The 115,779-nt window shown below is 38.1% G+C and overlaps 8 protein-coding genes, 1 long non-coding RNA gene and 1 pseudogene across 16 annotated transcripts; 1 reads left to right on the top strand and 9 right to left on the bottom strand.

Annotated features, from left to right (window-relative positions):
* Positions 1-1,539: 1,539 nt before the first annotated feature.
* Positions 1,540-11,084, bottom strand: LOC146476735 (pancreatic lipase-related protein 2-like). The gene is made up of 6 exons (XM_085114160.1): positions 10,949-11,084; positions 8,613-8,846; positions 6,888-7,187; positions 5,736-5,909; positions 2,886-3,116; positions 1,540-2,183 (listed from the first exon to the last, which is right to left on the bottom strand). The coding sequence occupies exons 1-6, from the start codon at positions 11,004-11,006 to the stop codon at positions 2,170-2,172; spliced, it is 1,011 nt and encodes a 336-aa protein (XP_084970286.1). The 5' UTR covers positions 11,007-11,084; the 3' UTR covers positions 1,540-2,169.
* Positions 11,085-21,840: 10,756 nt separating this feature from the next.
* LOC146476734 (uncharacterized) lies at positions 21,841-26,764 on the bottom strand. Of its 2 annotated transcripts, none has more exons than XM_085114225.1 (7): positions 26,607-26,764; positions 25,916-26,172; positions 25,301-25,484; positions 24,535-24,607; positions 24,055-24,102; positions 23,281-23,545; positions 21,841-22,476 (listed from the first exon to the last, which is right to left on the bottom strand). In XM_085114225.1, the coding sequence occupies exons 2-7, from the start codon at positions 26,161-26,163 to the stop codon at positions 22,260-22,262; spliced, it is 1,035 nt and encodes a 344-aa protein (XP_084970351.1). In that variant the 5' UTR covers positions 26,164-26,172; positions 26,607-26,764; the 3' UTR covers positions 21,841-22,259. The 2 variants fall into 2 exon arrangements, with proteins under 2 accessions (XP_084970351.1, XP_084970352.1); XM_085114226.1 differs by having other exon boundaries at positions 23,281-23,542.
* A 4,326-nt stretch (positions 26,765-31,090) lies between these two features.
* On the bottom strand, positions 31,091-41,645 carry LOC146476733 (uncharacterized). Of its 2 annotated transcripts, none has more exons than XM_085114223.1 (9): positions 41,255-41,645; positions 38,957-39,210; positions 38,293-38,476; positions 37,661-37,861; positions 37,073-37,148; positions 36,081-36,128; positions 35,251-35,316; positions 34,134-34,410; positions 31,091-33,244 (listed from the first exon to the last, which is right to left on the bottom strand). In XM_085114223.1, the coding sequence occupies exons 2-9, from the start codon at positions 39,202-39,204 to the stop codon at positions 33,028-33,030; spliced, it is 1,317 nt and encodes a 438-aa protein (XP_084970349.1). In that variant the 5' UTR covers positions 39,205-39,210; positions 41,255-41,645; the 3' UTR covers positions 31,091-33,027. The 2 variants fall into 2 exon arrangements, with proteins under 2 accessions (XP_084970349.1, XP_084970348.1); XM_085114222.1 differs by having other exon boundaries at positions 31,096-33,244; positions 34,134-34,413; positions 41,255-41,642.
* Positions 41,646-46,503: 4,858 nt separating this feature from the next.
* Positions 46,504-57,270, bottom strand: LOC146476732 (uncharacterized). Of its 3 annotated transcripts, none has more exons than XM_085114220.1 (8): positions 57,155-57,270; positions 51,924-52,365; positions 51,183-51,317; positions 50,546-50,615; positions 50,077-50,118; positions 49,758-49,811; positions 48,731-48,784; positions 46,504-47,877 (listed from the first exon to the last, which is right to left on the bottom strand). In XM_085114220.1, exons 2-8 carry the CDS (start codon positions 52,350-52,352, stop codon positions 47,402-47,404), a joined length of 1,260 nt encoding a protein of 419 aa, XP_084970346.1. In that variant the 5' UTR covers positions 52,353-52,365; positions 57,155-57,270; the 3' UTR covers positions 46,504-47,401. The 3 variants fall into 3 exon arrangements, with proteins under 3 accessions (XP_084970346.1, XP_084970345.1, XP_084970347.1); XM_085114219.1 differs by lacking the exon at positions 57,155-57,270 and adding an exon at positions 54,147-54,463; XM_085114221.1 differs by lacking the exon at positions 57,155-57,270 and adding an exon at positions 54,147-54,463 and having other exon boundaries at positions 50,546-50,616; positions 51,187-51,317.
* A 5,366-nt stretch (positions 57,271-62,636) lies between these two features.
* Positions 62,637-64,978, bottom strand: LOC146476731 (uncharacterized). The gene is made up of 3 exons (XR_014865538.1): positions 64,756-64,978; positions 63,627-64,246; positions 62,637-63,422 (listed from the first exon to the last, which is right to left on the bottom strand). It is a non-coding gene; the product is annotated as an uncharacterized LOC146476731 (long non-coding RNA).
* An 8,393-nt stretch (positions 64,979-73,371) lies between these two features.
* LOC146476730 (uncharacterized) lies at positions 73,372-74,211 on the bottom strand. The gene has a single exon (XM_085114218.1). The coding sequence runs from the start codon at positions 74,040-74,042 to the stop codon at positions 73,464-73,466; it is 579 nt and encodes a 192-aa protein (XP_084970344.1). The 5' UTR covers positions 74,043-74,211; the 3' UTR covers positions 73,372-73,463.
* Positions 74,212-76,734: 2,523 nt separating this feature from the next.
* On the bottom strand, positions 76,735-82,741 carry LOC146476729 (uncharacterized). Of its 2 annotated transcripts, none has more exons than XM_085114159.1 (6): positions 81,592-81,807; positions 80,261-80,565; positions 79,498-79,689; positions 78,691-78,718; positions 77,898-77,969; positions 76,735-77,393 (listed from the first exon to the last, which is right to left on the bottom strand). In XM_085114159.1, the coding sequence occupies exons 2-6, from the start codon at positions 80,501-80,503 to the stop codon at positions 76,951-76,953; spliced, it is 978 nt and encodes a 325-aa protein (XP_084970285.1). In that variant the 5' UTR covers positions 80,504-80,565; positions 81,592-81,807; the 3' UTR covers positions 76,735-76,950. The 2 variants fall into 2 exon arrangements, with proteins under 2 accessions (XP_084970285.1, XP_084970284.1); XM_085114158.1 differs by lacking the exon at positions 81,592-81,807 and adding an exon at positions 82,638-82,741 and having other exon boundaries at positions 76,829-77,393.
* A 3,054-nt stretch (positions 82,742-85,795) lies between these two features.
* On the bottom strand, positions 85,796-104,857 carry LOC146476728 (uncharacterized). Of its 3 annotated transcripts, none has more exons than XM_085114214.1 (17): positions 104,690-104,857; positions 101,892-101,950; positions 100,939-101,028; positions 100,592-100,777; positions 99,739-99,859; positions 98,374-98,561; positions 97,491-97,709; positions 96,346-96,798; positions 95,909-96,025; positions 95,184-95,369; positions 93,653-93,779; positions 93,367-93,551; positions 91,453-91,671; positions 90,784-90,864; positions 90,104-90,220; positions 89,433-89,643; positions 85,796-87,753 (listed from the first exon to the last, which is right to left on the bottom strand). In XM_085114214.1, exons 2-16 carry the CDS (start codon positions 101,947-101,949, stop codon positions 89,459-89,461), a joined length of 2,532 nt encoding a protein of 843 aa, XP_084970340.1. In that variant the 5' UTR covers position 101,950; positions 104,690-104,857; the 3' UTR covers positions 85,796-87,753; positions 89,433-89,458. The 3 variants fall into 3 exon arrangements, with proteins under 3 accessions (XP_084970340.1, XP_084970341.1, XP_084970343.1); XM_085114215.1 differs by having other exon boundaries at positions 89,433-89,607; positions 101,892-101,967; positions 104,706-104,855; XM_085114217.1 differs by lacking the exon at positions 89,433-89,643 and having other exon boundaries at positions 101,892-101,967; positions 104,706-104,853.
* Positions 104,858-106,716: 1,859 nt separating this feature from the next.
* LOC146476727 (uncharacterized) lies at positions 106,717-108,673 on the top strand (annotated as a pseudogene).
* Positions 108,674-108,931: 258 nt separating this feature from the next.
* On the bottom strand, positions 108,932-113,935 carry LOC146476726 (nematocyst expressed protein 6-like). Its single transcript, XM_085114156.1, has 6 exons — positions 113,763-113,935; positions 112,700-112,762; positions 111,923-112,108; positions 111,220-111,337; positions 110,339-110,577; positions 108,932-109,667 (listed from the first exon to the last, which is right to left on the bottom strand). The coding sequence occupies exons 1-6, from the start codon at positions 113,842-113,844 to the stop codon at positions 109,450-109,452; spliced, it is 906 nt and encodes a 301-aa protein (XP_084970282.1). The 5' UTR covers positions 113,845-113,935; the 3' UTR covers positions 108,932-109,449.
* Between the last annotated feature and the right edge of the window lie 1,844 nt (positions 113,936-115,779).

The following is a 115,779-nucleotide window of genomic DNA, read 5'->3' as shown; positions in this document are numbered from 1 at the left end:
GATCGGGACAGCTGAATTGAGTTTAGCCTGCCTTTGAATTACTAGAGTCAACAGAAAGTTGGCTAGAACTTAAGTGACAACCATTTATGGCTTGGCTTGTTAAACTTTGTTCATAGGATGAGTTGGGGTCTCTCCGGTCCGGTGAGCGCGTGCTCATTTCCTGGACAGCGGATTATAATCGACCGTAAGGGTGGGAGGATTCTTGGTTTCCCCGGAGACAAAAAAATTGAAGAAATTTAATTGCATCAATGGTAAAACGTTTAAAAGCAATTTTTCAAGTAAACGGACAGCGGTTAACAGATGGGAACAGAATATGAAGTTTTCGTTTCAAATTCGTCCCACTGACGGGCAAGACACACAGTGATAGAATCTACATATCGGTGATACACGGCAAATTTCCCAAGTATATGATGTAAAATGAATGATCTAACACTATTTAAACAACTTAATATGCCATTTAAAACTTACTCAATAATGGCAATTAGATAGCTGTTAAAAATATAACCATGGTAATAAATGGAAAGCTATAAATATAAATAAGGCTGAATTATTATTATTATTTTTTTCAGGCTTTCTTTACGCAACTGCTTAAGGACGGTGCCTACTAATACCGAAGTATTTTTGCACGGTTTATGACTATGCGGGAAAAACAGATCTTAGCAAGGCCTCTTAGAATCCAAAAAGAAAATTGGGGGTAACCACGCATTTTTCAGAGATAATTAAGCAATAATATCTCTAAAAAGCGCCAAAATATAAAGCAATGTATGGGATTTTTTTCCTAAATTGAAGTTTAATTATCTCTGAAAAATACATGGTTACCCCTAATTTTCTTTTTAGATACCAAAAGCACTTGCTAAGTTCTGCTTTCTCCGTATAGTTTTAAACCGCGCAAAATTATCCCTGTATTAGTAGGCACCACCCATAGGAAACCCGAGTATCTCGAGATGCGCAGAACGTATGTGCAGTAACAATAGTAGGCACCGTCCTTAAGTTGCGTACTAACTGCGAGGATCTTTCTTCTATTTTAAATATCATTTGTTTCAAGCCTTTGGAATAACAAACAGAACCAGAAATAAAGTGTGTAATAGAGCGGTTTTCAATTCTACTTCAAAAGTAATTTCGGCTTTACAAAGCTCTGTGCTTGGTTAGCAAAACTCACGCCACTTTCTCAACCAATCCCTCTCCTGAGAAGAACAGCAAACACCTGAATATATCCTGACTTGCTCCGTGTTTTCCCGCGCTTGTTGCCGGTAGCATGCATTTGTTTGGAAGTCTGATTGGTTCACTGTGTTGTCTAGGTCCATTGTGATTGGCCAGAGTAATTACTTTGGCTTGGGTTTGACAACACTCAAATCAACACGCTACACTTGATAAGGCGAGCGTTATAGATTCCCTTGTCTATACACTATTGAACTGAATTGGCAGTGCAAACATTTGTTATCAAAAATGACGCACGCAAATCTGAGCCACACTATTGTTTCTGAACAACAGACGAGTGCTATTGTTTTTTTCAATAATAGGCTTTTTTTTTTTTAATTAAGAAACAACATTTAAGATACATCTTAATTTAGGAGGGCTTCGCGAGGGAATCTAGTCCCTGTTAATTGATTTACAAACCCGACCATATTTCCAAGAAACACCCCGGAGCCCCCATTCAGCAACATCTCACATTAATGTTGATTAAATGTAGTTGCAAAGACAGCACTTCACAAACGACCAACACTGGACTGTTTCAAAGTTTTGTTTTTTACTTACCGACATTGTAGCTCATCACAACCTCTCACTAGATCAGTGGTTATTGATTCCTACAGTAGTTTGGAACGTCCTGGGATCGATTCACATCCATCGGGGACGTATAATTATCGACTCTTTTGCTTAGATTTTGGTGATCCATAGAAACAAAAAACTTTATTTGTACCCAAATTAAAGAATTATATTACGTTGGGTAGGCGGCTGAAGCTCCTACTCAGTACAGCTTTAATCCAATATAAACAAGCCCTTAGAGACTACAGTTTATCAAATCACACTTTTGCGGCGGGTATTCTAACGGCAAAGTTTATTAGTCCATGTTACAGCATTAACCGATTAAGTTTAGAAGAACAGTCACAGAAACGAAACTATACTATAGATCAACACCTATTCGTGTGGACTTTCAGCATGTTATCGTCCTCAGGGTGTGATTGCTGAAAAAGAAATAGAATTGGTTTTCTTAAGTACGTTGTGAGAGAAGTATGCAAGAAATTGGGAAAATTACATCAAAGCAGGGTGTTCGGCATTCTGTGAGTTCGTAGCTAGCCTGAAATGTACGTGCCTAGCATACACTTGGGTGGCGCTACTGAATAAATATTTTAAAATATTTTTATATTAGGAGAACGTAGAATGTGTCGCTCTGCAAATTGTGACCGCAACACATCTCAGATTTTAAAGCCAGTGACGACACATACCTTAAGTTGACAGCTCCGCACCACGATAATCAGAACTCCTTATTTAGTTAATAGCTGGTTTATACGGGGAATTGGGATTTTAAAAAGTTCAGCTTTCTTAGTCAGTTCAAGGAGGTAAGATAAGACGAGGAGAAATTAGACCATCCCATCATGCTTTTAGTCTTAGCTAGCCTGCGTAGCTGGCGGGATGTGGGGCGAAGGCGAAATTGTGCTGTAGGAGCTGCTAGGGGCATGGGGAAGAGACGATTTGAAATGTATTTTCGCACAGGTAACGCTGCTGGTGTCGCGCGGCCTTACGCCGCTAATGGTGGATAAGCCGCCAAAACTTTCTATTCGCGCACTGACAGAATACTGCCAGCTACGCAGGCTATGGTGAACAGCATCGGTTAATATTTTCGGTTCGTGTTGCGGGTAAAACTAAACAAAACATAAAAGACTTACCACAAAACGGAGATTTGTTGTTTGTTTTTAAGTAGTATGTTCCAGTCTTTTTGGTGCGATCAGCATCATAACCCATTTCTGGACATCCGTCATCACATTTTAGACATTTCCCTTTCTCGAAGTCTTTGTAGCTCGAGCATGGATACGCTGTCCAGGAGCATTGTCTTTTCACAGAAGCAGTGTAGTATGCATGCGCTCTCGAATGGTCACAGCTCTTTACTGACAAATTTTCTAATAAAAATAATATAAAGAAAATGAAGTTTTCATTAAGATGAGCCAATTATGGAATTATGGAAGTAATACACACCCAACTTTTTTTTATCTTAATTGAAAACACTCATTGCACATGTTTAGCTACTTTGCAAAAGTATCGTTTTTAGCTATCCGTGTGTTCAGCTTTTATCTGTTTAATATCTCGGTTAACTTGTAAAGTTCTTTAAAGGTACTTTAAAAAGGCTCAACTTACTGCCCTAAAAGGCGATCTAGAGAAGCTATAAGAGATGTCATTTGTAGGCCACAGAATTCGCCATCACGCACTTCCCGATTATCCTCCGTATTACTTCACCAACCCCCAATCTACCGGACCGCGCCCTCTCCTTTGTCAAGTGAGATCAGACAATTGGCTAATATTGCCTCGATACTAAGAGGGTCGATGTATTCCGTGCACAGCCTTCTGGTCATTGTAGCTATAGCTGTGCAGAAGTCTGACCCAGATTTCTTGAAAGATTTGCACGCAAGCCTTCTCCTAAAGCCATGGCGTCTACACCTGAAGGTCCGCCAGAGCCTTTAGTCCTCAACGCAGCATCGCGAACCACCTCCCCGTTGATCTGGTAGTAAACTGTATCTGGAACGTCTTTGATTGTTCCAAAGAGTAGAAAACCTATGTGGGCGTCCTGTGCCACAGGGTGTATTTCCCTAAGTTGCCTCATAACGTCGTCACTTAAGGGCAGAATACCTCCGCCGTCGTCATGGCTGAAGTACCGCAAGGCTGCATTTATTTTACCTGTCATCACGAGGTTTTCAAAGACTTTTGCTTTATTGAGTGGATCAGCTCTACGGGAGTTGGTAAGACGCCTTTGGATCATCCGCCCTTCACGCACTAGGACATCTATTTCGCCATCTTTCCACAATGCCAGTCGTTTATCCTAACACTCTTGGTACTCCATTGCCTCAGATTTCTGGCTCGTTTTTTGTAGCCCACACAGCAAGGAGGACAATAGCTGCTCTAAGAGCAATGTGTTGGATTTCTGACCCATTGTTCCAATCGTTTATGTGCTGTGTACCCATAGGGGACAAGAAAAGTGTTCTTCCGCCTTTTTGTGATCTCACTATAAGCATTGTCAATGGTTGACGTGTTGACCATTATTGTTCTTCCATCACTATGTCGACTCCAAATAAATGAAGATGGCGTGTTAATGGCTTTGTGGCTATATTATTATTATTATTATTATTATTATTATTATTATGCGCAGTAAAACTATCTGTATGCACAGTATCAGAAAGCAACACAGGAGGCATAGCGTAACCTGTGAGCCAAGCGAAACTTAAGATAGTACGTGAATAAATCAATTATTATTATTACGTGAATAAATCAATTATTATTATTATTATTATTATTATTATTATTATTACACTAGTGGAAATTGTTCTTTTATCTTCTGAACCAAACCCATATGAATTAGCTTATTATTGTCATTATTATTATTATTATTATTATTATTATTATTATTATAATTATTATTATTATTATTATTATTATTATTATTATTATCATTATTATTATTATTATTATTTTAAGCAAGCAGTCGAACGAATCGGTGCTTCGGGCAATTCTTGTGTTGGGTGATGTGAACATTAATATCCTCAAGGCAAAAACCTGTAGTAACGCCCAAAGACTCCTAAATTCCCTACAGATTTATAATCCTTTACCAACAATCGATAAGCCAACCAGAGTATAAACTAATTCATGCAACCCACCAAATAAAGGGAGGATCATAATCTTTATATGTTTAACTAGCATTGTTCTAAGATGTAACTGGAGGCCACCGACTCTCGCAACCCAAAAAAACAAAACAACAAACAAGCAAAGAAGCAAACAGAACAAAAGGCTAAAAGAACCCGCTCTGGATACGATCTATCTCGAGTGACTGTCCGTTCCAGAGCTGTTGTTAGTTGCAGAACTTAAGGTGATTCCACCGAATTGCATCGCGTATCCTTGCTGCGCATAATTTTTCGCGTCATTTAGCGCTCGCACGAGTGCGCGCGCACACAACATTACGGGATTTCCTTGAGGTTAAGCTCGGCAGGAAAATAAATGGTCCTTGTTTTCTAAACGAGCACGGTGACCCCCATTTTTTAATGCATCAATTTAAATGTCATACGGTTGACCACTATATATCGCGATTTAAAGAAAAGTTTAATACTCTACTTTGAGATATTTTTATTTGAATGATTTAAAAAGCACGTATTTTGGTAGTGCTGCTTACGTGCACACGCAGCAAAATCTTTAATTTCTTTCATAATCTTTATTCCAGTTCAATTAAAATAGTTTGTTATGTAAGATTAAAGTGAATTTTGTTGAACGGCTTCGATATTTTAATGTTAATTGATTTTTCTAGAAATTATAGTTTCCTTTTCTGATTACTAGCGTTCCTAATATGAACCTCGTGGGTCATCTATTTACTATAATAGCCATCCAGGTTGCACAAAAACGAGCACAGTGACCCCCATTTTTTATGGCATTTCTGTAATGCTCATAACATAGTCATGAACTGGACCAAGTCTTAGACAATTTTAAATACTCCTTCTTTTTCGGTGGAATCACCTTAAATGCTCATCTCTATAACTTACCACAGCCACGTTGCTCTGAGCCACCATTTGGGAAGAAATCGATGTGGCCAACCTTTTGAGGAGTGCCAAAGACGTTAGCATCAGTGTGAATAACGTCCACATATTGGGCATCACTTGGGTCCAGCCTAACTTCCTCTTTGTAGTCGGTAAAATATGGACCAGCAGGATCCAAACCTAATGTTGTGTACAAACCAAAACAACAAACACATTAACGGAGTGTGTGCTGTCTTACCCCGCGAGCAGTCCGGTGGAGAAACCACTGCTCGCAGGGTAGTGCTATCTCTATGACGTGTATACAGCTATTTCAATTAACGTTGTCGGTTCAAAGAATGAAGCTAAAAGACAAGACCGAAAGTTTAGGTGGGATTTTTATGAATAAATTCATCAAAATCAGTCATGCCTGGAGAAAACAATAGGTTGTAATTAGCAGTACAATGACCTGCATGTGCAGGGATGATTTTGATGAAATTATTCATAAAAAATAATCCCACAAAACACTGTGGTCTTGTCTTTTAGCGTTATTTTGATCCGACAACGTTAATTGAAATAGCTGTATGTTACGAGGTAAAATAAACTAAGAAGAAGAAGAAGGAGAAGAACCTTTGCGCAAAATACAGTTATAGGAAAACGTTACCGCACTCTTGCTACTCAGTTTAATTTATAGAATATTTATTTCAAGCGAGAAACGTCCTTGGACTCTCCGATGAAGGTGTACAGCGTCCAAGCAAATAAAGTTATCTTTTTCCAGGTTCCAGAAAATTTTATTTACTTTTTTTCAAATATAAATAGAGCTTTCATTCATCTGGAGCGGTCTTGGTCGTAAGACGGAACAATGGAAATAAAGAAGAAGTACTACACTTGGACTGGGGTTCAAGCAATCTCTTATTCAATTCAGGCTTAGTAACTTGTCCAAGAAGGACAGCCAAAATAATAATTCACGATATACTTATACATTTCAGCGCATTTAAGTAAAATAGCAATAATTTTCAAGTTATGAATAGCATGTTTCTGCTAGCTACAGGAGTTGTAATTTTGGGTTATTTTTGCAACTTCACAGATAAACTTAAGTGTTGTTGTTGTTGTTGTTGTTGTCATTGCTGTTTACAACTTTTTGTTTTTGTAATGATCGGTCAATTTGTTTAAAAAACGTACCTGTTATACGACCCAGCACCATATCATTAGCCCGCAAATTGCTCCCAGCGTATCCAGCGGTTTGAGCTCCAAGACTGAATCCCACAATGTAGAATCGATCAGCCAAAAGAGGGGAACCATTACTACTAGAAATCAGGAACCTTATGAGCACGGCTATCTGAGCCCCAACAAGCCGAGCGTTTCCAACAGCCTGTGTATAAGAGACTTTTGCTCCTTTCGACCAGTCGACCAAAATCACATTGCAGTCCTCTCGATCAAGAAGTGCATCGCTCATTGGTTCAGCCCAAGTCTGGATGCTTCCTGTGAAGGGAATGAAATGATTTTGCATTATAATACATCACCTTTATTTAAACCTCGGGTTTACAAGCTGTAAAAGCTAATTCTCAGAGAGAAGAAATATATAGAAGAAATAAACTATGCTATATTTGCAGAAAGAAAAAGGTTTTAACTACACATCCTACATTTTTGCTGACAAGAAATGTTATTATTGAAAGGGAAGTCGAGAGGTTATTAGCTTGGGAGGAGCACTACCATCATGCAAGGCCACTCTCTCTCTCTCTCTCTCTCTCTCTCTCTCTCTCTCTCTCTCTCTCTCTCTCTCTCTCTCTCTCTCTCTCTCTCTCTCTCTCTCTCTCTCTCTCTCTTTCTCTCTCGATCGATCGATCGCTCGATCGACGGTTGCGGCGCATGCTGTTCTTGTCGTGTTTTATTCTTGTAGAAACTAAATTATATTAATATCAGTTAATAACTAATCTTGTCGACTGGAAACATCTTTTTTGTTGCATTCAGTGTCTTTTATGTTAAGTGTTATGTTACATTTTTCCATTTTTTTCCTTGAAATTATATATTAATTAAAAACATTTCATGAATCTCTCGATCTCTAATCAATCGCAGCTGCAAACATCTAACGATCTAACCCTTTTAAAGTCTCTTGAAATGAAGGACGGTGTGTCATTTTGCTGCTGAGCATGCGTTCTTGTGCCTGTTGACGCTACGCGCCCGACAAACTCGGTTTTTCGAGCAGTTCATTACTATGAGACTGAATGCAGATCTCATGCGGGGTTACTGGAATCGAAAAAGAAAATTCGCGGTAACGACGCTTTCTTTAGGTCGGGCGATTAAGCTTAAATGCTTAACTTGTATTTTAAAGGTTTAGAATTCTTGTGTGGATACTTTCTTTATGGATTCCTATAGCTCTTCATAAGATTTGCTTTATTCGCATTGTTGGTGGACCACGAAAAAATATATCTGTATTAGGCACCGTCCTTGAATAGCTCTGTTTCTATGGTTCAATGGTTCGACTACTTCCTGGAAGTCTTCATCAGTCGATGAGATTGACTGGTTCAATTATTCGTTTGGCGTTAATATGAAGACGGAGAGCTGACTCTGGAAGATTTTGATCCTTATCAGTCTATCACGAAAAGAATGAAGATCGATTAAAATTCACCAACTACATCTGGCCATCGCGATTCAATTAATCAGGGTCCTAAAGACGTTCAGTGTTTCAGGGTTCCGCGCCCAAAAATACTGCGCCCTAGAAAATTAAAACTCTAGTCTTCTAGTGCTCCATAGTTGTACTGTGGGTTCCATTTAGCCATGAACAGCTTTACGTTTGTGTCCAGGCTCCAACTACAGTCCATAATAATACTTCTTTGTCTTAACCTATTAATTCGACTTCTTGGTTTGGAAATACAGTTGATATTAAAATAACTCAATCGCACCTACCTAAATACCCATGAACCACAAAGATTGTCCGTCTAGAGATGTTGAAATTAGAAGCTCTCAGCTTGCTTTCATCCTCGTCGTCGATAATCTGAGAGGTTTTCATGTTGAGTCTTGTGAACAAATGAAACTTTGTTCCAACTTTCGACGGTTTCTGTGGCAACTGTCTTGATAGAGGTGAAAAGTATTCGAAGCAGCCATACTTGTCATAGCACACCGTTTTTGGTTTTGGTTTTGCTATAAAAAGAAACAGCTTTGTCATAAGACCTCGGAAGACAATAACATCAATAATTTTTCGTGGTTGGAAATATATCGGTATGGGAACTGCACACGAAAAATCTAATTTAAGAAGGACCCTTAAAACCCAGTTAGCCACTTGAGGAGTTGCTAACTTTGTAGAGAACTTTAAAAGATTGATTTTTCTCAATTTCGGCTTCCTGGTACCTGCCGTGAAGCTGCTAGACTTCTTTATGCGTGGTCTAATCTATTTTTAACTTTCTCTAGACCGGGGAGGGGGGCGAATTCTGCTGCCGGCGACTTTGAAGCTGTTTAACTTTTTTAATATTTGAACAAACGCCATAAAACTTCAGGAGTTTAACTAAAATTTATCTTGATTTTTTTTTATGTTTCCTTATTAACTTTGATGTTACCATCATAACAAGGTTTTTTCTTTTTCAGAAAATGGAAAATCCCGTTTTGAAATTAAAAAAAAATTACTTTTCATACCGTAACTTTTATGTTTTCAGCTCATATTAGTACTAGTGTTCCTTTATAATGGTGTCTTGGAGGATAAGGCGAACCGTCTGCATAATTTATTACTACTAACTAGTTTATTGTACCTTAGGCACGTAGGCACATTCAATGTAAACTTTAAAGTTAACAGGGCGAAGAACCGTTTTATTACATCGCAGTGTATTCGTGTGAATAGTTATAAATGAGAGTATTCATATATTTTATATTTTTACAAGTAGCTTCTCTTTTTATTGGTTGTATTATTATTGAATGCCAAATTCAGCTCATGGCTGCTATGTGTTATGAAATATACTATCAATCTATTTAAAGTATCTATCTGTCATCTTTTCTTGGTTTTGATTTCTTTTTGTTCAATTTTGGCTCTTCCCAAAAGTTTTGAAGAAATTCAGAAATCCAAGATGGTGAATCCAATAAGGCCGACATTTGGCAATGTCGACGTAAAAACTCCGTCATATGACGTCATTAATTCTTGTTGTGGACCGGCAAAGAAACAAAAGAAAACATATTTATCCCCCAAGTCTCCCAGTCTAGATAGGGTTAGAGGCGTTAATATTTTTACTTAAAGACTTAAACCCGAATAACTTTCTATCTAGCACGTCCAGGATCACGTGTTAGTACTAACTGAAAAATATCTCACGTCAAAACTTATAAACAGAGTAAACGGACGTTGATTCAAGGTGAGACCACTGGTCTCCTCGAGAAAGCCGCGCATGAGTAATACCTGCAGAAATACTGCACTGATGACGTAATTTCTAGCCAGATCCCACGAGGAGCGCGCGTATCACTAGCGTTTGTGGTTTTCAAGATCACGGAAACGAAATACGCTTCGATTTTCTGTTGTCTCGCAAAGATTCTTCTGATTAAACGACCGCTAGAAGAAATTTACTCTGAAGATTGGAGTATTAAAATGAAATATCCTCAATTTACTGAATTAGAATTTTATACGACGTGTAGAGAAATGAACTGTTCATAAAACGGCAAGTTATTCCACGGCTTAGGGGTATTTATCGCTTAATTATCTTACATTAACTTTAATGACAGATTGTTTGTTGGATCTTGCATTACAATGATAACCTCGGTTGTATTTACCGCTACCAATAGAAGGGACGTTTAGCAAAAATGTTCGAAATTAATGAAGATATACGTTATCAAAATGGATTTATATGTAGCAGGTTGTAGTATCTGAATATAGTTCGCACGTTTCTGCTATCTGTTGTGCTAAATGTAACATTTTGAAGTTCCATAGAACGTTTTTTTGTCGCAATTTTTCTTAGTGCGTAAGATTTCAGGTAACCGTAACGTAGAAAACGAAAGTTGGCACCAAAATGTCGAGAAACGTTATACAAATGTATCTGCATGCAAGTAAAATATCTCTATTAAATATATTACGTTATCTCAGACTCAGAGCCTAAAAATCCACCCAAATTTTGCATTAAGTACTTTTCAATTTAAAATTATCAAACTGATTTCTTTGGAGTAACTTGTTACACGACAACATTTTCAGAAAATCTCCCCAATTTCATGTTAAACCTGAAAACCCCTCATCTGAGCATAACATTTTTCCATTTTCCTAATTTAATACTTACACTGTGCTAGGGATGTAAATGTTATTACCACGAAAACAATTCCCTTACTAAACATCATGTCCTTGTTTCAAAACCTGGGATTGCAATCGTGTTTTACGAAATGTTTCCCGTTGAATAAAGTAAAAGTGTATCAAACAAAGTACCTATCTATGTTAATTATAACATAATGCATTCAATTTCGTGGCAAAGAGCAAATACGAAGGTATTGTCAATCAACAATAAAGACACTTGTATTATTTTAATTTTGTCTTATCACTTGTGTTGCTTATCGTCCGTTGGTGTTGGGAAACGATGCCGTTAGTGTTTTCTTCATGGTGAATGGTGAATATTCTATGCAATGCGATCACCTTTAAACTTGAACTTCAACTTAACTACTTCCATCACGTTAGGTCATTATTTACAAAGACTATGCATTATTAATGCTAAGAAAATAACAATACAAGTGTGAGTTTCACAGAAATCAGAGTAGCTTGTTGTCTGATAAATTTCATATTTTATCTATAAAACGTTAGCAGTTTAATCAATCTTCAACTGTGTATTACTGATCTAGCACTGATCAAACATTGTTTTCTCCTGGTATAAATTTGGTACGAGCAGGTGTTCTGTTTTCGACTGTTACTCAGGAAACTAATCTTTCAATCAAGCATTCTTGAAATTGGCTTGATAACACTGAATGAATTGTTCACATTAAATCACGTCTTATATTACTGTTCTATGAAGTTAACTTTTCACTAATATTTTCATGGAAATGGATAGTCGCCTTATTTTTCATCGTTTCTGGTAAATCTCCACCGAGTTTCTTACCGAATTTATAGAAGCCGACGTCATAACCCCGTTGATGAAGATTTCAACTTAAAGGATTCAATTTCAAATGTTTGGTAAATACCAAAGGACGTCACTAAATTATACACATGTAAAGTAATTGCACTGACTGAATCTGACCTTCAACTGACCCCTCCCCCCTCCTCCCCCACTACCCACCCGGTGACCTACAGCAGGTGGTATGGGATACTTAGATCGCCTATTACCCAAGATAGACCAGTATCAAAGCCTACTTGTGTGCCAGATTTGAATGTAGCTCGACTTGACTGCAGTACAATTTCAATGCGAGTCGCGGTCAGTTGATCAATGTACATTAAACTATCATAAACCAAAGGAACACAACTGGAACATTAACGCAAAATACGTCTTCTGTGATTGGTTAGGGTGGTCACTTTGGATTTGGTGTTCGGGCACTTAAATGAAGTCTGCCTACAGCCCGGGGAACAAAGTCTCGTGAGAGTTTTCTAGAGTCAGATTAAATGTAGTGTACCTGCTTTTCTGTTTCTTCTGATTAGTTTATTCTTTTTGAAGGAGTCGACGAATAAGCCTTAAAAATTAGTACCTTTACTCTTGGAAGGGGGTACTACAAGCCAAGATATGGCTGTTTTACTTAATGTTTTCTTTTTTACAAATTTTCTGTTTTGCTTTTGTAGACCTGGACGTGTTATCTCGTAGTTCATCATGAAGGCCACCTATATTCTCCGCACTGTAAGTGTCCTGATGGATCACATCAGTTATTACGTCAGAAGGGCTAAGAAGTGTTCAAAGCGGTGTTCAAAATGTAAGTGAGACCAACCAAACTAGAACTTTCTACGAAATGTTTTCATTTTATTTTTTTCCCTTTTTTCAATTCCTGTCTAGATCCCTTGCACAGTTTAACAAAAGACTACAAAGTCAGTTTTGTACAGAAAAAAAAAATAAGGTTATAGTTTTTAAGTATAAACAGGAAGACTCCATTATTTCAATGAAATTTTATTGTAAGTATGTCGAGACAACATCGTGTTCTGAAAACTGGCTTTCGTTTTATAAGAATGAATTTTCAAGACAAATGATCCTAAAGCTGCTAAATTTCTTGCTGTGATGATGTAACGGCCATGTTATTATACTAAAGGAACGGGTTCTCGTTGTTTGGCTCCTTCAACTTATGCCAAATCGGCAAATGGGCGTACGTGATGTTGGGTTTTAAAAAGGTTTCAATGCACTTAAGCTGAGTCGTATTCCATCCGGATATTATCCTACTGGTGTACTGTTGTTCAGAACTGCCTTGACTTGGTCTGATTACTCTAGGCCTGAGATTCATACCTTTTTTATGGCTATAACAGATACAGAAGTAGGCTTTATATTATAATTATACAACTCAAGAGTTCATGCTAACAACTTGACAGCTTGTGCCTTTGCATTTTGGAAAGAGCTTCAGTTAACATTTTTGTTCCTCTAGTCACTCACTACCTAAATTAAGTGCAAACGGAGGAAAGGTACAATCCAAATCACACACGGGAAACTCCTCGTCCTCTTTCTTCAAGAGCTGTCGCGTGAGAGCTCACTTTTATTACTTTAAAAAGGGTCATTAAAATTTACGATACGGTTAAAATTGCATTGACCGTGCTTTGTTCTGTTTTAAGGTGGCAAGCATAATGAAAATTCCCGTGTCATTTAGAAAACTGCGCGCGCTCGTGCCATTTTAGTACCCAGTCACCGCGCGCCAAATATACTGTATAGAGTCACCTTAAACATGTCTTGTTGGTGTGACGTGTTTAGTTAAACCAGGTTTAACAAAATGAAAATTGGTAACAGAAAGCTCAACCATTGGCTTTGCATAGAATTCAAGTAAACTTTAACTTGAGCTTTCATTTGTGCTAAATTTGTAGTCAACAAAAATCCGGAAGTAGCTTTTATGAAGGAAACAACTCTGTTTAACTAAACAGCCTTTAAACGTGTTTAAGCCTTGGTGTGAATGGGGCAGTAGATTAAGGAAAACGTGTCTTCAATTTCGTCTTAGCTGTTTACTTGCTCACTCTTTGCGTCAGACAAGCCGTTCTCTTCAGCCGATGACATTGCGGATATAACACGAAGATCAAGTTTATTTCACATTGTTTAGAACTATTTGCAAAAGAAGAAAGTAGGTATTACAAAAATTACAAGTCATGATGAAAATATACGAAATATTTAATAGCGGAGTCGAGTGCGCGCGGAGCCCCATTGATAAGAGAATTTAGTAAACCCACGAATTCGAAAAATTTTGGTTTTGGTTATGACGTGCTGTCCGACCGTCCGTACGTAAGTAATTTTGCCCTCGGTGAAAGAAATATTAAGAAAAAATGTCCTCTGTTACAACAAATCAGCATTCAATAATGTTGCCCTTTGTATTATATTGTGATTGTTATTGTTGATGGGAAGTTTGCTGCATATGCACTAAAAATATATATAACTGCAGAAAGGATGAGGAACTGGGAAGGTTATTACGATAAACAGATTTCTATGAAGGCTATGGAAAAAAATTGGAGCTCCCTTTTAGGTTTGGCTAAATGTATATATTAATTTTGTGTATATTGACCAAACATAGCACAGGTTTTTTAGTTGGCCAATGCCATGTCCAAGTATATAGAGAATCCATGGCATAAAGTAACTGGGTTGTGCACCGTGAGCGATGATTTACTGAAAATGCCTTTTGTTTCTCATTGTTTATGCGTGTAATGAGTTTGTTGACTACAGTCAAACCAACTCAGGCTTTGCGTAGAACACTCCAGCTAAATGTTTTAATCTGTTGTGGAGCATGTGGTACAACATGAAATATAACTAAAACTATTTCAAAATTTAATTGAAACTTACTTTATAACTGAAGAATACTCGACCGGCGAATAACTTTTAAAATTACTTTGCAGAAGGAACTATATATTGGGATCTCGATCAAAGGCCCCCACCCCACCAATCCAAGTAAATACTTAACGCTGACAGTATGAAATTTGATCATTGTTTACTAGTGATGGCGATTGGACTGACTTTTTCTGGTCAGAAAAGGAATTTAGGCTCAATTTATAATATCTGAGACTTTTTTAACATCTTGATGCTCCATTTATGTCACCGTTTTAGTATCTGTTTGGTCCGTCGATCATAAAAAAATATTAAATTGTTAAATGAAAGCAACGCGGTATGTGCCATTTACGGTGTTAAAGCCACATTAAAACAGAGTAATATTGTGAGGTATTTTCTTAAAAGACAAACTGTATTCAGATTCAGTTCTTGCTTTACATAATTGCATTGATATTTCTATAATTGTCTCGTCTATGACCATGCAAAGTAGTCTCTGTACGCTTGTCTCGAGGCCTTTTCAATTATAGCTTTTGTTTTGGTGGTCCTCGTCGGGTCAAAGCAGTTTAATCATCAATACGTTTTGACAAATATAATTGAAGTTCGAACGTAAACATTCTATTTCTAAAACACCTCTATGGGTGTTAATAGTTCATAGTGTCTTTTAGTAACTAATTTCCACTGCATTTAGTTACTGAGCCAGTCGATTACTTTTATCCGGCGGTTCCGTGTGTGTACAATATCTTAAAAGTACATATTGTCTCATCTCGTTCTAGTTTATCTTAGACAAATTTGAGATTGAAACACAAAAACAGATTTGTGTTTCAATCTCAAATTTGTTTTAATCACTTTGTGAGTCATATTGCATTCTGGTAGTTGTCAGGTTAAAACAATTCTTTCATTACACATTCGGCAAATTGAATTTGCAATACAAACAGTCCATTATTTTTAAAAATAAATCTCTAAGACCTAATATTTCAAAGCGTCTTAATTAATTTGCACCTGGCATCCCACTGTACGTAACTAAACTACAGTCAACCGGTCATATTTGACAGACAGTCTCATGTCGGTCGAATTGTAACATTCGACGATGCGATAAAAGGTATATACAACCGTGGCCACAATTTCTTCCAGACCAGTTGTCTATTCTCTGTCTTTTGTCGATAATTAACTCTTTCTTCAAACAAAGCTCGCTCCCACAGTTGGTCGTTTTTTAATTAACACATGCCTCGATAATAGTACTCATTTTGTTTTCCATTTCAGCTTCTACTGCATTCCATTTTATTTATCTTTTTTTTTTTTTTGGTTCATTTTCCTGAAGTTTCTTTTCAACAGATGCTGACTGAGATTCGAAGAGAGAGGACGAGATCTATGAATTGATAGTTTTAGCTGAAATCGGCTGATAAAGCGTGGGTAGTTTGGATAATTACACCCTGTTTAAAGTTCAGGTAGGCTGAATTCTCAGTTATCACTTCAATTCAACTCAGCATACTTACTAATTAATGGTGTTTATCATCAATGCTTTTTAGGCATTAAGCTGTGTCTACAGTACCGGAAAATCGCACTTAGGGTTGTATTCAATAGATAGCCCATTTCCTGCTTGCAGTGCATTTTACTCAGCTCCCAGTCTACAATCTATACCATTTCGGATTGTCATTAGCCTCACATATAGCTAACGATACAAACTGAGCACTTGTTTTGAGACGAACTGAGGTTCCTTCGTTAGGTCAGTCATTAGACACTTTTACCTATTAACACTACTTTCATCTAAGGATTCGAGGTCCCATTAAGATCATTAAGTTTTTTTCTCGCTTGAACCTGCCGAGCAGACCGCCAGTCATCCAATTATTGGTTACATTAAGTACCATACAACACATTCACGTAAAGGCAAAAATGGTTAAAACTAATGATTGTTTACTTAATTATTTAAAGATGCGATGCGGAATCTCGTAATTTAGTTAACCTTTCGTCAAAAGTAGTGAAATCAAAATAGACACGTGCCATATCTTCAAGATTACAAGTGGACGCTACAAGTGCACAAAATGGCAGACAGCGACAAATTTCCACTGCCTTTGGTTATAGCGTGCGCCTTGTTTTTTGTGTTTACATTCATTTCATCAACCATTGGTAACACTTGGGTCATAAAATATTGCTGGAAGACCCTGAAGCGAAAGAAGATTTCTCTAATGTGGTACGTACTAAACTTGGCTTTAGCTGATCTTCTATTTACATTGCTGACACCCTTTAATGTCATCGCTTTTGTGTATCGCTGGGTTGGAGGGAATATTACTTGCAAGTTACAGGGATTCTTGGTAGAGGCATCTTACACGGTCTCAATCGCGACTCTTGTTATGATCAGCTACCAGAGATTAGCAGCCATCGCAGATCCCCTGAATGCACGAGTACGAAACATCTCGGGTCAAGATTTTCGAAAAATCTTAATACTTTGGGCGATTTGCCTGGTAGTCTGCTCGCCTTTGCTCTTTCTGTACCATTTAGAACTTGACACAGGTTCTCCAGTCTGTGATAATTCCGCGTGGGGAATCATTGGCAAGCAGGTCTTTTACAGCTTACATGCTGTCTTCTCGTTCGTTGTTCCATTGTGTTATATGATTTATTCGCAAAGCAAGATATTTTGTGCTCTTCGTGCCCAAGTAATCGTACCGGTTACGCTTTCGGCGGTGGAATCAACTAGAAAACGCCAAAAGAAAATTGCCAAGACGCTTGCAGCACTAACAACAGTGTTTGTTTTTTGCTGGTCTCCGTTTATGGTCATCAGAACTCTCATGTACGTTCACTTAGCTGAACCGGATTTTATATGGAAAGTTGCTCAGTTGCTAGTATGCCTCAATGCTGTGCTAGACCCTGTTATGTACGGTATTTATGGAGGGAACCTCAAAATTGCTTTGTGCGCACGTTGCTGTTGCAGTGTTAAGCAAAACACAAGTGAGCGTGTTTTCTCCATGGTTCATTCAGGTACAACAAATATGGAAACTATGCAAAGGCCCGAAGCCTTTTGTTTGAAGTAACTAACCCTTGGAATACATATTGTACATCAATCAAGGAGGATGCCTTCCATTTTGTGGAAGGTCTTCCACGGTGACAGCCCAATTTCCTTGAGTTACTGATAATACTACTGTAAATAAAATTCGATCACTCTGCCCTGACGTTTTTGGAAAATTTCTTTAAAAATCCAAAACGGCGGCGGGATCCACGATACTTGCCATTTAAATATCAAGCTGTAGAAAATTTCTTTGTGATATTAACTGCTCGTAGATTTTGTACAAAATGACTGTAAATGCAGACTTTTATTGTACAGAAATCTTGCACGGTCGGTGTTTTTCCTAAATCTACATATTACATACTTTTTTCTTATAAGACCTAAAACCTAAAACGGAATGCGGAAAGGGAGTATCGTACTACCGATTTACTAATAACTGGATGTCTCTCCAGCAATTTTAAGGAAAACAATGCCATGTACAATTTTTAAGAAAAACATTACAAGGCTTTTAATGGATCAATATTTCTAGATAAACACGTTATTGTTCATAGATAATCATTTGTAAATAGTTTTTAGGCTAGTGCGTGTTTTTATTTATTTATTTATTTATTTATTTTATTTTTTTATTTTTTTTTTTATTTATTTTTTTTTACTTTAATGAAGGACCTCCTTGAAAACCACGTTTTTACGTGACGGGCGCTTCCTCCTTAAAATTATTATTATTATTATTATTATTATTATTATTATTATTATTATTATTATTATTAATTATTATTATTATTATTATTATTATTATTATTATTATTATTATTATTATTATTATTATTATTATTATTATTATGAATATCTTATTTTGGGGCTGAGACAATTTGGGTTGAAACGTTCTTATGATGCTCTTAAGTTGCATTTTTAGTATTTCATAAGTCATTGCTGAAGCCTGAGACCAGGAACCGATCAAAGAACATCACTTGCTATAATTAATCGTCTCATGTCCAACAAGCGCGAGTGGAATAATTGTTTTATTAAAAACCATCAAGAAAAATTGCTAGTCAAGAAAAAACAGAAGACAATTTAATGGTCGCTATTTCTCGACATGTTATAACTCTCGGCATCTGGGTTAACTGGACTGTATTGACTAAAGCCAGTTATTCTACCCGAAATAACTACTCAGTTTGACTCTCAGCCTTAAAATTTTGGTCAATCTCGGCCTCAGCGTTTTAATAAAAAAAGGTTCTTATGCAACAAACTGCGCAACGAATCTTTATTGATTTGATGTTACGCATAAAATTTTACATTAAAGTTTAAAAGATGTAGGTGAGGGTTTAATTGAAGTCACTAAATAAAATTGACTTGGAGCGATGGAATTCATCACATATCCCACATGGGAATCTCAATAACATGCTTATTTTATTTAATTCAGTTGGTGTAGTTTTCTTATGCAAGCGAAATATTTGTTCTCTCGTGAATACCATTCCATCTACTTGCACGGATGTATTACAAATGCGTCATTTCGCCTGCATGGCCTCGGTGGGATTTACACGTGAGACATCGCATTTTGCTGTCTGTTGCAAATTTGCATTATACACTTCGCTTCGTTGTGAACGGAAAGACAGAGGGCAGAAAATGTACGGAAATAGTACTCATGGTCTTCTCGTGGCTCAGCCTTTCCAAGACAAGAACAAATTTGATAGCAGTGGCTTTTCCAAGGGAAACGGAAAAAGGATTAACGTTCAAAAGAAAAGCGAGAGGTGATACAAGCGTTGAACAAAACATAAAGGTATGATGCCGTGTATGATTCTTGTTGGCTACGAACTTGTTAGTTCTGTGGACATGATTGGTAAAATTGTCTTGTTGTCGTAAACTATATGTGGCGTTCGCAAGGAAGCTAAGTGTCAACCAAAAAAGGCACAATATCGGTAGACGATGGTTTACTGGTGTGCTTTTAATGGTGAAAACTAAAATGAAAATGAACAATACAAAAGTGATGACTAAACCTTAAGACTACATGAAAAACGAACTCCGAAATACAATAAAGGTGATAAAACGGAAAACTCACGTCAGATATCCCAGTGGGACTCTAAACAGGGACGATTTCTGACACTCCGATCGAAACTCCGACATTGAAATATGGAAAACTAAACGATGTCCGAGTGGGCCCTGGGGATACCATGGAAACCCGAAATAGACTGCACTAGTCCCAGGGCCCCGTAACTAGTAACTAAACGTTCTATTAGGGTTCGTCACACTATATTATGGATTCGATGAAACTATGTGCATCGGCAGTCTGTTCTCCTTGAAAAACGTGTTATCTTTGAAGAGACGTTTGTGGGGGACTAGGGCGAGAGCGAATGGGGAATATGTCCCGTCAAGGGGAATACTGATTACATTGTACTACTGTCGTTAGCAATCAGCTATTGTTTCAGCCTCGATCACTCTCCTTTAATGGTCTTTTTACGGTCAAAGCCGCTACCTGCTTCTTTTACGTTCATGCGGAACACCCGATCTCGCCCACTCTACTTTTCGTGTTTGTTTATTTTTTCATGGAAGGAAGAATGGATTGCAACGCAATACAAAGCAGCTCATAATAGGAACTTTTAGCAAACAAAAGCTGTTTTAAATAATAATCTATGTATCGGAAAGCAGAATAGGAATTTAATAGTCGAGCTTTACTTCTTTAAAAAAGCTATTCTGCAGCTACAAGGTTAAACTAGAAGAAGTAACAAAGACAATTAAATATCATAGAAAAACCCAGCAATATCGACATAACAAGACACAGTGCAGTGTACCTTTGGGGGGTGACTGATTTCCTGGGTTAAAGAAACAGCGCCCCGCATAATTTATAGTTACAATTATTTACGAGTAGAACTACAGATAGTTAATATTCAGGCGGTTTTCAAACAGAAAGTTCACTTTTGACGAGGCAGCCCATCAATATCTGCATATTACCCAAATAGAATTTCATAATTATAGAATGTCTATTTTTGGGGGTCGGAACGTTTTTCCCTCTAAAGACCTGTGCCCGTCCTATCTATCGTTTTCCGGTGAACTCCTGCTTCGCCTTTTATTAAATGCGAACCGAAAAAAAAAAAAATAGATCGAGCAACACAAAAAACTAATAACAGGAACTTCGGAAAACAAACGATGCATATTGTAATTTGCCCTAAAATCACAACAGAGCGGGAATGAGACAGTGTGGGGCATTAGCTACCAACTGAGAAAACTATTTTCATTGATGTTGGCACTCAGCTGGCACAGTCGGGGATGTTCCGATTTTAACAATAAGGGATCCTTTTTTTTTTCTTGCCAAAACAAAGAAAATACACATTTTTAGTTCTTCAGTAAAAGTGCCGAAGTTAACTCGTAATTTCCTTGTTAGTTTTTTAAATGTCTCAAGGAACCGGAATTGCGCAAAACTCACGAACAAGCAAAGTTTTTTTAAGGGCGCTTTCTAAAAATACAAGACAGCCGGGAACCTAGACATGTGTCCGGCATATGAGGCATATCCAGCAACGGTATTTCGAAAAAATTATGTTGAATGGAGCAGGCTAACAAAAGGAAGAAGGGGTCACAAAAGAGATTCTGCTCTTCAGTGGGGCAGTAGAGGATATCTTTTCCGGGACCCTTCTAATGCTGTATTGCCTACAACTGAAACATATCAGGAAAATCAGAGGTGCTTTCAAATTAGCAAAAATTTTCCGTTTCAACCGCAAATGCAAATGGAACGCACGGATGAAACGGAAATTTTCCATAACAAAAAGTACGTAGTTGATTTGATGGATTTTTCAGTGTGAAATTTGACGAAAACAATCCGGAGGATTCTGATATTTCTTGTGATACCCTATAATGAACTTCACTTGGATACCCAAATTACCAATTACAATATCAAAAAAGTCTCGAACATTTTTGTCAATTGATCGATCACCAACGCGTACAGTCAAAAGTGATCAGTGGGATCCTAAGGCGTGCTGGCTCGAAAGGGTGCAGAAGGTGACTCTGCTGGGAAAACGTATTCAGTTTTCTCGGCCACCAAAGTTAACGTTTTGATGTTAATTGAATGAGTAGTTCAGGACTGGAGGTTGAGTTTCGTGGCAAGTAAATAAATTTGGGTAAAACAACAGATGGGCATGCTACCAACATCGATCGTGTGTTATCGTATCTTTAGAAATGGGCATTGATGAAGGTAGAACGTAGTGTATAACGTACTTGAGCAATAAATGTTACCAGTCATTGTAAATTAGCAGACATATAATTTTTGGAAATGAAAAGGTAAAGAATGATTTATTGTAATGTTACATGAAATTTTTACAACCGTGCATGTACGTCAAGGTGCGATATATTGTTTAACCTTATAACTTTTTTCAGTACACTGTACACTGAATCCACTCAGTGATCAACGAGTGATAATAAACTGTCCCACACCGAAAGCCAATTGTCCTTTATGGTCTCAAAACGTAAAGTAAAATATTTTTTTTACATCTCAGATTGTCGCTTTTACATAAGAGAACTAAATAATGTACACGTACGAAGAAAATAAGATGCTACGAACGCCGCGTATGCTATACGTATTATCAACATCAACTTATTTTGGAACTTGTCCTGTATATACATGGTTCTAACTGAAGTCTGGTTTTCCATTATTTTCTGCAAATGTAATGATTTTGGTGTGCTATTCTAGCTGTCTTAGTTTCCTCCCTTGGGGAACACGTTCTCCGCCATGTAGTTGATTATGTTTCCTGCTGGTCGGTAGCGTGCGACCACATATGTCAGCTTTCCATCTGAAGTTTTCGCGCGCCCTAATCCCAACTCTTGGGAACTCTTCCACACGACCTGGGTGAAATGCCCAGTCCCGCTTTGCCAGCCACCGCGACTGAAGTTGTAATCTTTTACCTCGTCATACCTACAGTAGTAAATTGGAACACTGAGTTATTTCGATTGTAAATGAAGTTCAACGTTGTGCTATTATCTTTAGGGTAACTAGTGGTAATGCACAGATCTAGAAGATTATGTTTTAAGGTCTAGTCCAAGTCCATCAATTCAAGTCATACTATTTTTTGACTACTTATAAAAGAATCAGGGAGGTACGAGTAGTATTGAAAGTCAGGAATACTTTCCTTTTTTCCATCATTGCGTAACTTTGTTAAGGTTTACTCTAAAGAATGTTTGTACGCCTACGATGCCAGCATCAGCGTAAACAGAAGAGCAAGCATGCGGGGGAACAAAGTTATTTTCACTGAAGAGTGATAAAGACATACATTGGCGCAGTTTCTTTAAGGTTTGGTTATTCATGTATCATTATCTATCGTGAGATTCCAATTAAAGGTGTCCGGGTGCAGCTTTAATGTGCTTGTGCTCGAGTTATTCTTTTTATTCGGGCAACACAATGACACAAGTATAAGAGAAAGTAAAGCCAGTTCTGAGGTACGCTTTACATTGCTGTTTTTGTCCTTTCGCCACCTCCAGCATCATTACCAATGTGTTGTAAATGTGTAATAACAGCCCTTAATCAATGTAACAACGAGATCGACATGGCATTTCTTGATGGTCAATTCGCCTCGCTTACACCTGAAAGTTTATCTCGTTGTTTGTTTTGGTTATGGCAGTATTGTATGTATTTATTCCAATTTGGTTGCAAGCTTATAACCCAGTGGTATACTTTGCAGTGCCCACTTTTGTTCATTTGTCCACAGTTTTGTCTACTTACCACATAGTAGTGGCTTTCTCTCCAGCTGAGTCAAAACACCCGGTAAACATGGCTATGTTCTCTCCAGCTTCCTTTCTTTCACTCTTACTCGCATGCTGCAATGTTCGAGCTTGTGCCATTTTCTCGGCCCAGGATTGGGCTTCATTGGCCAGATCATCTGCCCATGTCATGGGTGGAACACCGTGCAGTGAACGAAACTGGTTGTGCACATCTAGGCACTGCTTTGGGAATGCTTCTTTAGGGCATGGTGTGGAAGTTTTATCTGCTACAAAAAGGATTAAGAACGAAGAGGAAAATTATCGACTTGAGAAACATTCAGCACACAACTTGTAAGCAGAATACTGTACAACCTAGACATTGCACCCATGACTCATGTTGCTATATGGACCTGAAACTTTACTGTTCAGTTCAATATTGCAGGAAACTCTTTCTTCAAAATGCTGGCAGGCAGCTTGTCAGTTTGTTTCTCGTTATTTTCCTGCTTGTCATTATCCTTAAATGCGTGTGTAAATTTGAGGCAATTAAATAATGAAACCTTTATCGCTGTTTTCAATTGGGTGACTGATCTGTCAAATGCGACTAAAAACAAAGCAATAAAAAATATCACTGAGTGCACAATCTTTGTCACGCATGTACCAATCCTTTGACATAGCAAGCTTATCTTAAGGCAAAGCTGCACGAATCTGTGTTATTGTAGCTAACACTAAAACTGCACTGAATAATATAAATTTTCTTAAATATTTGGATCATTCATGGCTCTGTAGAAACACCTACCATCGTTCAATGAGCTCTTGAAATCCTTTGTAAAACTCTCAAGTGGATCTGTAAGTCAAAGGTTATGACGATTTAGTTTTGTGTCTAGCAAAAGAGTTGGGATAGTTGAAAATGCCAATGTCCACTATCAAATAAGGAAATAGGATTGCCTTAGAATGGCTGCCTATGTAGCTGCAACATGAACTTTCCATTGGTCAGCAACCTAGATTTCGAAAGCGCCTTTTCGACCGTTGATCCATACACCGGTACTCTAGCACACTGTAATGTACGAGGATTCGGATTAGTGAGTTAACTTTGCATGAAAATCTGTTGGTTGCATGGAAGAAAGATAAAAGTGTATGTTATTCGTGTTAACGGAGAATGTATGCCCATCCCTTGGTACCAAGAAACCTGCAATAACGAAGTCTTTGTCACATGTCACATTAGAGTACGTTAAAGAGACCACACGCCATACTTCATAATAATAGACGAGAATTTCACCTTGTTTTTCAACCCCATTCAGGACTTTTTTTGTTCCCTCCTTTTTGATACAAGCACTGTCGGTAGCTGGTCCCTAAAATGGTTAAATAAGCAACATAAGCTACTTCAAAAAGTGATTCAAAACTCGAAAATGTTCTGTATTTTCGTCAATATGAATAAAGGTCTCATTTATAATTGCCTGCTTCAGCAAGGCCAAATTCTGTATAGTAAAGAGAAAAAAAACACTCATTCAGTACTCCTATTTTCGCTACTCTTTCGGTCCTTTCTTTTTTATCTGTTCCCAATCTCATTACTGAGTCACTAATTCATTTACTCAGCAGACACTCGCTCGCTCGCCGGAAATGAAAATTGCCTTTGACGTACGAGGAAATTAAGGGAAACTTTCCGCTGTAGTGGGAATACCCTTTTACGTGTACTCAATGTTGCTCAACAATTTAGAGTCCAGTTCAATCTTGCTCTTCAAAGCATAACTCAGATAAAATCACTATAGAACATTTTGGCAAACGTACTACCAGACAAGTCGCGCGCGCGCGACCAAAAAACTAATTTTAAAAAGCTTATCGGCCTGGGTAAGTTTATCAGGAATCTTTGAAAGAAATGGTGTTAGGACTATTCAGACCCAAGAAAAAAATTTCATGAGAAAGAGATGGAAAGTGAGGCACAAAACTGCCATTATGATAGTATTTCTTCGTCATGATTTTTTCATAACCTGCATATACCACAACCGTCAAATTAAACTGAGAACATCAATAAAACTGGCACATACCTTTGGTTTAACGTTGTCTTGGAATTGATTCATGAAATTTCCAGCTGGACGATATCGCGCCACAACAAAGATTTTTCCGTCATCGCTTTTGGCCTTGCCAATTCCCAGCTCCTCTGTTTCTTGCCATACGACCTGTGTAAAGTGGCCTGTACCGCTTTTAAATCCCGGATGTTTGAAGTCGTACCTGTGAGAGAGACATTAAAGAAAGTAAATTGGTTACCTCTGGGGACGACGTAGCACACCATCGAAACAATTTGTTTAGTTTGTATCTTTTGGAAAATTCCAGGGAACTGATTATAAAAGCTTAACAACATCATATCAACCAGTCCTTAGACGGCTAGAAAACGTAGAGAGTATAATTGTTAATTCTCGTGAAAACTTTTGCATTTGTCTGTTCGAATCGCACTGCTGTTATGTTCCCAGACACGGTTTTTCCACCTTAAGCATTTTAATCAGTCATTCTGTCAACACTATTAACAGACGACAATTTAAGTTAGGATTTTTGTCTTTTGTCATTTGTTAGGTTTGCTTTACAAGTGGCAAAAGCAAACTGTCTACAGCTCTGGATGGCGTACTTCCTTTTACGTAAACGTGACAAATGCATTCTCCACTTACTTGTCAACCTCGCTATACCAGCGACCCACTACCTCTTCACCAGAAACGTCATCCTTTCCTGACATTGCATATACATTTTCTCCATCGTCGGTGTCATCGTGCTTCAGACGACCCTCTTTGGCAAGTTGATTTGCCCAACTCTGTGCTTCCTTTTCCAGCGCCCTAGACCATTTCAGTTCTGTTGCCTGGTGCAAAGACCGGAATTTGTTGTGGGCTTCAAGTGCTTCTTTGCCGAATTTGTCTGGCATCTTTGATGTCTGTCAATGAAATTAGGAAACAAAATGATCGTTTACATCCGTACAACTATCGATACGGATCGTCATAGTGCCACTTCTTCTGAACGTTCAGTAATCAATAGTTTCACAAATAGTATCTGTACATGTATTTGCGGAAAGTCACAACTTAATGGTCAACTGAGAAGAATATTGCATGTTTTAGCTGTTAACGAGCTCCTGAACACTTTGGCATAACGATGGAAAGATATACTTTAACATATGATGGTCGGGTGGTCAATCCACAGTCATTAATTACATAATACTTAACAAAATCACCGAAACATCAATCTGCGTGGGGCAACACGCGCTAACTTTTACATGATGAATATAGATGAACTTACTGATTTGGCTATTGCCTAGATTGCCCAGATAGCCTTGTAAACATTTGTGGTGATGAGCTGATTTATTTGCATTACCTTTTCCTTTAGATGTTAGTCTTCTTCTTTCTTGAATTGTCTTCTCTCCCTGCCAGCTGCTACGAGTAACTAAGATTGAGGAGCACTTGTCGCTCTTATAAGGGTTTTCATTAACCCAGTCCTCGCGCGTGAAGGATAGTGATTGATTTTAAAATTCAGCATGTAATGACGTCACCACTTCCTGCGGACGATGGAAACAGGTTAGCATCACGAATCATGTCAGCGGAAGTATATAATCATAGCTAATGCAACCGCAAATAACGGCTTTGCTGCTCAAGGGATTTTGATTCTATTATCTACAATTTGTTCTGACTTTATAACGTGTTGGAATGTGCTTGTGGCTACAAAATTAAATTCTGAGAATTTCTTAATAATCAATTCAGCATAGCTATAACCTTTAATAATTGTTACTTTTGTTATTACAAAATGACGTGGAAAATGTGCCTGAAATTTCTTACTAATGGCTATTTGCAAATAGGATTATATATTAATCCATGCCCACTGTAGAACGTGACCGGGACTATGTAAAATTGTAGTGGCTACCGATGCTCGCTTGATCAAACTCGTAACAAGCGAAATTGTTTAAGGTTTGGGCAAATGCTTTTAGTTATCGGAGTTGGTAGTTAAATAAATCTTCAAAGGTCGTAACTAGTGGCCTTTGAATAAAACACCGTCTGCATGCAACAATTAAACAACTAAATGTCTGGAAACGTACTGGTTTGCAATTGCCGACAGCGGCACTGAGTCCGTTAGATGTTTTTCGTAATTCTAAGTGTCTCCAAATTTTCGAAAGATCAAGGAATTTGTTGATTGTTTTTGTCTGCAGTAGGTACTGACAAAAACCGCTTATCAGCACTCGACAATTCATTAGAATCAACGCGCATAAAATTTAAAAACAAAATTAATTGTTGTTAGTGTATTTTAAAGGGCAATATTATGTTTTGTGTTTGGATTACCAAATTTGAAGGTTTTTTTGGTTGTTTTTCGAACTAATTTGTAAACGTGTCCCTTGAGTTTGGCTATCGGTAGCCGCAAGCTGTTTTCGCCGAATTAGTATTGGTAATCCACGCAAAAAAATTGGTTTGACCTCTTGGCATTTTCTGAACATGTTAATTTTGCAAATAGCGCTTTTCAATCAATTATGTACTCCAGTATCCCCATGGGTTTTTTTCACTGAATAGCGGCAGAACTTACTTCCTCAGAAGTCTGCACAGAAGACACGTACTTGACGGCATAAGATTTGAAAGCAAAATTGATTGTCCCTAGTTTATATATAGTGAGTTTTGTGTTTGGATTACTACATCTGAAGATGTTTTGGTTGTTTTTCGAACTAGTTTGTAATCGCGTCCGTTCAGTTTGGCTCTCGTGAGCAGCAAGCTGTTTTCACCGAACTAGTATTGGTAATCCACGAAAATTGGTTTGACCTCTTGGTATTTTCTGAAGATGTTTATTTTGCAAAAAGCGCGTTTCAATCAATTAAGTACTCCGATATACTTCCCCGTAGTTTTCTTTCACTGAATAGTGGCATAAGGTTTTCTTTATTACAACTAACTTCCTTCCTCAGAAGTGTGTGTACACCCAAGACACGTACTTGGCGGTGTGTCCATTGTGCGTCAGTCAGGTAACCCCACAAATCGATGGATGTCAACGACATTGATTCAGTGACACAAATGGAAATGCATTAACGTGATGGGGGTAAAAGACATTAACGTCATTTAAAATTGCGTAACGCGTGCTTACACGTGCACAGTAATTCACTCCAGTCGAAACTTTGAGCTACTGTCGGGTAATTTCAGCCAGGTTTATGTCTTTTTCTTTCACATTGGAGCCGTACGTGTTTGGAATCGCCAAAAATTGATTTGACCTCTTGAGCCAGGCTTGTGTTTTTTGCTTTCACAGTGGAGACTCTACGTGCTTGTAACGGCAAAACATTGATTTGACCTCTTGGCATTTTATTTGTCAGTTTATTTGCAAACGACGTAATTCATTCATGATTATTGTACACTCTTTACTTTTTCCCAGAGCATGGTGGCAGAACTTGCCTTTTAAAGTGTACAAGACATGAGTTTGCATGTAGATATCCAACGCTGCTTCGATGTTTCCGCATCGACGAATGTTGTCACATTAATTCCGTGACGCAAGTGAAAATTACAAGTGCGTGAGGCATAATTTGGCATCCCTTATTATCGGTTCAGTAGACAACAACGTCATAGATTGGGTAACGTGACAGCTTGCATATTAATTTTGAGGGGCACCCAATGGTGTCTTCTGTGTTCTCAGATCGTTTGTCGTCTTTTTTACTGAAGACATATCAGTGTCTGCTACTACATTTTGATCTGTTCGGACGGTTTATCTGAAGTATGTTACAGAAAGTTTCAGGGAACCGACATTTACCCTCGCTTATTTACCGTACCTGTTGCTGGTTTTTACGAAAATGCTAGCTGACACGGTCGAGATATTTCCCCTGAAGACGAAGGGAATTAGTTTTCTAGTGTTACGAAATTTTGAGCTGACATTTAAACGCCAACGATAGATGATGGCGAAAATGATGAAACTGCCTTTGTCTGTCTTAGGCACTTTGTTTTTGTTTTTGGTTTTTTTTTTTTTTTTTTTTTTTTGTCTTTTTTTTTTTTATTGTCGGTTTGAAAGGCACTGATATAACTATTGTCATTAGCACTGATTTTAATAATTACAAGACCAAGAAAACAAACCGAAGCCATAAAAACAAACGAGAAAAATAACGTGACTTCCACAACTTCCTATATTGTTGCGCTCTGTTGAAGATATATTTATCTAAGATATTTTCAAATTAGTTGCTTTAGCTCAAGAGGTCTAAGCATAGGTTACTGTTTTTTTTTTTTTTTTTTTTTTTTTTTTGCCAGTGAAGGTTACCGTATACCCAAACTGTAGATACCTAAACCCCTATATCAAATTAAAGCTTATAGAGCTGGCTATCAAACTATACCAAGAGTTTTGTAATAAAACGAATTGCCGAATTTTTAGCACTGTTTTCTCGAATCAATTTTTTCACTTGAAGGATTTTTTCACTACATCGCTTGGACGCGAGACACCTCTAAAGGTATATTTAACTAGCCTCAAAATAACACGAAGACTTAAAGAAATCTTAAAGACATTGTGCGTCGGCGTTTGAAGTGGACAACCAGTGTTAATATTTTAGTATCAACCACAAGGGAAAGGAATAGCTAAAACAACGTGTTTTACTAGGACTTCCTCGGTTATATATAGTAGTCTCAATTAACAACCGGTCACGAATGATTGCTGCAACTCAAAAGATCTTTCTGTAAATTGATGTTTTTGTCAAATTAGTCTAAAAATGACACGAGGACTCAAATCTTCAAGACAAGGTGCAGAAGGAGATTAAGGTCGACCACTGCAGTATTGATGATTTTGGTTTTGGTACAATATCAACTCGAGACAACATAGCAAAAAAGCGAACAAGCCAGTAAAACGCTGTGCATCCACTAAACTTTCTTGGTTATAAATAGTAGTCTCAAGTAACAATCGGTTACGAATGACTGGTGCAACTAAAAATATCTTTCTATAAATTGATGCTTTTTTGTCAAATTAGTCTAAAGATGACACGAGGACTCAAATCTTTAAGACATGGTGCAGATGGAGTTTAAAGATGGCCACTGTAGTATTGATGATGATTTTGGTTTTGATACAATATCAACTCGCGACAACAAAGCAAAAAACGAACGAGTCAGTAAAACAGCCTAGCTGAGTCCACTAAACTTCCTCGGTTATTTATAGGAGTGACAATTAACAATCGGTTACAAAAGATTGCCGCAACTCAAAAGATCTTCATTTAGTACCTCGTTTTTGTTTTTATTGTTTTGTTTTGTTTTTTTTTTTTTTCAAATTGGTCTGATGATGGTACGAGAACTCAAACTCCTAAAGAAATGCTGCAGTCGGACCTCAAAGTCGGAAAGCTTGAGGTTTCTACTTACCGATTAAGCCGGGTGAGAGGCAAAGCCCCGAGCCAAGGCGAAAGAAATGAGAGAGCGAGTCGTCATATGTTTTAGTAAGTGTAAGTCGGAGACCGATGTATTCACTGAGCAAAATAATTCGGAAAAAAATGGCCTATATCTGGCTGTTTGGTTTGTGAACTTGGCAATTGCACGCATTCCCAGGGCAGTCTACCTAAACTTAAAACGGCCTCCCTTAGCAAATCAGATTGCGAGTTCCAGCACGGGGTTGTGCTAAAATATTATAATGAGGCGTTTTGTGGCTTAACCTACCGGATGTTTTAGGCTTTAGGTTCAATATCAGCAGATGACAGAACAAAACGAGAAAACGAAACAAAAAGATGACAAGAAAAACAACGTGACTTGTACGACTTCCTTATTATAGACTGAACAAAACAATCTCAATTAACAATCGGTCACGAGATATTGATGCAAATTATGCGAGAAATCTAATGTATAGATTTCTGATTTTCGTTTTGGACTGAGCCACTATATTTTTTTTAAGAAATAGCTTAAAGATAACGCGAGGAATCAAAATCTTGCAGATATTTGGTCCTAATCCTACCGGAAAGACTCTGGAAGCTCACCCAAGATCTTATCAGGACCTTGACTGATCCTTATTGCCCGCAAAAGGAAATTGCACCACAATTAAGGTCCTCGCATTATAACATACTTTTTTTAGCTGTTCCGTCTGAGAAATAGGGAGTTCATATCGGCCTTAGTTCGTTGATATCTATCAATACCTTCTGAGTTGTGAAGTTTAACCCTACTGGACCGGGGCGCGGGGGGATTCTACCCGCGCTGGCTTTGAACGTTTGTATCAATTTTATTTCATATTTAAGCGAACGCATGAAACTTGGGGAACTCCCACTGGCCAAAGAAAACGAAAAAAGCCCAGTATAGATAGGTTTGGATTAACCATCACAGCTACAACTTGAAGAAGAAGTAGAGAACCGTTTGGGTGGGGTAATATGAGAAATGGGGCAAGGCGGAGGGAGCGGGTGAGGGTAAGGATCAAGATAGAGGAAGATAGCCAGACAAAGGAGATGAGTGTTTTGAAACAAATTTAAGAACGGCGCCTACTAATATCGAAGTAGTTCTACCCAGTTTATGACAATGCGGGAAAAGTAGATCTCAGCTGGGGCGAATGGAATCCAAAAAGAAAATTGGGTGTAACCATGCATTTTATAGGGATAATCAAGCAGAAATATATTTTTAAAAAGTGATAAAATACAAAGCAATGTATGGCATTTTTCCCACAATGAAGCTTTATTATCTATAAAAAATGCATGGTCACCCCCAGATTTCTTTTTGGACACCAGTAGTACTCAGTGCTAAGTTCTGCTGTCTCTGTATAGTTTTAAACCGCGCAAGAATATACGTGTATTAGTAGGTACCACCCATAGGAAACTCAAGTATCTCGAGATGCGCAGAACGTATGCGCAGTGACAAAAGTAGGCACCGGCCTTGAATGTTGTTCTATTAGTATCAGTCAAGCGATGTAATAGTTAGTTAATCTTTTATTAATCCAACTAAGGGGGCACAAGTATCGTTATTGACCTCCTCTTATGTCAGTTAGGAATCAGTTATAAAATCCAAAAGGCTGCATCCCCCAAACCACCTGTTTATAATATAAGTAAAAATCGACGACAGAAATTACAAATATTTCTTAGAAATATATAAAAAAATTGATATTCAGCCACATCGTTTGCAAATTCCAAGAACATTTCCTGTAAATACAAAAATAGCTTCATTTTGTAGACCATGATGAGATATATAATTATTGCAGCTATAATTATTTAGCAATGGCTTGTATATTATTGAGAACTTTAGAAAGTTGTCCAATTTAATGAGACTTGAGATCGGGTAATGAAACAACGATAAAATCATTTCACTTCGTTGATCAAGGCTGCAACACAGCAAAAAAGAATTCCTTAAGCCCTGCCCTAAAGTTATGAATTATTGGCATAATTATTGGCAATAGTTATGAGTTATGCCAATGGTTATGAATTATTAGTTGTTGTAAGCCAAGATTTCTGCACATATAATATCTTGACTATCGTGTACTATCTAATGACTGTTTCAAACGTGACCAACATTAATAATTAATAAATGTCCACATTTTGCGCGTTTGATGTTCGATTCCCTAAAATCATTAACTGAAACGAAAACTAAGGCTATTATACTTCGAATAATGAAATCATCATAATTAAAATTTAATATAATCCCGTTCAATTGATTTCCCCAGGATCTTAGCTTTCCTTTTAGCCTTTATGATGAAAACCAAAATTTAAAAAAAATAAAAAAATAAAATAAAATAATAATAATAATAATAATAATAATAATAATAATAATAATGTAATGTTTTACTTTGCCTCGGATGGTAAAAAAAGTGGAACCCAAGTTCAATAGGATCATGATACATTTCTTCCTTAGCGGCCTCCTCTCGGAAACACGTTCTCTGCCATATAGTTGATCACATTGCCCGCTGGTCTATATCGACCAACCACAAATGTCAGACTGCCATCATTGGTTTTCGCTCGCCCCATTCCCAACTCTTTGCTACCTTTCCACACGACCTGGGTAAAATGCCCAGTCCCTCCCTGCCACCCACCACGACGAAAATTGTAATCCTTGTACTCGTCATACCTAGTAGAAAGAAAAAAATATCGTGTTACTGTTAATAATTACACGTGCTACAAAGTCCATTAACTGTAAATCGACTTCATAGTCATAGTCATTAGCTACAACAGGGCGTTGGTTAATTTAAAAAGATTGTCCGCCCTACATTGTTTATATTTATAAAAAAATAATCCGTATCACGCAATTAGTGTACTATGTTCATGAATCATGTTGTAGTTCCTTCAGCCAAAGAGGAATAACGATAAACATTCTTTGTGCTGTTGTATCAAAGAAGCTTGAAATTTTGGTTCATATGTTAAAGGCTTGCTACTTTTGCTTCTTCCTACAAATATTTCCACCATCTGATTTATTACCATGAAACAGCTTACGCATATATTGTTTGCCTGCGTTAGGAATTAATGTTTGTATGGTTTCAGTCAAACTTGCAAATATAATCTTTTGAATTAGTTTAGTTTAGTTTAGTTTTAACCCTTTAAGCCCTAATAATCATCAGAAACAAATTTCTCCATGTAATATCAATGTTTATTAAACCTCTGAAGTCATAAGAATTAAGGATATGATCACCCAAGGTGAATTGTTTTGATCTTTTTAATAACTCATCACCAGCACTTTTTTAAGAAAAATATGGGGACAAGATGGGGGAATTTGTTCTTCGGTATTAGGGGGTAAAGGGTTAATGCATTCGCCACATCAATTACAATGATAATGAGAGATAATAACAAAATTTGAGAGAATCTTATATTACAAACTGTAGAAGGGTGTTCGAAAACATATGTTACAATAGTCAATCAAAAATAATTACAATTATCGAAACGGGAGGACTGTAATTTTCTCACTCACACAGATGACCCTATAGAGACTTGATTGTAATTTTAGTTACATATTATTCTCTTACCACATCGTAGTGGCCTCTTCTCCAGCCGAATCAAACTTCCCTGTGAACATGGCTATGTTCTCGCCGGCATCTTTTCGTTCACTCTTAGTAGAATGCTGTAATGTACGTGCGCGCGCTAACTTCTCGGCCCAGGATTGAGCTTCCCTCGCAAGGTCGTCAGCCCATTTTAAGGGTGGAGCGCCGTGCATTGAACGGAATTTATTGTGTGTGTCCAAGGATTGTTTTGGAAACGATCCTTTAGGAGACGATGTGGCTGAGCTGGAAGGTGTAAATCTTTCTGCTAAAAAAATATAGATACCTAGAATCTAGTCTCATCCGCTGTATAAATTAAAGTTATCCACTCTTTGAAAAACGTCGGGCCATACGTACGTATAAACATAGAACGTGATTCGCCGGATTAAATAAGTCACCAGAATTCTTCTAGATTCAGTTGTTTGCATCATGTGATCTACATTTTATGTTTCCTTCTTTATATTAAACTTTCATTAAAAGGAAGTAACCAAATTGACAATTCCCGAACACCTTTGTTCGTTCGGAATGAAAGTGAGGGCCCTTTGCATTTTCTGATCAGACCGACACGTCATTCTGGCTTGTAATCTGGATTGAACCGCAGCCGTTTCCACCTATTTCGAATTTAAACGAATTCAAGATTTAGAACCTGGTCTTCACCGATAGTTTTTGAGGCTCCATCACTCTTCTAAATACAAATACAGTATTTTAAAATATTTCTTCACTCCACAGCCGTCAAAGAAACGTGCAACGATCCTACCAAACGATGGATCAGAGAAGTAACTCTACAGTGTATGTTTTGGTGCTAAGTGAACCCATGAATTTCCCAGTGAGAGTTTGCCCCACTGAGAGTTAGTGCAGACCTCAAGAGGCAAACAAACAAGGGAACCGAGCCCACAACCTCTGGATTTATCCACCGTTACTCCACCGACTGTGCTAACGAGATCAGATGGAGGCAAATCTTGGAAGATTATGGCTGTTATTGCGGCAATGTAAATTTGAAGGGTCCTAAACACTCTAACATACACTGGAGAGTTAATTCTCTGATCCATCATTTGTGCTATTAGTGCTAGCGGCACAACGTTCATTCATCCTCTCTCTGTCCTACCTGGTTTAGGTTCTTTAGGTTTCTGACTACCCCACGAGGTTGAGTAGGAGTAAGAAGGTGGTTGACCTGAAATAGAATTTATGTTAATGCCTAGCCTTAGTTCGATAATTTATAATAGAAAATTAATCAAAATCGGCCAAATGTCCCATGGCGTTGTCAATATGCTCTGTTTGCTTGACACTGAAGCAGACTGACGTTTCATATTTCATCTCTTTCCATATTAGACAATATGTGTCCGATCCTATCCTGTGAATTCTGGTTTGAGTACAAGATGACGTAATGTCCTTTTTAGGAAATATTTGGCTAGCTGATTGAATGGTATTTCGGCTGGCAATGACAATTCACTTGCTTCCTGTTTTCTTTTATTTGTTTGTTTTTTAACACGAGCACTGGTTTGAACGTGGTGAAAGTAGACCAGGTGTTGATGTATGGCCGTACGTCGCAGATTTAAATATCGTTAATCTTTCATCTTTGTATACATCTTCACCATTATTTTATGATTTTACTCTATGACATCGTTTCAGGAATTTTGTCACTTCTTTCAATTCGCTTCAGTCGCCCATTCTTGTCTTTCACTATATGGAACTAAATTACTCAAATACCGATAATGAACTTTACCGTAGTGCCATGCTCTTCTATTCTCAGATACAACACAATCTAAACAATTACTTAAGCAAGGTATTAGCCTAGTATAAACAGATTCGGGGAAAGCCAAAAGGAGGAAGCTTAATTCACCCCCAATGACACGTGCAAATCACTCCGTTCGCTGATATTTTTTGTTTTCTTATATCCTCATAATTAAACCTGTTTAAAGGTGCATTACTACTTACCATTATCTAATGATTTCCTGATGTCCCTTGGAAACCTATCAAATGAGTCTGGAAGACAGAAAGGGAACATCAGAACGTTAGAAAATGTATTAATCAGTAAATGACACAGGCATACTCCGAAAAAAATCCGAGTGCTCCTATCAGGAGTCGAACCTAACTATAGTAATCGGAAGGTCTTAGCTTCGACTCCTGATAGGAGTACTCAGATTTTTTTTCTGAGTATACCTGTGTCATTTACTGAGTAATACATCATTCTCATTTATTCACCAGGCTTAACATATTTCATCCCATTATTTCCATTGCAGATATGCCACACATTGACATTGCAATCCTAGCAGTATACAGGATGTTTGTCTCATGAACCTTGTTTAATGGCCTTAGCTCCCACCAGTCTCCTGTAGCTCAGTAGTAGAGCATCCGAACTAGTAATCGGAAGGTCTTAGGTTCAACTCCTGATAGGAGCACTCGGATTTTTTTCTGAGAATCCGTGTGTCATTTACTAATTAATACATCATTCTCATTTATTCACCAGGATTAACAATTCCGTCTCATTATTTCTAAAACAAATGTAATTTTTAAGTCTCGTTTTCACTGGCGTCGTCGTCGTCTCTGTTTAAGGTCCCTAGTATGTACCACTTAGTAACGAATGAAATAAATTGAACATCATTTTTCTATAACCTGCGGTGGTCCTTTTTGCTTGTCTGGTTTGCTTTGGTATCAGATTGTATTTGTTTGCCTATTTCTTAAAAGTCTACGTTCGACTGGTTGTAATTGATTGGCAGAATGAGAAAAGGGACGTCCCTGTGTCACAGTAGATCAAACTAAGAATCAGTTTAAAACCAAACTGACTTCGAACCGTCTTTGTATCAAGTAGAGAAATGATCGTAAAAAAACTCGTAAGTTAAATTCCAGCCATCAAGAAAAAGAAAAACAATTATAACCGCAACATTACTTCAAGTAAAACCATGCTCATTGTAATATTAAATACCAACCTCTTCCTCTTCCGTCACCCGAGGTTATGATTGTTTTCGTCACTGTTGTTCTGCCTCCGTCACGATCGTAAGTTACCTGAAACCATGACGGAACACCATACTTATATAATGACCATTCAATTGTTGTCATCATCATCATCATCCCCTTATCTTCGTCGTCGTGGTCATCGTCGTCGTAATTGGCATCATTATTATTTGTTAACGTTTTATCTCCCTTCGTGCTAACCGCTTTTTTTACTTAGTTTGACACTGCATAATTCCTGTGTTATCAAAATTTTACACAGGGTATACACCAGCAATCATTTTCAAATCACTCTATAGATATGTTATGTGAGTGTCCAAATCGATAATTTAAAGAACCCCTCGATGAACTTTCGGGGGCTGCTCAGTTGTCTGCTTAATATGGCCAACCGAGGTGCCCCTCTCCTAAGAAGTCTGCTCCGGTGGCCATTAGATCAGTGAGCATTCACTTACCTCCCGTCAATTACCAACTACTTTTCAAACATATGTACACTTATGCATGCATGTAGCTATATCATTGCAATTTCTGGGTATATAGGTCAAAACCACGTTGTTAATTTTTCTTACTGTTTCCGTAGTTTCTTGACGACGAAGGGGCTGTCCTCTAGCATCATCTCGGTTGGAGAAGTCCCTTCTCGTGTCACTTGGCTTACGAAATGGAGATGATCCTCGATCATCATTTTGCTTGAAGATATCTCTTTTTGGTTCAGTTCGAGTGTTGTCTCTGGTATCTCTTTCCCTAGAACTGTAACTTATGGAGGCACCAACCTAGAATGTGTAAAGAAAATTGAACAGATGAGTGATGGATAAGCGATACTTAACTGTGGCGAGGGGAGAGGAAACAGCAAGGATTTTTCGAGGTTCAGCCTATACCTTCCAGCATTTCATTAGTATTCTTGTAGCCTACAGAGAATTATCTCAATTAAAATGAAATTGTAAAAATAGATCTAGAGTCAGTCCCTCATTTCAACTGTTTTAGTACTACACATGTAAGACAAAGTACACAAAGATCAGGAATTATCTAAGTAGTACGGTAGAAGAAGAATTACCCCGAAAAATTGTGAGCGCAAAACGTACGTGTGCGCAAGATTCCCCCAGTACAATGTTGAAGTCGAGATGTGAGTGATAAAAGTCTTAGTGTAGTTGTATATGGTAAAATCTGCGCACAATGTTATGAGTTAGAAAAGAAAAAAGTGTACCTTTGGCTTAACATTTTCTTGAAAGTGATTGATGACATTTCCAGGTGGACGATATCGAGCAACGACAATAATTTTGCCATCAGATGCCTTGACCTTTGCTACTCCCAGTTCGTTCGTCTCTTTCCACACGATCTGTGTAAAGTGACCTGTCCCGCTCTTAAATCCAGGACTCCTGTAGTCATAGCTATTTTACAACCAACAAAAATCCAATCATTGGTTCAATAACAATAAAGCCAGCCTTGAGACGCTAGTAGAAATTAATGCTATTGAGTAACTAAATTACCCGAGCCGTTAAGTTTTCCTTTAGTACTCTCTCTTACGGACGAAGGTTTACACTGGTAAGGAAATTAGCAACTTTAAAAACAACGAAAATCACAAGGAGAAAACATAAAACAATTCTGGGTTGAACGTGGGATTCCAGTCCATGCAGTCTTGGTAGCATATGCAGTGTTCTTAAATTATCATGATCAGTGTTAACACATTCTTAAATTATCAGTGTTAACACACTTTCCAATTGAAACCCTGTTACGTATATTTTACCCAGCTGTTCTTTCTACTGTTATAAATGTTACAATAAGAGCGCTAGCACGATGAACAGTAGTGGAAGCATGCAACTGAAGCAAGAACAAACAAAACAAAAATAAGAGTTTTATCTTCATCTTACTTGTCAACCTCAGCATACCACCGATCCACCACCTCTCCGCCGAAAACATCACTTTTTCCAGTAACAGCATAAATACTTTCTCCATCGTCGGTTACCCCTTGTTTCAGACGTCCATCTTTGGCCAGTTGTCTGGCCCAACTCTCTGCGTCTTTTTCTAGTGATCTGGACCACTTCAACAGTGGAGCCTGGTGCAAAGAGCGGTATCTGTTGTGTGCATCTAGTGCTTCTTTACCAAATTTGTCTGGCATCTTTTGCTGTTTTTAGTTGAGAATAATAATAAAAGGGAAAATGAATGTGGGCAATGCATCTTATGTCTCGGATTGCCATGCCAAATGATGGCGGGGGGCCTCAGATTGCAAATCTAGTGAGGAGTGATAACGGTTCGGTAGCGGCCATTTTAATTTCAGAAGAGAATGCATAATTGTAATTTGATAGGAGGGTCCACTAGCTCTATGTTTAAGAAGCGGAGGGAAATTGGAGGGGGCGGTTATATTTAAACGATGTCTACCTTATACCGTGGTTTAAGATAATCAATAGACCTAAATATTTTAACCCTATCTAGGCCGGCCCCATAATTCAGATGTGTTAAGGCCATAATAGTGTAACCTGAAGATATCTCGAAGGCTAATCCAAGATGGTACTGTTAAAAAAAAAAATAATGACATCATTTGTACGTCATGTGACATCGTCCCATTTTGTGAATCTCAAAGGAAAAAGTTTTGGGGACATACTACACACCTTCCAAAATTCATTGCCACAGTTTAAAGTATTTATTCCATATATACCATTAAGCATATTTACTTAATGAGCGTGTTGTAATGAGGTGAACGCTTTCTAACCAAAAATCAGTAGCCCTAAAGATAACATCTCACTACAATCACATCCAAAAGGAGGGTCGGTTTATCAAAAAGTCGGGAAAGTCGATTAATGCTAATAGCAGATTATAGGCTAAATAAAAATCCCGTAATGTATCTCTTAGCTTTGCTGGCTTTGTGTTTTTCTTCGCTAAATTTCTTCAGTACCCCGCGCTATTGTTATATTCGTGATGACCATCTAGACTATAACTTTCTTTCCAATGATTAACATCAAAACAAATCTTTTGTGACTTCGATCTATGCCCTTTATTTATCTTGACGTCAGAAATTTTGCGGTGACGCATTCGCACAACAAGTAGGAAGATCAGTAATTGACCTTATGACAAACGTTTGCTTAGTTTCAATAACTGGCACTTCATTTTACAATCTCTGGTTCCTAAACTGATCAAAATGCAAAAATTTTAAGTATATCTGCTCTTAGAAAAACAATAACAACCGATATTAGCCCGCATAGTTTTGAAATAAGACTTCCAATCGTTTTGATGTTGTTTTCTTCTTAATTGAACTGTAACAATGACTTAACAACTAGTGTGCAAAGTGACGTTGTGTCAGTAGAACGCTTCAATAAATTGTTTGATTTTGCCAGCCATTCACTGAACAATATTTCCAATGTAAACTCACTGTAATCCATTTTTCTTCCCTGGTAATCCTGCACAAACGGTCCCAAAACTAAGCATCTTAATTGTCTTTGTTGCTGTAAGACTACATGTGTTTTGTCTATAGGTCGTGTATGGCAACTGTCGCCAACTGGAGGCAAAGAATAAATAAGCAGTGGCTTGGCGAAACAAAAAAAAATGTTGTTTTTGTTATGCCCACACGACATAATCTATGACCTTTAAGTTCCAAAAGGCGAGATTTGAATTACAAAATGACGCTATGCGAAATGAGCTAAAGCAAAATTTTTAAGTTAAAAAGTCATGAAAATAACTCGTACAGCATTTTATAATATGTCTCAGTGTATTCGGTATAGTTTTGTACCCTGAATAAGGCAGCATCGGCAAAACGTCGGTTGAAATTAACTCTCTTAACAGCGTCGATTTTATAATCTTTAAATTCTCATTAATTAACTACGTTGCGCAGTATTTCAATCTTTATTACAGCAGTATATATAACCTCACCGATGCTACTTTTAGAGAGTAGATTGGTTAGATAAGACAGAGTTTTCCAACTTGGAATTATTGTGCTGAGCCCATAACGGACGACTGACTTAAGGTATTAGCTAGTTTAAGATATATCGTTATTGCTGCTAATTGCTTCATATATCATCTGAATTCAAAGTCATTGGCTGAGCCAGAACTGTTATTCACCTTTGTCTTTCCCTGCTTGCGACTGAGGTTATTTACTGCCAAAGCATTAGGAAGCCCATAATTAATCGCCTTTAGTGAGTTTTCTGATATTGGGAACGCTATGTTAAGTACATTACCTTTCCTGAAGAAATAGTTTCTTCTATCTCGTCTTGCTACGTTTGTGTGAAAGCTGGTTCTGAAGGCTCGAGTTACCAACTAACCAACAATAGTGTAAAATAAACGTGCTTATCTGATCACCCTCGCACGGTTCCCTTCATTCAAGTCACAATCCAAAGAATAACAACAATGTCGGTAATTATGTCCAAAAACAGCTCAAGCGAGGCGCATAAATGATAGGAACAACAGACATTCCACTATCGGCTCCACCGACGCCAGTTCAAGAGGGCTTTTATAAAGACGTCTCTCAGGCTTTAGATAACCGCAGTTTAAGTCGATAAGACGTTTACTTCTGCCAAAGTAAAGTTATCGATGGCACATCACTTAGTTCTTAGGATATTCGCTGTGTTTGTTTTCTTTCTTGTTCAATATTAGCATAAAAGCGTTGAAAAGGCTTAGAGCCAATCACGCAAGGAAATTAACATGATAACTGGTTGTGTTGTTAACAAGCTGAGCCATTCATCTTCCAAGGATACTATCACACATTTTATCTTCAAAAAGTTCAAAACTTTTCTTTTCGGAAGTTAAATACAATGACAAGTTTCATCCCCAGATTAGAAATGCTTAGTAAAGGGTAATTTGCGATTTCGTCAACCCAAACCAAAATAAATGAAGTGTAACCTGAGCGTCACTTGCATTGATTCAGCGAAAAGCGGAAAAGACTACTTTCATCTTTGAAAACTGTTTCCAAATGAAACAGATCGGGAACGTTTTCCGTTTTAATTATCTTCCCGTGATTATTGTTGAATATGACAATGGTTTCTCAAGGAGACTGAAGTAGCTTAAAAACTTATGCTTCGTGGTCAGACTTATGCTTCACTGCCCAATTCACACCGGAATTGTTTACGAAGCCGAAATCTACGCCGGAAAGCAGAGATATTGAAAAACAACACGTCTATAATCTGACCACAAATTAAAGTTTGTTTTTACTGCGTATGATAATTAAAAAGCGGTTAGTTTTGTCTTTGGGTTTTGATACTTAAACTAGTTCTCATTAACACGACGCATTTAAATCTCATAAATCATCGTTAATTGTTCTTCATATGATAGTTTTTAATGTATAATTGTGACAGTGATGAGTCATTGTCTTCCGTGCACATTATCAATTTTAATATCTTTAGACATGTTATGGCGTAATGACTGTTAATGGCAAGAATGCTCCGGGGCAGCGACGGACAATGCCTTGTGATCCATGCACTTGTGAATACCGGATCCCATATCAAATCCCCGAGGGGCTGAGGGACGTACGTGCCAAGCCAAGGGGTAAGGTTTTTTAGTCGCTTTGGTCTAAAACTGGTCAGAAACGTAAGCATTGTAGTCGGCATGTCTGAAAACTGGTAGGAAGTTTACAGACTAGTGTCCAGGACAAAAAAAAAAAAAAAGAATTGAATAATTCGATATTTTCGTCTGAGAAAGAGAACTTTTCACGACAGTTTTGTTGGCTATATGCTATATAGTTCTTTTCTCCTTTTCTCTGCTTGCATCCGATTAATGGTCCTGTGGTCGTAAAAGGATGTCTCGGGCTTTGTAAAATTTAGTTATAATCTTGAGTTTGTTTCTAGGCCAGGACAATTAGCATTCAATTATACTAATCTTGAAAGATCCCGAGCAACGCCAAGCTCGATTGGAGAAATCTTCAGCTTGCATTGCATTTATTGGGAGAAATCTGCAGCTGGAGTTTCATTCAGCGAACCCACTGATTTAAAGTTAAAAACACTTGGAAAAAATAATAAATAAATTAAACAACACTTGAGTCAGTGTTGGCGTTTGGGGATTGGAAGGCTGGTTAGTGAAGAACATAAATGTTTGGTTTTATCAACAGAGTTGATAAGGTAATTTGACTATACCGTAAAGAGATCCGACGCAGGTTGCCATACAAACTCTTATATTGTATTAGTTCAAATACGATCGGGAAATTAAACAACAAAATTTATTCCCTCGAAAACCTACAAAAATTACAAAACTGCACTTATCCGGGAGGAGGTGCGTGTAGTTTGTTGCGAGCCAAAGGTTTCACGATAGAGAATTCCCCCAGTCAGGCAAATTTTATACTCGTGCCTAGGTTTGACCGTGAGTTTGTCATGACATTACAGCGACACGGCTTCTCCGCTGCAAAAATGGCGCGCGATCTGAATTGAACTTTTATTTTCAACGAAGACCTGTGTCTCAAAAAATGATCCAAGTTCTCCGACAGTGAGTCGCTCAGGAAGAATCGCACATCATCCCTCTTGTAGTTCTTGGCATCACATGGCGAGGTAGGTAAGCGTATGCTTGAGATCTTTTTAAATTTTATTTTATTTATTTATTTTTTTTGTTCTCCTCAAATGGAAGAACTACTTAGGAATACTCAACAGTTTCGATAGCGGAAATCCGAGAAATAACGGCGAAGAAACTGTGCTTCGAGTACAAATTGTTGTTTTATCCAGGCGACGAGTTAGCGGAGCGCGGACATCTCAAATCCTTATTCAGGCCACGGACTTTCTACAAAATTTTTTAGTACTTCTGGGAATTCAACGGCTGAAAAGTTACAGGCTTGATCGTGAATTTGTACTGAAATACTATTCTAATTGACCGATTCTTTATATTCTGAACAGTTTTAGCGAAAATTTGAAAAACGTGCCACGCACGGGTTGATAAATTCGCTTCGAAATGGACTGATAGTTCCTTCAAATCGCTTTCGCGTCTCTCGTCTCGCATTTAGAATTATAAGCGTTTCTTTCTTAGGCGTAAACAAAGACTTTTCTCAATAAATTTTTCCTTTGGGAAAGCATTCTGTCTGTTTTTCTCTCTATTTTAATTGCCAAAACGTGACAACTGCGTAATCTTGCGTAAACAAACGCATGCACTGGAGACGGATCAAATTTCGCCGATGTGACGCGAGGACAAATTTCATCGATTAATGGGTGAAAGATACTGACAAAAAGAAATTCCCACGAAACACCAATTTCAATCAGAATTCCCTTATTTCAAAAAACGAAAACTTTTGCGAGGGGGGGGGGGGGGGGGGATGAAGCCAACACAAGATATCCCTGCCCACTTTGCTAAATCCTGTTGGCCAGATAGATGCACAGATAGGTTGAAAGCTCGGATTTTACTGTCAGAACCTGTATTAGATTCTAAAATTTATTACTTAAACGGTCAGTGTAATACGCAGTCTACAGACCGGGCGTAAAAAACGGACAGAGGGCACAATTTAGACCAGGAATATACATTGCTTACAATATACTTGCTTGTACTATGTTGTAAAACAATCGACAAATGACAACTGAAATTTTATCATGTCAACTTTCTGGCGTTTACAGCTGGATATGCCAGGAATGAAGCCCAAGTTCACGCACATATGCGTCTTGTTCATATATGCGTCACGGCTGTGTGAGTTGGAACGTGACCTTTCATCTTACGCGGTGTTAAGTTACATGAGAACCGTTGAGAATTTGAGCGCTTTATAAGACGTTGTATGGGGAATAAAATATCGTTTATTTAGAACGCTAAATACATTAAAATATCCTCATTTTTTACGTAAGATGATTAAAAAAACTCACCTCTTGTATGCTTTTTCGTTATTTTCGCTGTTTTGGGCTTTTATGCCACCACTGTTCTCTCCTTCATAGGCAGCACAGCCGGGTTCGACCGTTTCCAACTCGGAGGCGGTTTGCGTCCAGAAAATCCATCTGATCGGAATTTTTTTCGCCCACAGTTAAAGCTCTATAATCCTTGCACCCACAAAAATGTCTCTTCTTCGAAAATCCTCGCGCATTACGCTGAAGATGAGCATTTTCCACCGCAGATTCCACGATCGCTCCTTTCTGCGGCACCGTGTGATTTTGTGATCTATCACGGCCGCGGAAGAAGCTTGGGTCCAAGGTCAAATTTCGCGCTACCCAGGGTGGTACAGTCAATTATGAATCCAATAAAATCTGCAATTCCACAGTGACAAACCAATGAGTGGTGCCGGATCACTTGTAGACCTGGATCAGCAAATTATCTCAAATACAAAATATTAACGGCAAACTGATCCCAACGGCGGAGGTGACGAGCTTGAGAGAACAAACAACAAAAGCTAGAATAACTGAAATTTATTTGTTTTTTAAAAAAACAAATTTTTTTGACCGATATTTCGGTTTGCAATACAAACCTTCCTCGGGGGCTGAACACCGAGAACATGACTGTTGTAATTTAACTATACCGTAAAGAGATCCGAGGTTGCCGTACAAACTCTTATATTAATTAGTTCAAATACGATCGGGAAATTAAACAACAATATTTATTCCCTCGAAAACCTACAAAAATTACAAAACTGCACTTACCCGGGAGGAGGTGCGTGTAGTTTTGTTGCGAGCCAAAGGTTTCACGATAGAGAATTCCCCCAGTCAGGCAAATTTTATATACTCTTGCCTAGGTTTGACCGTGAGTTTGTCATGACATTACAGCGACACGGCTTCTCCGCGGCAAAAATAGCGCGCGATCTGAATTGAACTTTTATTTTCAACGAAGGCCTGTGTCTCAAAAAATGATCTAAGTTTTCCGAGAGTGCGTTGCTCAGGAAGAATCGCACATCATCCTTCTTGCAGTTCTTGGCATCACATGGCGAGGTAGGTAAGCGTATGCTTGAGATCTTTTTAAATTTTATTTTATTTATTTATTTTTTTTGTTGTTGTTGTTGTTCTCCTCAAATGACGGGTCAAATTGGACTTCATGCTTCCAACCTTCTCGTTTACATAGGCAGCACGATATTAAAGTTATTACCCCAGATCATATCACGCTTTTTTCTAGAGGAGGTGAAAGCAAGAGATCAGATATTTATCACGGGCCTTGATTCTCCTTGAGCTATAGACCAGGCCCCAGTTGTTCAAAGGCCGGATAACTTTATCCGTTGGATAAGGCACTCTTCAGCGTCTATTTAAAATATACTTCACGTTAAATGTTGTCCAAGGTTTTCGTACACTCCCCAACTAAGCAGTGGCTAGAGTGCACATATTCGGTTGTACAAGAGGAAATACTGAAATCTTTGCACAGACTGAAACTGTCGGATAGTGACTTATCCACTGGATAAAGTTATCCGGCATTTGAACAACTGGGGCCTGACCTTCAGCGCTGGCCTTTCTTCGTTCGAGCTTTTTTCTCGTTTTGTTTTTTCTATTTTATTTTTTCCATCCTGTACTCCTCGTTTACAAAACTACTTCACAGTTAAAAAGAGCCGAAAATGATATTTCAAAAGCTCAGCCAGCAAACCGTCTTGTACGTTTAATGTTAATCACTCAATTTATAGTTACATGTATTATGTTATCCACTTGTTCAATCAAAAACCCAAAATGAGACACTGATTACGGTAGCGAAGGCTGGATACAAATCTTATCAAGAATGCACTTTTCAAGTACAACAACATCAAAAAATCAATTCATCATAGTCATTTGTTAATTGACGACTTTAACAACACTGCTTGTAGCATTCTGACGAAATTAATTATATTTTTATTTGTGAAACCTACAAGAGGCAACAGAAAAGTAAAAATCTGATTTGCATCAGTGCCAAGCTAAATGGCGCGAATTTAGGTCATTTTCAAAGGTACACCAGGGCTGAGTTGCTCGAAGCATGGTTAGCGCTAACCATTGGTTAAGAGGTATTAAAACCTATAGATTGTCATGGTATTTAACCCGGGTTAGCGCTAGCCATGCTTCGAGCAACTAGGCCCAGGGCGTTTTCTGGGCCATTTCTCTTAATCTTCTATCACTGTGCATGGATAGGGAGAGTTTCTTAACTATTTGAGAACTAAAACCAATACCTTTATGCTATTTAAAAGTGTCACTTTTTTGTTTACAGATGGCATGTATACTGAGTAAATTAAGTTGTTATATTCACATTGGAGATCCCATAGTTTATTAAAGTTATTTTTAAGTCTACATGAAAACGTTTCAATTCAGCCCGCATCTGCAAAATCTAAAATTGCCTTAGTTATAAAGTTTGTCTCTCTTCAAAACTTTTTTATACGAGAGATTATATAAATAGCTTTATAAGCCAGCCGTAACTAAATTTCCCTCTCTTAAAGTTAATATTATCTTTTACTGTTTATGTATCTAAAGAGAGTAAGCTTGTAGAAGTCTCCTTTTTCAACCTTTGAACACATTTTCTTGAAAATGATTCATCATATTCCCTGCGGGTTTGTACCTCCCTACCACGAACGTCAAGCGACCATCGGCGGTCTGGGCCCTACCCATTCCAAGTTCTTGGCTTTCTTTCCAAACGACTTGCGTAAAATGCCCAGTGTTGCCTTGGAAACCAGGCTTATCGAACCTGTAATCCTTAACTTCAGAGTACCACATGTTTGTTGCTTCTTCGCCGGCTGTTTCAAACCTTCCGGAGAACATGGCGATGTTTTCCCCAAGCCCCTTTCTTTCGGATTTAGTAGCGTGCTGCAGACTACGTGCCTTTGCCAGTTTTTCGGCCCATGCCTGCGATTCCTTTGCAATTTCGTCGGACCATTTTAAGGGCGCCACTTTGTGTTTGGTGCGATATTTGTTATGCACGTCAAGGGCCTGCTTTACAAAGGCATTTTTTGACGTGGAACTCGGCACATGCTTGACTCCTTGAAAAAACAAAAAAGACCATGTTAGCAAAACTTTTTTTTATTTAAACCCGAAACAATAAATCAAGTTTATTTGGGGACAAAAAAATATTTCCATCTCAAACATGGCAATAAAGCGTTTAACTTAAAAAAAAAAAGATAAATAAATTTAAAAAAAAGCATAATTTTTCTTAGCATTCGGTTGTAAGCAGTCCATTAGTATTTGTGCAGGCAGGGGGCATATTACAACTTGACAAGTGAAAACGAAAAGAGTTAACATGACAAAGGGAGTTTGGCAAATCGGTTATACTTACAGCTTGTTATTGACTGTTTCCTAATTAAATTATTATAAATATTCGCTATTTCCGAAGTTGCATTCAGTTAAGTCGAACAATTTTATCTGTCCTGTTGACTACGGCTATCCTGATAACTTAAAGAGCAATTTTGAGTAGGGTTGCGATCGATTGACTGTATTGCGGACTAAGACTTCGCGGAATTATAGCTTTTAAATTTCTCTTTTTCAGTAATCTGGGGAGACATTTCTGCAAACTTTCGCTGACACATGATAATTTAAAAGCCGTCTTGCACTCCAGTAACTCCTAAAACCTCTTATGAAGGATTTATTGTCATTGTAGTATGCATTCCTATTCCGGAATAGGGTCAATCGAACGCACCCTAGCTCACTGCTCAAATAAAGCCGATTTCTATATTCAGTTTATATGTACACAATGCAACTAATGGCTCCTGTATAGTTAATTTCTTCTATCCCATAGCTTATTAGTCTGTAACTATGTTCAGACTTTCTGTAGAAACCAATTACTACAACTGAAGCAGATGTGCATGAAAACAGTTACATAAAACAAGGGTACTTCACCTTCTCCCGAAGAAGGATTGGGATCCCTGGATGGCTTAGAACCTGAGCCGGAATCTGGATAGACACAGAAACAAACGTTCGTCTTAGTTACTTGTAGTAGGTGCAGATAACAGCGTGCTTGTCAGAACTTGGAACCATTTTGAATTAGTTTCATCAAGCAGCCTTTAAAATGGAGCATTTCATTTACGAACCGAACAGTCCAAGCGACTATTTTCTTACGCTTGCCGGCTAACTTCAAGATGGCGAGCAATTAACAGTTCTAATGTTTTTTGATCATTCTAATGTTAAAGGGCACTATATAAGTAAATAAATTATTAATTATCATTATTATTATTATTATTATTATTATTATTATTATTATTACTATTATTATTATTATTATTATTATTATTATTTTATCGATCATATCAGAAAATAAACAACAACACTTATAACAATAACAACAACAACAACAACAACAACAACAAAATACTGAAAATAACTATCCAACAATTCTCACATCGAAAGTTCACCCTGAAGTGACATATAGTCTCCATATACAGCCCCTCTCTACGATACTTAACTACCCGCCATGCCTCAGTTGAGGCGAACCAAAGGGAGTTGGTTGAGAGTTGTACCATTGAAACGTGAGCAGGTTTCAGATCATTTGAAGCTTACTTATTGCAATTCAGTTCTTCCTGGTAGCTTCCATTTCAATTGGCCCGATATAACATCCTACTGCCGACAGTAGAGTCGTGAGCCTAATATTTATCCCTTAATACGTACAGAAAGCCCGCATCTCACTTTCGGTTTTGAGTCTCCCCATATTTCCAAAAACCAAAGGTTGTTGGAGCAACGGAAAATTGGTAATACATGTCTGAGTGCATGAGTAAGTGGATACCCTTACGACAAGCTGTATGTCAGTCTATATATACTTTGAGAGAGGTGTTAAGGTTAGAGAGGTGTTAGAGTTGTCCGTTAACGGATCGACTATACCAGCTTTTATGCAAAAGACTTGTAAAATTAGTTTAAGACTTAGAATTATGACCTTTAGGAAGCGCCTTCTTCATGTCCCTAGAAAATGTATCTGGCTCGCCTGCTTCTGCAACAGAGAAGAAAGAAATGCTTTTTTGCCTGAAAACATTTTTTCAGAGAATTTGATTAACTGAGCCTACACTTGGTTTCTTAAGCCATTGCCCCAAACTGATATATGTGAATACAGATATATTTACCAGTTCATAATTAAGATAGAATATTTTACTTCAAATATTGCACTAGAGTCGTCTTGATAATATAAAGTGATATATATAGATACTGCCCGTCTCTAAAATGACCAAAAGGCACGATATAATGACTTGTTAACTTACCATGGACCGTTGTTACAGTTTCCTTAGTGTATCCTTCTTGATCTACGCAAAAAAGTAAATAATCAAAACAGATCAACAAAAACAGCGTAAAAGCAATATTTATGTCAGTAAGAGGCATGGTGCCATCTACCTCAAGCACCGCTTGGGACGGATTCAGAGAGAAATTTCTCTCTAACAGGCCATTTCCGGGTTGCTTTGAACCTCATTTCCAAAGCAAGGCTAAGTGCAAAGATTTACGTATGAAAGTTAGTTTTGTTTGCATATGAATGAATACTAATTTTTTAAAATAAAGAGTATGTCCTAAGCCTCGTTTTTATAATGAGATTCAAAGCATCTCGGAAATGGTCTTTTCCAACGCACCGCGTCCTTCCTTCCCGCTTTTGCACGCACAATGCTTACGATAATTTTCTCAGCACTAAACTGGTGCATTATACCTAAGCATAAGTGTCGATTCTTTTGACCTACTCACCATTTCCCTTCAAAGTGACCGTTACCGTGGATACGACAGTTTTCTTGGTGCCATCTGGATACGTAACAACCTGAGACAACAACGATTCACAAACTTACTAAAAAAAAATAAGGCTTTCACTTACAGTTGAATGAACTGTGGAGTGGTCTGGATGTTAGAATAGCTCTGTTTTATACGTAATTGCTATTTGTAAGTTAGGGTTCAGTAATTTAAAAACAGAAAAGTTCATTTAAGATTCGAGGAAATTTCCCGCGCGTTTTATACAAAGAGTGATTACTCTGTTAGACGTCTAGTAAGAACGTTGGCAAGACAAAATGTTTCGCTGCCGTAGTGTTTTAGTATTAGGGCTCTGAAGCAGACGATGGCACCAAAAAAAATTGAAATTTGCGTTTTCTGAATAAATGTGCGATAATTTCAACTCATTTTGTCCGGTAACTGGCGGCTTCAAAGTTCGGAAGGAAACTTAAGCAAGGACGACGGCGAAGGCAATCAGAACCCCGGAAAACAATCGATTTGATGAGCAAAAACGATCTCTCTGTAAGTGCGTACGAAGTTTCCATTTTAAAAATGTCCCACAGGGCCATTTAAAAGATATAATCTATCCGATTCTGAACAAATTAAGGAGTATTTCACGTACTGTCGTCTCCTCCCTTCGCTGGGTGGGTCCACCCTCATGATCGCCACCAGGCCGTACACGCCTTTCTTGGTGTTTTTGCGCAGGCGCGTAACTTTTCTTCGTGGGCTCCTTTTCAGGTATTTTGACGGGACCGTCCTGCAAAACACGTAAGTTTTTATTTCAGTTCTTTCAGTTTAAGTCTTTACAATCGCGAAGTGGAAAACAATCCATTAGATACCTTTGTCCCTATTAAATAATCCACATGAAAGAAACATTAAGATCTCAGTGATTCAACGCACCCTTTGCATTGCCAGCGTTATCCATAAAACTAATAATCGGCTTTATTATATAAACACGAGTATTTTACTTTGAAATGCATCACTCGTAAACGACATCCAGAACCCGATTGGCGCATTTTTCATAGCTTCACTAGTGATAATATTGATGATGTCATTTCCAGCTTTTTCAAGGTTGGTTGTGCAATCAGTCAGTGAAAAATGGCAAGCGATAGATTCATGAAGTTTACTGTGAAGCGGATGTAAAATCCTTAACTGTTAACACGAAAAAGAAAACTTCATACGACTTAGAATTATTCAAGGAGTTCCTTGCAAGTGAAGAAGAAAGGAGAGAAATTAAAGAAATTCCTGTAGTTTTAAAGAAATATTGCTTTTATCACTCGGAAATAAAATTTATATCTTCGCGCCGCAGTGTAATATCCTCAATATTTAAGCCTTATCTAAGCCTTATTACCTATACCTATACCTTCGATGCGAAAACATTCTCTTTGAAGGCTCTCAAGTTATTTCCCGCCGGTCTGTAACGACCAACTACAAACACCTTCCCATCAGCACTCTTTGCCTTGCCTATTCCCAGTTCCTTACTGTCTTTCCAAACGACTTGAGTAAAGTGACCGGTGTTCGTCTGCCAGCCAGACTTACTGAAGTCATAATCTTTCACTTCACTGTACCAGCTGTTAACAGGATCACTGCCGTCGATTTCCCGCCCAAAAACCATGAACACGTTTTCGCCATCGCTGGTGTCGTCATGGCGAAGCCTACCTTCGCGCGCAATTTTCTTGGCCCAGGCCTCGGCGTCACGTGCAAGGGCGCTGGACCATGTAAGTGCAGGCGCTTGATGAGCTGCACGAAACTTGTTGTGGGCTTCCAAGGCTTCTTTACCAAAAGTATCCATGAATTTGTTTTTACTAACAGAAATAAATAAATGTGCCTGGTTAATTAATTTGCAACACAACCATTGCGTTAAGTGTATTACATAAATTGCAAGAACGAGCAACAAAACACGAACGAAACGAACAAAGAATTTCAAAAACAGGGAGACACATACTGATCAAGTAATTTTTTTTTTTTTACGATGACGCCGGTTCGTCAACCGGTTGCACGTTTTCTGAGTTTTGCGTTTTGCGACTTTGTATTGACCGGAAACAGTACCATTCTCCTGTAGGTGACATACAATAATTGCGATGAGATTAGCGAAATAAAACAATTTTTCACTCCTTCCTTACGTTTTTCAAATTTGAACCTTGACGTTCGTTTATTGGAGTCATTGCGGTAAGGTATCCAATTTTTATCTTCAACAGGCTTTTATTCAGGTCCCCCTTTTTTCTTTAGTAAATAAAACAAAATAAATAATAAAACGTAGAATAACACAAATACAATGAACTGCATGGAACCTCCGTGGTACAAAATAATTATTCAAGACATGTTTATTTATGAGGCTAATTTTACATTGAAATACAGCAAATTTGAACCACAAAGCAAAAAACAGAACACCAGCTCTCACTCACGCAAGTTTTTAACTGTCCAGTTTTGGTAAGATTTGTCTCATCGAACAAACACCAAATAAAATAAAACCCGTTTAATATCGAGAGTCTCTACCCCTACGGCTGAAATGAAATTGTGGTATACGATTAAGAAGTTTTGAAACCAAGGAAACCGAAAGTCTCCGTTGCAATATATTTTGAAACTAAGTTTGAAAGAAAGCAAGCCAGTGGGAAATAAGAAAGATTTGTGGAACGGACCAGAATATAACGTCCGGATATAATTTTTTAGGTCTGAAATTGGCTCTTATGACGACAGTTCGCGTGAAACAGCTGTCTCAGGTGGTGCATGTGATCGGGCACAGTCCTAAACCGAACAAAACACTGATTATCGCTTTCCAGAATAACAACATTTCGATTCCTCATCGCAGGCAGGCAGAGGAAAATTATATAGTTATTTTAAAGAAGCGATGCTTAGCTTTTTTTGTCATTTTTTAATTTAATTTTACAGAACTCATTGCTGTTTGAAAAGAAAACTGAACATGAATATTACATTATATATCCAACGGCGGCAAGATCTTTATCTCGTAAACATACATTATAGTAAAGCAGAGTTAACGATTCAGATCATACCTCGAAAAAAAAAATACTGGAAATACTTTCTTTTTCAAATTTTAAGATTAACTACTTCTCACGTCAATTTTACGCTGGTGTTAAATTCGACGTTTCTAGGACTACAAAAGTTATAGACAAAATGCAAATTTTTAACGGGTGGTCAAGTTTCTTTTTTAAAAACTGAACACAGATTGGAAAAGCGAAACACACCCAGGAATATTAGTTATTTTAAAACTTTTTTGGTACAAATTATATTAAACTGGCTGATGTGTTGAGACAAAAATCATCCGAGAATTAAAAACTAAAACTCATTTCTATGCAAGCTCCTCTCGATGTTGATTTGTTTACAATTGATGAGAATCGATTGCAAATATTGCGGCTATGAAGCAAAATTAAGATTTGTGGCTCGGGTATGCGTCCGATAGGTTGCGCTCCTGAAATCATGAGGCCGTGATAAGTTTTCTTCCAACTTTAAAAGCGTTTAGGATATCAATGTCAACGTTGACGCATAAATTATTTGAATAGTCCCGTCTTGAAACGCAGCAATGAATTAACCGCTATCAACGCTAAATTTCTATTTTTATCTCACTAACCTGTTTGAAAAGCAGTCACCCTCTGTATCCAACGGTTAGACGAGACTAGCTGCCGATTTCCCAAATAAAACAACACTGCTAGCGCTCTGCACGTGTTCTTTGCCTAGGGTCAAGGTGAAACTTCTACGTGTCCTTGTCTTGTGTATTTGGATGATTCTCTGAGCACAATGACTGGTAGACCTGTGGACACCTAACGTGTTATACTGGCGACTTCAGCAGGTCTACATTTGCATATATTTGTATGAGAGGTAGTTAAGCGAACTGGCTAACTGGCCTTGCGTGTTTCAACCGAATTTATAATTCATGCTAGTTTGAGACGATTTATAAAAAAAAAAATGTTCCTCGAATTGGACTTTATTGTTATCATGACTTGAGCCGAGCGCGTGCAGGTCAGCCGCTTGGGGTGAGACTACGTATTATTGTTGATTTGTATCACTCTGTTCAGAAAGTAACCTACAATAAATATTCCGTAGAGATTGCGGCAAGTGTTAAAAAATGGGAAATTCATTGTTGGGGGCAAGTGCTATATAGTCCAATATATTGCCAAGTATACTTTTTCATTGGAAAACAGTACACAAATCAGACGACTTTTACGTCTCATTGAGGTTTAGTATAGAGTTAGAAACTCAGTCAAATACATTAGCAATTTAAAATTGAAGGAAGTTTGCATATTCAAGAGCCAATTTGATATTTAAGAACACGGAAACCCATTTTGTTTCGTGTGTTTAATTAGGGCTGTTACTAGCTGGTTTCGAGTATGGCCGGACCACGCGGGTCCTAAGGTTTGTTTGGTTTCAAACCGCAGTAGAGGGCTTGTAAAGACTGGTTTTCTAGCGAAATGAGGAAGTAATTATCCATGTCTGTTACGAGATTAAACAACGCTTCATTTGCGTGGGAGTTATTACTCATATGACTGTCAGTACTCGACGTCTGTTTAAACAAGCCGGCGAGATTGAAAATTCGCTTTCTAATTAAAAAAAAGAAAATATATTAAGTAATATTTTTTTACGTTAACATTTGCCCAAAAAAAATAATTTTTCGATTCCTTTAAAAAATTACCAAAACCTCTAAAAGCTACAATTTAAGGTTATCTCCTGAAAATAACGCCATTAAAAAAATACCAAAGTCCTAAGCTGCTCAGAGCTTCATGCTGGCTGGGCTCAAGACACGATGACCAGAAAGTTCATTTTCTTGCCAAGGGCATACACTGGAGAACGGTTTTCGTTCAAAATGTACACACGAATGCCTTTTCTTTGGTCCACTGAGATCACGTTATAAAAACGATTCCTCAGAGAACGTCATTTGGTTGGAAATGAAATACAGTTGGGAGTACATCATCCTAGATCTAAAAACAACTTTCAGCGAAACTAAAAGTATAGGTTAGGATGAGGCATTAAGTGTGCTAATCGAAGAAAAAATAAACAGGAGTTCGCGGAGGCCAGTTTTTCACTCCTGTATAGAAGGTGAAAACTTTATATATATAGCACATCTACATAAATTGTAACTAAAAGAAAATTGAATGACCAACAAAACCGCGCTTACATGCAACTGGAGATACCGAGATAACGAGTCTCAATTCTGTACACTCACATGTGCAGTTATGAGTTATATACGTACCGATATTTGAGATCCTAGACTGGTATGAAACATAGAGCCCAGAAAAACACGTACCGCTTCAAGAATGTAAACAGATACTTTAATTAATTTAACAAAACTTTTACTGGACTAGTGACTTTGCCAATATCCTACTTGGAAAGTGTGGACAATTGCAGCTGAGGTAGTTTAGCGAAACATTTCAGGTAGTAAATAACCAATCAATGTCGAAGATTGAGTTTTAACGCTTCTTAAATTTCGCTTTCGACTATTGTTCACATTTAAGCCGCCGCGTTCACACTAATCTGGATAATATTCACTGAGACGGTCTTTGCGCCGCGAAACATCACCTTTTTCAATTCACACCATCAAATTCGTATCATTTTAGTTGTCCACACTAATTAGCAAAAAATTTAAAAACAGCGCCCCCCAAGAAGGCTAATTACACGTTGGAGCATGCGTGCATTATATGCAGTGTTGTCCCGTCCGGCGTTTACAAAAAGTTCCGTTTAAATAGTCGTCCACAATAATCCCCATAGAAGGCATTTTCAAAGACATCCACCCTGGAGAGCACTTTTCAAAAGATCAGTTTTGGTGCAGTTCAAAACGCCAGCAAGATTAGTGTGAACGTAAAGCCAAACTGGAGGAAAAGAAAACAGATGTGTTCTCAAATTAATGTACGGCGTCTTAGTTTGAAACAAGCTTTTACAAAAACACCTCAGTTAGCCCTCCACCCCAGATGATTAACCACGGTGAAGTGGAATTTAACCGTTGATGGTATAAAAGGACAATGTTTTTGGTCTTAATGTTACATTCTAACGGTCGGTCGCTCCTCTCGACCCTCCTTTAATTCCCATCTGCCGCGTTAGTTGCTTTTCCTGTGACATTTGGCCGGCAGCAAAAATGGGTCGTTTGACTCTTACGCCAAATTGTTTCCAGGTCCACGTATTTGCTTCCAGCAAACCCCTCTTCTTTAAAGGACAAACCAAGAAGATCACCTTGGCTCGGACAAAAGTGTTGACGTTCCTCCCCTCGCTCTGTGGGCTGTCAGTTTATGATAAACCGACGCTGTCGTTTCGCATTTCTCTCTAGGCGACCAATACAAATTTTTATTAGCCATCATCAGTCCGGCTCGGCTGAGAATAATCTACATCATCTAATAGATCTTGTTCAAACAGAACATTGAAGTTGCATTTCGTATTTCGGTGATGCCAATTTCTCATTTTTCAATAGTTTTCAGCGCAGTTTTAAGAAGACATATCTCGTCATTTCGAATCATAATCACTATAAAGGCAACTGAAAGCAAACTATAACAAGCGCGCAGAACATAGAAGAGTACAAGAGTTGCAATAGGCGATAACAAAAACTAATCTCCCATATACAGAAAAAAAAATTGATTCTGTTCATGGTATTACCTCAACTGTTCCAGCTGGAAACTGATGGCTTGACAAATTTTGCAACCTGAACGCTGCTTGTAAATTTTCTGTTTTTCTCAAATGATTAATTTTTCAAACAAATTAACATATTAAGAACATTTTTCAGAAAAAAATAATAGATGTTCACAAATACCCCGTGGTTATGTAGATAAACTGAATAATATACACCCTATTTGGCTTCACACACAATGGCCGGTTTTAATTAAACACGAGCAGGTGGGTAAGGGGGGGAGTTCCTTTTAATTGAAAATGAAAAGACAATTTTATAAACTGCAGCTAGCAGGTTGACTCGATCTTTAGAGGCCATATTAGTCCATATTACGAGTTGTCTGAAATCAAGTAATACAAGAGAAAAATCAGGACCGAAAAAATGTCATTGAAAGCTTTCCTATCATTGAAAGCGATGTATACCCTGGGGGTATGTGAATAAATTGTATTTTCGTGACATCTTCTTTCAAAACATTAAATATTGAAAAATCTGTGAAAAGAAAATACACTCACGCATCTCGTAACATCATCCCAATTTGTATTACCTGTCGCATTTTGTATCAACATTCGTCACACATTTTGTAATGGTTTAGAAAGCTACTTTAATTTCTCTGCGTAGCGAGCCTTGTGTACTGTCGTGAATTGTAAAAACGTCGTGAACTTGAACTGTGATAACAGTTGTGGTGAATTAATTGTCACCACCGTAATCTGCCGGTCTGAAATCAGCGAGCGAGCCGCGATTATAATCGGTAAATATACACATATAGGTAACTTCATCTCACAATTTTTGCAAGGAAGTGTGGTTGTGCCCAAAAAGGTGATATTAATATTCCGGCGATTCTCGCCAACACTGCTAATATGAGCGTTGTCAGTCTATTCAACGGCTTCGCGTGTTGACGGGAGTGGGTCATCTTCACTAGCGCACGATTAAATTTTAAAACTTGCTTGACTAACTTTTGCTATATGAGCCTGATTGTCCCTAAAGCACCTATTCAATTTTGTATGAAAGGCCTCGAAAGAAAAAGAACAGCGACATTCAGATATTAGAAGAGAGTCTAGACTGCACTTTCTGTAGACCACCTTTCGTGGGGATAGTAAAACGTGTGAACCACGTGCCGAGTGAGCGCGAAAATGGCCTCCCGCGAGGACACGCAATTAACTCGCGGAGGGAGGCGAAAAGGCGAAAACTAAAGGACTGGTTGTACATGTAGTCTATGCTTTCTGAAGATTCTCCAAATACTGTCGCTGGCCATGGGGTATTTCGGTAAACTTGGAGATTTGTTTCAGAAATAACTTTGAAAAGCATTAAAACCAAACGGTCCTAATTTCTCTGACGGGAAATGCCCCCGTTTGGCTTTAAAAGCAAAGAAGTTCTAATTATAATTTAAGTGAAGACATAAGTTGTTCGTAATTTTCTCGGTTTGCACACCACCCGGTCGTGTGTTTCGTTTCTTGTAAGGGTTTTAAACAAAACCTTCAGTTTTGTTTTTAAATTACATTTTTGTTAGTGAGTTGAAAAACCTTAAGAAGTGGTCAGATTTCAAGCCAAGAATCAAGAATGGGCCTTTTCTCGGTGAGAACATTTTGAAAGTACATGTAAGCGTTCGTTTAGATAAATTTCAAGTCTACGGTTGATTTTCTTGTTAATGATTCTGTGGCTGCACCATTAGTTTCGTTTGCTTCAAAGATAATTAAAACAAATCGGCAAGCTAAATTCACAGTCTTGTCTATCAATGACTGGTATAAGCTTCAAATAAACCTTGAGAAGTGCTCACACCTCCAGTCGAATGGCCCTTTCTTGGTGGGAAAATTTACCACTTTAAAATTTTAGTTTTGAACGCTGTCTTGTTTAAGATTTGAATATTGTTGCAATTATTTTTCAATTTTTTTTTTTTGTTTTATGTTCACAAAACCTATTTGAATCCTACGTATTCTTCGTTTGCCAGCTAACTCTCGTTTAGCTCGTGAAGCAACTGACCTAGTCGCACTTACAATAAATCGCCGATAGAACACCCCTGCAATACTCGGGTCACATGCTTATTTTTCCTCAAGGTTTTCTTATACAGACATTAGCTTACCTTACCAGTTTTCTTACCCAGTCATTAACTCACCGATTTGGCAGCAGTTTTCAGTGATCCAATTTAAGCTCTTTTACTTTGACGGCAAGCGACACTACTGTAGTGCAGCCACAATCTTTAACAACAAAATTACAAGTAGACTTGGAATTTATCTAAATGAATACTTACATACATAATAATATTGCACTGAGCAGTCATTTTAACTAATTAAAGAAAGCGACAAGGTATGATTGCAACTATCTGCCACAGCTCGGATTATTAATGTTAAAATTTGCGGTGATACGACAAGCATTATCAAAATTTGCGACAGCTATCGGTAGTCCACTGAAAAGGTACTAATTTTCATTCTTTGTATTCTTTGTTTGGCAGCTGACTTTGCTTTCCTTTAACTCGCCATCTCGATGCGACCTAGTCTCACTTAGAAATCAATTATTTGTCTTATAGCATTCCGATGGACAGAACACCCGTCACGTGCTTAATTTTCCTCAAGGTTTTCTTGAGACGTTAGCTTACTTTACCAGTTTTTTTAACCCACTTTTAACCCACCGATTTGGAAGCAGTTTTCAGTGACCCAATTGCACGTAAAGCTCTTTTACCTGAAAGCAACATTTAGTACCTTTTCAGTAGGCTACCGACACCTGTTGCAAATTGTTATAACGCTTGTCTAAATCTGACGCATCGCCGCAAATTGTATTATTAATAATCCGAGCTGTCGCAGATAGTTTTAAAAATACTTGTCGTGTTTTGTAATTAGTCTTTAAAAAGACTGGTTAGTGCAATATTACTGTCAATCTGTTCTTGCAAACAATCTATTAACAAATGTTGTAGCATCCTAATGGAAACTGGGCGAGCAGACAACAAACTAACAGACTGATCATCTAGCGAACCAACTGTACGTCAACTCCGATTATCAAATTACGACAATAGCGACAAAAAAAATCTTTGAAATCCCCCAGAGAGAGGGAGGGGAGCGATTTCCCAATAAGTTTCCGTACGTGTAGGCGTCGTAATTTATGACGGGAATTTTCTCAGTGCTTTATATTTTTTTCTCTTTTTAATAACATGATTTAAATTCTAAGCTTTCGGTTGACTGTTTGTTTTTGCGACCCTTTAACATAATAAAGTTTTAAAATTCGCTACCCTTTCGCAGGTTACGAGGGAGTAAGCTGAGCTCACAGTTCTCCATTTCGTGCCAGCATTTCGGCCTTAGCTTGAGCATCTCTGGAAAGTGCTGGGGACCATTTTTGGTGAGGTACATTGTGAAGGGAGGGTAACTCATTATGGGCTTGTAGTACTTTGGTAATGAAGGAGTCTGCGATGCAAGTTAATATTTACCTAAATAGTGAGTGTTTTACACAGGATGAGAAATGGGAGAAAGGCAGTTACTTGCAGGTCACTTGGTTTGCTCTCGGCCAATGAAAAGGAAGAAACAAATGCATCGAATGAAAATAATTAATATGAGGGTGCTCTATAATTTTTTATTTTACACAAGTCCTTTTCATGTTGTTTTCTTACTCTTTTGCTAACGATTCAATCTTAAAACCCAGTGCTGAGTGTATCATTTTTAAATTACAGTTGGTAGTACACTGTATATCCAAATTCTGTTTTTCAGAAATTGGAGACTAAATTGAATAGAATGCAGTGTTAACATTGCATCAATATAATTTACAGTTTATGAATTCTGACTCGTACCTTAAAACTATTACATATATAAAGCTTTATATATAATCTTTTTTGAGTTAACAACAGAACACACCACTTTAGACAGACAATCATACTGAATGAGCAACACATGTCAAGATATACAGTTCTCATATTAAAAATGTGAAAAAAAAAACTTCAAAGCGCTGTGAGTTAGATATTGATGAATTAATATTAGTATTATCACAGAAAAAGTGACATCATCAAGATGAACGATTCGAAAGGCAAAATAACAGGAAACAGAACTGCTTTTAACACATGTATGGTGTCTGTACAAATAAGCAGTACTTAAAAATTTTCTATTGCAGTTATTTCCATTTTGTTTCATAAACCAACCACCAAGCCCAAACCGCACCCCCCCTCCCCCCTTACTCAGAAGATAATCGCCAAGGAATTTCTCACCCCAAAAATGCACATTACCTGCACCTACAAATTTCAAACCCATAGAAGTGTTCTGCAGTTCCTTGTTACTTTAACCCCCTTCACTCCCAAGATTTCAAAATTAATTCTTCTTACTCTCAGCCATCATTTTCTCGTTATTTTAGTTCTGAGAATTTAGTGTTCAAGCAAACAATATTCGCTTAAGTTGACATTTTTCTTCATTCTCTTCATCTGTCTGCCTCAGAATGTATTGTAAGGAGAATTAAGTTGTATGTTAATCAACTCTGTCAGTTAAGGGACCATTAAATCTGCAATACCCTTCTTCTTCTGTCCGCCTCAGAATGTATTGTAAGGAGAATCAAGTTGTATGTAAGGAGAATTAAGTTGTATGTTAATTAACTCTGTCAGTTAAAGGACCATTAAATCTGCAATACCCTTCTTCCTAGATGGAGAGCTTATGCTTTTTGTAGTAGATACAACATAATTGTCATACACTGCTCTATACATTTGAAAAGCTTATTTTCATCAGTGTCATCCTTTCAGATGATGGCAAAAAGAACACAGTTGTATTGTTATTTGAAGATGTCACTATACCTGAATAGAATTTAATGCTGAAAACAAAACATTCCTTCTTCGGAAAAGCATCTTGGACGCCATTAACCTATACTAACGCCGGGTAACCCCAGCCAGTGTTTTTTGAATTTTTGGTGTTGTAAGTGACATACTCAAGCTATTGCTGGTGAAATGGCGACATCCAATGTAAATATTACAAGGCGACTACTGTTACCGGTGTCTTTTGCTGAAATTACTGACCAATTTGATTCTGACAGGAAAGAAAATTCAGAATTCATTCTAAATTCTTTGTCATCTTTGCTTGCTTCCTTGCTTGCTTAAATCGTACATCGAGAGTCGAATATAATTCGGACGAATTTTTGACGAATCGACAATAGTGATTTGATTTAGACGACGAATTAAATTCAACCGACTTGAATAAAATGGGATGGTGGAACTTGGTGTGGTCAACGTACGACGATTCCAGATTCAAGAAAACGACGAATCGATATTACGTTAATGCATTTTCAAATTTATATTTTATGCATTAAATTCGATGCGTCTGAACTACGACGCCTGAACTCACGAACGCGCTTTTCAGACTTTTGGAGGTTTCATACGTCGCTCTACTGGCGTATTCAATTTCTTGTATTAACTTCGTCTACATTGCATTCGACTGAAATGCGACGTATGAACTGGGCCTAACCGGAACCAGTGTGCATATAGCGGATCATGTCAGTAAACATTAATGTCGTTCCAAACTAAAATGTGGCGTTACGATTTAGACAAATTCGGTGCAAGACTATTAGTGCGCACTGAAAAAAATTATCACTCCGAGCGAAAATAGCAAATTGGACGGAAAGAAAGTGGTCTTCCGTCAAGACCAGGGGAAGTAATATATTAAATTTACCGTTTCCGTCAACATCTGTAAATTCTTTCACTGTTCCTCTTTTTTCTTAGAGATACAAAATCTGATCCTGGTAGCGCTTATAATTCAACGTAAAAGCATTATAAAAGGACTCAGAATTTCTGATCCCCCCATCACTTAAAACTGAATAAAACTGCCTATTTACACCGATTCTAAGGGATTCAGAATTTCTGATCCCCCCAACATTTAAAACTGAACAAAACCTGCTATTTACACCAAATTCTAAGGGACTCAGAATTTCTGATCCCTCCAACATTTAAAACTGAATAAAACTCGCTATTTACACCTATTCTGAGGGACTCAGAATTTCTGATCCCCCCATCATTTAAAACTGAATACTGAACTGGCTATTTACACCGATTTTAAAGGACTCCGAATTTCTGATCCCCCCATCATTTAAAACTGAATAAAACTGGCTATTTACGCCGATTTTAAGGGTTTCAGAATTTCTGATCCCCCATCATTTGAAACTCGATAAAACTCGCTATTTACACCTATTCTGAGGGACCCAGAATTTCTGATCCCCCCAACATTTAAAACTGAATAAAACTCGCTATTTACACCGATTCTAAGGGACTCAGAATTTCTGATCCCCCCATCATTTAAAACTGAAAAAAACCTGCTATTTACACCAGATTCTAAGGGACTCAGAATTTCTGATCCCCCGCAACGTTTAAAACTGAATAAAATTACACCTATTCTGAGGGACTCAGAATTTCTGATCCCCCCATCATTTAAAAACTGAATAAAACTGGCTATTTACACCAGATTCTAAGGGACTCAGAATTTCTGATCCCCCGCAACATTTAAAACTGAATAAAACTCGCTATTTACACCGATTCTGAGGGACTCAGAATTTCTGATCCCCCCAACATTTAAAACTGAACGAAATCGGTCATTTTCACCTATTCTAAGGGACTCAGAATTTCTGATCCCCCCATCATTTATAACTGAATAAAACCGGATACTTACACCAGATTCTAAAGGGCTCAGAATTTCTGATCCTTTTAACATTAAACTGTTTTTCTTTTTTTTTTCGTGGAGTTCTATTTAATTCAATTTTATGTGGATTTTGGTGGAGTGAAAAACAATCGATGAAGAAATCGTCATTTTAGCAGAGAAATTCTCATTGTCCACGCAAATTTATGTTTTCAAGCAGCCTAAAGAATACTGGAAATCCACACAAACCCAAGCACAAACGGATTCATCAATGCAAGGCGTCTGATATTCTGAGCTCTGGATTACTGCGTCTGCAAAAATCTAGTTTCAAAAACATGACGCTTCTAAGTCCAGGAGTCCGGAATTCGGACCGTTGCTTCGACGAGTCCACAGAATTCAGTTATAAAGTGTATTTTCTTCTCCCAGATGGGTTTCTTTCCATGGTCTTGCATATCTTCTCGCCTTTTTACAGGTTCTCTGAACCGGCGAACAGCTACGGTAAGACTGAAAACGAAATATTCAGCAATTGATCAATGAAAATAGGTAAATCTAAACCGCTGAATCTTCTGTGCAGATGAAAAACAAAGTGACTCTATTTATGAAGTTTGCTTTCATGTCTTGCATATGACAACACGTTTACAAACGTTTGGCCATGCAATTAGTCCACGGACGATATATATACATATGCTTCCTTCAAACAAAATGAACTCATGACAAAGGTTCATCGAAAAAGGTTTATCTCGCCTTAAAAAGGATGGCATAGAAATGTCACAACCACGGTCACAACCATGTCAGGAGCGGCGCCGTCAGGAGCAGGAAATGTAAAACCTTAATTGACGCGCGCGATTTGAATGGGAATAACTGCCTCGGTAAACGTGCAAAACACAAATTGACAAAAACTGAAGCGTGAAATCATGTTCTTTATCGTTTAGGTGCATCAAGTGCGATTTACAACTGCTAGCTTTGCAAGGGATTTAGTAAATTTATACAATGAAAAGAAACTTTATAATTACCTTGAGTCAGCGTGAGCTGAGTATAACAGCACTTTGCCATCAGCCATGATAAATGCCGCCCAAAATGTTAGTTGTCTCCAGTCTCATCGAAGCAATACTTTAGCTCAGCAACTTCTCCACAAAACAATATGAAACGTTCCTACCTTTCAGTTTTTTCGAATGGAGTTAACACCAAAACGGAGAATAAACCAACTTGACGCTTAGGATAATTTGGATTGAAATACAAGAAGATTATTTTGAACCACGCGACAGCAACCGGTCAAGAGTCCGGTAGTGCGTCATAGCAACTGCTCGATCAGTCGAGTCACGTAGCTTCCTAATAAACTCTCCAAATTGTCTCAGAGATCTTTGGGCTCAGCAGTTATTTCACTCTTCTCCGGTTTTACACAGATATCATCCTTTTATTTGAAACTAAGTTGGAAAATAAAGTGTCACAGAACCTTGCGTGACTCATGAACACAACCTCGTCCCTGGGACGTGCACGTGACGAGGAGAGACCTTTGCGGTCAGATCGTTGCTGTTACAGAGGTCATTCATTGACTTTTGTAGCGTGGCCGTTACATTTTGACCCGCATTAACATCATGTCAAGTATTTCAATGGCGTGGAATTTAGTGAAAAAGCGAAAGACATCAATTATTTGAAGCTAGACGGGCAGATTAGAGTAGAAGCATGGAGACGTCATGTACGTTGACAGTCCACGGTTCAATATTCTAGTCCGTTGCGAACACAGTCTTATGGAGGGAATCGGACAGTGATTATAAGGAATGCTCGAAACGGTAAAATAATCCCCAAACGCGCAAGAATACACCGGAGGTAGGTCAGTTTTATTAATTTTATTGTATGAAAGCTAAATGTAGCGCTATTTAAGCTTCAGAATCGACATTATTTTATTTCCCATACAAAAAGAAAAAATCTCAACCGCTGTCTGTAACCCAATACCGCTTGCACTCAAAGGTCACCGTCCCATTAGTAGTTTATTATTACACGCTCTCTGGTGACGCGAGCTTGGACTGCTTGTGTTGCGAGCGGACAAAAAGTGGCTATGCATCCTTTGGTATGTACATTTTGCTTTTCAAGTTGGAAAGAATATTCAGTTGTGTTTGCTATACTTTAAATAGCTTCAAACAGACTCAAAAGACTTGAATGAAATCCCAGGTTAAAATGGATTATATTGTACCGGAAATAATTTTATCGCTGAACACTGAACAGTTTTGTGCTTGTTATTCCTGCTATCGACTTGGTTTAAGAGAATTTGTCCTCGTCCATGTTACACTTCACTTTCGTATAAAGCTTTTTACACGTTATATTTATTTTTCTTCAGAAATAAAGGATAACACGTTTCAGTGCACTAGCATCCAGAGAAGGTGGTGAAATAAGACAACCGCTCTTGACAAGTGTAAATGGAAGTGGATTCAACTTATCAATATAGAGAGTTTAAAGAAGCTGTTTAGAGGTCGGAGAAAATATATACACATTGTCAGAATATGGTATAAATAGCCAATTATTTTAAGTTTTACAAATTCTGAGTCCCTTAAAATTTGGTGTAAAATAGCAGGTTATGTTCAGTTCTAAGTGATGGGGGGATCAGAAATTCTGAGTCCTTCAGAATCGTTGTAAATGTCCAGTTTTATTCACTTTTAAATGATGGGGGGGATCAGAAATTCTGAGTCCCTTAGAATCGGTGAAAATAGCCGCTTTTGTTCAGTTTTAAGTAATGGGGGGATGACCAAATTCTGAGTCCCACATAAGCGGTGTAAATAGCCAGTTTTATTCAGTTTTAAATGATGGGGGGATCAGAAATTCTCAATCCCTTAGAATCGGTAAAAATAGCCGCTTTTTTTCAGTTTTAAATGTTGGGGGGATCAGAAATTCTGTATCCCTCAGAATAGGTGTAAATACCCAGTTCAATATTCAGTTTTAAATGATGGGGAGATCAGAAATTTTAAATCCCTTAGAATCGGTGAAAATAGACGGTTTTGTTCAGTTTTAAGTGATGGGGGGATCAGAAATTCTGAGTCCCATAGGATCGGTAAAAAAAGCCGATTTCGTTCAGTTTTAAATGATGGGGGAATCAGAAATTCTGAGTCCTTCAGAATAGGTGTAAATAGCGAGTTTTATTCAGTTTTAAATGTTGGGGGGATCAGAAATTCTAAGTCCCTTAGAATCGGTGAAAATAGCCGGTTTTGTTCAGTTTTAAGTGATGGGGGGATCAGAAATTCTGAGTCCCTTAGAATCGGTAAAAATAGCCGATTTCGTTCAGTTTTAAATGATGGGGGATCAGAAATTCTGAGTCCCTCAGAATAGGTGTAAATAGCGAGTTTTATTCAGTTTTAAATGTTGGGGGGATCAGAAATTCTGAGTCTCTTAGAATCTGGTGTAAATAGCAGGTTTTGTTCAGTTTTAAATGATGGGGGGATCAGAAATTCTGAGTCTCTCCGAATAGGTGTAAATAGCGAGTTTTATTCAGTTTTAAATGTTGGGGGGATCAGAAATTCTGAGTCCCTTAGAATCTAATGTAAATAGCAGGTTTTCTTCAGTTTTAAATGATGGGGGGATCAGAAATTCTGAGTCCTTCAAATTCGGTGTAAATAGCCAGTTCAGTATTCAGTTTTAAATGATGGGGGGATCAGAAATTCTGAATCCCTTAGAATCGGTGAAAATAGCCGGTTTTGTTCAGTTTTAAGTGATGGGGGGATCAGAAATTCTGAGTCCCGTACGATCGGTGAAAATAGCCGATTTCGTTCAGTTTTAAATGTCGGGGGGATCACAAAATTCTGAGTCCCACAGAAGCGGTGTAAATAGCCAGTTTTATTCAGTTTTAAATGATGGGGGGATCAGAAATTCTCAATCCCTTAGAATCGGTAAAAATAGCCGCTTTTCTTCAGTTTTAAATGATGGGGGGATCAGAAATTCTGTATCCCTCAGAATAGGTGTAAATAGCCAGTTCAGTATTCAGTTTTAAATGATGGGGAGATCAGAAATTCTAAATCCCTTAGAATCGGTGAAAATGGACGGTTTTGTTCAGTTTTAAGTGATGGGGGGATCAGAAATTCTGAGTCCCATAGGATCGGTTAAAATAGCCGATTTCGTTCAGTTTTAAATGATGGGGGAATCAGAAATTCTGAGTCCTTCAGAATAGGTGTAAATAGCGAGTTTTATTCAGTTTTAAATGTTGGGGGGATCAGAAATTCTGAGTCCCTTAGAATCGGTGAAAATAGCCGGTTTTGTTCAGTTTTAAGTGATGGGGGGATCAGAAATTCTGAGTCCCTTAGAATCGGTAAAAATAGCCGATTTCGTTCAGTTTTAAATGATGGGGGGATCAGAAATTCTGAGTCCCTCAGAATAGGTGTAAATAGCAAGTTTTATTCAGTTTTAAATGTTGGGGGAATCAGAAATTCTGAGTCCCTTAGAATCTAATGTAAATAGCAGGTTTTGTTCAGTTTTAAATGATGGGGGGATCAGAAATTCTGAGTCCTTCAAATTCGGTGTAAATAGCTAGTTCAGTATTCAGTTTTAAATGATGGGGGAATCAGAAATTCTGAGTCCTTCAAATTCGGTGTAAATAGCCAGTTCAGTATTCAGATTTAAATGATGGGGGGGGGGATCAGAAATTCTGAATTCCTTAGAATCGGTGAAAATAGCCGGTTTTTTTTCAGTTTTAAGTGATGGGGGGATCAGAAATTCTGAGTCCCGTAGCATCGGTGAAAATGGCCGATTTCGTTCAGTTTTAAATGTTGGGGGGATCAGATATTCTGAGTCCCTTAGAATCTGGTGTAAATAGCAGGTTTTGTTCAGTTTTAAATGATGGGGGAATCAGAAATTCTGAGTCCTTCAGAATAGGTGTAAATAGCGAGTTTTATTCAGTTTTAAATGTTGGGGGGATCAGAAATTCTGAGTCCCTTAGAATCGGTGAAAATAGCCGGTTTTGTTCAGTTTTAAGTGATGGGGGGATCAGAAATTCTGAGTCCCTTACAATCGGTAAAAATAGCCGGTTTTGTTCAGTTTTAAGTGATGGGGGGATCAGAAATTCTGAGTCCCGTAGGATCGGTGAAAATAGCCGATTTCGTTCAGTTTTAAATGTTGGGGGGATCGGAAATTCTGAGTCCTTTAGAATCTGGTGTTAATAGCGAGTTTTATTCAGTTTTAAATGTTGGGGGGATCAGAAATTCTGAGTCCCTTAGAATCTGGTGTTAATAGCAGGTTTTGTTCAGTTTTAAATGATGGGGGGATCAGAAATTCTGTATCCCTCAGAATAGGTGTAAATAGTTAGTTCAGTATTCAGTTTTAAATGATGGGGAGATCAGAAATTCTAAATCCCTTAGAATCAGTGAAAATAGACGGTTTTGTTCAGTTTTAAGTGATGGGGGGATCAGAAATTCTGAGTCCCATAGGATCGGTAAAAATAGCCGATTTCGTTCAGTTTTAAATGATGGGGGAATCAGAAATTCTGAGTCCTTCAGAATAGGTGTAAATAGCGAGTTTTATTCAGTTTTAAATGTTGGGGGGATCAGAAATTCTGAGTCTCTTAGAATCGGTAAAAATAGCCGATTTTGTTCAGTTTTAAATGATGGGGGGATCAGAAATTCTGAGTCCCTCAGAATAGGTGTAAATAGCGAGTTTTATTCAGTTTTAAATGTTGGGGGGATCAGAAATTCTGAGTCCCTTAGAATCTGGTGTAAATAGCAGGTTTTGTTCGGTTTAAATGATGGGGGGATCAGAAATTCTGAGTCTCTCAGAATAGGTGTAAATAGCGAGTTTTATTCAGTTTTAAATGTTGGGGGGATCAGAAATTCTGAGTCCCTTAGAATCTAATGTAAATAGCAGGTTTTGTTCAGTTTTAAATGATGGGGGGATCAGAAATTCTGAGTCCCTTAAGATCGGTGAAAATGGCCGATTTCGTTCAGTTTTAAATGTTGGGGGGATCAGAAATTCTGAGTCCCTTAAAATCTAATGTAAATAGCAGGTTTTGTTCAGTTTTAAATGATGGGGGGATCAGAAATTCTGAGTCCTTCAAATTCGGTGTAAATAGCCAGTTCAGTATTCAGTTTTAAATGATGGGGGGATCAGAAATTCTGAATCCCTTAGAATCGGTGAAAATAGCCGGTTTTGTTCAGTTTTAAGTGATGGGGGGATCGGAAATTCTGAGTCCCTTAGAATCTGGTGTAAATAGCGAGTTTTATTCAGTTTTAAATGTTGGGGGGATCAGAAATTCTGAGTCCCTTAGAATCTGGTGTTAATAGCAGGTTTTGTTCAGTTTTAAATGATGGGGGGATCAGAAATTCTGAGTCCCTTAGAATCGGTGTAAATAGCGAGTTTTATTCAGTTTTAAATGTTGGGGGGATCAGAAATTCTGAGTCCCTTAGAATCTGGTGTAAATAGCAGGTTTTGTTCAGTTTTAAATGATGGGGGATCAGAAATTCTGAGTCCCTTAAGATCGGTGAAAATGGCCGATTTCGTTCAGTTTTAAATGTTGGGGGGATCAGAAATTCTGAGTCCCTTAAAATCTAATGTAAATAGCAGGTTTTTTTCAGTTTTAAATGATGGGGGGATCAGAAATTCTGAGTCCTTCAAATTCGGTGTAAATAGCCAGTTCAGTATTCAGTTTTAAATGATGGGGGGATCAGAAATTCTGAGTCCTTCAAATTCGGTGTAAATAGCTAGTTCAGTATTCAGTTTTAAATGATGGGGGGATCAGAAATTCTGAATGCCTTAGAATCGGTGAAAATAGCCGGTTTTGTTCAGTTTTAAGTGATGGGGGGATCAGAAATTCTGAGTCCCTTAGAATCGGTAAAAATAGCCGGTTTTGTTCAGTTTTAAGTGATGGGGGGATCAGAAATTCTGAGTCCCGTAGGATCGGTTAAAATAGCCGATTTCGTTCAGTTTTAAATGTTGGGGGGATCGGAAATTCTGAGTCCCTTAGAATCTGGTGTAAATAGCGAGTTTTATTCAGTTTTAAATGTTGGGGGGATCAGAAATTCTGAGTCCCTTAGAATCTAATGTAAATAGCAGGTTTTGTTCAGTTTTAAATGATGGGGGGATCAGAAATTCTGAGTCCTTCAAATTCGGTGTAAATAGCCAGTTCAGTATTCAGTTTTAAATGATGGGGGGATCAGAATTTCTGAATCCCTTAGAATCGGTGAAAATAGCCGGTTTTGTTCAGTTTTAAGTGATGGGGGGATCAAAAATTCTGAGTCCCGTAGGATCGGTGAAAATAGCCGATTTCGTTCAGTTTTAAATGTTGGGGGGATCGGAAATTCCGAGTCCCTTAGAATCTGGTGTAAATAGCGAGTTTTATTCAGTTTTAAATGTTGGGGGGATCAGAAATTCTGAGTCCCTTAGAGTCTGGTGTTAATAGCAGGTTTTGTTCAGTTTTAAATGATGGGGGGATCAGAAATTCTGAGTCCCTTAGGATCGGTGAAAATGGCCGATTTCGTTCAGTTTTAAATGTTGGGGGGATCAGAAATTCTGAGTCCCTTAAAATCTAATGTAAATAGCAGGTTTTTTTCAGTTTTAAATGATGGGGGGATCAGAAATTCTGAGTCCTTCAAATTCGGTGTAAATAGCCAGTTCAGTATTCAGTTTTAAATGATGGGGGGATCAGAAATTCTGAGTCCTTCAAATTCGGTGTAAATAGCTAGTTCAGTATTCAGTTTTAAATGATGGGGGGATCAGAAATTCTGAATGCCTTAGAATCGGTGAAAATAGCCGGTTTTGTTCAGTTTTAAGTGATGGGGGGATCAGAAATTCTGAGTCCCTTAGAATCGGTAAAAATAGCCGGTTTTGTTCAGTTTTAAGTGATGGGGGGATCAGAAATTCTGAGTCCCGTAGGATCGGTTAAAATAGCCGATTTCGTTCAGTTTTAAATGTTGGGGGGATCGGAAATTCTGAGTCCCTTAGAATCTGGTGTAAATAGCGAGTTTTATTCAGTTTTAAATGTTGGGGGGATCAGAAATTCTGAGTCCCTTAGAATCTAATGTAAATAGCAGGTTTTGTTCAGTTTTAAATGATGGGGGGATCAGAAATTCTGAGTCCTTCAAATTCGGTGTAAATAGCCAGTTCAGTATTCAGTTTTAAATGATGGGGGGATCAGAATTTCTGAATCCCTTAGAATCGGTGAAAATAGCCGGTTTTGTTCAGTTTTAAGTGATGGGGGGATCAAAAATTCTGAGTCCCGTAGGATCGGTGAAAATAGCCGATTTCGTTCAGTTTTAAATGTTGGGGGGATCGGAAATTCCGAGTCCCTTAGAATCTGGTGTAAATAGCGAGTTTTATTCAGTTTTAAATGTTGGGGGGATCAGAAATTCTGAGTCCCTTAGAGTCTGGTGTTAATAGCAGGTTTTGTTCAGTTTTAAATGATGGGGGGATCAGAAATTCTGAGTCCCTTAGGATCGGTGAAAATGGCCGATTTCGTTCAGTTTTAAATGTTGGGGGGATCAGAAATTCTGAGTCCCTTAGAATCTAATGTAAATAGCAGGTTTTGTTCAGTTTTAAATGATGGGGGGATCAGAAATTTTGAGTCCTTCAAATTCGGTGTAAATAGCCAGTTCAGTATTCAGTTTTAAATGATGGGGGGATCAGAAATTCTGAGTCCTTCAAATTCGGTGTAAATAGCCAGTTCAGTATTCAGTTTTAAATGATGGGGGGATCAGAAATTCTGAATGCCTTAGAATCGGTGAAAATAGCCGGTTTTGTTCAGTTTTAAGTGATGGGGGGATCAGAAATTCTGAGTCCCGTAGGATCGGTGAAAATGGCCGATTTCGTTTTGTTTTAAATGTTGGGGGGATCAGAAATTTTGAGTCCCTTAGAATCTGGTGTAAATAGCGAGTTTTATTCAGTTTTAAATGTTGGGGGGATCAGAAATTCTGAGTCCCTTAGAATCTGGTGTAAATAGCAGGTTTTGTTCAGTTTTAAATGTTGGGGGGATCAGAAATTCTGAGTCCCTTAGGATCGGTGAAAATGACCGATTTCGTTCAGTTTTAAATGTTGGGGGGATCAGAAATTCTGAGTCCCTTAGAATCGGTGTAAATAGCCAGTTTTATTCAGTTTTAAATGATGGGGGGATCAGAAATTCTGAATCCCTTTGAATAGGTGTTAATAGCGAGTTTTATTCAGTTTTAAATGATGGGGGGATCAGAAATTCTGAGTCCCTCAGAATCGGTGTAAATAGCAGGTTTTGTTTAGTTTTAAATGATGGAGGATCAGAAATTCTGAACCTTTTCGTATTCTTAGTCTTCAAATCTCTTCTTTATTCTTTAAGAGAATTGTTAATTACGAACATCTCATATCGCTCGGAGGATTTTTGTACTTCCGAGCAAACAGAGCAATTATTATTGTCATTTGAAGCATTACTTTTAGATTCAGAGCAAACAGTACAAATCATTCTTGGAATAAATTGGAGATTTTGCCGTTTCCGTTGAAGCTGCGCCTTTCATTAAGGGCTGATTTTCCGTTCCTTTCCGAATTAACTTGACTGACTGCTACGTCCAAAACTATTTTTCCGACACAGGTTGCTAATGTACCCTGAAAAATAAGTCATTTTCAGAGTATATCCCTGTGTTTACTCTGAATTTATCCAAATTGTAACGCCACATTTTAGTTTGGAGGGCGTTATTAGCAACATATATAGATATTAAACATGAATATTCAATGTCTGTGTAGCTTCAGTTTTGAAACCAAAACAGTTTTCTAGCCAGAAGTACTGAGAGTTTTAGTCCGTATCAAAGGACAATAAACTTTTAACTGCATGATTCTGGCATTCGAGGAAGTTGGGTCCCGCTCTCTCCCACCATTCGACAACTTTCTTTACACACTTTGTGGATTTTGGGTGCATTTCCCAGCTGTCATCGTGGTAGTCGTCGCCGTGGGAAGGGTTGAAGGCTCCTGAAATAGTCTTGAATTCACCCTTCATGATGCCAAATCCCTCACCGACCACTTTCACATCATTGCAAGATTCCCCGAAGGCTTTTCTGTAAATGACGCCGTGAACTTTGCCCGGCTCATTCGGCCATTTCTGTTGCAGCTTTTGAAATTCTTCGGTGTCGGTTCGCGTTATAACAACATATCCACTTTTGCAGTGGGTGCCGTTGGCAGTATACCAATCTTCTTTCCCTTCGTGCCCGTAGATAATGATTCCTCCGTACTTGTAACGACTTCCCCGATATGGGTCTGATTGGCACGAAATATGAATCGTGCGAACTAAGAAAACATTGCCTTTTTTAAATCCACCCGGGAAGACCATAAAGCTGTCGTCTTCTTCTCCTTTTACGTACGCCGCAAACTGAGCCATTTGCAATTGAGATCGATTGAGTACGAAGAGATATTGATTCTTACGTCGGGAAAAGTAAGACCTTCCTATGAAGAAGATATTTTCTTCAGTGAAAAACTTCCCAGAGCTCAGCGAAACAGGTTCATTGTTTACAAAAGCCGTACATGATTCGCTTGTATCCTACAGTTGCGTGACGACTTTTACCAATATGGAATTATTATGATTGTTTTACATGTAGTTACTAAGGAAGTTGCACTTGTCAGTTCCCGCAAACAGGAAGCTGAAGGATTAGTATTAGTATTAGTATTAGTATTAGTATTAGTATTAGTATTAGTATTAGTATTAGTATTAGTATTAGTATTAGTATTAGTATTAGTATTAGTATTAGTATTAGTATTAGTATTAGTATTAGTATTAGTATTTTCGCTAACTTTTGAAATGATTTGAAAAAATTAGGATATTCTGTGAGAAAATGATTACAAACCTTAAACTGATGATTCGCTTGTATTCTACAGTTGCGTGACGACTTTTACCAATCAGTGGAATTATTATGCGGATGCTCTGAGGGCTAACAGGAAGTTAAAGGGATTTTTGCACGATTACTTTCGCTAATTTTTGAAATGAATTGAAAAAAATTAGAAGATTTTGTGGTTTTTGATATAATAGTCAGCAGGAGCGGCTCGTGCAGTCAGTGAGAAAATGATACAAATTTTATGTGACACAGTCTCTGCGACCAACAAAAATTGCCTACGAGTATTGTGAGGTTTTTTCAGCTGTTGACGCGGACCAGTTATAGTTCCAGCGTTATAGATGAACTTTAACTTGCCCCTTTGAAAACCTTTGAAGCGTCTATCTCCCTAAAAAGGTCTCGCTTCTAGAATAGTAATAACACTTTCACTGTTGCAATATCTTTGATTACAATAACATGAACATAATCAGCCATATATTCGTATCTCCCGACAGCGAAACAAGACGAAACGCGATTGACACTCAAAGGAGAAAGCAAGCGTTGAAATAGAAACGTGAAAAAATATCAAAATATTCTACAGCAAGTAACAACGAAGGACGTGTTCCGGTGGAAAGCACAGGACGCGAGACTGCATCAATAACGGTCACACATGAGCGTAAAAGAACGTGATGAAACGAAAAAAGTAAAAAACGGGAGAGGTTCAGTATGTTAACAGCGATCAGCAAGAACAGTTTGAAAATAACGAAAGTCGTGACTTATCCAGAAAAAGAAAAAGGAAACACAGCAGAGAAAATTCAACTGTGGCACCTGCAGTGTTTAGTGGTCAGTTGGAAGAAGGTGAAGGGGAACGGGTCCCAACACCAATGCCAGTGCACCGCGGTCTGAGGACCAGAACAGATGCGGTCGGGGGGTGGGGGGGGGGGGTGGATGGGTGGAAGGGGAACCATCCACGATGAATGGACGAATAAAAAGGAAAAGGGACGCAGGAGACCACATCATGAAATAAGAAAATGGGACGAGTGGTTTGATGAGGGGAGCGATACACGGCAGACGGGGAATGATTCGGAAGATTCTGTGATGAAAAGGCCTGGTTCTTCGACAATTGATCCCATTGCAGGAGAGTAGCCCAGCAACTCTCAGGTTGTAAAACATTTCTTTCTTTACAGACGTTTCATTTAATCGGTTTTTCTGTTAAGGCCTGATTTTAAACCTCACAATAACGTCGGATAGTTCGTCTTCAGGCGGACAGTTGATTTAAAGTCGGGAACTGTCCGTTTACAATCGAATTCCCCAGGACACCTCCCTTGAGCATACACGAAGATATAGATCCAATCTTGGTGCGGAAAGAGCTTTTAAGCAACAACAGGGAACACAACAATCTCATTTAATTATTCAATAGCCCACCAAGTGATCTGAAAATAACTTCCCACGAATAATGGTCTGCTCGTGCGTAGTTTTGTCCATTCTCTTCCGTGGAAAATGGCAGATCGCTTCTTTAGGCTGTCGGAGAGAGATTCGCAAAAATAATTATGAAAATCAAACTCTGTAATCGAATAATAAAGCAATATTTAAATCGGCTATAGCAAAATATCGTGACTTCTGAGTGTCTCTGCTTGCCACTGACAAATCAAGACCAATAATTGTTAAATGTGTATTTTCTTGTAATAATCATTTTTGAACTTTCCCATTTTCAATTGCCAAACTTTTTGGAATCACTGAGCCTGAATCTCGTTCTGTTGCCTAGTGATAAAAACGTTTATTAATATCTAAAAATCGCTGAATTCTAGATGTCTGTGGTTAAAGGATAAAGAGCGGTTTAGTTAGTAGATGAAATAGAGTTTTACTTTCGAGGCCAATATAAATGAAATAAACTTTAACCAAAGCTCCGAAACATACATGCTAAAAAATGTCATTAAAAGCATTCCTATATCATAGAAAAAGATATAAACCCTGGGGTTTGTGAATAAATTGTTTTTTCTTGACATCTCCTTTCAAACTAAAACCTTCAGTTTTGATTTTAAATTACCGCTTTGTTTGTGAACTAAATAATTATACTATAATTATTTTGATTAACCTTAAAGAAAAACAGAAGAGGCGTACCTCTTCCTTCAGTGTACCTAAAAGGTTAGCCTGAGACAAGGGAACATATCCTATACCTCATTGGCGACAAGCAAACTTTGCGTCGAAATTTATGACAGGAAAAGTAGTTAGTACTAAACGGAAATTAGCTTTCGGGCAAACATTTCTATAAAAAGAAAATAAGGCTTTATTGAGAACAAGTGGGTTGAAAACACTTACTGATATTTTGATACAAATGGAGCCAGATGATTACCTCTGTTGTACTTAATGTAAAAGCTAGTGCAGGTCTTACAACAATGAAATGTGAACTTAATTCACGTCAATTTAAACAGGACGCCAAAACTCCTTTTGACGTCTTGGAGAATGTCGAGCGTTCCAAGCTTACTTCTTGACGGGAGTAACATTTTCTTGAAACTTTTTCAACATATTTCCAGCAGGGTTGTACCTGGCTACAGCATACATGAGTCTACCATCGGGACTCTTACAGGTTCCCACTCCAACTTCAGTTGTATCTCGCCAGACGATCTGGGTAAAATGACCAGTATCCAGACCAAACCCCGGGGAATCGTATTTGTAGTTTTTAATCTCCGAATACCATATCTTTACAGCGTCAGCAACATCGTAGTGGTTGGACATGCGGCAGATATTCTCCCCTTTATAATTCCTCTCTTCTTTACTCGCGTGACGGAGTTCTCCACTTCGTGCCAGCTTTTCGGCCCAAGCTTGAGCATCTCTGGAAAGTGCTGGGGACCATTTCAGGCGAGGTACATTGTGAAGGGAGCGTAACTCGTTATGGGCTTGTAGTACTGTGGCAATGAAGGAGTCTGCGATGCAAGTTAATATTTACAAATAGTGAGTGTTTCACGCAGGAAGAGAAATGAGGCAGATATATATACCGATCGTACGTAGTCTCGAATGTCCCATTTATAAAATAAAATTTACGGTGAGGACGATGATGGCGTTATTGTTTTGTTTGAATTGGTTATTATTGGCCCTTGCCGTTTAAAAACTTATTACCAAAACACAAAAAAATGTGTCCACCACATTAATTTGGTTCACTCGGAACACCAACAGTTGCTACACAGCCAAAATCAAACCTTTAAACAGTTTTTTTTTTCTTTCAGGCTCTTAAGTTATCATATACAGTGCCATAAATTCGAAATGACATTCCTTATCTATTAGTCGTATTAAGTGGTATTTGTCGGACAAAATGCGGCTGTTTGTAATATTTGCTAGTCGTGAAAATAAATTATCGATTACATAATAATACCTACAAGAAAAATATGAGGCCTACTCCTTCACACATAATAGTTTGTTATATCACTTACCATCTGAAGAAGACGAAGAAGAAGAGTCATGTTCTTTGACCAATTTGTGATCTTCGCGTGGATGTGACTTCTCTGTAGGTAAATAAAACACGACGATTTTAATTTTATGATAATTATGATAATGATAATGATAATGATAATGATAATGATAATGGTAATGATAATGACGATGAACGCCAACATTATGTTCACCATCATCATCATCATCATCATCATCATCATCATCATCATCATCGTCATCGTCATTTTTATCTTAATTGCCATTACGGCTGTTGTCATTACGGCTGATCACAAGGGATCTTAAGCACAGACGACGACGACGTTAACGAAAACGGACCCTAAAAATTACATTCGCGTTTTCTGAATAAATTCGCGAAAATTTCTACTCATTTAGTTTGTGTAATGCTGCCGAACTATCCAGGACCTAACGTCGAAAGAGCGGCTTTAAAGTTCAGAAAGAGAAAGAAAAAATTAATCATTTTGTGTTCACGTTCTCCATAAAACCTTGAATTTGGGCATTTCACGTTGTTGCTTTGCAGAGGACGGCAAAGAAATACACTAAAGTGTATAACGCACGTGCAGAGTCAGTGTTTTTCTAATTAAAACTATTGTTTTCGGAGGTTCTCGTTGACGTCGTCGTCGTGGCTGCTTAAGGTCCCTACTATCGTCAAGTCGACGTCACCATCAGTGTGTAATTCATCATCATTGTCATATCAAACACTAGCGTGTTAATGGACCGTTTTATTATTATTATTATTATTTTGTTTTCTTCTAAAACAGCAACGAAACTAACCTTGTAGTTCTTCCTTTCCCGAAGAAACCTGTGCAAAAGTAACATTGTAGCGATTTAGTGATAAAGATTGAGTATCATGTACCTGACACTGATCCACCAAAACAAGAATTGGACCAAAACGCAACTTTAGTTTGAGATCTTTTTTTCCTTTTTACTGCAAACACATGGCGCATTAGAATTCTAAAACTGATCATAAACTAAGAAACGGTATCTTCATTCTCTCTTTGTGGGCTACTATTTTAACCCTTTCCTGCCCGAGGGAAATGCCCAATTTTTCTAAATCGCTAACTATGAACTGGAAGACCACATGTGATATACCATTTAAAAGGTATTTTCTGGGGTGTGCTATAAATCACACCAACAGAGATGGAGGAGGTCACATATTAGAGTGAGAAAAGTCCAAAACGAAAGAAGGGAAACGTTGAAAATTTTCCTATTCGTTGTACATATTGGATATCCCCCTAAACTATAGCTTAATGTACAGCTCTCAGTGCATTGCTTGTTGTCAGGTATCAACTGGACCCTTAACGTACAAAAGGAAAAAATTCCAAAAGCTTAAGGGGTGGGAAATCGAGTCTCATATAAGACGGGGGCATGAATTTATGCCTTCAATTTGTAGATCTTTCCATGATCTTTTGGTTGTGCAAATTTCACACAAATTGACCAAATACTGAGCTCATAATTGCATCGTGTGCCATATGGCACTCTTGGGCGGGAAAGGGTTAAAATTGTATCTGAGAATGTATCCTAAGGCCTTGCTTGTCATGTGAATTTTGTTTAATTTCATGTACCTGTGGACCAACCTACCCTTGGAAGGACGTTGCCATCAAAGGAGCTCAAGTTGTTTCCTGCCGGACGGTACCTGGCCACCACAAACACACTCCCATTCTTACTCTTGGCTCTTGCCATGCCCAGTTCCTTGGTGTCCTTCCACACCACCTGAGTAAAGTGTCCTGTTCCAGACTGATGGCCTCCTCTCTTAAAATCATATTTCTCTACCTGTAAAGAATTATAAATCAAAATAAACAATATACTGGCATATGGGTTAAACCCGCGTCGAGTGCAAACAGAGGGCTAAATCAAAAATAGGATTAAAAAACAAACAAAGGAAAAAAACAACTAGGAACCAAGAATTTCTCAAATTTTATAACCATACCTTTACTGACCCTTCATGTACCAGTAGAGTCCCCGTCGATTAGAAAAATAGGAGCTCTGACTAAAGGTAGGTAGGTTAAGAGAGCAATGGTTGATAAGAGCCTTAACTCTGCAGTGTATATTAAAATGCTAACGGAACCCATGTAAATCCTTCTGAGGGTTGTAAGGAAATGGGAGATCACATGGCAAAGAACAAATCTTCAACCCTGGCGGCCGAACCCATGGCCTCTGGATTTGATCGTCCGTTTCTCTACCTACTGAGCTACGAGGGCAAACGGTATTCAACAATAGGAATTAACGGAATAGCCTATAGGTTACTTTGATTGGTAAGCATCCGATGCTTACCAATCCCAGTAACCTATAGGCTAACAAGTAAAAACCAGACAGGACCTTAACGCTGCATGACTTCAGTTACCTCTGAATACCAGGTGTTCGTGGCTTCTTCAGCTGCGGCGTCAAAGCCCTGAGACGACATGAAAACATTTTCCCCGATTCCCTTCAGTTGATCATGTTTGAGTCTCTCCTCTTTGGCCAGTTTCTTCGCCCAGACTTGTGCGGTTCTTGCAAGCTCGTTGGACCAATTCAAGGCTGGCACGTTGTGTGTTGAACGGAACTTATTATGCGTATCAAGGGCGGTTCTTGAGAACACGTCCATCATCTAAACGTTAATCTTCACGGAATATATTTCTCTCTCTCTCTTTTCTTATTTTATATTGGTGCCTGCAAAGGAAAAATACATTGATCGTGATATAAGGGTGCGTTTGATTGACCGTTTAAGACCCAGATAGGAAGTCTTTGGAGTTACAGGAATACATAATGGGTCTTGAATATCATATACCATGCAGCAAACGTTAGCAGAAACGCCCAGTCCAAAAGTTACCGAAAATGAGAAATTTAGAGCGGGGCTATTTCGGTTTATTCGATTTATTCCCATTCCAAAATACGGTCAATGGAACGTGACCTAAAACCTGGCTGACTTGTTTGGAAGTTTGCATTTACTGAGTGCTTGAATGCCAAGGCACTGAAACTGAAGAACTCGGAAAAATATCGCCATCGTGCAGGTTATTATGGCGGGAAGGTTGGCTTTCAGAGCAGGCTTGATTGTTGTTAGTGTCACACCCCTGCATGTCACAGTCAGTGTAATTATTCTTTGTCTCGGTTACGCCACAACTTGGAAAATTTAGCTTGCCTTCTTGACCTACATGGCCCTCAGCCGAAAGTGAGATAGAATTGGTTACGAGGTATTTACCGCGGGAATAAACGAAGCAGTTGATCTATATTAGACATGACAACGCAGGTAAATTACTTCAACAGAATGTGTTTGATATATGGACAATGCGAAGAGTGATCGCAGTCCAACCGTGTCGCGATGAATTGTTCATACATATAAACAAAGTCCAATATGATAGATGTACTTTTCAGTCAATGACTCAGGCATACCCAGAAAAGAAACGAAACCAGAATTCTCCCAACAGGAGTCGAACCTCGGATGCTCTACCACTGAGGTACAGGACGAGTCTCCTGCAGTTCGATCAGTTGTAGAGCATCGGATTAAGCCGCATTAAAGTACGTGACTCGACCGGTTGGGAGAACTCGCCGACTGAACACGATGCATCTATAATTCATTCATCAGGCGTGATTAAAACACAACTGATAATACTATTGCACCAACTTTACCGGATACGTATCATGGGAAATGAGAAAATTGGGACATTAAATACCAAATAGGCGACGCTTAACAGTTACCTGGGTATTTCTTGATTTCTGAGCGTTAAGAAATTCTTGAAACAGCTGTTTATCTTCTTCTGCCACTTGCGCTGAATAACCTACAGAATGAGTCAATCTACTGCACCGATTGGAGGTCAACTGGAGCACAAAATTCTGTTTAGTACATTAGTGTGCCAACTTTCTGGGTTCGTTGTGCCGTTTCGTTTGTTGATCGACTGAACGTCTTCTGTTTCTTCATATTTCTGATATTTGCATATGAATGCCCAGTTTTTAATGCCGCTATTCATGTGAAAGCGCATGGTCATCAAAAGAGAACAAACCGCTTTGGCTTTTGGCAAGATGATTGCTCAAGATTTTAATTTTTACCATTATAGATACGTGTTCAAATAACGAATGGTTAAATGAGTTTTCCTTATTCTCAGAAAACGGACTGAACTTGCCAAAAATTATTTCTCTGTCACAGCCGAATGTGACGCCGCCAGGGTGAATTGTGTGACTAATGCGTTACCGTAAGTACAGCGCTATATGTATCGCCACCGGCACGTGGAAATCAGTTCGGACAATATGTTTCCTTTTAACACATTTCCGGCAAAATTCGCTTTTCCTTTTGCAACACGGCATTTGAGGATACTGATTGGAAACAGTGGGGTAAGTCATTACTTATTTTTCAATAGTCCCTCCCAATTCTCAATAACAAATTATGTAAACAAAGTGAAACATAAATGACTTTATGGATATGCATATGTATTTATAACACTAGCCACACCGCCTAAAATTAAATGACATTAAAACGCTAGCCCTCAAAACAATACAGTCGAATATGGCTAATGAAGACACTGCAGTTGTAAATAGGGAGAACAAGTCTCACATAATGGCGTGCTTTTATTCGATCGATTTTCGGCAAAAATTAGCTTTCGAACATCAACTGGCCATGTACTTGCTAGACACTCGGCACGTAAACGAGTAATAGCTTTCCGACTTGCAATTCCGGCCCCACATATTCCATAAACTTCGAAATACTTTCAAAAAACTATAGATGGAAGTTTGTGCTATTTTTTACCTACCTTCAAGATAATATTTCCGTTCACCCAGCGAACAATGCTAATCAACAAGCAATAATCCAGCGTGCGTCTCAGTGTAACAACGCGCGCGCGCGTCTTAACCCTCTATCTAGTCGTGTTCAGAATTCCCGGGGAGTACAGTAATTAGTGACTTATCTCGGAATGGCATCGAAAACTCAGCTGTGGATGGTACTCCTTCAATCCGTGCTCTTGATAGCTCTGACGCTTACCCTATGTATAAATCCTCGATATGATTAACCTTCAATAATTAATATGTCAACGAAGACGAATCTTCGAGAGAAAGATATTACCTCAGTGACAAGCACTGTTGAATAGTGACCGGTAATAAACTACAGAGATCAAAATTCGACATGAAACAATTTTGATTAGGACTCGATATAGAAACTTTTACTTATTTTCTGGTGACCTGGCATAAGTGATCCAAATGTTCAAAGGCTTTATTAATTTCCAAAGAATAATATTACCTTAGCGATAATGAACAGTACGAGTACAAACCTTCAATCGAGAGGAAAACAACGGCTTCTTGATTGAAATTCAGGAAAACACATTTTTTTTCAAATTTATTTCGGTACGATTCAGACATTTCCCTTACTCGCAATGCAAAATATATAGATAAATTATGACTCAAATATTTTGTAGAAAATTTCACCAAATACTAATATCGTATCGATAACCGATGTATCACGGTATAAAAGATAATCTTTTTTTCAAGGTGGAAGGCTGATCGCGCAACAAGTATTTTACCACTAATAGATTTTTACCGCGGCCATGTACTGAATAAAAGAAATATTTAGATATTTTTTTTTCTTGCACTTTTTTTACTCAGTACACTACTAATTAAAACCCACTGAGCAGACGAAGGTCCAGCTACAAATTGCTCCTCATTGTACAAAGTACAGTTGAACCTCTCCACAACGGCCATTTTCGGGACAGAAGAAAGTGGCCGTTGTGGAGAGGTGGCCGTTATGGGGAGGTAGGGGTGTAATATGACACCTTTTTTTTCGGGAAGTGCAACATGTTTATTGTGCCAATTAAGTTCATGCTTACTGTAGCCTATAATGGCAATCCAATCTTAAATAATATATACAGATAAAATACACAATAAAACGTAAATGAATCAAAATGTTAACAAGACGAAACGAGCAAGGTTCGCAACATTCGCCGACTGCCTGTATTATTGTAGACAATTTATGCTTACTGCAGCATATAAATGGAACACAATCAAAATACGTATATCATTAAAATGGATACAGAAACGTATGTTCCGAAGACCTCAAGCAGTTTAAGTCCTGGGTTAAGGGCTTTTAAGAGGAAAAATGGTTTATTCTAGATAACTTTAGCAAATTCAATGGCACTGAACTGAAATTTGGCAGATAAAAAGATCTTATCATTCTGAAAATTTCTAAGCATAATAAGTAGTGCTATAGATCACGTGACATGTCACGTGATCGTTTTTGTGAAAAAAGCAAAGATTTGACAGGTAGGCTACGGTTTTAAGAGAAAACATCAAACAAAAACGCGTTCCTAATAAAGATTAAATATCTCCATCGCTTCACGTTTGGAATGATCGTCCATTGTTCTCCAGAAAAAATAAATCAGCACAAAGGTCATTTTTTAGTTCACAATTCAACCTTTGATTGTTAATTTCTCCAATTTAAAAACTTAAGGACATTCATTCCAAACGTAGAAAGTTAAATATTTAAAATCTGCTTCGGAAACACTAATTCAGTTATCTATATAAAGAAAATTCGCCGCCATATCGTCGATTTACGTAAATTTCATTTTTTGGTCACGTGATGTGTCACGTGATCAAAATTATACGTTAAGGCAAAAGTAAACATCAAGTATAATTTTCAGGGAAAATTTCATCCTGTTCTAGGCAGAGAAACCGAAGATATAGGGGATCATTCATAATTTCTTAACACCCTTCAAACCCAGGCCTTAAACTGCTTGAGACAAATGTCGATTACTGCATCAACTTATAAAAAAAGGTTTTGTTTTTACAAAAAAAGAGCTGTGCAGTGGCCGTTGTTGAGAGGTTATTTTGGCAGTTGGGGACGCACTTTAGTGGCCGTTGCCGTTGTAGAGAGATTTAAACAAGAGGTAATGTATGGACTGTCCGCCGGGACAAAAAAAAGTGGCCGTTGTAGAGAGGTGGCCGTTGTGGAGAGGTGGCCGTTAGTGGAGGTTCGACCGTACACTAATTAGTTGTGACCGGTCAAGTTCACAAAAGGCTCTAATACCGTACCGGCTGCATGACAATTAAATTGTTTTTGGTAAATAATATCTCCTATCAAATCCTTTCCCCTGATGTGCATCTCCTGTACTGTATAATCGGCCGTTGAACTGATAACAGAGAAGTATCTGTTACGGGAGTGTTACCAATGGACTGACAGCCGTGAGTCACAGCAGTCTACTTTTATCCAAGCTAGGATACTAATTTTCACCGATAATGTAGCAATGCTGAAGATGAAAGATTGCATTTCACTCAGTTTTTTGCTTGGTTGTTTTACTATTCTTCGCTTAATTTTTCATCGGCTCAACTTGAGTCGATGAACAGTTTGGACCTCGTCTTGTAAGGTAAGCTTTATTTTCAAGTGATATACTAGTATCAAACACGAGAAGGTGTGTTATCCAAACACTTAGAAGTAGGTTGAAAAAACGAGGCGCGGCAAATTTTTTTTCAGTAAACGACTTTGAGGTGTTTGGTTATCAGATGAAACGCAGTTTCGAATGTTTGATATGGCTTCTCAAATGATCGATAATTCTTGGAGAAATTCAAGGCCAAAGTTGGCAAAATTTTATGGTAATTAGGAACACATATCCAAACCACGGTCACAGTCGTGATTTTCTTTGTTTTCTTATGATGAATTATTAATGAGTTTGAGAATGTGTTTCTCATAAAGTTTCTACTGAATCCTCTAGCCTTGGAATAATGCACTATTGCTTACGAATGTCTGGAGTAAGCAAATGCAACTTGGCAATTTATGCCCATTTTTTCACATCTGTTGGAAGATAAATTTTTTTGTAGTGGTGTTATATTATACTTATTCATAATAATAATAATAATAATAATAATAATAATAATAATAATAATAATAATAATAATAATAATTATAATAATAATAATAATAATAATAATAATAATAATAATAATCTTTATTTGTGCTTTTTTTTTACAATTCTTACAATCTTGTTGTGGTAATACATAGAATTAAATTAGTTATTAGTTAAAATAATGTGCAAGCAAGGAAGCTAAATGAACCATTTGGTTATCTTGTTAGCTCCCTGGCTAATTTAGGTTCTAGATAGCTGGCAAAAAAGGTAAAAAAGAAAAAAAAAATGAAAAAGCAAAAGAAATGTTTAATGTTAACTTACGTTACGAGGTCAGCATAAAAGAAAATTAGTTCATTTGTTTGTTTGTTTTACTGATTGAAGGTTAAATTCCTGAAGTAAGTGAAATAGAGAGAACTGTTATCACTTTGAGTTGCCGTCTACTACTAGTTTTCCTAATGTACAGTTGTTCTTTGTGTCCACATCTATTGCAATGATTCCTCCCAGAAATAGTACTATCTGTTTTTGGTACTGATAAGGATGTGTCGCACATTTGTGCAACTTCACTGACCACTTTTCAAACAAAGCTATAAACTCTGACTGCACCCATACCAGCCATAATGCAAGGTCTGGATTGGGTTTAATTGGCCAGACTTTTAACCGCCAGCTGAGAAATGGCATGCCAGACTAATAGCGGAAAATAATATATATTAACTGATATCTGAGAAATGGCTTAAATTTTAACTGATGACTTCGAAATGGCCAGAACTTGTAACTGGTCACTGGGATTCCAGTAGCTCAGAAATCTAAGTTATTGTCATATCCAGGTAGTGATTGTTGTTAGCATCCACTCAGTGACAATGTGGGTGTGCCTATCAGAAACAAAGTCACTTACAATTTGGATTTCAGTGTCAATTTTATTTATAAACTTTCCAGCTCCAGGGAAGCTAGAACAGGCCAAAGGTGTACTTCAATGATTTCAATGTTATCACAGACAGCTAACTAATTCTAGTCTTTATTCGGTAATGAATGTTGACTCTCTCAGGTGTAATAAAAGTGATTGAACCCATGATTCTCTATTAATGATCTGGACGAGGGTAAATCCTAATGAGAAACTTGTTGTTAATTTCATCTGTGGAGTCGCTGAACACATCACCAGTGCATCGTACCATGGTGGTATTCTTGTGTCTACCGGACAGCCCTGGTACATGTAAATTCGCTTCTTATTAAGCTGAGTTGTCAACAAGTTGAGGGACAAATAATCAAGAGACGTTCTACGATTTATTTGACTCTGATGATGAACTGAAGATAACTTCGGCGCTCAGCATCAATTGCAGCCTTTTTCATTTTTACCTAAATTATCACTTTCCAAAGCACTAACAAAATTACAAAGGGCGCGTTTCTCGAACGTGTCTTAACTTACTTGTCAATAACAAATATGCTTTTTTTAAATCCATTTTTTACCCATTAGTGATCATTTCCAGTACGAACCTGCTACGTTTACTCATAAAATAAAATTAAAATTTGGCTTTAAAGACCAATAAAAAATATTAATTGAATCTCTCTTGTGAAACATTGCGCACATAAAATAGTTTTTGGGCCCAGTAATTATAAGTTTCAGTTTTACTTTTTGAGAAACGGCCCCTGAGAACCCAGAAACAAAGTCATGGAATTAGGGGGCTATTGGGAATGTATTCAGGAAATTCTTAAAACTTTGGCTAATGTTTTGACGTACCACTTACATTTAATACTCAGAACTAAAAACCAAAGATCATGGTGATGATGATGATGATGATGATGATGGTGATGATGATAATGATAATAAAGTAAATAAATAGACAAGTAATTTAGAAGAATTTTAAATTTTATGAAACATCTCAAAATTCAAGATTTTTAAAGGAGGCTACGATTTGGCCAGGAATAACAAGCAAAATAAAGCATACAAATGAAAAAAACTTTGACAGCCAGCGGGAATACTTGCTGTGAGGAATAGAATCGTCTCCTTGACTTCTGTAGATTTACTGTTGCTTGTGAACTTTCATTCCTTTGTAAAGAAAAAAAAATTAAAGGTTAAGTCAGCATTAGAATTTAAAGCTGATGGCAAAATGTGACCAAAAGAAGCTGAAAATCGTTTGTCACATGATTACTATACAAGTTAACACTTTATCACGCACTTGTTTTTCTACCAGTCTAAGACTTTTAATGTTTTTGGATGCTTACAAAGAAACCTATGCGTCATTATATAAATAGACCAAGAGGACAAGAGTAATCCCTTATAGCAAAGTAAGCAAAAAAACAAAACAACAACAACAACGAGCGCTGGCGAAAATTCTTCCCGCGAGGAGAAGCATCGCGTGTCCTTGCAATTTTCCTGTTTTAACATCTCTAAGAAAAATAAGGGACTTATAAGAATTTGTTTTATAAGAATGTCGAGGCTGAAATTTGCGAAATTTTAAGAATATTTTAAGAATAAACCTGAGGCTGAGATTTTGAAACTTATGTGTTGAAAAACTGTAAATATAATACAATTACGTTTTTAACGAAACCGTATAAAATTCTTCCTTTCTCTAAACGCCAAAACTAGTCAATAAAGCGATAAAAACATGCACTAGCCAAATGTTCGATGCTAATGACAGTTCGATACAGATCTGGACACCAAAAACTTTTATAATTAATACTCCAAGGCCCAGTTGTTCGAAACCCGATTAAGCTAATCCTGGGTTAACGTGAACTTTGATTCGAGTATAATTACTAATCCGTAAGGATTCGTCCAAAAGATTTTTATCCCTTAGTTTTGCCTTAGACTTTTCTTTACCAATAGCTTAAAACGAGCCTTTAAAATCATTTTTACTGAGCGAGATGAAAACCTCGGTTAACTTTTAATCGGAGATTAGCGTTAATCGGCTTTCGAACAACCCGGCCCAATACATTTTAAAACGGAAATGTCATACGCTATAATCTAAGAATATTCACAAGAATATTTTCAGCTTAACATCGGCAGAAATATAAGGATATTCAGCCTGGGCCGGAAAAAAATCAATGTTCTTATATCTACATACAAAAAAAAAAGCGTGTATGCCTATTCGAAGTCTACATTTTAGATCAATGTTTTAACTATTTGCATATACGTTTATATGTTGTCCCAGAATGGAGACAAGGAGACTGTTTACTCTGTTTTGATATACATGGAACTGTTTGTCATATGAAAATTACATGTTGTTGTATGAAAAGCAGTGAGGTTTGCGTCAACTCCAGCCTAACTTTCCCTCAATACCAGATCCAGCTAATTTAACTCATAATTGACAACTGAAAATTTTTAATTGGGCGGGTGGTTTCTAGCAATTGCAGTTTTTTTTTTTTTTTTTTTCATGCGTTTTTATTGGAGGTTGAACAAAAACCCAAACCATTTCCTTGGATTTTCATGTCTTTAGGCTCCCCATAGATGAATTTCTTTTTTTTTTGCTTATTTGCTCATATTATTTTTATTTATTTATTTATTTATTTATTTATTTATTTATTTATTTATTTATTTATTTATTTATTTATTTATTTATTTTTTATTTATTTATTTATTTATTTATTTATTTCAACAAGTCTGTTATATTCGTTAAATGAAAGTTAGTCCAGGTTACTTCAGATTAGTTTACGTCGTCACTATTTTGACTGCCTGTTATTTTGATTCGCATGTTGGGCCACAACTAAGCAAGAGAACACAAAGTGTACCTTTATTATGCTCAAAACTGAAGCTGCTAAGAAGTTCGAGGCCTCTTCTGAGGAAGCACTCGCTTATAAGCTGCATCTTCCTTAAAGTGTGACCTCTTTAATTTGCTGACCAAACTTTTTCGTGTCACGTGATATCTGATGCTCAATCCTCTTTGAGTCTGTTGGTTTTTACCTCCTACAAGTTCAATGACGTCGAATTTGTATTTTTTCGCTTAAACATTTATGGATTTAAAGGGGAATGAATTTTATAAATGTGACCGATGTGATGACGTCACCACAACTGTATCTCGCCTCTCAGTTTGCAAACGAGGCCATGTGTTTGATTCAGTGACAAAACCTAAACAGACGACAATAAATTGAAAACAAAAACTGTTCAAAGTTTATTTCCAAGATTCTGATCTTAGGATATGTTTTCATGTAAGCTAATTTGTATGTTTTTGATTATTTAATCAATCTCGGATATACGGAAATGGATCAGGCCTTTGTATTGCTTTTTCTCACACTGATTTCTTTTAATTGCTCAACTTAAGTTATTATTACTAGGGGATTAGTTAGCAATTATTCGGGGTTAGCTTAGTTAAGTTAGGGTTAGGGTGAAGAAAAGCATTGGATTAAGTTGGTGGCTACAACTATGACGACAACAAGCTGAAAATCGTATATCATGTGATTACCGCACAAGTTGCACGTGATCCCGCACGTGGTTCTCATGCTGTGTGGAAATTTCTGGCAGTAGCCGCGAGTCTTTACTTCTTCACAAGAGTCGCGGTCATAAACATCCGCGCAGAATACTGAAAAATAAAAAAATAAAAAACTAATAGGAAAGACTGTTATCTGGTCGAATTGGGACTGTGAGGAGAACCGGAGAATGGGGAAAGAACTCTTGGAGCAAAGGCGAGAACCAGAGACAAGTCAATCCAACAACCATAACTGTTACGGTAGAGATGAATATTCAGCTGAATAATCAGTTAACAAAAATGTTGAAAATTTTTCTGACGGTGTAAAGCTAATTCTGGCCTAATCCAGAGTTGAACTTCACCAACCTTGATATTGATTAAAAACCATCCATGATATCCACTAACGAAACATTATAAACTGCTCTCTGGGGAATTGATTAATTTAACAACTTTAGTAATTCAGTCGTATGGCATTAAATGTAGCGCGGTTTTCAATTGAGCGTCCTAAAACCAAAACCAAGCAACACAATGAACCAATCAGCATTCGAAGTAAGTACACAAGATAGTGGCGCTAGTTTTGTTACCCAATCGTGGAACGTAGTAAAGCAAAACCTAAGTATACAAGTCATGGGTTAACTATCGACACTTTATTGAAAACCACGCTTAGTATACTGCACCTTCGGTTGCTTGGTCATCCATTCCGTTTTCGCTTTCTTGTTTAAGTTCCTCGATTTCTTCGTCGGATAACTTTTGTCTTCCTAAAATATACAAAAGATACAAAGCACTGTTTCATCAGTTTTGGGTAATTTAATTTTGTGAATGTCTACATGTAACATAACGTTTAGGTTATTTCAACACTAAGTACAGTCAACTCCCTTTATTGAGGACGCCCGGCTCCTGGACCGCGAGTTAGTGCCCTTAATAGCGAGTCATGCAGTCCGTAACAGCGGGAATTTGTTTCAGTACAAACGTATGTAATCTTTTTTTTTTCCTTTTTTGCTGGGGACTTAGCTGCTATCTGTATTATCGTGGTGTCCGTAAAAGCGATGTGTCCGCAAGGCGAGAGTTGACTGTATGCCACTTTGGGATCGATAAAGAATTGGGTCATAAGGTAAATGATCTTTCAAAAAAGGACTTTGGAAAACTTTAATTATTTGATACAAATATACAAAACGTACTTCTCGATAACCAACTGTAGTAAAGATATGTAACCGCCACTGGCTTGTTCCTGTACTGACCGGCCACCTCGTATATAAAAGGCTTGCACTCATTTTAAATCTGCGATAAAAAAAAGTTCCCCCAGGTACCGGTAACAGATAAAAAAAATAAATAAACAACATGCTTACCGTCACATTTGTAAAGTAAGTTTGCCTGCAGGATGTCAAATCTACTGAGTGCTTTTCGCTGGCCGACTTGTACGCCTTTCAAAGGAATTAAGGTGTCCAGCATAACAGGAAAGCGGGAGAAGAACGCTCTGTTGTAATGCATGATAGAATCGTAGTCATATGGAACATCCCTGGAGTCGATCCACTTCCGACCAAACCTGAAGAAGTTTCTTTCGTAACCTAAAGAACACACAATCATAAAAATAGAGGATTTATGAAATTCAAGATGTTTACCTATTTTTCTTCTGGTCATTAGCATTAATCCATGCAGTAGCTTAAGCCTTCCCCCATTGACTTAACTTCGCTCCAATATTTTGGGGCGAGTAGACGTCCAGGACATTAAAGTGTCAAAACTGTAGGCCGAATCACCTTAGATATGCAATTCTATTCTAATTAAACTCGATGTAACTCCTAGCAGTTTGTGAGGTTTCCCCATGCAGAAGTCAACAAGTACCTGTTAAGATAGCGTACTTAAAATGGAGCAATGTGTCCTGTTTAAGGGTACATAGATACAGAAAGAGCAACTAGAATCACTGAGCCCTTTTACTAACACCAAGCCGACGTACTAACCACTAACCACTAACCACGTCTTCACACTTGGCAAAGAGCTATAATAAGGGCAATATTATACTGATGGCTGTGAATTTTAAATTTCAAAACCACATAACCCCGTGATGGTCTAACTGATCCAATCCACGAAAGATGAGAACTTTGAGCTACTTGGAGGAGAACTGTTTTAGTTGCTGCAGAAAAAGAGCTAGGCCAGGCGCAGTCAGCGATTATCGATATCTCTCAAGAAGAATCCCGATATTTCATTTCCAAAGCGTTTTTTAGTTTCCATAATTTAGAGGTTGGGTTCAAGGTCTAACTACCAGTGTATTGCATTGGAATTATGACCGTTACTTATCTGTTATAGCTGGTGAATTATGTGAAAAACCTGCGTATGCACTTGAGTTATGACTTGTAGGGCAGTCTAGGCACAAGTAACTGGTTAGTTTTATTTTTATCACGTCGAATTGTTTTCATTTTTCTCAGCTGATCTGATATTTTTTCTAGTTGTTTTGAAAAGCCTTCCCTCCAAATGTTAATGGAGCTAAACGAACTGAGTTGAATTCAATTTATCATATCGTTAAACTGCTCCTTCAACAGCCATTTTCTCGATAAGACAATTTCGTTCTATTCACAGCTGTCTCCGCGCCTTCCCCAGTTTTGAATTCCCATCTAATCTATGTGTCCTTTGTCACATGCTATCTTCACTGTGTGTTCTATGATCCAATAGAGCAAAAGCTGAGTGAATATCTCATGTCGGCTTTCGATGGGTTTTCCGGCCTTATTATGAAATGTATGGTTGCCATTGTAACATACGTGGTGCAATCCCGATTTCACTCCATAGACTTAAGCTTCAACTGCGGGGGTCGTGTTGTTTATACAGTCTAACCTCGTTATTACGAACACCAAGGGGACAGGAATAAGTGTCCCTGTTATAGCCGGAGATGTCCGTTTTAGAATAGTAGGCTTTATATGGATTTTGGTCAGTCAGGGAACAAGTGAACTGTCTGTAATAGATAGGTCTCCGTAACGAGAGGTTACACTGTAATTGCGTAGGGTGTGAGCCCTGTTCAGTTCAGTGGCAATAACCAGAGGGAGCAAAGAGGGTCAGAAATGATATCTCAGATCCTTAATAGTTTATAAATAGCTTTCTCGGAACAAAATCTTCAGTTGAATGCCTGTGCAAATTTTTGTTCCAATATCCTAAATTGCCACACAACCACACTGCAATGATCTAAAGAAAAATGTTCTGAGTTCTTGCATTTCAAAAACCTTTGCCTCATAAGCTAGAGTACCCCTGTAATTATGTTGCAGCAAAGTCCTTACCGGGAAGGATATTCTTTTTCAGAATCCTAACGTACTTGTTCCTGTCAGGGCGGCTGTGCTCGTGAAAGAAGCCGACAGCGTGACCCAATTCGTGGATGATATTTCCAATTTTGCACCTAAGTGCGGGACTGCCGATTGTCAATTTCTGCATTTTATCCCCACCACGACCAACGCGGGACGCGCAACTAGAAAATACAAAGAAGGAGGAGACGATAATCCTGGTTCTTGGAAATGTTCATCAATACAATTGACAGTCGGTGTATTACAGCTGTAAGATAACACCTACCCTCCTTCGAACACAAATTTGATGTATCCAAGGTTGTCGGGTGAACCCTTTACACGCTTAAACTTGAGACACGTGTGCTTCTGCCAGTGACGCATAGCTGCGCGAGCTCGCCGTCTACCAATCCTGTCTTGAAATTAAAAAGAAAGAGAGAACAGAATTTATCTTTAATTTAACATATATTAGATTGCTCATAGTGCTACAGTTATCTTCGTCGTGTTTCACAGTGCATTTTGCAGCCATTAGCCAAACTTGTTAATCCTTTAATCCCAAACAGTGATCAGCACCAAATTTCTTCTTGTAATATTAATGCTTATAATCCATCAAATATTTTCGCTCGCGCGCGATTGGTCTAAACGCCTCACGTTACCGAATATACCCCAGCTAAAACTGGGGAATATCCGACGATATTCCCCAAGTGATATTCCCCAATTTCAAAAACTGCAAGGCGCGTCTTGTTTACAATTAAAATTAATGTCAAGATTGGGGAACGGTTTGCTTTTGTGACAGAAGGAGACATAAACCTGCTGGTCGATAAAGCAATATCAGAAAACAACATACGCTCAAAACGTTTTTGACGGTAAACAGTTCTCAAACAAAATGTTCAAATACTCAAGCTCGTTGCTACATGTTGCGAAAAATATTTGAAGGATAATAACCACAATAGCCTCCATTTGGCTTTAAAAATATGCTCAGATATTTGTCCTTGGACATTATCTGCTCCTCGAAGCTCACAGTTTTCCTCGAGCTTCGCTCTCGGAAAACTGTTCGCTTCTCCGAACAGATAATGTCCGCGGACAAATATCTGAGCATATTTTCGCGCCAAATGGAAGCTTTTGTTTATTTATTCAACTCTTGAAGTCATGGGAATTAAGGATAAAATCACCCAAGGTGAATTTTTTGATATTTTGATAACCTCTCCCTAGCACTTTTATAAAAAAAGTATGGTGGCAAGATGGGAGAATTTGTTCTTTGATATTAGTGGTTAAACGGTTGAAATATTATGGGTAACAAAAAGGCCATATCGCACATTTCCCAGTTGCTAAATTTGCGTTGATTGAGATTGGTCAAATGCAATTACATGCAGATATGATTTTAGCACGGCAAAGAAGAAATGGCATTTTCTACGTATTCTCATAATATTAATCATCTACTAGAAGAAAGTATATTTATCTAAAAACTTGCTATTTAAAATAGTTTCTGATTGTCTATAGTATCTCACGTTTTGCCTGCCTTTGACAGCTTTCTATGCACGTTGTAATTAATGAAAACCTTAAGCTGCCACTTTTTAAAACTCCTTTGAGAAAATCAAATCGACTTTTCACAACGTTTGTATATACTTGTGCCGCGCATAATGGGGTCAGACCTTGTCATGTATTTACTTGTTTTAAAAAGTTATGTATCAGTGTTGGTAAATGTTAGTGTAAGTGACTGACTGACTGACTGACTGACTGACTGACTGACTGACTGACTGACTGACTTGCAAGCCTCTCAATAATTCAATAACTTTATAACCACCAAACTCTAAACCTACCTACTGCTTTGTCGAAGTCGTAGTAGACTTGACCTTTCGGCCAAAGGTACATAGTGTCCTTAATGAGTGCCCGTTTAGTCCCTACTTGTGTGTCACCATGGTTTTTGATGTTATCAAGGAAGGCTTGCTGTTTCGGTGTGAGCATCATATCCCCTTCAAAGTATCCTTTCCCCAAGTTCTCTTCACCTTTAAGACATAAAACAAAATGTCGTCTTCATGGACTCAAAATTTTTCTTTGTCCCATCTTTATGACATTTTGAACGTTAGGGAAAGTGTAAGTTGTATGTGATACTGCTTATAGTTTCAGTTACTGGGGTGCTGTTGGAATTAGACATTACAGCTCGACTAATAAAAAAACAAAAAAAAAAATGAGTGCCTGCCATTTCTGACTAAAAGTATACCGTGAAAGCTTGCATATTGAAAGCTTCACTTTTGCAGACGTTTATGATTCTCTTCTGGACGTACTTGAGACGCCACACAGCCATCTAACCTTCTATTAGATCGATTGTCTTTCAATAGAAGGGGTAAAGCAGGTTCCCATTCTTTTATTTGCAAACCCGCTCACGCCCTAAGACAGAAATTACTTGAGTTCGATTGAATCTTAATACTATCTTCCAGTTTAATCTGGGTAGGTATACCTCCCATGCAAGGCGATGATGTTTACATAACATAAGAACTTTTCCTCATTGATACTGAAATACACATATCTTTTTGCACGCCATTACCTATGTCGTCATTGTCCTGTTGTTGGACGGCATCTTCTTCTTCCTGAGCCAGCGTTGCTCGGTCAGTGGCCAGTTGATTCACTGTTTCTTGAGCTTGCATAGGTGCACTGTTAACCCCTGTAGGGAAGTTCCAAACGATTAGTAATACAGCATGATCTTATACCGTCTTTATGTTTGTCTCCAATCATTACCGAGGACTGGAGTGTTATTTACTGACATTCTATCGTCAGAACACCGAACTAAATTTGAAGCGAAGGCCCGATCGGCGCGAACAGACAACTCAGCAATGTTAATAAATCACGCAATAAGTGTTAAACGTCTAGCTCGGCAAAAGTACCTACCGCCATAAATATTATTTCATTCCACTTCCTGGTGTTTGGAAATCAGATGAAACACTCGTGTTTGACAAAGTACTTCAACATCGCTAATACACATACCTCGTGAGTAGGATATCGCATCATCTTCCGCGTCATCTCCTTCCAATATGTCAGCCTCATCTCCGCTGTACATTGTTTTCACAGGTTTAATCTCCATTTTCTTAGCACTCTTTGTACTAAGTTCAGATTTACCTTTGTTACCATTCGTTGCAGCATGAGAAATTTTATCTGAAGCAGTAGACTTCTTGGAGGTCTTTTTACTTGTTCTGAAAAGCGTTTTAAGGTGGCTGTTCTTCTTCACGTTTTTGTCAACTGCGTTGTCCTCCTTCATAGACGACTCTCCTTTTGTTTTATTCGGAACATGTATATCCTTTTGCTGTTTGTGTTTACGTTGCTGCACCTTGCTTTTTCTAAGAACTCTTATTTCGTGATCGCGGAGTGGTCGATCCCACAACCCCTTATCCGATGACCCTTTTGCTGTTTTATTTATTGTTTTTATTTGATCGTAGTAACCTAATGATTAAAAGAACACTTATCATTACTAACCAACATAAGCTACATGAAGCTAATTCGGGGAGTATGTATCGGTTAAATAGCTTGCAGAGAGATGTGACTGTTAATCGTGGGAAAAGCCAAGTGAAAATATTAAATAATTTAAGGATCTACTCTAAAATCGAATACTTATTTTCAAAAATTAATTTTTGTTCCAGTGAGGCCAGGGAGCGTCAAAAACAATCTCAAATGTGACAATTTGATAGATTGCTGAGTTTTTTTAGTTAGAAAACAAAGAAATACATGATAGCAAATCATCGAGTAATTGATTCAAGCCCAGCAACGTCAACGGTTCGTGTTTAGGACTCAGAGAGGTAATTGTTCTGAAAGAAACCTTACTCCAAACAAAGTTCGTTGGTCTAACCTTTGAAACTCTTGGGGATCCGGAGGGGAAGAGGGAGTTCTCCGGCCCCGAAGGAATAACAAAACCCCTGCCCAAACCGAGGTAATCAATAATTGATATTTTATGCCTCAACTAACAGTAATTCAAGCCCTTCAACATGAAAAAGGGTATAGTCCAAACCGTCGTTGACGAATCATTTTCTTTCCTTCCTTGTATTAATTTAGGGATTGATAAGATCATCTATACGATAAACAATAATCTGTCAAACAAAATAGTTTAACCTCTGCCTTCTATAAGGACTCTGTCGTACCTCCGCAATTATACAGTAGGTTTCCCTGTTGTGCGTCCTTTTCACTGAGACCGATTCTCTGTCCAATTGATACACCGGCAACCAAAGGCTGCAAGGTCCGCAAACCTTGCTCTTTGGTAAAGAAGAACTCTCCATAGTGCATTACAGAGTCATAGTCGTAGGCCACGTTGCGAGAGTCCACAGTTTGAAAAGTTTCTTTTCTGAAGTTCTTTTCATAGCCTAAAGGGTGATAAACAACATGCGGTATTCGTCTCGGTTTACTCACTCTTGGCTCACAGCAACAAATGATTAAACACTCAAGTTGCGCTTCTTAGTGATTTGAAACTGATTTTTTTGGGCAGACGTTTTTAATTAGAGCAGAGTGGACAATATATTTTGGGCCAGGTTCCTGGTCGTTGCAGCTTTAGCCTAATATAGCGGGACTTTTGTGGTCCGACAACGAGGCCTCATCCACATCTCCCTGTTACCAATGTACCTGGCTGAGAACCCTTCTAGTAGAAAATTTCATATTAAGATTAACTCTCGGGGGATACGGAAGGATGTGGGAGGAAATAAAATCATATGGCTGAAGTAGTTCTTATAACTATGTCAAATTAATTTCGGTCTTTTTTTTTTCTTTTGCGGTGTAGAAGCTTTAAATTCTTTATTAGCCCATTTTACATTGATTGTGTGGTTTGTGAACTTGCCTTTGAGTTGGAGCGAGACAGGGAGATTGTTTAAAAAAAAAAAGCTCAGTCTTTTTTAAAATGTATATCATATAGCTTCATGTTGTTTTACAGAAGTAACTCGGTTAAATCAATGAATAACTGCAGTTTCCTTTATGCGGGTGTCTACTGTTAGTAGTAATTATTTTAAAGTTCTCTGACTGGTTGTCAGTACTTACCACCCTCAACGTTTTTCCAGAGAACGGAAACATACTGATCACGGTCCGGTCTACTGTGCTCATGAAAGAAACCTAAGGCATGTGCAATTTCATGTACAATGTTTCCATGTTTGCAGGTAATGCTACCATCTGAGTTGCCTATAGAAATGGTTTGTCTACCGCCAATACGTCCAACATACGAAGAACATCTGAAGAGAGATAAACGAAAGTTTTCCACCAGCCTTGCTTGTTAGTGGTTTAAAGCGGGTCTGTCAATCGTGATTAAGGGCGAGTTACAGCTTAAGTCCTTCGTTCCAAAGTACCAGGGCTTAGATAAATCGTGATTAATTGAGGGACTTGTAATGAAACCTTGCCATGAAAACAATGGTGCTGCAATTTATGTTGGATCAATTAAATGACTGTAAATATATGAAACATATATTTTGAACTGCGGATGAAAGATCAAATAGGAGAAAGATCCTCGCAGTTAGTACGCAACTTAAGCAGTTGCGAAAAGAAAGCCTGGAAAAATTCAGGCTTGAAAGAGATTCGAACCCATGACCTCTGCGATGCCGGCGCATTGTTCTACCAACTGAGCTACATGTATCAAGCCAACTGGGAGCTGGTCATCTTGTGAGTTCGTAATTTACCGTGAAGGATGAATAATTTTAAATGAGTGTAAATATATGAAAAATGTTGATTATCGGGCCGCGACCGCGCACAATCCTTTGTCTTAATGTTCACACGGCAGTGTAAATATTGGTCAGTTACTCCAACACCTTTAAAATCTATTGTGGTCTGTGCGCGGTCAATAAGCCAAAAATCCTAACAAAAACAATGTATATAGAGTGTTTTCATTTACGTGACTACCGGCCATATTGGTTTACTGAAACAAAAGAAACATATGCATAAAAATAGAGTTCAATTTCCAGAGTTTTAGTTTAGGACACCAACATGGCCGCGATTTCTTTGTTCTGGTGCCCCAACACGGCCGTCGTGACGTCATGTGAAAACACTTTATAACAAAGAAGTTTGTCAGACTTCATAACCACTGCCTTTTATTAGCTATGCATGGATCAATGTACGAAGGTACCTTATCCAATTTAGGCAAGGGGCACTCACTATAGGAAACCATTGAAGCCTCAATTACTGAGTTTTCCAGTCTTTGACGTCGTATTTTCCTTAAAAAAAATCTAGTTCTTCTTCACAATTTTTAAAATTCGAATTTCTGAGTCGGTTAAGGGCAGGGCTTCCCAACCAATATTCTTTCGATGCGAACCTTGAGTAACCCCAATCAGATTGCAACATATATATGCACTTATTCTGTGTGTAACAACAATATCTAACCTCTAGCTACAGTAGAAATGCCAGAATTACTGTACTTACCCCATTTCGTAGAGAAACTCTATGTAATCTTCATCGTCATCAGTTTTCTCTCGGAACTGAAGGCAAGTTTTGTCATTCCACTCACTCATTGCAGATTTAACAAAATTAAGACTTTCCTCTCCTGTAATGAAGCGCATTGGTGCCATAATCACTTGTAGATAAGTTCAGTGATTCAGTGAAACCACACAATTCCAAGATTCATGTTTTAGCTAAGTAAACGTGACAAAATGCCTTGCATCTATATTCAGCTGCCAGCGAGATTGTTAAAAATCTGTATATGAACTTCTGTCTTCTCAAAGTTCTGGCAAAGAGCAAAAACTCTGGTAACAGACTGGCCATAACAGACTGGCCATGTCCCTAAGGCTATAATCAGTAAGGGGGTGGGTGGGGGGGGGGGGGTGGGTTAAATGGCTGTGCAAGACTGAGACATTTCAAAAGTGAAAGTTAAGAATAAGCGTTCTAAAATCGAACAACAACTACAAATACTCCTCTTCGAGAGGGCAGGTGATGAGCAGCGCCATAACAACAAGTTAAATGTGACGTATGTCCTTCTTCTCATATATATATTTTTATATTCACTTTGTCACTCTTTTCTTGACGTTATTGCTACCATGCCATTGTGGCATAAAATGAGTCATATCCGAACTGACCTTGTTATATATGGCCTTTCTCTGTTGTGAGATGACTCAGATTCTTGAGTAAAATTTAAATGTTCATTTTGTTATAAGGAAAAGGTATCATAAAACATAATGCGATTATTAGTCACGGTCTATCCCTTGTGTTCCTCTTTCAAAATATCCCGAAAAGAGAGCAGCTGCGGAGCAAAGCCAATACTTCAATTATGGTTACTTACTAAGGTCATCAGCAATGACGTATGGGACTATACCGTCAACCCATAATTTCCTAGAGTCTTTGATAAGAGCTCTTGCTTGAAGGTTGTTACTATCTCTTGATGCTTCTATAGAATATTTCTGTCTCTGTGTGAGTAGAATGTCTCCTTCGAAGTAGTCCATTCCCAGATTCAATTCGCCGTATGTTGCTGGGAAACAAACGCAATATTGTAAGAAAAAAACAAGCCGACAAAAACCTATGGCAAAATAAAAGATAAGGTTCATATGATTCTCCCTAAACTGATCTCCTTTAGAAAAACAAGCTGTTGTTGAGTAATCACAAAAGATAGTTAAACATAATTTATGCTACCTTCCATTTCCTGGTCGTACATCTTCAATGATGTTGGATCCACCTTTGGATCCAAGCCCAGGGGACTGGTTGTTGTCTCTGAGCTAAAAACTGAGGAAAGATAGAAAACTGTTGTTTGTTTCGTAAACGGGCGAATTGCTGTAGTCAATTATTTTGTGTTCTGTAAGTAATGTTATCACCATTTTAACATAATTTCATATTGTATTTATTTTCAAACGACCCCGCAAGCTCTGAGCTTTAAACCCCATCGTGTTTAAATAAAGGATATGTATGTATGTATGTATGTATGTATGTATGTATGTATGTATGTATGTATGGAGGGTCTAAACATCCCGTTTTCCGAAACACTTATTCTGTGTTTCCTAGGATTGCGTACCATTTCCAAACTTTTGCACTTTTTACTGCTGTACAATGTTATTTAATTTTTGTTTGACGTAGATAGAGGATCATCGCAGTTATGAGCGGAACTTACAACTAACAAGTTGCGAAAAGAGTTTGAACAACCAAGCTCGAATTGGATTGGAATCCATAACCTCTGCGGTGCCGAAAAATGTTCTGTCAACTAGGGCTATCCAGCCAAACGGTCCATTTTGAGAGCTCCCGATTTTGCGCAATGAGCTCAGTTGGTACAGTACTGCTCCGGTATTGCAGGAGACATGAATTCCATCTCGCAATAATGTTTTCTCGGCCTTCTTTTCGCAACTGCCTAAGTTCAAAACTTCGATCGCCCTTCATCTATTTAACTTTTCAACCGAAATTCATACGTAAAATATATATTTTTTTTCAATATTTATTTTGTTGCCTTTTATTTGTTCCCGCTCTCCACCAGCCACTGCCCCTTAATTTCTGGCGTCCCGCCCTCATTTAGGTCGTCATTTAAGACTGCTCAACATGCACCCCACAGTGAAGCAAGTAAAGCACACTAACGACATCAATGAATTAAAACAACTTACCTCGACTCATCAACACGTGATGTATGAACAAAATGAACGGGAGGCCTAAACATTTCATCCTTCTCTCTTTAGGTTACTGTTGTGCCAAGAAAAAAATCTATGCATTACTTTAAAGGGGATTGCCGAAGTGTCCCGGGGCTTTTCACCATTTCGGTGGAATTGGTGTAACAATACCTTCACTTAGTTAAAATAAATAATAATTCTAGAAGACTGACAGAAAGAAATCAAGAATAGAATATCTTCAGTATTATTTTTAATGTTAAGTATTTTATCAGCTGACACGAGCTTAGGAAAGCAGATAAACCAATGACTTTCCGCACATTAGTAGGATGCTATGGCATAGATTCATAGCCAGCTACTGTTGGTCATGAAGCACCAACTTTATCACTGACCAAAAACGAAGCCTTCAGCATCACTGATGCTAGCAGTATGCAAGAGGTGTGTCTTATATTAACCCAGCCGTACAGATGTGCGAAGGGTCATGACTTCTACAGAATAAATGAATATAGTTTTCTAACTGCACGCGTATGGCCAAGCTCAACTGAATTTACGTATGGCCAAAGCTCATTTTACATAGCTCTGGTCCATTTTCCTCACTGTTCTTATTTCTGCGCTCACGTAAACTGGTGTATCATTTCTTGCAATATTACACTATTGAGCTCACTGCAACGAGGTTCCTAACAGCTGCGGATCATGTTTAGGGATGGTCAAACATTAAAACCAGATTTGACAGCAAAGGTGCATTATTCGAATATGGAGACACCAGGAGCCGCGTAGAGGTGTTAAAACTAATTAGGTTGAGTGACGGTTGCTACAATCGAATTCCTGTTCGAAAGCAGCAATCTATCAACAGTATAGTAAAGAATCTATTTCAGTCGCGTGTAATGTCTAGATCGAGCTTGCCGCAAAGCAATGAAGTCTTTGTGAAGCTTTGTGAAGCTTGGCTTCTGTGGAAACGCCCAGTTAACTGGAAAACGAAAACTCCTGCGATCTGTCCAGAAGCCTGACTACACATCGACCGTCGGAAACGGAAAATGGCAATTTTTACTAAAGGTTTTCGTTTTCCCGCCAATCTAATTGGCGCGCTAAATGGTCCTAAATCGACGAACCATAACATCAATGATTTGTTCGCCCATCGTCTCTACGATGCAAATTTAGAGTTTATTTTTCGGCAAGGTAATTTTCTACATCATTTTCCAATAATTGAACGATAAATAAAGTCAATCGTCACCCTCAATTCGTCCGCAAAGGTAAGTGCAATTTTTTATATGTTTACGTTGTATATTTGATCAGGACTCGCGATTTCATGATTTGAGAAAAGTGTAACGGCGTCGATCACCAGCTTCCATTTTCCTTGTGTGTAGGAACTCTTGGAATCGTAGTCAACACAAAATGTAGTTTTAAAATGCCTTTAATGATGATATTGTTGTAGTACCGTGTTAGTATTTCAGACGGTAAGACCAAAATAGATACTGGCAATCAATGTTCACCACGCTGAGTGCGACAAAAGTGTCCAAAAATACCGGCTAAATATTCACGGTTTTATTATGCAAAGGTAAAAGACATAGTTAGGTCACAGTTGTTCTCTCGGGTGTGTCGCCTGAGAACAATAGGCAATCGGGTGCGTCGCCTTTGCTTCGTGAGCTGACTCCGATAATAATATTAAAAAATTTCTTCACAGAGAGATTTTGTACTCGGCCGTTCTTATCTCGGGTGAGTCGCCTGATAAGGACGAGCAATCGGGTGTGTCGCCTTTGCTTTGCCGTGTTTAATACTCGCTGCACATCGACGAAAACTTAATTTTTCTCCGGGTTTTTGAATTGTCCGGAGGTTTTTGACTGAACTGGAAATATTCGACTGCACGCAGTGAGTGAATGTTGATTGCTGTAGACTTTTTACAACGCACTGGGGCTCGTATTGCACCGAAAATGTGATTTCAAACTGTCAACAGCACTCCCGTAAACAATAGACCTCCTGTAGTGATCGAGGAAAAATTTGGATGGCAAAATCGGTTGCTAAGGCATGCGGCTAGCCATGATGTGTTAGCATTTCCAGGGCATTATTGCTTAAACTTGCTAGGGAGAAATTACCAACCGTTTTTTCCTATTTAGATTATTTTGTCCGTACTTTAAATCCTTGAAAAAAGCTTAAATGAAGCAAACGAATGGGCTGGTACCAAATCAACCCACTTTAATTTGTTTACCTAATGGACTAACTGTAATTCACGATTACCATTTCTGTCCTAAACTTGAGTCTCGAAATCGAAATTTAAGGGAATTTCAAAATTTCACCGTGTGAAATATCAAGAAATAATAAAATTAAGAGAGTCACAAAATGGTACTTCTTTCTTCGGAATTGCTCCACTTATGAAAGGTTTCATGCGTTTTCATACAAAAACCATGACGTGACTCATGGTTTCGCCGAGGAAATAAGGAAATTTGAAAAGCGAGCTGAGAAGGACACAAAGTAGTTGCCAGATGTCTACCATACTGCAGCAGTTATGATTGCCAATTCTGTACTGCTAAGTTGACAACAATAGTTTTAGACAGGTACTTTAACCGGAAACGAGAACCGAACATTACCGAAACCGAAGGAGAAACTTCTTCACATAAACTCACCACGGTCAATGCTGTCTCTGCTAAAACAAAAACTGTAGTAATAAAAAAAAAACTACATGCGTTACTAGAAACTGGTAGATCAGTGTCTAAAAATCGGCCATGTTAACTCGAGATCCATGATCTCGATATAAACTACGAAATCGGCGATCGATCCATCGTTCATAAATTATTAAAACACACAAAAATAAAAACTTACCTCCTCAACAGTTAACCCCTTCTCCTGTTTTACTTCCCAAAGAAAGAAGTTTTTACCCGATGTCTCTGCTTGAATTGATGGTGTGCTTGACCAAATAGGCAATATGGCGCACGAAACGACTATCCCATTGGTAGATAAGTTATAATATTTGACTGGTACTTCTACACGGTTGAGATCACATTGCTGGTACTTCCCAGCTCCAAGCATTAAATGGAGGATTGTTTGTATTAGTGACGCAAATTCAAAAGATTGATAAATTTGATTTTAATTTCTGACCATCTGTAAAATTCCAAATACGTTTGACTGAGATAGACTGCCCAACAATGCAAATGTCTCCGTTAATTAATAACAGGCCGAACCCATGATTTTTTTTATAGCTTCTGTTCCAACTATCGCGCCCGGTTTTCAATAAGTTTAACAAGAAAATAGCTTTTAACAGAAAGAAATCACGAAAACGCTAGCCAGCAGGCTACTTAAAAAAGAAAAGAAAGAAAAAGCAAAAAAAGAGCGATAAAAGCATTCTGAGTTCTCCATTTGAAAAAGACCAATTCTGGAATTTATATTTGTAACACACAAAAAAATTAGACCAGAGCAGAATATTCCATGGTATTAGTTTTGTATATTTATGGTTTTATGTTAGATGTCTGAGAGATTTGTAGGTCCTATGGACCCAAAACAGAACGGGTGTGTTTTTACAAAAATTATGGGTACCGTACCACTTTTCAACGGGTCCGTACCATTTTGTACCTGTCGTGTAAACGGCTCTACAGTACAAATAACTTCAATGCGTTTATGATAGAATTGGAAGATCTCCAATTCTCATGATCATGTTTTCTCCTATGACTGGGCATGCTCCCTAGGAAGCTGTTCACAACTGTTTCCCCGATACCCTAAATGTTACAACAAAACTAACTCTCTTGAATTTATCAACAAGTTTCATATTTTCTTTAGTCAGGAAAATTTGACCATATGGGGGGTTTGGTGTTGCAGTGAACCACGTTGATTTGAAAAACAGTAAACACCCGCATATAAGAACAAATGAATTAAGAGCACCAGGCTGAAATTTGGCCAATAACGACCCATTTTTATAAGAACAAGACCAGCCTGAAAAATTCAGCATGTTCTTATAAAATGGAAAAGGTGTCATAAGACATAAAAAACAAGTGATTTTTGTTGGCAGTCATGACTTTATCAGCTGTCAAGTGGTCGTATTTTTGTATTGAGTGCTGTACTGATGTTTCTACTGTAATTAATTTTTCTACTGTAAATACGTAAAAAAAATTGAGTACAGTATAGAATTTCATTACTGCGTCAAGTTTTGTACAGTTTGGATTTGTATATACTTAATGTTTCAGGGTCGTGCAGTCTCCTCAGGGTTACAGCAATCAATAAAGAAAATCCAGGAGGAGAAATCATAAACAAAAATTAATGTCATACTAAATCCTAACATGTACCATACTGAGGGAGTTTATTCTTGACACTTCTGTACGTTGCTCAGTTTCCAGTTGAAATTCGACTCGGTTTTTTTTCTTCTGTAATTCTCTAAGAAGATTCGTGAGATATCTAGCATTGCCAATAAGTTGATAGTCCACAGGAAGTTCTAGACCATCTCCTTGCCCTTTGTTGAATCTAATTCCAATACACTCTGCTTCAATTGCTCCATCCTCTGATAGAAACTAGTTGAAGATTTTAGAAAGTTCTGCAGGGACATGACCAGCAATCTTGTCATCCTCATTTTTGACAGCAACTGCAAATCGGCTGTGTGGATTATCTGGCTCCATTTCACAGAAAAGGATCTCCCCAATGTAAACCGTATATTCCTTGAAATAAGCATGATAACCCCTTGTACTTGCTTCTAAATACAGTTCAACAAAAACACTTTATAAAAGTTCACCTTTGACTCTCGCAAGCAAAGCATAACACTTCGGCAACTCGAAGTGCCTTTTGGGCAATTTTGCAAAATAAACCACTGGTTGCGTTTGGAATTTTTATAAGCTGAAATATTTTATACTTGAAAAAAGATGAATCGAACTTTATTTGATAGTGGCGTGCGGAAATCAGCTGAGCTAAAGAATGGTGGTCTGCTGGATATTACACCGACGATGGATGAGACGACTGAGCTGTCGAAAAGCCATGATGTCAAATGCAATTATTGTAGTAAAACGTTCAAAGGTGAACACTGAGTACCTCGAGGGCCACATGAAATTCAAGCATTCAGCGGTCCAGAATGATGCGCAACAGGGCTCAAAATGCGAAAGCACGCTAGCTAATCCAAACAATACCGATGCTCCGAGCTCAATGCTCGAGAATTGTACACAAGGCTACCGTCCACTAGACGCTGTGCAAGAAGCCGAGGCCCCAAGAGTTAACAATGAAAATCTTGCAAACAAGCAAAGGGGAAGGACGAAGCGTACATCCTGCACAGTCGAATTCAAAAGGAAAACCCTCGACCTTCTGGATTCTTTAAGATCATCCAGAAATAAGTACAACATAGTTGCAAAGGAAAAAGGAGTTCATCGACCTTTGGTTCAAAAGTGAAACAAAAACAGAAGACAAATCTTAAAGGAACTGGAACTAAATAAAGTGGCGAAAAACTCCGGGCATATAAGATCAGCTAGACAAAGAAGAAAAATGGTGAATCAAAGATCAAAGCACAGCGAGAGGTATCCACTGGCAGCAATTCTCTTAATTGCTGAATTTAAACTCAGAGGAGCAGCTGAATGCAAAATGACAAAGCTATGGTTCAGAAAAAAAATGAAAGCGAAAATAGAAATGTGTTATGGAAAAGATACTGCTGACAGCTTTAAAGGGAGCAGTTTAAAAAGAGGCATGGTATAGTACTCAGAAGAAGAACTAATAAGAAGAAAAACAGTGCTGACGATGGCAGACTAACAATTCAGAAGTTCCACAAGAATTTTAGGAAAGCCCTCAAAACACAGAGGAGGATAACTGATAAATCAACCTGTATTGACCCAAAATATGGAAGATGGATCCTTGAAAATAGGTATAATGTGTATCAGGTCCCTCTTCCATTTGTAGTTTACCCGAAGCGTCAACTTATGACACCATCGGCACTAAGCAAGTATGGATTTCACAACCCTCATTGGGCTTGGACAAAAGGCAAGCCACTTTGTATAAGGGCTGAAAAAGACCAGAACGTAAAGCCAGCTCTTGTGTTTAGAGGGAAAGGACCTATAACCTCACTGGAGAAACAAAGCTATAATGAAAGGGTGAATGTATATTTCCAACAGAATGCATGGATGGATACAGAACTTAACATGCAATGGTGCAACAATACACTTTTTCCTGGAGTTGGAAAAAATGACCAGGAAAAGGTCATTTTCCAGACAATGTAGGTTTTCAGCAAACTAGAGAGTTCCATGAGGCATACAGGAACGGAATCAATGCAACTGTATATTTACTACCAGACTACCAAACTGATAAAATCCAACCCATAGATGCAGGGTGTGGATGCATGATCAAAGTCAAAATTGCAGCTGCAATGGACAAATGGTTGGAGAAGGAGGAAAATATAGATAAATGGCATGAAAAACTTTCTGCGAAGGAGAGACGAATTTTATTGACTGAATGGACTGGAGAAGCCTGGAGTGAGCTCACATAAAATGGAGATCTGTTCAAGAGGCTTTTTGAGAAGACTGGGTGTCTCATGACAGTTGACGGATCCGGTGATGAGAGAATCTCTCCTCAGGGTCTGGAAGATTATAGCTTCTAAGGGAAGCTGTAATCTAGAGCATTTGAATTTCTGTCACTAAAGAAGTTTTGCGGTGCTTTCACATTCCCTTGTTTATGTTCAAGCTTAATTACTGTAGTGTATTTATTCATCATTACCTATAATGAAGGACAGCCAGTGATCTCATCTATAGGCTCAATGATACAGTACAGATCATTAAAATCAAAGAATATTTATTAATTTATGCTAATTTTACATCTAGGGGCATTTTTGGGTAGTACCCGTCGTATTACTAATATAGAAATTTAAGAACATTTTAAGAACACTTTGAGGCTAATTTGTCACCAAGCACCCGTTAAATAAGAAACCGATCAGCCTGACCTCCGAAATCATGTGTTCTTATATCCGGGTGTTTATTGTAGTGTTTTCAAAATAATCCAATCTTTTTATTCTATTCAGTAACTAATTGGAATTAACAGCGGCAATTAGACACAGTTGGACAACTAAATGACCCAGAAAGCGGCGTAATTTGAGGTTGTAGTCAAGAATTAAGGTATTCTGAGAAAATTTACTTTCCACATCGCACAGTCAACTAATACACAATATAATATGAAGCCAATCATATTCGTGTATGTTGAGAAGGGCATAAGGAATATCTATGTGCTCCTTCGTAACTCTTGATCTACTAATGTGATTTCACCTTAACTAGTAAAAATTCAAGCCGTCCACGTTGCCGCCAGAAAATTTGCCTAAGGAGCACCTGAACGGTTAGTTTCGGTGGAACGTTTGTTCACGAAGGCATTACCCGCTGAAAGTTTGACTGAAAACTAAGAAAATCGATTTGCATTGTTACTATTTTACCGAGTTCACTTGTTCATGCAATTCTTGCGAGCTCACTGCTACACATTTTACTTCGTAGTTCACTTCTGTATAATTCCCAAAAAGACTGAAATACCATTGACACTTTCTAGCTTACGAATGCTTCATATCCCGGCCGTGATTTTTGGATTCCACTTTCCAGTGGCTCCCCATTGTTAAATTATCGTCCTCTGGTCACATGCATTGGTAAAGTAACCGCCCTTTCCGTACGTCCGGAGCACTAAGTTTTTCTCTTTGTCCAATTGGTACATTTTTTATGTTTGGTTGCAGAGTCCTCAGTCCCCTCTCTCGAGCGAAAAAGAAAGCCCCATAGTGCATCACAGAATTGTAGTCGTATTGTCCATCAACATCAAAGGTAGTAAAGTTTTCCCTCCTGAAATGCACTCTGCACCCTGTGGAAGTGAAAATGTCAAACAAAATTAATCAGAGTGTACTTGTTCTCAAACATTTTTTACCATCGTCAAGGTATGGACCATGCATTTTATTCTTGGGCATAACGAGCTTGGCATATACCAAAAACTAGTTCCTGCCTGAAAGCTTTCCTTAATGAATCTTACACAGAGTAAAATCTAGTAACTTAGCTATTGAGAACAAAATGATAAAAGCTTTTTATCACAGAAACATTTCGTCTCAAAAATAACGTCCCTCAAAAATAAAATGGTCGCAATCTTCAGAGCCCTCCTCGGTCTGGTGCGATATTATACTAGTTCTTGGGTTGTCTGTCTCGTCACTCACGCATCTTAATTCCTTCATCCATTCCCCCAATGAGCGTACCTTTAAAGTAAAACCACAACCGAAGGGGACATTCGGTGATATATAGTACCAGCCTATAATTTCTGCTGACAAAAAGGCACCTTATGTATTTTTGATTTATATGAACTTAACAGTCCACTGCAAACTGTAACACGTACTTTACAATAAAGATTAAAGGTCAAAGAGAAATGCCTATATTACAGAATTTTGTATAAGCGTCTCGACAGGACAAAACTGGCATGACGGTCACCCTTAACGTGTCGACGGACCTAAACATACCCTAAAACATCGATATTGCATGTGTATTTACCAGGCATCACGTTTTCCCAAACCACCGTAAGATATTGATCGCGATCAGGTCGGCTGTGTTCGTGAAACAAGCCTAGCGCGTGCCCAATTTCGTGCAAGATGTTTCCTTTTGTGCAAGTGACGGTCACGTTACTTCCATATGGAGTGGAAGACCTGCACGATATATCTGTATACGTAGTTCCACTGGAGCCCACAGAAATGAGTTGCCGACCGCCAATTCGTCCTAAGTTTGCTGAACAACTACGGAAAGAAATAACAATTTGCTAAAAACAACCCACCAACGTCGAAAAGCAAAGAAGTTGAATTCACAATTACATTCAATTTAGTCTCTCAACACTACAGTGACGGTGACTCGATGACTCAGTTCGATTTGGAGTCTATATTATATATAAAACAAAACAAACAAACGAACAGTGGATGTGACCATTTCAGGCTCTCTTTTCTCGACTGCTCAGTTTACGTACATAACTGGGATGGCCTTCCACAAATGTTTAAAATCTCTCAGTCCACATTTCATACTTCAAGTCTCATACGGCACTGATCCCTTTTTATTTCAGCTTTTACTGTCCCGAGGGAGGGGAGTACTCCTCGGAAATTCTGATGGGTTACCAAAATACCGATATGTAGCTTTCCAATACCTGTTGTCAGACCTGCCATCTAAAATCGATACTCATTTTCAGACCTGCATGGTTTGTTAAATCCATTCTCGTTTTCAGAACTGGCCTCTAAAATGTAACCCCTTTTAGGCTTACAGACTAAAATGGCTAAAACCAATACCTATTTTTAGACCGAAAAAGTTCAGAAAACCATGCCCTTTGAGGGAGCAAACATCCACACACGGCTTACACATTCAAGTCATGCGCTCCCCTACGGTACACATACCCTCCGTCGTACGTAAACTCGATGTAATCCTCCTCAAACTGCCTCTCTTTAAAAGTGACGCAAATCTTACTCTGCCACTCTTGGATAGCTGAATGGATGTTTAATAGGCTAATATCACCTGTAATTAAAAAAAAAATAGAGGCATAAATTTGGAATTTCACGATGATGGACGAATTTTACCCCGATGTGTTAAAAGCAATACCTTCACGAGTAAAGGAGAAACAAGACACTTTGATCGCACCCTACCAAGACACATTTATTTTGGCGGAATTGCTTCATGTTTGCCCTTATCCCCCTATTGTTAGGAACAAGTTAACCAAAATCCTCGCACAATTTCTTGGCTTTACTTATTGTTTGTCGAGAGAGCATTTACCGCCGGATAAAACCTCCTACGAGCCACAGTTAGCCACAAGGCCGTAGCTTAATCAGTTAATCAGTTTACTCTAACATAAAGGAACTAAGAGTATTGCTACCTCCACCCCTCGACTCAGATGGAATCCATTGGCATTTGTCACTGGTACACATTTAAAATGCACTTTAGTAAAGAGAGTGACTCAGTAGAGAAAAGTTTCTGTCTACTGCAGATCAACATCTTGTCTCCCGCCGATGAACTGTTGTAATTGTTTGTTTTCCCTCGAGTTTTGCGTTTTTTCTCACCTAAGAAACAACTATTTCTAGACAAAGGTAGACACCTTGTACTTACGCAATCCTTTGGCTGTCGTGTATGGTACCGTATTATTGGGCCAAAGTTCTCGAAAGCCTTTCATCAAATCTCTATTCTGTACCTTTTCATTTTGCCATAGAGCTTGTACCACGTGCCTCTGGTTTTCCGTTAAAATTATGTCACCTTCAAAGTATTGTTCGCCAAGGTTTAACTCTCCAAACGTTTCTGTCCCACCAGGAGCAGCCCGTGCAAATAATGTGAGGAAAAAAAATAGGACAGAGATCAGATAAGAGTCACAATACGGCCAATTAATTAGTGGCGGCATAATCTGTTACATTCTTCCAAATGACTATCTCTATGTCGATCGGTTTGTGCAAGTAAGGTCACCGGATAAGTGGAATAATTAAAATTCAACTGCAGTAATAAATGAACGAGGCTCAGGAAGGTGCGAAGGTTCACTGTTGGTACCATGCAAAAGGAATGAAGAGAAAACAAATGAAATCACTTCCGTGTTTGGAGATGTTATCTTAATTACCATAACATTTGGTGAACTTTTTCTTTGATTTTCTCCATAATGTTTTCAGGTAATATTTTAAACACTCAGAAGAATGTTTCATCTGATTTCCAAATACTTCCAAGTTGGTTAAGAAAACAAAAAAACAAATAGGAGCCTCTGCTGTACCTCGTCTTTTTAAACCCAGTTCTCGGATGAAACTGCACTCAGTTTCTGGTGTTTGATATGTTTTTTGACACTCGTACTGCCGGGATTCTTTTGGCGTGATAAAGAAATAATTATCATTATTTTATTATTCGCACCTTTCAGTTGCTGGTCATACAACTCTAGCGTCATAAAAGGGTCAGACTCACTAAGATCTTCTTCTACATAGAGAGAGGCGATGATTAGCATGAAATATCAACAAATGTCTCAAGCAAGCCGGTTACTGAAAGTTTTTTCTGTCCCATTTGCACCAGATTTGTCACGCAATTCAAGTTTTATTTTATTCAAACTCTGTTTCCTTAAAACCCCGCAATTACTTGTCCTTAGCCAGGTGCTGCTTTGGTTGGTTTGAAGGGAACAGCGGGGCTGTTATGCAAGGGATTATTATGTATGTAAATTTTAAATGCAAGGGTAGCTTAGTAACTCGTATACCCCTGTCCTTACATTACAATAAATATCCCCCTCCCCACCTGCATGTTGAAAACGCCGCAAAACAGAAAGGTAGAATATTTTTTTCTAAATTACATCAGCTGTAAATCTGCATTTGTTTTTCTAAATAAATTTCACTAGACCCAACAGCAACTTATCACTTAGTATGTTTGAATACGTTTCGCCACTATCATTAATTGACTCCCGTTTACAAAGAGAATGGATTACTTAACGCTCCACATCTTATATGTACCAGTGATAACCGGGTTACTTCGAACTGTAATTAAGTTTAATGCTCCCTACCACCCCCCCCCCCCCCCTCCCAGAAAAAAAGAAAAAAAAAAAAACGCACACAAGAAGTAGACACGTGAAAGACCAAAATTACCATGGGTCCCTCCAAATCAACAGGAGACACTGCACCCGTGCTTTACGCGAAACGAGAGAAATCCTAAACGGAGCAGTAAACAGGTAAAAGGCATTTATCTTTGGTTGAAAAAACAACAACTGTATTTCTCATCCTCTGAGGAATCTTTGCCAATGTAAAAATAAGCCGTTTATCAGCCCACTGCTTACAGTTATGCGATTTATCCACCCTGTGCACTGCCCAACAAATCACATAACCTCTCACTTATTTATAGGCCGAAACTGATCCCTCACAACTTTTTAATTGTCAGCGACGATGATCAGTATTGTCAGTTCAAACCCAAACTGCAACAGTCGTTGCCAACTCACCAGTAATGTGTGACGCAACAAAAGAACAAATTGCCATTACGATTAGGGAAAGTACCCTTGGCGTTATGACACGTAGGATCATCTATTCTATGGAAGGGTCTGTATCCACTGTAAGGTTTTGTTTCACCGAGATGAAGCAATTATTCTCGCCATTAATTTTGCTAGCACACTGCACGTGGTCATGAAAGTGAGGAACTCAATTTCAGGTACCTGACTGAAGCTGACAGATTAATTGCTTGTTATGGTCGCATCTATTGAAATGTCCACTGACTCTGGCGGTCTTGATATCAAGATTCACAATCACGTATATATAGATATAGATATTCCCTCTGGAGGTAAATTGCTTCACAGATACTTCCCAGAAGTCGGTGCTAGCTGCTCCATATTTTTTCCTTCTCTGGTACGTTTTGTCCTAACTGGTGGCGTTAACTCGTTTTTAATTTAAATCAGCACCGAGAAGCCAGTTTGTTAATCGGACCATGTGACTGACAGTTCATTCTTTGCTAAATTTACAAATCTGTACCTCATTTGATGGCACTATCCCCGGCACATGCACTATATGTACAGTGTAGCAGCTGTAACGGGTTTGTCCTTTTGCGAATTACAAGTTGAGATTTAAATTTAGATCGGTAGCAGCGGTTGACCTCGGATCGTCAAATTATCGAAGTGCTCAAAGGGATATTCACTGATGCTGTATAAGGTCTCTCTATTCAGTTTCTATCGGTCAAATTTACCAGATTCTATAGCCACCCCGAATATCTGGGTTTTTACAAAGTCTGTGGGATCAACTTAATTCCCGTATTCTCGAACCAAGAGCTTTTCAATGGACATAGTTTACGACGTTTTTACTTGCTATATGATTGTGCTTTCTTATATCCTGAATTTTTTTCCACTCTTGCTTACAAGGTAACAGTAGGTAAGAAAAGAAAGGCAGTACTTTCAAAATAAAACCACCTCATAAAGCTGAGAATCCCTTTTTTTCAGATGTTTAATCACCTTGGGACGTATTAAGGGCTACTTTGTCTGTTCGCTAGACCCATGGAAAATGGCTTCCATTGCTCTAATATCTAAGTGCATGTAGAGAATTCAAATTTGTCAAAGAAAAGGTAATTAATTAAATTTTCTAAAAGATAAGTACTCTTCTTTTTGAAAACGTAAACTAATTTTATTTCTTTTCACCTGTCACGTGCATTACCCTTTTTGAAAGCTCTATTCTCCCTTAACAAATCGCTCGGATCGTTATATATTTTTTTTTCTCGGTGTCTGACCCTATGATTTTCTTAATCTTCATTGTTTTCCTCCTTTGTATTAAAATCTGGTTTTCACCATTTCAAAGGACCAGTGATGTGCATTGTAAATCAAAAATATCTGTTTTAGCCCCCAAATTGGGGCTGATTCGGTGAGTAAATTAAATACAGAACAGTTGGTTAAAAGGCGGGTTCTACCCGGCGGCTATTCAAAACCTGGTATTTCAACAACTAGAGTTCAAATATAATAGTAATTGGGTCATAAATGTACTGAAGCAATCGGCACCGAACACGATAAAACACGCTTGGAAAACGTAATAAAAAAATAAAATAAAATCATTAACTCCAAGGAAATTAAAGACAGGGTAGGAAAAATGTAATATAATGTAAAATTGTCCGCGAAAGTTGCTTTTTACGCACGTTGCATCGTAAGACTCATAGATTACCGCAAAATTATATCAATATCACAAGAGCCGCATATACGTCACTTGCAATTGAAAAGGAAAAAACGTTTGCAATCATGTAAAAGGAATAGGGGAATGTGTAAAAAGGGAGTCACCCTTTGCAAACAATTGTCCTGGCCTTTACACATAACTCAACTAAACTTTTTTGGACACCCTAATATATATTTTTAAATTAAAGTGCCTCAGTTCTTATTACTCATTCACGCCATCATAGACATCCCTTTACACACAAAACTGATCCACTGGCCTGTTATAGGCACCTTTTACTGTATCCTAAATCCCTTTATTACAATACAAGCATCATGA

The sequence above is a fragment of the Pavona decussata genome, unplaced genomic scaffold (genome assembly GCF_977016875.1).
Source record: "Pavona decussata unplaced genomic scaffold, jaPavDecu1.1 SCAFFOLD_73, whole genome shotgun sequence".
Taxonomy (NCBI): Eukaryota; Metazoa; Cnidaria; class Anthozoa; order Scleractinia; family Agariciidae; genus Pavona; species Pavona decussata.
The sequence above is the reverse complement of the archived record's forward strand: the minus strand, read 5'-3'. Positions and strand labels throughout refer to the sequence as shown.

Bases quoted from the DNA above. Each gene is read 5' to 3' on its own strand.
- LOC146476730 (XM_085114218.1), bottom strand. From the start codon at position 74,042: ATGGCTCAGTTTGCGGCGTACGTAAAAGGAGAAGAAGACGACAGCTTT.
- LOC146476732 (XM_085114220.1), bottom strand. From the start codon at position 52,352: ATGGATACTTTTGGTAAAGAAGCCTTGGAAGCCCACAACAAGTTTCGT. The intron at 51,318-51,923 runs GTATAGGTATAG...CGTGTTTTGCAG, and splicing joins AGAATGTTTTCGCATCGAAG to GACGGTCCCGTCAAAATACC. The intron at 49,812-50,076 runs GTAAGTTAACAA...TCTCTGTTGCAG, and splicing joins AACTGTAACAACGGTCCATG to AAGCAGGCGAGCCAGATACA.
- LOC146476734 (XM_085114225.1), bottom strand. From the start codon at position 26,163: ATGCCAGACAAATTCGGCAAAGAAGCACTTGAAGCCCACAACAAATTC. The intron at 24,103-24,534 runs GTGAAATTCTCG...TTTGACTTACAG, and splicing joins GAATGGGGTTGAAAAACAAG to ATCCACTTGAGAGTTTTACA. The intron at 23,546-24,054 runs GTAGGTGTTTCT...TCCTTTTTGTAG, and splicing joins CAAGAGCTCATTGAACGATG to CAGATAAAACTTCCACACCA.
- LOC146476728 (XM_085114214.1), bottom strand. From the start codon at position 101,949: ATGAAATGTTTAGGCCTCCCGTTCATTTTGTTCATACATCACGTGTTG. The intron at 100,778-100,938 runs GTAGCATAAATT...TTTGTTTCCCAG, and splicing joins GTACGACCAGGAAATGGAAG to CAACATACGGCGAATTGAAT. The intron at 93,552-93,652 runs GTAGGTGTTATC...TGTATTTTCTAG, and splicing joins AAATTTGTGTTCGAAGGAGG to TTGCGCGTCCCGCGTTGGTC.
- LOC146476726 (XM_085114156.1), bottom strand. From the start codon at position 113,844: ATGATCCTACGTGTCATAACGCCAAGGGTACTTTCCCTAATCGTAATG. The intron at 112,763-113,762 runs GTGAGTTGGCAA...CTCTCTATGTAG, and splicing joins TGTTGCGTCACACATTACTG to AAGAAGATCTTAGTGAGTCT. The intron at 110,578-111,219 runs GTATGTGTACCG...TTCTTTCCGTAG, and splicing joins GAGTTTACGTACGACGGAGG to TTGTTCAGCAAACTTAGGAC.
- LOC146476735 (XM_085114160.1), bottom strand. From the start codon at position 11,006: ATGATGTTTAGTAAGGGAATTGTTTTCGTGGTAATAACATTTACATCC. The intron at 7,188-8,612 runs GTAGGTGCGATT...TTCCCTTCACAG, and splicing joins TGTGGTTCATGGGTATTTAG to GAAGCATCCAGACTTGGGCT. The intron at 3,117-5,735 runs GTAAGTTATAGA...TATTTTTATTAG, and splicing joins CTCAGAGCAACGTGGCTGTG to AAAATTTGTCAGTAAAGAGC.
- LOC146476733 (XM_085114222.1), bottom strand. From the start codon at position 39,204: ATGCCAGACAAATTTGGTAAAGAAGCACTAGATGCACACAACAGATAC. The intron at 35,317-36,080 runs GTAAGTAGTAAT...ATTCTATTTCAG, and splicing joins CAGGAAATCATTAGATAATG to GTCAACCACCTTCTTACTCC. The intron at 34,414-35,250 runs GTAGGACAGAGA...ATATTTTTTTAG, and splicing joins ACCTAAAGAACCTAAACCAG to CAGAAAGATTTACACCTTCC.
- LOC146476729 (XM_085114158.1), bottom strand. From the start codon at position 80,503: ATGATGGACGTGTTCTCAAGAACCGCCCTTGATACGCATAATAAGTTC. The intron at 78,719-79,497 runs GTAGGTTGGTCC...ACTTTTGCACAG, and splicing joins ATGGCAACGTCCTTCCAAGG to GTTTCTTCGGGAAAGGAAGA. The intron at 77,970-78,690 runs GTTAGTTTCGTT...ATTTACCTACAG, and splicing joins GGGAAAGGAAGAACTACAAG to AGAAGTCACATCCACGCGAA.